Source organism: Scleropages formosus, chromosome 19, assembly GCF_900964775.1.
Source record: "Scleropages formosus chromosome 19, fSclFor1.1, whole genome shotgun sequence".
NCBI classification, from domain to species: Eukaryota; Metazoa; Chordata; class Actinopteri; order Osteoglossiformes; family Osteoglossidae; genus Scleropages; species Scleropages formosus.
Genome location: NC_041824.1, coordinates 5,508,447 through 5,652,625, shown reverse-complemented (window position 1 = coordinate 5,652,625; position 144,179 = coordinate 5,508,447). Strand labels below are relative to the sequence as shown.

The following is a 144,179-nucleotide window of genomic DNA, read 5'->3' as shown; positions in this document are numbered from 1 at the left end:
AGTTTACCGCCGGTGTTTCTCTGTCCGCTTCCAGCATGAGTCGTGGCCATGACGGGTCCCTGCGAGACGTCGACAGTTCGGCCAGCAGTGATGCCCCGGGTGGCCTTTCTGCATGTTGCGCTCTCTAATGGATAGCATTTGAGGGACCCCTAGCACTCTTCTTGGGAAAGATTGCTGTCTTATTGTGACATGATTCAGTCACCTGAAGAATGGAAAAGGGTTGCCCTTCTGCCTCTCAACACTGATTTATTTTCCCATGATTCTTTGCTGGGGCTCGTCATCTGAGACTCTCCGCTCCTGCCAGCGAAGGCAGAGTAGCCCAGACCTGCCAAAACCCTTCACTGCACACATCCTCCGCTCAGTTAGCAAAGGATCTTCAGCCAGATGAATGACAGAGCGCCGTGTCAGCCTGGGAGTCCGAATAATTCTCGTTTTCACCTGAACGGTAACAGCAAATGTCACCAGGGGGGCGCTCGGGTTTCTGACGCCCCTGAGCAAGTTCCAACCCGGCACCCCTTAGGCTTCTCTCTCTAATATAATAAAGGTACACATACATTTATCCATTTTTCAGTTTTAGAAATAGATGCATGCAGATCTTGAAAAAGGGACCGTAAAATAAAAATACAATTTATAAATCTTATTTTAATGTAGCTATCTACGATAAGGGGGTGCGGTGGGTTGGACCGCGTTCTGCTCTCCAGTGGGTCTGGGGTTCGAGCCCCGCTTGGGATGCCTTGCGACGGACTGGTGTCCCCTCCTGGGTGTGTCCCCTCCCCCTCTGGCCTTATTCCCTGAGTTGCCGGGTTAGGCTCTGGTTCCCCGTGTGGGACAAGCGGTTCAGAAAGTGTGTGTGTGTGTGTATATCTACGATGACAAGATAATCTGAGCATTATAAATCCAAAGAGCACAAATTCACACTTTAACAGCTTAAAACAAACTGAAAGCTTAACTTATTTTCAAGGTTGAAGTTTGTTAATTGAATAAATAGATATAAACTACGTACTGCGCAGAACGACAGCCCGTCTCATAGAAAAAGCCACCTACGTTGAAATGCCGCCAACATTTCAAAAACTTGGGACAGCGATGTGCCATATGATGTATGTGTGAGGTGGAAAATCTTCAGTTTTCTATTGAAACTGTTACTATGCACTTTTTCCCCCAAGATTACATTTTTTTTTTTTTATTTTAGTAGTAAAATTTGGCACCCACAAATGTTAGAAGCAATTACCAAGATTTCCCTAATTGTAAAGTGTTACGCATAATAGCACAGGCATTCAGTTGCTTCACAGCATGAAATATATTCCCTGTGGATAATAAAGCTTCTCAAGCTTACTTACATTTATATATAGTATACACTGTAAATATAGTATTACTGTTACATTACATTTGAAATGGACTGTGTTGTAAGTGAGGGGGTGTGGTGGCGCAGTGGGTTGGACCACAGTCCTGCTGTCCGGTGGGTCTGGGGTTCAAGTCCCGCTTGGGGTGCCTTGCGACGGACTGGCGTCCCGTCCTGGGTGTGTTCCCTCCCCCTCTGGCCTTACGCCCCTGTGTTCCCGGGTAGGCTCCGGTTCCCCGTGACCCCGTATGGGACAAGCGGTTCTGAAAATGTGTGTGTGTGTGTGTGTGTGTGTGTGTGTGTGTGTGTGTGTGTGTGTGTGTGTGTGTGTGTGTGTGTGTGTGTGTGTGTGTTGTAAGTATGATTACCGACGTTGGCCTTAAATTCCAGCTCAGAGAGATCATGAAAAAAGCTGATGGAGATGCTCTCTCTCACACACACACACTGTCTGAAACCTCTTGTCCCAAGCGATGTTGTGGTGAGCCAGAGCCTAAGCTGGCAACACAGGGTGTGAGGCTGGAGGGGGAGGGGACACACCCAGGACAGGACACCAGTCCATCGCAAGGCACCCCAAGCAGGACTCGAACCCCAGACCCACCAGAGAGCAGGCCCTAGCCAAACCCGCTGCCCCATCCCCCACCGCGCCCCCCGATGGAGATGCTCACGCACATAAATGCTGAAGATGCTACTACGAATCGGTCATTACGCCGAGCGAAGACAATGGAGCTCCGTTTCTGCATCTCTCGTCACAAAAAAAAAGTTTAGAGAAGTTCAGAGTATCTCCTGCTCAACTTCTATAATGAAGCACCCTTCCCCCATGGCTGTCTGAACAAGTCTTAATAGGCGACCAAGAGCTGCAAATGGAAGCCGCTCAGACAGAGTTTGGAATTACACGGCATCACACTCTCCCGTGACAGGCCTTGAATTCTGCATGGGGTCTCCTGGCCTCAATTACCGACACCTGCACATCAGGAAACCTAACCTGGGTGAGAGGAAGCCCTCACACCCCGCCGTGCACGATTTTATACCGGGAATGCGCAAGAGATTTGTCACATTCTTCACCGTGGACCTCTTGCTGGGATTAATTAAGATAAATATTCATTTTGCTATATCCTGACTTAGCACATTTAGCTTTTATGTTTTTTTTTTTGGTTACAAAATGTATTGTCTACTTTAATTAATGAATGAGCAATCAAACGAAATGCACGAATAAAAAAACAAATGATCCATTAATTTGCAAATACAGGATATGAATCTCCTGTTGTATTCGTAGGTGTTGAGTATGGAAAGTCACTTTTCAATTGTAGGTAACATGAGCAAAGCCTTTCAAATGCGCTTACAGAGGAGTAACACAGTAACACAAAGGTACAGCATGGTTAAGCGGAAGCCAGCATGTTTCAGGATGAAAATGCTGCCAGAAAGGAATACGTCTAAACACCATCCGCAAGTATTTCCCCTCCTGCGTGCAGGTGCATGGGTCACAGCTGCTGCTGAAAAATGCACTTATTGGGAAAATATCAGCTTGGGGTTTGGGGATCTCATTCAGAGACAAGGGTTGGCGGTGAATCCAAGTGTGGAGTTTATTTACAAGAACTTCCAGTGCGAAACCTTCAACTTACCGATGTTCTGACAAACACACGCGGGACAGCCTGGATCAGTCGGGGCAGAACACTCAGGAGTTGCTCTAACTGGTCAGGACTGCAGTGAACTCGGACTCCACGCGGCTGGTTTCTTCTGCCTTCTATTCGTAGACAGGTCTGATGGGGGGCGGGGGGGGGGACAGCTCAGGTGTGCGGAGAAGTTTCTAGAATTCTGGGAAGGGCGCCCTCCGTTGGTCCTGCAACGCGACGTCAGCGGGGGTCGTGACAGCTGGAGCGATCATGGATCTCGTTTTCATTTCCACCACTTAGATTGGCACGAAGTACAGAATTTGGCACCGTAAACAGGAGCCGTAATCATATTAAGGCTTCAAGCTCCATAATTGCCCATCTGGCAGCGGACGTGGACTTGGACGTGGACTTTCAGCCTGAACGTTGCCAGTTTGGGTCACGATGAGGGTCTTGCTGTTGTACTACAGAGATTCTTAACCTCAATTAATGCAGTAAATATCTCCGGCTATAGAAACTCACAAAACTGCGAGGATCAAATTCCCAGCAAATAAGTGTTTATTTTTCAAAATATCTGAGATAAAAACTATGAAAATTAATTTTACAGATTAAGGCAACATGACCTTGCTATGCTGTTTGCCGTCCACCTGCTTTATCTTCTTTCTTAAGTTATTAACTGATGATTTCAAACGCACTACGGCTTCATTTTTGTTATTATTTTCCGCAGAACTGTATAAACACAGAGCAGCTGCCTGAAGTCGCCATTGAACAGCTGGACAATGAACCAGAAGGTGGTACAGAAACATGGATTTTAAGACTGATTCTCCGCAATGATTTTAGGTGATGTGAACAGGGATTATGGTCTCTAACCCTTTACACAGCAAAACTGAACATATTTTGCATAATTCTCTTTTATAAAGTAATTTCCAAACCAAAGAAACTGGAAACAGCTGTGATGCTCAGCTGCTTAAAGTCCAATTTTGATCTTCCCTTCATGGTCCAAAGATGCTCTTAGCTGACAAATGTGGTTTCCTTTGATAAATAATTTGCAGAAGACAGAACTCTCATTGCTTAGAGCTAAGTTATTCACTCGTGGGCCTAACGCAGATACCCTGGCGTAAGGATATGATTTTAATTGGAAAATAAGGTCCGATCATCTGCAAATTTATATCATCCTCTTACCTGAGCAAATCAGCTTATGAATTACATTTCTGGAGCATAAAATAAATGTCAGCACTGTGGAGTAAGAAGTTTAATTCTCCGGCGCAGTGAGAAGACACCTCCGGGATGCTGGCTTTAGACGCAGAGTTTCAAAGAAAAAGCCATATCTGAAGGTTAAAAATTAAATCATTATTCACATTACCATCATCGTCGTCTGAAATCGCTTGTCCCATACAGGGGTCGCGGGGAGCCAGAGCCTATCCCAGCATCACAGGGGGAAGGGCTGGAGGGGGAGGGGACATATCCAGGGCGGGACGCTAGTCTGTTGCAAGGCACCCCGAGCAGGACTTGAACCCCAGACCCACTAGAGAGCAGGAGCTGGTCCAACCCACTGCACCACCACACCCCCCTATTATTATTATTATTATTATTATTATTATTATTATTATTATTATTAAATTAAAATGGGGACATCCAGGCTCCTCCTCTCCCTATTGCCATCGCAACCCTGGAAGGACTAAGCAGTCAAGAAAATGGATGGATGGATGGATGGATGGATGGATGGATGGATGGATGGTTAAAATGGGCAAAGGAACACAGATACTGGACGGTGGATGATTGGAAACGAGGACGACGGACAGATGAGTCTAAGTCTTCACTGTTGCAGATGACGCTGGTATTTGGCGTCTTCTGTTGAAGGAGCCAACTGAGGACCTCTAAGGCGCCTGTTTCTCCAACTACAGACGCTGATGTACTTATCGTCCGGTGCAGTTGTGCATCTGGGCTTTCTGCTTCTTTTCAGTCCTGGTTAGGTCCGGTTTGTCTTCTTCTCTCAAGACAGCAGCGGACACCTTTATACGAAATCTTCGGTTTCTCGGCGATCACAAAAAAAAAAAAAAACAATAGACTGACGTGTTTCTTGAGAAAGCTGTTTCGTTTTGGGCATTTATGAACCAGGAAATTAATTTTAGGATTTCCAGTACCTTGCGATCCAAGGAGTTTTTTTTTTTGCTTTCTTACGCAGAATAGCCGGTTCCAGCTGCGCTTACACAATTACAAAGGTTTCTGCACCGTTAGGACTATTTAAACACTTTGGCCACACCTGAGCTTCATCTCCTGATGAATAAAACTGAAAGGTGGTCGATATTCACTGTCGTAACAAACACTTTTGGACACACGTCAGTTTCGCAACACCGATCTTTCGATGTCACTCGGCTTCAATACTTCAGCAGTTCCAACAATTTCAGAAGACAAAGACTTCAGTCAAATGTGTTGATATTTGTCCTTTTGGCTGGTGCAAGAGTGAAAAAAAAGCAAAATTTTGTAATATTCATTACTGCCTCAAGAACTTATGGGAAGAAGGTACAGCAACTATGAAGGACTTTTACTTAAGTGAGGGTGTATATGTATATGTATATGTATATGTATATACTTTATTAACAGTTGTATTTTGTTTTATTCATCCCAGATGGGTTTGTGGAAAGGGGTTCTTTAAAGAATACGGTTATATTGTTTGTTCATTGTTCCCAGTGAACTGTTTCTAAGGAAAATAAATGAAAAATCGATTTAAAAAAAATGGCAATATGTACTATTCTGTTGTGCTTCTGTTTGTAACGTGTTGTATGAACACCCATCAAATAAACTATGCCGATGCTTCCAGTTAAAGAATAGAACCTACTCAAGGTTGTTGTTCATCCTCTAAATGCATTTTTAACCGGTTTTGACAAGCGCATTGTACGTGTAGAGGCCAGGAAGGGATGCCGCGCGCACCGAGGCACGCGCGGCCCCCCTGCGAGGACACTTTGCATCCGCGTCCCCAGCATGCGCAGCGCAGCATTTTGGCAAAGTGGTCTATCGGCAATCTGTCACTCCAGCCTCACCTCATCGCGGGGTGGCGTCAGCTTCCCGCGCTTGTCACGGGTCGGTTTTAAGACAGCGCCTGAAGAGCCTGTTCTGAAAGCAACAGCTTTCATTTGTGATGGAAACGTATCATTTTATTTTGCTATTCATTCTTTGGTTCATCCACTGCATTTTTTTTTTTTCCCTCAGTAACACAACAATTGGTTCTGCGGGAAAGAGTTCAATAGACGCTAAGGGGGTTCAGACAGGTAATTACGGTACAGGGCAGGGGGCGGGTGGGGGGGAGGGGGGGGGTAGGCCAAAGCGGGGATACATAAAGCAAGGCAGAATGCATAAGCACCTCTTTCTATGTGTAGCCTGTGGGAGGGGGGGAGGTGTGAGTGCCGGGGTGGTCTGGGGGCTGCAGAATCCCCCCACCTTGTGCATGTCAGCTATCTGGGACACAACAGCCACTGTCTCCTGGGAAGCAGGGGGAAGTCATAAATAAACAATGCGGCTTCACCTTGGCGACGCCACGGCCCCGTGCTCTCTGCACGCATGAGAATGCACCGCACCGCCGTCAAGGTCTGCGGTCGGCCTTCGCCATCGAGGCTCTCCGACGGACTGGCGGCCTTTTCGGTAACCATCGCCGCGGAAGAGTCACAACGGCACGAAAAAAGCAGGTAGAAGGAAACTCGACGGACCGGCGTGCTGAGATTTGTCTGCTTCTGAACAAAGTTGAGTCCGGTGAAAGGCTGCCGCTTCGCGCCGAAATGCATAAATGCACTATTGTCATTGCACGAGCTCCAGTTTGTGAGGGGTTTGTCATGAGATAGAATGTGTGGCCCTTTGGTGTTTACAGATGTGTTTGCAGATGTTCATTATCAGAATAATCTATTTGCGCTGCGCAGGACAGCGAAACAAAAGGAACTGAACGATAGAACGGCGAGTTTCCGATCAAGCGCCTTTCTGCCTGTAACTGGTAGCATCACACGGGGCAGCTGAGAGTGTAGTGGTTACAGCTACTGCCTTTGGCCCTGAAGGTCACAGGTTTGATTCCCTCTTCTGGCTGTAGTACCCTTGAGCAGTGTAATTATCCTAAATTACTCCAGTGAAAATTACCTTGCTGTACATAATTGTAGCCTTAGTACTGTAAGTCACATAAAGAAATAAATGCAGATGTGCTGTGTCGAAGAGGAAGATGGGGTCATCCTGGTGAAGTTCTGCTGGAAGCGATGTTCACCCGGCATGCGGAAGACTCCTTCCCCTGTTGGATATCCTGCAGACACACACCTGAGCAACTCCCTCCAAACCACACTACTGATGCTCCCTCACCATCGATACTGTCCACCACCAGTAACATTTATTTTTGATTTAATCATTTATCTGATGCTTTTCTCCAAAACAGCTTATAATGTTGGCCTATTTACAATTATTTATCCATTTATACAGCTGGGTAATTTTACTGGAGCAATTTAGGGTAAGTATCTTGTTCAAAGGTACTACAGATGAAGGTGGGATTCAAACCTGCAACCTTTGAGTGTGAAGGTAGCTGTGCTGACCACTGCTGTACCAACTGTCCCGGGTAACAATGCCGAGAACAATCTGGAACAACGCACCCAAAATCTGCTTCTTGTTTCCCTCACTTAAAAAATAAACATTAATAGTGAACAAATGCAGCAACTGCCATTCATCTCCAAGTCTGTCAATATGTCACGATTGCGCTTTTAGACACTTATCAATTTTTAACCTCTCGCTCCATTGACTCAGCAATTGCGGTGTAATTCTTTTGAGATCGACCGCTTTCGGAGGCGGAGCGGCTGCGGCGTGTATATCCCACACTTTGAGCTTCTGTGTAAAACTCTGTGTGTGTGTGTGTGTGTGTGTTTATTAACCAGTGAACAGATTATTCGTGGATCAGTTAGCAAAGAGAGACACGATGAACTTATAGTGTTATTGGGAGCAGAAATATGAAATGTGACTCATGGGGGGTCTTTTAATAACGTGGCGCAAAGTAGCAGCAGGGATCTTTGCCAGTCCGTTCTCACAGATGACGCAGTTTGGATTATGAATGTTGGATGGGTTCCATTTGGTCATAACTTTAAAAAAAACGGAACTTCTGTGCTTTTTGTAAGTTTGCCTGCTAGGAATATACAGCATAAGGTGTATGCTTATGCTGTATATTGATGACGGTCAATGACACGTGATGGTTGAGTTACTGAAGTTATCCCCTCCTTCAGTGTAAAAATCAGGGGTCGGAAAGGTGAAGCGTGACTCATGGCCGTACCGATTTAGAGAAATCCTTGCTGCGTGGTGACGATCAGAGTAAATTTGGCTTAATTCTCAAATATTTGCTTTGGATCGGTGCGGCCCTGCCAAGGTTTGCACGTCGCGCCGTTCCAAAGTAGCCGGTGGCTGAATAAATGAGCCTGGTTTTCAGTCAACAGTTTCGTTTGTCAGCTGTTGTCATTTGTCCCTCCGACAGTCCGACACAAGCTTCACAACAGGGAAGGAAGGTAGGGAGACAAGTTCTGAAGGCTTTTCTACTGCACCATCTGCAGTCAGGAAAGTCATCAATCAATATTACAGTTGGATTTTCAGATTCCCACCTTTTCTTTTGAACGATCTGTCACACCCTTAACTAAAATATCTTCAATAAAGAGACCATTGAAATGTTAGTAGTGAAATGGTCATTATAGGAACTGAAGACTTGAGAAATTAGAAGATGGTGCCATGCGGTTGGGTGGCACAATGGTGCAGTGGGTAGCTCTAGTGCTTCACAGTATCCGGGTGGTGTGGGAGAGCAAGGGTTCGATCCACCCTTGGTCTGCGTGGCGTTTCTAGGTTCTTCCCATGTTTGTGTGGGTTTCCTTCCACAGTCGAAAGACTTACAGTTCTGGTGGATGGATGGTGCTAAATTGCCCTTAGTGTGTGTGTGGTTACCCTATGATGGACTGGTGCACATCCCTTGTGCCCAATGTTTCCAGGACAGTCGTTGACTCATGGTCACTCTGCTCAGGAGAAGTGGTTATTGAAACTACTACATGGATGGTATACAGTCAGAAGTAATTTGACCAATGAGTTCCGAAAGTTCACTATACAGGTGCTCTTGGATATCTGGTAGCAGAGTGGTTGGAGCTGATACCTTTAAATCCAATGGCTGCTGGTTGAAATCTCACCTCCAGCTGTAGTACCCTTGACGAAGGTACTTACCCTAAATTGCTCCAGTCAAATTACCCAGCTGCGTGAAGGGGTATGTAGTTCCAGTTTAATCAACTTTGCTTTGGAGGAAAGCATCACCGAAATGTGAACCATATTTTTAATACAGAAAAAGTCTGAAATAAGCACCACGGTGGTCAAGACTTCAGATTATCTGTCACGGACTCCAGGATTCGTGATCCACGAGAAGCGCGGTTCTGCTTCCACACACCGGTTGCACGCGAGGAAGAGCTTGAAAGGGGAGCCGGGAGAGGCGTCCCGTGAGGAATCTTGTTCAGTGTGTCTGCGCTCACCCGGCTGTCGAAAAAAAGTTCTTCATTGTTTTCCAGCGCTTCTGTTCAGCTTTATTCGACAAGTTCACTGTAAAGAAACTTTGAACTTGGGCGGTTTAATGACTGTTTTCATATTGTTCAAAACGACACATTCTTAAAGTTCATGAAAGCAAAGGTCTTCCTCAGAATACACCCTGGTGTGTTTATTTACAACAACAAGGAAAAGTGAACAAAACAAATAAAAATATTATTATTGTTGTTGTTGTCAAGCCATATGATGTATATACTGTACATACACTACTATTTGTAACAACGCGCCTCACTGGGAGTTTGAGCGGGAAAATGAGTTTAATGTAAATAGTTGAATTGTGGGTAAAATGGGATTGTGTTCAACCGCTGTGGGAACCCACGGGGAATATAAGGGGGTAAGCATGTTGGTCAATGAGAAGAAGAGGAATGCCTGAGGGGTGCTAAGCGGGCTGGGAAGGCTGGCTTGCAGGTGCAGGTGCAGGTGCAGGTGCAGGTGCAGGTGCAGGTGCAGGTGCAGGTGCAGGTGCAGGTGCAGGTGATGCCAAGGTTGTGGGTTTGATCCCTGTGGGAGCCAGTGCTGTTGATTTGGTCTCTCCTCCTGGACTCAACACAAAGGTCCTCAAGGAAAAGGGGCCTTTGGACCAAGAGCGTTACTTTCTTGCGTTCATGCCTTTATTTCTCACTGTGTGCCGGTGTTCCAATAAACGTTGATAAACGCTGTCCCTGCATCCTTCTTTGCCGCATTCGAACTCAGAGCACAGCGAACTATAATATATAGTATGTCTACTTTTCAAATGACGAGTCTTCTAAGCAGCATCGGCCACCTTGAGATACTTTGTGTGAAACAAGGTGTTTTGTTATCAGATAACTCAATAATTAGTTTTAAGTTTCGTCCTTAAAAACAGCCTCCAGCCAAGGAGAACCTCCAGTTTTTCAGCTCAGAAGCAAAGCAACTGACTCAATACTTTACTCAAGTGTGCTAATTCAAAGCAATCTGAACATTAAAGATATGTTTTAGATCATTGCTCCTCCCGTGATGGAGGTCAGACCGCTGTCTCCTTTTACTCCATTTTTACTCTCTATTGGGTCTCATCGCTTAACTTCAAAACCGTTTTAACAGTCTCGCTTCAAAGTGAAATTTGATGCGGGGGAAGTGAGGTCAGCGACGGCAAAGATAAATGATGTTTTGCCAAAGTGCTCAATTTAGGTCAAAGCCTTTTTTTTTTTTGGCCGCAGGATTAACGGTTTCGTATTTATCCGTCGTACCTGTTGGTGAAGGACAGAGCGAGCTCTGCCTATTGCTGCTCGGGGGACATCAGTGCATTAGAAGAGTCTTTCATTACACCACCGCGATGCGCTCCCTGTAATGTGCTTCGCCGGCGATTATCGCTTCTGGCTTCGCTTTTCCCTAATTAAGGACTCTCATTAGGCCACCTTGAGCCCATTTGTAAAGAATTAAGTCGTCCCGATTAAATACGAGATCTTGATGGGTATTTATTTAAGTTGGGATGCGTTGCGGAGGCATCATGGGAAAAGAACGCAAACTCTCTCCTTCCAGTTTCCTTATTATAGCCAACACAGCATGACCGTAAAATGTGACATTATATCTCAATTATACTGTGCCACTGCTTGTAGTCTTCCAGAGGTTTCTCGGATTAATTATAGACTGCATTTTTATTTATGGCATGAACTCACACACATTGTATATACACAGACACAGTGTATGTACAGTATACATATATACACAGTGTCTATATGTATGTGCATTCAAGCACACACAGCATACAAACAGTATATATATATATATATATATATATATATATATACAGACACACACACACACTTTCAGAACCGCTTGTCTCATACGGGGTCGCGGGGAACCGGAGCCTACCCGGCAACACAGGGCATAAGGCCGGAGCGGGAGGGGACACACCCAGGACGGGACGCCAGTCCATCGCAAGGCACCCCAAGTGGGACTCGAACCCCAGACCCACCAGAGAGCAGGACCCAGTCCAAACCACTGTGCCACCGCACCCCCTCATATATATATATATATATATATATATATTTAAATATATAATCTAGTTGGTTAGTCTATTAGTTCCTATATATACACACTTTAAATGTATTTATTTAGCTGACACTTTCCTCCAAAGTGACTTACAACGTTAACCTACATACAATTATTTACTCATTCATACAGCTGGGTAAATATCAATACGTAAACATATGTATTATATTTACATACATAGGAAATGATGTTCTTCCCGTCCCTTACTTTAATAGCTGCACTGTTTGCTGTGTATATCAATCAAACGTAATGTAACTTTCCTTTTATCGCTTGTATTTCTAAATGTTTTTAGAAGTTTCTTTCCGTTCCTCGATGGAGGACCTTCCTCTTGACCCCAACAATGGAGGCTCTAAAAAAGCCTTGTCGCCCTGCTGCAGACACACACACACACACACACACACTTGCGCGCACACATGCTGCCGCACCGCTTTCGGGACCTCGCTGTCCTTTCGCATCACTCAGCACATCACCCGTGAAACTGCACTCAGCATCACATCCGATGCTTTAAGTATCGGCCTGTCCTCCCAGTTCCGTCCCAGATGACTTCTCCTGTTTTGACATCTCACGCCCGTTGGGGGATGACTTCATACCTGGCACTCAGACGGAGGGGAGGGGCGGGAGGTACGAGGGCTTTGGTCTCTTTCACATCGTGAGGGCTCCTCCCTGCAACCAGCTGCCTTTACAATGTCTCTAATCCTTCATGGGACTTCTCTGCAGAGGTCATTTACGCTTCACCATTAGAGCTCACCGACGCTAAGTTCCTCTCTCCGGCAGCTCTGACCTCCACCTTCAAGGCGGCTGAAGGTCACCGCTCTGACCGCGATCCTTCAGGAAGTGTTACTGTACAGCAACGGGAACCGCTGTTGAAACTGATATCTCCGGTCCGAGGCATGAAGGACCTCCGGCCCACCGGTCATTCCCAGTTTGACTACGAACGATAACTAGATTATTCTAGAAAGCGCCTCCGATTTGACACTGCTGAACCACGTAATACCTGGGAAGAGCACCTTCGACTCTAAAGATGTCTGCAGAATATTCTTTCTATACTTTCTATTCTATCATTGATACAACAGGGTAATTTGTACTGCACCAATTCAAGGTAAGCACCTTGATCAAGGCCACCACAGCAGGAGGTGGGATTCAAACCTGGGTCCTAACTCTGCCATTTTCTGTCCCTAAATAAAATAAGATGGATTTAGGGACAGGGGGTGCGGTGGCATGGTGGGTTTGGCTGGGTCCTGTTGTCTGGTGGGTCTGAGGTTCGAGTCCTGCTTGGGGTGCCTTGTGACGGACTGGTGTCCCGCCCTGGGTGTGTCCCCTCCCCCTCTGGCCTTACACCCTGTCTTGCCAGGTTAGGCTCTGGTTTGCCATGACCCCACTTGGGACAAGCGGCTTCAGTCAATGTGTGTGTGTGACTGTGTGTGTGTGGGGTGGCATAGTAGCACTGGTAGCACTGGTGCTTCACATTTCATGAGCTCTCAGTCCAAACACAGGTTTGAATGTGGCTCAGTCTCCGTAGAGTTTGCAAGTTCCCCCCAGGTGCTCTGGTTTCCTCCCACAGTCCAATGACATGTGTTTCCAATGGATTGGTGATCCTAAATTGCCCATAATGTGTGTGTGAGGGTGTGTGGTTCCCCTGCAATGGACTAGCCTCCCACCTTGGGTTTACCTGTGCTTCCAGTGGATGGACAGGCGAACGATGGCGCTATATTTGTAAAGGGGTGCCGTTTTTCTTTGATCTGCTTCCAAATAAATAAGTTGGACCAGTAAGTGGCAGTAATGGCAGTGCATTTATTGCGGACACGCAAAATCCTTTGAAGCGCATCGAGACATCGACGTACGAGTAAACGTGGTGAATTAAGACTCTGAGGTTCAGCAGAAAGGTTCTCTTTTATACGCAGAGATATAGGCAGATCGATAATTATGTTAGATCACCAAAGTGTGCAGATTGCTGGGAGCGTCCGTCACAGCGAGCCCCTCAGTACCGCGGTGAAAGCTCTCCTGCTAAGTACACGTCCTTTAATGTGGAGTGGAATTGATGGCGAGGCTGTAAAGTGCACCGGTGTGGCCGTGTTGTGAGTGATGCTCAGCGGAATGTGTGTTTCTCCTACCCGGATCAGCAGGGTACCGGATGGGGAGGTGGGGTTAATGGGGGGGGGGGGGGCAGGGGGGTTGCCATTTACTTGCCGTTACCCATCATACCCATCACTCAGCCTGGCCGTCTGGTCGCTTCTAGCAGCACATTTTCTTGCTCCTCGGGTACTGCAGGTTCCCACCTGCCCATATTAAGAAGTCAATGAATGAATGAATGAGTGAATGAATGAACCCGAGTTCCACCTGTGACTGGGGCTCCAGGGTAGCAATTCCTTGGAAAAATTAAAATACGTCTGCAGAACTTTCCAGTTGCACACATCATATGTATCCGTATGACCGCTGGTTGTCCGTTACCTGTGTATTAAAGTCCCCACCTCAGATTCATCATTTATATTAACTGCTCTTTGTGTATATCTTTATAAACACCTTATGGCAGAAAATAAGCATCTATTACTCGTCAGAAAAATGCTTATAATATCTTTATTTTGATAGAATATTGTACATTTTTTTCACAAGTAACATGCTGTAAGTGCTGAATACTTTCTGCCACAGAAAAAATGGTTTCTGTTTGTAAGATCAGAATATTGTACCTTTCTTTCATAAGCGACATGGTATCAGTACTGAGTTTTTATTTTCCATCACAAAAAAATGTTTAGTATATGTTTATAATGATAGAATATTGTACCTTTTTTATAAGGGACATAAGACTTATTATTAAGGATATAGTATTTATCCTCTGTTCCAGAAAACGTTTATGTTTATAATAGAATATTTTCACGAGCTTCATGAATAACACGTTATAAGTTCTGAATATTTTATGCCACAAGAAATGCTTACATTTATTATAATAGAAAGTTGTACCTTTTTTCCTAATTAACACAGTACGAATACTAGATGTGTATCGTCGGCCAAAAAATGTTGAATGAACAATAGAGTACGGCACCGTTGTTCATAAGTGACACAATACGGGTCGTAGATAATAATTTATTATTAATAGTAGACGATTATTTAAAGCGGCGATGTTATCGACCGACCACCAGGAGCAGCGGCGAGCGCCAAACGAAGCAGCGGAAGGCCTCAAAGCTGCCGATGCTCACAGATGGCGCAGGGCCGCTCGGGACTGAGAGGACGGAGGAACCGGTGAGGTGGCAGGTGGCCAAACGCAGAGGGTCTGTGAGCCGGGAAAGACGATCTGTCTGCAGGGAGGAGGGTGCAGACGAAGGGAAGCTCTGAAATGTCAACAGATAAGTGTCTGTGAGGACACACTGATACAGAGACACTAATGACTTGGTGAGGGACAAGTCCAACAGTGGGGTCCAGTCCAGCCCGACAGTGTCGCCGTACAGCAACCGGACACGTAAATGACGCTGGACGCCGAAAGAGTGACATAAGCAAACAGAGGTGAGTCTCCACCAATCAGCTGCTTCGTCTCCTTGGTGCGTCACCGAAAGGTCATCAGTGGACCTTCGGCCACAGATGGCCACTGCGCTGGACGTTTCTGTTCCAGAAAGCAGCAACGGGGGGGACGGGGTTCCTTCCTAAGCAAATGCAGCACGGAAACTTGGGTGACGCTGGGTGGCGAGATGGTATTTGCTGGATCAGTCTGTGGGGGGTGATCTACGAACTGCATCCGCCTGCCAACCTGAAAATTTTTTACATGCAGGAATAAAACTAAATACTTTGGAGGTATAATTAGGTCTGGAAATATTTCATCTCTCCAGATAATGTGTGTAAATGGGATCTCAGTAAGTGCCCATAGATTTCAGATTACTCTACTAACACCCCCCCGAGAGTAATATGACAGTACTGTTCTTACAAGGGAGTTCCACATAGCATGTCAGCAGTAAACTAACCCAAAGAGTAAATAATACGGTAAAATTATTTACACTGGAAAAGTTTTTTTTTTCAGCATGGTACAATATTCAGCACTGTATTCTATTCTTTACTCTTCAATTCCTGGGATCTCCTGGACAGCAGAGCTTGACCACCGGGGTGGTCGGCGTTGAGGAGTGACCGGGTACGAGCCTCCACAGACTGCACTTCCAACAACTTTATCCACATTCTCCACATTTTGATGTTTCTACAAACACAAGCTGAAATTCCCACTAAAATAGCTTCCCTCTCTGACTAATAAAAAATAAAACCTGAGAATGAAAACTGTCAGCTATGTCTGAAAAAAAAAAAAAAAAAAAACGGGAAGAATAGAAAAAATAAAACCTACAGAAGTTACAGTGATTTTTAACAACCATATCACCCACTTATGGTCTGAACCAGGGTTTAATTCTAAGTCTAATATCACATCCTATATATACTGTGTGCATATATATACTGTATATATACACACACACACATACATATATACACACACATATATACATATAGACACATATGTCTGAGTATACAGACATATATATATATACTGTATATATACATATACATATACTGTATAAATACATATACACTGTCGATAAATACATGCACATATTCACAAGTACTCCAGCTCCCCATGGTGTCCCTCTCTGACTGAGAATTAAAAACTGTCAACAAGACCCGTAAAAGTCCCCAAAGTCTCAGTCCACCTTCCTCTACATTAGCTCACCGGCCGCGCCTGGTACTCGTTGCGCATTTAATGCTCGTGTAGGGAGAGGGGGCGTGGCCAGACTGGAGCCTGAGACCAAGCAATTCAAATTCAAAAAAGAATTAAATCTACAATATTAACCATACTTCTCAGCAACCACGTCACCTATTTGGTTATCTGTGTCTGAACACAGCTGAGAATATTCAAGTATTTAAACGATTCCATTCAAAATTCACTGTATATTTGCTGCTTATACATATATACATATATACATATATATTTATATACAGATATACACATACATGCACACCCCCATATATACAGTATATACTGTCTCTATTAATTGTCTGTCTAATTAATGGCCAGACAAGGACAAATTAGAAATTAGATTATTACAAAATGTACAAACATCAATAATTTCTTCGCATTTGCCTTCATTTATGGCTGCAGCTGAATAACCAGTGTATCAAGTTCAAATTAATTTTTCATACTCCTGCTGAATTTGCTTGTTGTTCTTTCTTTCTATTTGCATACATAATGCAGCCAGAAGATGTAATTCAGTCTATTTTGTGGACGAACGCTTGTGTTATAAGACAGTTATAGCGCTGCGATCACCGAGCGCCGATATATGAGTCGGCTGCTTTCAACGGGGATGTTTGATATATTTTGTATTTTTCTGCGGTCATGAGTTGGGAAAAGATCTCAGGAATGTAGAGGGAGAACAAACTTTTGGTGTGAAAACACAATAGTGGTCTGGAAGAATTGCATCGCGCTGGGTCTCAGTCAGAGGACAGTTGGCGAGCAGATCAGAGCCGCTGTATTTGTGGTCACTGTAGGGTGTGTGTGTGTGTGTGTGTGTGTGTGTGTGTGTGTGTGTGTGTGTGTGTGTGTGTGTGTGTGTGTGTGTGCGCGTGCTGTAGAGTGCTGCCGTGCAATTGGGCCACGGTGACCCCTCCCTGACCCGCCCGCCTCTCCCCCCACTCTTCCAAATGAAAGCCTGGGAACACAGAGACTTTGCTGCTCGAACCTTGAACCTGAACAGCAGCTTAAGTAAATGTAACCTCAAATTACCACCCTGAGGCTTTGACAGTAGAAAAAAAAAAAAAAAAAAAAAAAAAAAAAAAAGTCAGTTCCTGTTGCTTCACAAAGTAAAAAAAAAAAGAAAAGAAGGTTATTTGTTTCAACAGCGCCCCCCAGTGGAGCAGAGGTGCTAAATAATAGATGTCCTGAGAGGAGTGTGTGCAGCGCAACACAGTGTTTCCATAAGGCACAGAAATATGAAGTTTAAATATTAGAATATTACATTTTAAGTATAATATGTAACACATAAAACATTGTCAGAGGCCTTATTGTAAGAACATAAGGTAAATACCCAACGCCATACCGAACAGTGTAAAAAGTGTAAATGTGACAATCCAACAGCAGAGCAGCGTAACGCACAGTAGTGTAATAAATGAGCACATCAGTAAAACAACGTGAATTCATTGGGGAAAAGCAAAGCTTGTGTTTGATCAGTAATGCTATTCTGCGTATTCTCAGAATTTTTTTTGGGGGGGGGGAGTACAGTAGTAACATATGGGCAGCAGGTGGCGCAGTAGTTAAAGCACCTCTCTTTGGTGTGGAAGGGCCCACGATTGAATCACACCTCCTGCCGTAGTCCCCCTCCTCCAGGTGCTCACGCTGAAGAGACAGAGTAAAAAGATACCCTGCTGGGTAAGTTTCAAAAACTTGACAAAGAAATGTAACCCTGTAAGAAAGGTCATTGAAATTATTATTGACACGTATAATCCCGTCTCAAGGTCGGTCCCTGCGGTCCATCAGCTCCCGATGTCTCCGAAAAGTGTCCCTCCTACAGCTGTACGGCAAAAATTCTATTTGAATGTTGCTTTAAAAAATCCATTTGCATGGTGGTTATTAATATAAATTTAAATTTATTTTATAATTAATATTACAGTGGGTGCAAAGAATATTTCAGTTATGACTGCATTCACTGCACACAAATAGGTGCCTGTAAAGAGGCAGCCAGTAGTGTAGTGGTTCCCACTACTACCTTTGGCTCTAAAGATCACAGGTTTGAATCCCCTCTCTAGCTGTAGTACCCCTGAGCAAGGTACTTACCCTGAATTACTCCAGTAAAACTATCCAACTGTCTAAACAATTGTAAGCCACTCGGGGGGGGGGGGACATCAGGCAAGTGACTATACATTCAGACCACTTTCTATTATATTGCAGACTTATGCTATAATCATTTAAATTAATTTTTCCTTCATCGGTCTACACCGAATACCCCATAATAAGAAAGTTATTTCAGAAATGTTTAAGAAAATTTCTGAATGTTTATGAGGCTGCTGTTCTCAACACTTCCTGAATGCACTGTACATATATACTGTATATGGACGTATACATGTATATACATCTGTGTGTGTGTGTGAAGACAGGAGAGTGTGTGCCGGGGGCTTAACGATGAATGAATGACAGTACTATACCGTATGTACCATGTTTGGACGGCCTTCTTGACTTAACATCGCTAAAGAGTGGAAGGCCAACGCGCGCGCGCGCAAACACACACACACACACACACACACAGCCTTCACCACCGTTCGGGACCCGGCAACTGGGTGGCACTAAATAATTTAGCGAGAGCAATATGTTCAGTCTGAGTAACTTTCCCAGAATGGCTGCAGCGTCCCCAGTTGTTAGGACTCATCAGACGTTGGCGGAAATGTCAAACTGCTCCCTACAAGGGCGTCTCTCTCCGTTGGCTCCCAGGGCGAGACATCCTGCTTTCGCTTTTCCTTTATCGGGGGGCACGGAACATGTTTGATTGTTTTTCAGCTTTACGTCGGGACTGGGTTGCCATGACGACAAAGTGGCATGTCGTGCCGGATTTCACCTCTCCCGTCTCGCCGCCTCTCGGCAACCGCTGCGCGCGGCGCGGGGTCGGCGCGGACGTCCGACGAGGGGGTTCGCCAAACTGACCTTGAGGGGTGTCCCCTGGGAGGGAGGGGGAGGGGCAACTGACGCTCTGCTCTTCGCGCCGTTCCAGCGCACACATGGCGGGTGCCACGGCGGCACTCGGGTGAAACCGACGGAGGCCCTTGGTGAAGGGTAAGGGCTCCGCTCGGCGCGGGGGGTGAGGGGGCTGGGGGTGTGAAGCGCAGAACTTTTCTTTTCGTTCATGGATCACCTGTATAGCAATAATACCTGTGTGGGGGGAGGAGCTTCATTGACCTCACATTCATACTGAGGTCATAGATTCCTCCCAGCGCAGAACTGATTCGGTTGATCATCTGACACTTTTCTCCAAAAAACTTACATTTATTTTCCCCATTTATACGGCTGGGTAATTTTTAGGGGTGGAGGCGGGGGGGGGGCAGGTGAGTACCTCACTCAGCGGTGTTACAGCTGAAAGGGAGACTCAAACCTACAACCTTTCGGTCTAAACGCAGCACTTCTAACCACTTCGCTACCAGTTGGCGCTGGTTCAATTTAATTCCATGCAAATTATTCAAATGATATGTGAACACACGCACACACACACACACACACACACACACACACACACACACACACACACACACACACACACACACACACACACACACACACACACACAGCTTGTCCCGAGCGGGGTCGGGGCAAACCCAAGCCAAACCCGGCAACATAGGACATAGGGCTGTAGGGGGAGGGGACACCCCCAGGATGGGACACACCGAGGACGGGACACCAGTCCATCGCAAGGCACCCCAAGCGGGGCTCAAACCCCAGACCCACAAACAATTTTTATTAAATTTAAACAGTAGATATATAGCAACTAGAGTGTCTGGAGCCTCAGTCTAGATCTAGAGTATAGATCCACATGCACAGGGGTATGTGAGTCCCAAACAAAGAGGACTAGAAAAGATTCCAGATTCCAGAAAACACTCCCGGGGCACAGTGTCTCGTTGGAACATGTGAAATGCCACTGACCGCAAAATATTTTTTCGGCCCCGGCGTGTTCTCGTGCTCATGACGACGAGACAAAGCGTGGAGCATCACGCCAAACACCCCCATTATGCAAATGCAGCGTAATGAGCAGCGGCTGTAAGACGGAGGTGTTTATTATAGCCAGGAGGCCACTGCGCTCCGCTGCGGAAACCCCGCAAGGCCGTAATCTAGATTTATGGCTTCATTTTTATTTGATTTTGACACCTGGTGTTTAGGACAGACCTGCAAAGATATCACATAATCATCATATTTAACATTTTATTCAGACAGACATCATCACAACGTCAGTAAACCGCAGATGCAGTAACGCACACAGAATTTCTCCTTTTTCTTTTTTTTTTAAACAGCCACGGGCATTTTCTTCGAAAACATAAATCCCGAGTCAGAATAGATCATCAGTCAATTGTTTAAAGGAGACATTTGCTGACGATATAATTCTTTGTATCTTTAATGTGGAGAAGACATGGATTTGGTTTTATCCAGAGCCCTGAACCACACTAGAATACACACAAACACACACTTTCAGAACCGCTCATCCCATATGGGGTCGCGGGGAACCGGAGCCTACCCGGCAACACAGGGCGTAAGGCCGGAGGGGGAGGGGACACACCCAGGACGGGACGCCAGTCCATCGCAAGGCACCCCAAGCGGGACTCGAACCCCACACCCACCGGAGAGCAGGACCCGGTCCAACCCGCTGTGCCACCGCGCCCCCCACACTAGAATATAATAAGAAAAATATTAAGTGCAAGAGTAGATATGAGAGCGGGATATATCATGGGGGGATCCAATACACACACACACACACACACACGCCCCGAACTCTATGCTGCGTTTCTTTGTTGCTCCAAATATATTTGCAATGAATTAATGTACATGTGGGACTCTTGGAATTTGGAAGCGGAAACCACATGCTTCATGTTTCACTTGTTAAATAAACGCAAAAGGCGGAACGAAGAGCGGAAGGTGTTTCCACGCACTCCTCGTGCTCAAACGCGCTGCTGTCATTTCCGATTGTCGGATACGGCGGAATCATAATTCCATAACTTGCGCTTTGGGAGACGCGCTGAAGGCAGCGACAGTCGTGAATGCGCACAAACACCGAGGATCAATGCAGCGTTTGCGTGGGCCTCTATTGGCTCTCCACGGAGTCACACAGCAGGGGCAACTGAGATATACCGCGGTAAACGGGCACACGGCGTCAGTCCGATCTCCCGTTTACAGCGCAATTCCAAAGGCAGCGACGACGCAGGAAAAGTGCTGCTTTTGTCACTGTCATGGAAGTAGTAGATACTCAATAGCAACCAAATACGTTTGTCATAATAATCAAATACGTCTTTATTATAATATGAATAAAAATGTGGGGAACTCAGACACCTTCTCTGTTGCTCGTGTTTCCATCCAAAAACTGGACGTCCTCTTGAAGTGATTTATAGAGCAGTGAAGAACACAGCTGATCACCTAGATGTGGTGTCACACCATCTCACCAAACTCGCATCTAGTCGTTATGAGAAGTTCTACGCTTATTTTTGGAGTTTATATTCTGCAGTTACGTTTATCTGACGCTTTTCTCTAAAGTGACTTACAATGTTCAGCTATTTATATTTACCCAGCTGGGTAATTTTACTGGAGTAATTTAGGGTAAGTACCTTGCTCAAGGGTATTACAGCTGCTTCAAACCCTTTGGTCCAAAGGCAGTAGCTGGTTTATAGACCTTATTCGTGTAAAATGTGTGTGTTTAAATGAATGGGTGAGACTAATATAAACATTGTCATATATTATATATATATTACTATATATTATCATCTCACCTATTTATTTCCTATGGAGGATGTTATGAATTCATGAAAACAGAAACCATGTTCATGACCAATTAACAGTTGTAAATGGTTCAGATTTGACCAGAACGCAGCCAAGGGGCTATAAAGTTTTTTTTTTTTTTTGGTTATAAATAACTTATGTGTGACATTGGTAATGAAATCCATTTCAACTGCTGTATAAGCAGCAAAATCCTTCTGAAGAGGCTCATGACATGAGACACCGATGAGAACAAACTCCTGAATTTCATCTTATTTCAATATATTTATGCTCTTATAACAAGCAGATTCCATCTCCAAAAGTTTTTTAGGCTCCTCCTGAAACCAAAGTTCACGATTGTCTTATTTTCCCCTCATTTTTTTTCTTTTTTTTATTATTATTTAATGGTTAGCACCTCAGGTCTGCTCATCACATCCTTTTCATATCACCATCGAAGAGAAAACACCGGGGATTAAATGAGCCAATTACCTGTTCGCTCACACACCACACACTGTGCTGCAGGGGTTACTACGGTATTGATTTCCCAGCCAATATTTGTAATGGGTGAAATCCCATGATGCAAAGCCCAGCTCAGCAGCCACAGCCCAAATTTATTTGAGCCGCGACCCGTCGTTCCGCTTACAAACCTGTTTATGGAAAAGGAAGGTGAAATGCAACGGGGACGAGAGCCTTAGCGATTGGCGTGTCTGTGCTCTTACCCCAAAAATCTGTTAATATCAGTAAGTTCTTGAATCCAGAACTGAGCACAAGCACAACTTTCCTAACCCTAAAAATGGTGAGCAGAGGACCAGTGTCCACTTCCGGGGGTTGTGATCATTCAACCTTCTCCGAGTTTCAACTATCAGTGTTTATCTATAAGCTGAATCCCATTGATGACTGCCTGATTGGCACCGTTGATTGATGTGCTTTCGCAGGATGTCCCACCCTCTTAAAAAACCACGCACCTGGTTTTACTCACTCTAGAGTAAAAATGCGCATAAAGAAGCAGTGATTGAGACAGTGTCTCACTTTTCCATTATGTCTGTTTCTTTGTTTCCTGTATTTCTGTATTCCCTCCACATACATCCATATTTCCACAGTCCTAATGTGACCATCTGTTGTTGAGCTGCTGAGACCTGATTGGGATTTCAATTTGTTTTCTCTTTCTAAATTTAACCTTAAAGCAGCAGCATCTCATTACTGCACTGTCCTGACGGCAGCCAGTCCTCCCACAACTCCAGGCAGCAATCAGACCCTCAACACGCACGGCCCCAGTATCGAGAAAGCAAACACTACACTCACAAACATTATGAAAAGCAGTTTTATTAAAAAAAAAAAAAAACCCTCCTGATGTGCTCTTCAGGCTGACAGAGGGTATCGCCACAGGAACTAAACAGAAAACAGAACGCAAGTTATAATAGGTGGGCAGAATAGTTCAGCACAAAATGCATCACTTCACCCAGACACAATGAAAGAACTAATAAAAAATGATTTTAATATTTTTTACCAATTGCATACATTTCCTAGTTTTGTCGCCACCTCATAAAAAATATTACAACCAACTTCTCTATTCTATTTTCCCCAAAGGTTTAAGGTCACGGTATAGAAGCACTCATACGGCGCTGTTTTATCAGTTCTGCTCCCAGCATGATTTCCAAGAGCCGCTTTGAAAGGATATCGCAGCGTTTAAAGGATACACACGTTCTTGCTGGGCCACAATGCCAGGATGTAACTTGACATATTACATCTTAAACAAAACGTAACATCAAAATTAAAATTAAATAATGGGCTGAGAAAACTTTAACGAAAGAAAAGAATTTACACACAGAGCATGAGGCTGCGCACATATATTTTTCTGACACTTTTCTCCAAAGCGACTTACAATGTTAATTTACTTTCTACTTACAGTTATTTACCCATTTATATAGCCGGGTAATTTTTACTGGAGCAATTCAGAGCAAGTACCTTGCTCAAAGATACTGCAGCTGGGATTTGAACCTGCGACCTTTGGGTCCAAAGGCAGCAGCTCCAACCACTGCCTTCAAATTATGTGAAGACACTAAACTTTTTTCCAGGTGTGACTTTAGTATATTATCTGTATTTAATACCTTTCACAAGTGACAGATGAATCTGGTTGTTAACCTTCTTAATGCCTTTTCTGTGCTTTTTTTGTGTCACCAGAGTCTTCTTTTGGTCTTGCTGATCGGGCAAATTGCTGTTGGGGTTGTCAGGGAAAAATCTAGAACTATTGCTATTACATGCTCACATCACTGTTACCATACACAGGGTCATGGGGAATTATACCAGCCTTGTACGTAAGTGTTACATCATCTGATAATTAAAAATGGAGGTGCTAATTTTGAAAAGTGTCATCAACAAGTAATATACAGGTAATTAGGGTATTATTAGGACCTAAAAATTATTCTATCACTACTTCACAGATCTCTATTTTGGATATTATGTAAATCAGATGAGCCCAAAGACAAGACAGAATGAAAAGTGTGTTGGCACAGAACTTTTCAGCATCTCGCTTAAAACAGTGATAAATTTGCAGCTGGACAAGGGGCTCATTTGAGAAAGCATACAAAGCTTGGCAGTAATTTAATAACTAACCTTTAAAAGGCAATGTTTCTTTACCATTATTATTACCATTACCCAATTTTTATATTACTCAATTTCAAGCACTGAAATGTATGTTTACGCTTTTAAGTTACTTTTCAATGACTAACTATTTTAACTATATTTTTTGCCACAGCACTACAGTACAGGTGGACCCTGATTTACAATGGTTCGACTTATGATTTTTTTCGACTTTCCGGTGGTAAGCTGGTGACAGACATTAAGTAAAAATGGTACTTCCCGCGATACTCTCTCGCGATGCTGGATAGCGGCAGCGATCCGCATCTCCCAGTCTGTGACACAGAGGTGTGTATTAGGTGTATTAAATGCATTTTCGACTGATGATATTTTTCATTTACGATGGATTTCGCGGAACGTAACCCCATCGTAAATTGGGGACCACCTGTATTAGAGAATAAATTTAAATAAGCACAAAATTTACTGTACATTTGGACCTACTTCCCCCCCAAATTGTGAGAAATTAAAAATTAGGAGTAATATTCCTTTAAAGACAAAGGATACCACAACAAGAGGCTTGTCGTGTAGCACGTATCCATTGGTCTCTTTCAGCGCCTTGGCAGCGCTCTTCTCGTTCGGAAGCCCAACAAACGCCTGTCCCTTCATTCGACCCTCCTTCATGAGTACAATGTCAAACCTGCACAGAGAACCTTCCTTATGTGAAACCACCAGCCACAACAAGAAAAATTCCTGCAACACATTACTGATATAAGGCAACCCTTTGATACATTCATCTACCTGAAACTTTCAGAACAGATTTGACATTTCAAATAATCCACCAACATCATCAAACTGCTATTTTGTGGAATCTGCAAATACTAATATTTTATTACTCTTCTCCCAACAAACCAAGGCAATAAAGTAAAACACAGCTTTTTAAAGTACTTACATGTTCCTCTCCGCTTCTGAAGAAACGTCAATGTATCTTCCGTAGATGTATCTCAAGTCCTGCATGGCAAAGAAGAGAATTCTGGAATAATTCTGGCAATTACCAGTTAAAAGCCATAAGATCCTGGTGCTGCAACAAGACCAGCTCAGGGTCTCTTTGTGCACTCTCTGGCTATTTGATAAGTATGTGTAAAACAGCTAAATACACTGCATGCATCATGATTACTCTGCGTGAACAATGTACGCACCTTTTCTTCAACTTGCTTTGCAATATTTTTAACATAAAGCCTGCATGTGGGCTCTCCAGGTTCATAGTTTTTGAACACAGACATCCTCTTCACCTCTGTTTATGGGAAAGAAACGAGTACACTTCAACCTGTATATCATAACCATCAAAAAGAAAAACAAACGGAGAGCTGATTTTTCAGCAATAAAATACGTGCTACAACGTTGCGCATTCTAGCACAATTATTTCACACAGTAATTATAAATGGTATTTTACACTGAACTTCACTTCACAAGTGACAGGAAATTCTCACCTAACTAAAACATGAAGTTTACAGGGTAAATTTTTACATTATACTAACGGTGTCCACTAGACTTACCAATTACCATTTCAAATATTTCCTTTGACAGTTTGCTTTTCTTTCAACACAAATACTTGCACATATACACTTAGTCAGCTTATTGTTTAGCTCAGCACTACACTCAGCCCACTACCGTCTCTGGAGAGGCGGCCTTTCTCGAGCTCCCTCCTGGAGATGAACTCAGACGGGATGTCCTCCTCTTCCTCGCTCTCCTCTTCCTCCTGCCTGGCAGCTTGAGGTACAGGATAAATCTTCCCAAAGCCATTGCCGGGCTGCTCCACGGTCTCCTTCTCAGCATCGTCTACACAACGGTGTTCAAAGAGAGATTACTGAGCGGGTCAAACTGCATACCCACTAGAAACCAGAAGAAGGTGCGAAAAATCGGCTTTGTTTTACTACAAGCACAAACCACATAAATGCTGAGTAAGAGCACGTGAACTAATCTGCAATAACACTGCCCTCAAGTCACAAAACCATTATTAATCATAATAAAACATAATTCTAACTAAAACAAATCATGTCTTACATTTCCAAACACAACATACAAGTTACATCCAGTGACGTGCAAGTACAAATTTAAGCAGCCCTACACAGACATCCTGACACTAACAATGTGCTCTTTCATTAACTAACCCATGTTTACATTTATTCATTCAGCTGACACTTTTCTCCAAAGCCACTTACAATGTTAAGGTTACAGTTATTATAAGCTTAGAATTATTTTACCCGTTTATACAGATGGGTAATTTTACTGGAGCAATTTAAGGCAAGTACCTTGCTCAAGGATACTACAGCCAGAGGTGGGGATCAAACCTGCAACCTTTTGATTCAAAGGCAGTAACTCTAACCACTACGTTATCAGCTGTCTAGATGGTACTAGATGTTACTGCCCACGAACACCTTTTTAAAATATTCATAGTTCAGTCAGTGTCTCTGTTAATTTAAAAGTTATAATGATAAACAGCATATTTATTCATTTATAATAATGCTAAGCTACTTACAGCAATTTGCCCATTTATACATGTGGGTCATTTTTACTGTATTATTTCAGGGTAAGTACATTAATCCAGTACAGGTAGGAAGTGCCGTAGGGACAGGACAGCTGGCAGAGCTGCTGCTGTTGGACACAAAGGTAACCTGTCCGAATCTCACATCGGGCTGTAGTACCCTTCAGCAATGTACTAACACTAAAATTGCTCCAGTAAAAATTACCCAGCTATATAAATGGATAAGCAATTGCAGTTAAATTAATAAGTCGCTTTGGAGAAATGCATTAGATAAATGTAAACTAAACCTATGACCTCTGAGTCTACAGGTGGTGGCTCTAAGCACGATGCTACCTGCTGCACACTGATAAAAGAGGACCGAACTTGGTATTCCACATCTTAGAAAACACACACTTGCTCAGTCACTCACTCCAAGTCAAGGGTCCAGGGTCTATCCTGGAAACACAAGGTGAGTTTACATAAACCCTGAGGGGGTGAGAGCCCATCGCATCCATGGAAAACACACTTATGACAACTGAAGGTACACCATTTTCCCGAGGTTCTAGCATTTTCTTACTGCTCTCCACCCTTCAAACAGCACATACGAACAACTACACGTAAACACAGCAGCAGTGAAACACTTTGAATGAATGCGGCAGTTCTACACGGAATATTTAACCGTCCGATTCTGCAGTGGGGGAGACTGATGACACGCGGTTTCGTCTCCTTGCGCTCGAGAGTGACCTCACACACTCCGGATCGCGACTCCAGTGACCACGTTCAAAGGCAGCCCTCCATCAGCATGCGAGCTGCCTTCCTATAACTCAGAAAGCTAAGATGAAAGGTGGCCGCATCAAACCCGGGCAGGTCCCCGTGCTCGAGGTCGGTCACGAGGCGTGGCTGCTCCCGCCCGCGCCTGCTGACACTTTGAAGGCCTCCTTCACACGTTCCCCAAGTGCCACCAGCACACTTAATGATGCATCAAAGGAAGAGAGGATGCTCCTGTACTGTTTGAGTGAAGAACCGTAGAAAGGACGACTACAGAGAAGCAGGACTGCGCTCTTTCTAGGGTGAGAGTCAGGGATGGCAGCCAGCGGTCACTTCTCTAAGTGACTCCTAAGCAGGCCGAGAACTTTTGTTCAACTAAACACGTCACTTTGGAGCTGCATACAGGGGATTCATCTGTCCTTTGTGGCCTTCTTATAAAGCTACACTGCCTCAAGTTCACCTTCACAAAATAAAGAATAATGAGCGAGACTTCAACCCGTGTCAGACGTGGCCGAGAACCACTTTCAGTCCACGTGTTACATCCGATTCGCTCTCAACCGAGTTGCGGAAAGGAGAGGCACACACCTGTAGTGACGGCACTGTCCTCCTCTTGCACTCCGGGTTCTCCATCCAACATGCCGACCTGCGTGTCGGCCGAGATATGGAACTCGATTTTCTTCTGTCCGCAGGGCTCGGGTTGCTCAAACACGTCAGACGGCTGCAGAACCGCACTGGGCCCACTGAGGAGAACAGCACACGAACCTTTACACAGGACCATGCATATGAGCCCCTAATAAAGACACCCTTCTGCTCCTATTCATATGGAGGTTTTCAGACTCACTGCCAGGACCTGGCAGGTGAGTTAATGATTCTCTTATGTCTGCCTATGATACTACAGCCATTTCACATTTATTAAAATTGATTAAGCTGCTGTTTGCTGATCGTTTTTCTTACATTGAAAATTGACATTCTCGCAATTGGCATTATAGATTTTGACCTTCTAGGTATAATCCATTTCAAGGTTAAGAAAGGAAGCACTTAAAAAAGCCTGTTATTCTCAATATACATATTCCGAAGGCTACGCATCGTCCACAGCAAATAAGAACTTCTCCAATATGTAAATACCTGGGTAAATCTTGTTTCGGGACAAAAAGGAGGTCCTTCAATTTGGGCTTCTTTCTTGCAGAAGACCGCTTTGCCTTCAGGGGCCTTTTGCATGGCTGATTTGCAAGGCCCATGACCCTTAACAACCTTTGAATACAGCAAACAAAAAAATAATACAGTGAGAAATTAAAAAGCACTAATTGATCGCTGGAAAATTAAATGAAAACCCAAGGAGCTTCAAGTTCAACTTTATCTCATTTAACAAACATTTACAGCACAGCAAAGACAAGAAAAAAGATTCTTAGAGTTAATATTTTTCTGGCACTGCGTTACCAAATTTTCCTGATAAAAATATACTATGGGTAATACAAAACATATTTGATGGCAGGTCATTTATTCTGAAGTCACATCAGTGCAACAGTTGCTACTACCAAAGTGCAGATAGTCCTGCAGTAACCAAAATTGGGCTTATACATTTACAAGTGTCAAATAATAATCACAGTAATAATAGGTCACACAATGTCAATTATAATCATATTTTTCCACTACCACCACAAAACAAAAGTGGTAGAAAAAGATCATTAACTGACATGTAACTAATAATCTTCCAAGCTCTGGATCCTCAACAGTCAGAACCAAGTAGGTTTTCCACAACACCACACAAAAATGTGTTTTCAGCGTTCAAAGGTACCTCTCTTTCTCCTCGTCATCTCCGCTTTCATATTCTGACTCTTCCTCACTCGAGAACTCCATCTCCTCCTCGGGAAGGGGGGGGTACTCCGGAGGGCATGGGGGCATGGGAGGAGGCGGTGCAGGAGCAGAGTCATACTGCAAGTGCCACAACAGAAACAACGAATCAACAACAGCTGTTATGCCGACAGTTATAAAAAAATAAAAAAAAAAAAAAAACTGCCGATGTCATACGATGGTGCCGTCATACCACCATAGGGGGTCTGGCAGTAATAGGGCCAAATGGACAGGGAAGACTCATTTTATTCATCAAGTGAAGAACCTGTGGAATAAAAAAAAAAATATTTAAAAAACACACCCTTTAATGCTAAACACTATGAATGGTTTGATCTTGTACTTTTATATTTATTAATTTATCTGACACTTTAGAAAAAAGTGACTTACAGTGTTAAGCTGCTTACAACTTTTTACCCATTTATGCAGCTGGGTAATTTTACTGGATCAATTTAGGGTAAGTAGAAGGTACTACAGCTGGAAGTGGGAATCAAACCTGCGACCTTTGGGTCCAAAGTCAGCAGCTCTAATCACTACACTACCTGCTGTGACTTTGCAGCTAACTATCTATAGCAATAATCATGTGTCGATGAACTACATTCATTTTTTTTTTTTTTTTTTAATATATTGTTATGAATTCAGTATATTACAAACCCTTCTCCTCACGTAACTGGGTCCTACAACATGTTTCACTCTACAAAGCAAGCAAACACTGTTCTGTAACAAAGCGAACTATTGCACACACTGTTCTGGACAATCCCTGCCACGCACTATCTCAACGAATCACAACACTGATTACGGTAAGTCTAACAACTAAACTAACACACCCAATCAACTTGCCAACTTACTTTATATTAAACAAAAAAGTTTCTCTGAACATCACTACAATATTCAACTATTTAGCTGTAAATCACAACTATAGCAATTCCCTCCATGAAGTAATACAAAAAAAATGACAAAATACTCACTTGAACGTAAAATTTTGGTACACTTGCAAGGGCGTGTGTAATATTGGTTAGAATTCCAGTTGAAGGTGGTGGGTATAAATACTTCAGAGAAGAATTCATCTGAAACTTTAACCTGCATCGGGAAACAAGACACACTGTGAAAATAAAGGTCTGTATATAAAAATGTAACACAAACAGTATGTTCTCTATTTAAAAAGTAAGAAGGCATTGACACTGCCACCAGATTAATCTCTATATACAGTGAAACAAAAATTATATAAGATGATGTACTGTTTCAAATACATTACTGAAATGTTTCCTGTATTATTTGGGGTGCTAGATTGTGTGAGAGCACTGAAGTAACATTTTGAGTATACCCAGACCCTCCACAACAAATACAGTGGCGATACAGAACTGTGATTTGAATTTCACTCACCCGAGGTTAGGAGCAACACCCGTTTCTATCAAGGGAACGCTCTGCTGCTGTCCCTCCTTTTTCTCTTTCCCATCTTTTCCACCGGTTGAACTGCAAAGGGAAATATTTTTTTGTATCATATCTAATTGGAGAAACTCAGAGGTTGCACATCCCAGCTTCCTCCACATCTCTGAGGATTTTTTTGTTTGACAAGCGACTAAGCACCTGTCCGACACTGGAGGATCCTTCAGCGAGGCAACACTTCCCTGGTGCTTCGCAAACTCGACGACAAGCGTGCAGCCCAGTACTTGCAACTGGTGGAGCCGACCGAGGGCCTGAGCAACGACAAGAGCATCACTTAGCTGCTATAACTCGCTGCACGTTAAGCGATGTGGCGCCAGACCAGAAATGCTCTGTTCGTCACTATAAATACATCAGCTGGATACCTTTGCTGCGGACTTCTCGCTGGGGAAACTCGCAAAGGCAGTGTGTTTCTATGCAAAGAGAAGTGTGGCGAGGTTAGAAAGTCACAGACAGTTTCGCCGAGAGCGTCGGCGGAGAGGCGACTGCTGGTTATCCGGCCGAGACGCACCAGAAAGCCCTTATCGGAGAAAACTCTCACTGAAATGGCTCCAAAGTACTTGAGGAGATCCTCCTTCTCGTCCCTGGTGAGCTCTGCGGGCAGGTGGCGGACGATGAGCGTCTCACTGCGCTTCATCTCCACCGGACCCTTATCTTCCTCCAAACGCTGAGCCATGATGCTGTAGCGACAGAGTCACGTTGCAAAGCTGGACCGGGCAGCAGGGGGCGCAGCGGTTAGGGCTGCTCCCTTACAATCAGAAGATGTCTGGTTCAAAACCCACCGCTTATGCGGTACCGAGGATCAGCTGATACAGTATGCCTGGGTACATTATGGCATTTATGAAAAATTAACAGTTATTATTAGTAGCAATAGTTACCCTGCTGCTATGGGACAGGTAAATCAGCAAAAAGACTATATCAAATACTATAAGTGATTTAACACAAAGATTTCAGGAAAATAAAAAAGTTAGAAGTAATAGAAACACCGAAACATAATAATAATAATAATAATAATAATAATAATAATACGAACCAGAAAAACGTAACAGTCAACACGCTGTGCGACTCGAGTATACACTGTCCCATCCATGCACATATCCAAGGTGCCACATATTTTTAGAGGGTACTTTTTTCTATCGTTCTCTTTCATTAGAAAATTGTATATTCTTACTTAACGCGTTCAGCCTCCTCAGCAAAACACAGTTGTGGTAAAACTTACCTAAGGCTAAGCTCACGACCAGCAGAACTTCATCATTATCAAACAAACAGTAAATATTGTATTTATGTACGAAACTAGCGTGATGATAAAACCAGCAATAAGGTATTCTAAACTGGATACTCAAAAAAACTATTTCCATTAAAAACAACGCCTAACAAGAATAACCCTTTTTTTTGCCCCCCCCTGAGAGTAAAACTAAATCCGGTTCACGGATGTTACTGCCGGAAGTGAAGGAACGTCCACGCGAAAAGTAAAGCCGTAATGGACGGTTTTATATACCACGTGACCGTCGTTTCTTTCCATTAGCCAATGAGCATCAACAACTTACACTGCGCGAACACCTTCGAGGCGCCGCTTTGTGAGCGAGATGTTAATGTGCGTTTAAACGGCTCACGTTTCTCACTAGTTTCTTTCACTTGACAGGACAGTTTTTCATTCCAAAAAACTAGCTGTAATTCTCTATTTAGGGTAATTTTCATGCATTTAGACTGTATTTTCCCTTTCTTTAAAGGTGCTGTAAATAATGCACCGCTAGAGGTCACTGTAAGCTGCAAAAAGAGAACAAATGGACTGGACCTCCAACACTCCCTCTTTACCCCAATATTTACCCCATGAAGAACAGCAGTGCTTCATTTCTCATCAAAATGTACCTCTAAGCATCATTACTTTCTGCACATGTCCAGTGCTGCTTCACAGTATGTGAACCCCTTGTGTCCCAAGCTTTTACCATGAAAAATTAAATTAATGATAATTAATTAAATGATTGATGGTAATAATTAATAATTATAAAAATAGTTATAAATCATAATAATTATTAGTATTTAATCAAAGCCAGTATTTCTCATCTCACACAACAGGTGTCTGGGAGTAGCACAGGTGCAAAATCCAGCAAAGCCCAAGTTGTATCAGTTAAACCAAGCAGATAAATAGAATCATGTGTGTAAATCACAGTCATTTAGTCATTCTGTAAGTTTATTTTAGGATTTAAAATCCTGATGTTTTTAAAAGTTTATTTTAATATTCTGTACAATAGTAAAGACCATCCCTTCAGGGTTCACATACTTTCAAGGAGCACTAAATTTTGTATTGTCTGGAATGCATCGTCTACAATATAGTGCCAAGCTGTGGGTCCCTTCCTCTGGAAAAACAAGACTATTCCATTTATTAGTCACATTGTATTTACATGTATTCGTTTAGCAGACGCTTTTCACCAAAGCGACGTACATCTCATAGAAAATAGAATGTGTTCATTACATTAGGAGAAAGAGGGACTTAGATATAGACGTGTGATTCTAAGCACAGTTAATTTGTACAATCCACCATATAAACCAGTGTACATCACACGAGTAGCTGCATAAAAGTGTATCCGTTATTCAACAGTTGTGATCACAAAGATATTGCACATAATCATTTATACCTTAACATGTACTTAAGAGATCAGGGGAGAAATGAGTATGAAAGAGATGAGTTTTAAGACCTTTCTTAAATGTTGAGAGGGATTCAACAGTTCTGAGGGACAGGGGGAGGTCATTCCACCATAACCAAAAACCTTTATCCCTTTGATTTTGGACCTTGTGTGCGTTGGACCACCTAGGGGGCAGAGGTGGAGGAGTGTAGCAGTCTGGTTGGGGTGTAGCGAGTGATCAGGTAGATGTGGGGAAGTAGTTCCATTCATGCTTTCATAGGTCTTGAGCATAGTCACAGTTAACATGGTATTTTGTATGAGGCATCATGCAAATAGGTGATAGGTGGCCAAATGGTATGCAAATGAGCGTGACTGGCAAGAAGTCAGGTTGACAGTAGCCGTGATTGGATGCAAGAGGCATGTGTGACGTATGGGAGAGAACGCGCATCGCGAGCCGAAGGATAGGTGGCATCCCAGTCCCGCTTTTGACGTGTGCTCACACTGAGCTGTGCGTGACCCAAGAGTCGGGGGGGTCACATGTGTGCTGATATTTCGTCCTGTACCAGTCGCGTTTCTGCACAGTGACGAACAGAGTCAACAGAACTGCATGAGCAACAGGCGAGGCGTTTCAGATACTGATGTGGTTTTCACAGTTTATTTACTTTGTCTGATACTTCTGTTTTTACTCAAACACGTCGCCGCGTTTAGGACTGAGTCTGATTGGAAACACAGAGGTGACGGCCCAATGCCGGACTGTAGAGCAGTTAGGAAGGAGATCAGGAGAGAAGCAGATCTGGAAAAGATGTATTTTAGACTCTTCTTGAAAGTTGGCAGGGATTCAGCAGCTCTGAGGGACAGGGGGAGCTTAGTACACCGCCCCAGGGTGATAACTGCTACCTACAGGCTTTCCCTTTGGACCCTTGTGAGTGAGCAGAGGGTAGGAGCACAGCACTTTTGCTGAGGTATAGGGAGTGACCAGGTCCTGTAGGTATCAGGTGCAGATCCTTTGACTGTCTTGTCAAAGAGACAAGGAGAGGAGACTCATGGGAAATCAGAGTGACAAGGCTTTACCTTAGATGTAATATTATGCTGAATTTAAAGTGTCTACAAAATACGAAATTTAATCCTAGAGGATTTTATACCCAGTTTCAGTGGAATCACTAAAAAAGAGGGAATTCCTTCTTATAAGACTAACGCAGCCAGTAGTAGTGTTTGTCTTACAATATTATTTCTTTTCATTTCGTTGTTTCATGTGCAAAGGACCCATTTTTTCATTTTAAATTTCACTCCCATCTTCTGTACATCACCAATTCTTCATAACCACTGTAAAAGATGGTACAGAGGACTAGTTTCAGCAATAGGCAATCATGACTCGACATTTGAGTCGCTGCATTTGGGGACCTTGTTGCCGTGGCAATGAGTGTAGAGCAGATGTTGGGACCAGCTCACCGCCTTCCTGCACAGAATAATAACTTCTGCGGAAATCCTCAGGGAGAAGTAGGCAGCCTGAGCTGAGATGCTGCCCCCGCGGTGCCGCCATCTCGCATAAGGAGCGAATGCTAATGCCCGTCTGGATACTGCGCCTGCGGTGGGGGGAAACCCGAGCGCTCTGCATTTGGTATTTATCAAAACCCCATGAAGCCTCAAAGAACAAATGTATTCCATTGACATCAGTCTTTACCTTCTCTGACCCTAACCCTCAACCTTTACCGTAACGCTAACCCTAAGGCACTCTGACTGCAGTGACAGCTGTAAGTGAAAAGCAGCAGGTGGTGCAGTGGTTAAAACTGCTACCTTTGGGTTCAGTTCCCTCCTGCTGAAGTGCCTTGAATCGAGGTCCTAACCCTGAACTGAGATGGTAGAAGTTGCCCAGCTGTTTAAATGAGTAAATCACTGTAAGTCACTCACTGAATGGATGTAAAGTCCAGTTGAACACATTATGTTGTTGTGGGAACCAAAGCATAAATATTCAAAGGTAAAGTCTGGGTGACATTCTGGTCCAGAGCGCCAAGCCATAGAGCTGTAAGAGGAGGGGGGGACACTTCTGTGTCAACAAATCTGCAGTCACTAAAGAAAAAAGTGCAATGATTGTAAAGGTGCACAATATACAGTAAATAACTGTGTGCCAGCTGAGCCAAGAGGGCTTCATTTCACCATGCTTTACCCTTGTTTACTCTCATTCTGGTGTGGAATGCTGCTCCAAGCTCTGGAATCCACACTCTGGACTCCCAGCTCTCCGCGCCTCTTCTTGCTGAGCTGCAAAGCAAGAAGTTAAACTTTGGTCACCGGAGTAGCACACGAGGAAGAGTGCATCCCAAAAAGGCTCCGTGTGTGTAAACTGACGCGTGTGCATGTGCACACCACTCCACCTTCAACCGTTGAGCATTTTTAATGCCCTGTTCTTGAGTTTTTGAGGTTGTTGTTGTATTTGCTTTCAAAGGGAAAAAATATTTACATATTGTATTTAAAATAAATGAAAAAATTTATTGATGTAGTACAGTTGGGGGGACAGCTGTTGTCATAGCAGTTAGAGTTGTTGCCTTTGTCCCCAGAGGTTGCAGGTTCAAAGCCCACCTCCAGCTATAGTATAGTTGTTGCATTTGTTTACTACTAATGTTTATTTATTTGTTAAGTGAGGGAAACAAGCAGCAGGGATTTTGGGCGTATTGTTCTAGATTGTTCTCAGCATTGTTACCTGGAGCAGTTGGTACAGCAGTGGTCAGCACAGCTACCTTTGCACCCCAAGGTTGCAGGTTTGAATCCCAACTTCCTCTATAGTACGCTTGAACAAGGTACTTACCCTAAATTGCTCCAGTAAAATTACCCAGCTGTATAAATGGGAAAATAATTGTAGGTAGACTAACACTGTAAGTCACTTTGGAGCAAAGCATCGGCTAAATGTAAATGGCGTTTCCTAATCAACCAAAGTAATGGTGTTCAAAGGAAAGGTTTTTTTTTCTTCAAAGGCGCTGTTAAATGTGCACATTTGTGATTTGGGGTTTGGTGTCGCTGTAAATATGTTCTTTTTTTAAAGTGTGAAATGATCTTAATGGAGATCACACTGCAATGAATCACTGGAGCACCGACTGCAGAAACACATACAGTCTACAACCACTTGTCCCAAGAGGGGTCGTGGCAAACTCGAGTCTAACCCGGCAACACATGGAGCAAGGCTGGGGGGGGGGGGGGAGACATACACCCAGGGCGGGACACCAGTCTATCACAAGGCACCCCGAGCAGGACTCGAACCGCAGACCCACCAGAGAGCAGGACCCGGTCAAATCCCCCTCTTGTAAAAATATTAAATCTTAAACCAATAACATGAATAATTGACTATGATTTACACACCTGACTCTACTTACCTACTTGGTTTAACCAGTTCAATCTGGGCTTCGCTTATTTTTGCACCTGCACTATTACCGTCTTTCTCCTACACGCACGATTTCCTCTAAAGCAACATATGGAACTGGTGTTTACACACCTGAGCAGCACTGATCACATGAGAAACACTGATCCTCATTAAATAACCATTTCGTGGTAAAACTCAAGGACACAAGGGGTGCACCTTCTTTCGAGCAGCACTGTCTATAAAAGTAGGCTTTAATGCCCCTTTTGTACCACATGAGTATCTCCAGAGGACATCTGTACAACTATCCATTACCCACCTCTGTCCGCCTTTTGACACAACAGATGGCTATAAATTAAACTTCCAGATAAACATTAATTAACTCTTTTTCAAAACTTCTGTCTTTTAGTAACCGTGGATGGCAATATGCTACTGTGATTAAACTATTTTTTTTTTTAATCTATCCTGTGCAACAGCTTGTTGTGTATGCGTTCTGCTCCTTACTTGTGTATTGCGAAATGTTTGAGTTTGGGTAGAAAAAATCAGTATAGAGTTTTTACCCCGGAAAAATAAGTTTTAAAATAGTTTAAAAAATTGAAGTTTTAAAAGAAAGAACTGTGTGTTATGGATCGACTTTTACGTGCTGCTGGATCCGGTTCAGTTCTGAATTTCCAGTAATGTGATGCCAGCGGATGGATCATGAGGTGAGGGAAATCTGGAAAAAACTGTGTTAAAAAAGCTCTTCAGTGATCTTTAAAGACAAAATGTATGAAGTCAGTAAAACAGGGTTTTTGATGCGTAGAATGTGTTTGTGTACAAACCCAAAATTACTTTGGTTTGGTTTCAATCATTCATTTATGATAGGTTAATCCTCTAACCATGCTCACCTCATACATTTTTTGGCTGCGCATTCATGCATCGCAGCTCCCGCTCCACCTCATCCTGGAGATGCTGCGCTGGTTGCGGATGTGGGGACCGCGCAGGCTGCTGGAGAAAATTCATGTTCCTGCACCACTGATCCTAGCTCAGCTGGATCCATGGGTTTGTCCTTTTCGCTCCGCATTCTGACCCCACCATCGGCACTTTACAGCGGACACCAGGCTTTGTCGGACCAAAGCTTCTCCGCTCTTCAGTTGTCCACTTCTGCTAAGTGCAGGTCCACTGGAGTCTCATCTTCTCATCGCAGCGGATTCATGGACGGACCTCTGCTGCTGTAGCCTATCCAGTTCAAGGTTTGCCCAGCTGTGTGTTGAAAGAACTCTTCTGTACGGTAGCTTCCACGAGTTTGGTAATTCTCCTCTGTGACCTCTCTCACCAGCAAGCTGGGCAACAGGACTGTCACTGACTGAATCTCTTTGTTCACCTCATCGTTTTCTAAATTGTGGACACTGCAGAGCACAAAGATCGCAGGAGGGTGAGATGCTGGAGCCGGTGTGTTTGATACAAATGATCGAGCCACATTTAAAGCCAATCTGGTTCATATGGTGGAATGTGACAAATTAGCTGTCCTTTAGAATCATGTGTCTGCATCCAAGCGGACATGGTAGCAAGGTGTCACAGTGAGTAGCACTGCTGTTTCACAGCGCCTGGCTGGGGTGTGAGGATGTGGGTTCGATCCCTGCTCAGTCTGTGTGGAGTCTGCATGTTCTCCCTGTGTCTGCGTGGGTTTCCTCCGGGTGCTCTGGTTTCCTCCCACAGTCCGAAGACATGCTGTTGAGGTTCCCCCTATAGTGTGCAAGTGACAGGGAGAGAGTGTGTTCCACTGATGTATGAATGAGTGACCTGGTGTAAGTAGTGTATCTAGCAGTGTAAGTCACTGCGGTGAATAAGGTGTGTGGCCTGATAACACTACATAGAGTTCATTAGAAGTTGCTTTGGATAAATGTACCGTAAATTATACTGTATTTCTTAGCCATTCTAACATTCATCTGAAGACTAGCTGGACCTCTTTGTCCTGTTTACATGCATATCTACATGACGCACTTTTTTGCAGGAGCTGCACTGTATGTTTAAATAGGCAGAGTCTGTATTTATATATTGGTTACCTGGGTCTTTCTCTTCCGCTATATCTGAGTAAATGAGCACAGCACAGTTTTTAAAAATGAACACGCCCTCTGTGATTTCTGAGGCTCTTACTCAGCAGCCAGAACAGCTGTTCGGCTGTGCGGTGCCACCCGAGAAAGCGAAAGGGAGCCCAAGCGAAGGGGTAATTGGGCTGAGGATTGATGCTCCGTATGCCGGGCCATGCCTCACGGCAAACACATGTGGGACCGGCTCTTGTTTATTGGCAGCGTAGGGAAAGATCAATGGGGATTGTCTTTTCCCTTTGGCCGCGTGGGCTACTGTGTGTTTGTGTGAATACAGATCAGGGGGAGGACAGTCCTACTGTCTCTGTTCGTCTCGAGATGAGTGGGGATGCCGGCATTGGACAGAATACAGAAATGCAGGCCTGTCCATCAATTAATTGCACCTGGGACTTTAAAAGACTTCTCCTGAATGAAGATGGCGTTCATTTAAATGGCTCTGGAAATAAAAAGAAAAATCTCTCACTTTCTATAAAAAGAAATTCTCGGACGTCTTGTCAACCTTTCTCGAAAGCAATGTCGGAAAGACACGAGGTTCACCCCGTCATGACTGTTCTGCGCTTCTTTAAATGTTGTTCTCTCTCTAGTGCTCTGACTCCACTGTGTAATTCCATGGATGGTGGTTACCAGGGTACTGACCGTGGGTCTGAATATATTAAAATTACATGTTGTTTAAGGGATTTGGGGCACCTTAGTTATACCTTTGTGAAAGAAGGCTGTTGACTACAATTATTCACCATGGCATTTAAATGACTTATAATGATGCTACTGTGTATTTTTTATGGTGATAAAAACTCTCCTGATATTCTGAAAAACCTAAACACAATATGCAAATGAAGCACTCACATTTACATTTACATGTATTCATTTAGCAGACACTTTTCTCCAAAGCCACATACATCTCATAGAGAATAGAATGTATTCATTGCATTAATAGAAAGAGACACTTAGATGCAGACGTGATTCTTAAGTGAAGTTATTTACCATATCGCGCTCCTCGATATACACAATGTCAAAGGTGGCTCGGCAGAGCTCGGCCATCTAATGCCGTGTACAGCGACAGCGATCACCTTCACTTCATGAAAAGAACAGCAGGTTAAGGTAAATTTACCCCAAAAAGGGGGGGGGGGGCATTCACAAAAAAGCCATAATTAGTACATTGGTTCCCAAACTCAGAACCACATCACAACCCAACTGAAGGGCAGAATTAAATATTACAGTGTTAAAGGGGATGGTTCACTGGCAAAATATGAAGGATTATTGAAATAAGTAAAACAGAATAGTTGTGGATAATACAATAATTCATTTACTTGACACTTTTCTCAGAAGCAACTTACAAAGTACAGCTGGGTGATTTCAGTGCTGTAATTCAAGGTAAGTGCTTTGCTCATTGCCACAGCTGGAAGTGGGATTCAAACCTGTGACTTTGGGGTCCAAAGACAGCAGCTCTAACTGCTATGCTACCTGCTGCCCCCTAATATACTGTCCACACACACACACACACACTTTCTGAACCGCTTGTCCCATACGGGGTCGCAGGGAACCGGAGCCTACCCAGCCGGAGGGGGAGAGGACACACCCAGGACGGGACGCCAGTCCACCGCAAGGCACCCCAAGCGGGACTTGAACCCCAGACCCACCCGAGAGCAGGACCCGGTCCAACCCACTGCGCCACTGCGCCCCCCTGTCCATATGCATTTAATATAATAATACTGCAGTATTATCCATTCACATCTATAACTCATTCGTCAAACTAACCAATAACTAATAAACCTACAGGAGTAAACTCGGTCAGAAATGATTGGTCAGTAATACTCCATGAAGCCATGTTTAGGGTCAAGATGTATTCAGGGTCATGACCAAACCGGTGTGAGAACCGCAGATTTAAGGCTTTACATGACACATTGGTTAAGGTATCTGACTTTCAGGTTTTATTTCATATTTCTGGGGGGGGCCTTCTTGCAGTTGTGCCCTTGAGCTGTCATTTTAAAAATGTTCAGCTGTAAAATTTAATCTGTTTTGACTGAAATCATCAGCTAAGTAACCACATTAATTACATAACACATAAATACCTTTAATATACGGTCATTTTAAGCATTCTTAATCATTACTATCTCTTAATAACTGTGAAAATCGGGTTTCACAAATAACATATTAACACATTCTTATCTGTAATGTCAGGAGGAGTGATGTGCTCTGGAAAGAAGTGGGTCCAGAAGAGGTGGGTTTGAGACCATTTCTAGGTGCTGGGATGGATTCAGCAGCTCTGAGGGACACTGGACACTTATTCCACCACACTGGGGACAAGGCTGAGAATTGCTGGCCTTTAGATTTTACTGGGCTTTTTTTCAGCTGTTGCTTCCTGATCCTAATGACTGTCTTTACATTGTGATGCTGTGGTACACATATGATGGTAAAGTTTTCTTCATTTAAGGGGATTGAACAGGTCGGGTAAACATACTACTGCAGACAAAAGAAAGAAGGTATAAAAAACAGGCCAAGACCCATTTCTTCATCATCCGTGCAACTGCAAGAGCAGGTCTTTTACGAGTTCAGTTTTAGGTGTTTTTGCCCCTTGAAAACAACCGGGGCGAAATCACGGTAAATTCTTCTCCGTGAGGAAACAGAGCCCGAGGCCATTGAGCATTGCTGGGATGTCACAGGTGTTGTCTGAAGAGGCAGAGCACCGAGGGCGAGCAGGTCTGAGCAGCGCTGGGACAGGTGGGGAATGCGGGGGCACCTCTGTACCGGTCACCATCAGCGCCGCTCTCTGGGCCTCCCTGAGGAGCGAAGCAGTGAAACACCACGGTGAACATGGTGAATGTGATCTCCTCTCCTACTTGGTCATTTCCAGAGAAGGATACAAACCGCCAAGCGCCGTCTCCTTCCCGTCGAGGGATTCCTAATTAAAAGCAACACGGTGTGCAATTGTGGAAACTGAGTTTGAACAAAACGGTAATTTTAAATAACAATGCCAGCAACCCAGTTATCAGCGTGAAACGTATTTTGGCACCTTCTTACCTCGATATGTAATTAGACGACTTTTTCATTCTAGTTGTTCTCATTTCATGAGCATGAAATCATTCCCTTGACTAGTCGAAAAAGGGGAATTTTTTACCTGTTACCTTCGTAAGATTTGCACTTTTCAGGCGTGAAATCTACAGATCTAATTTTATCTACAGATAAAATAATGTCAATTAACTTGGTGAGAAAAGGCCACGTGCAGCAGTCCTGTGAGTTTCTGTGTTCTTTCCATCCAGGTTAACAGAGATAAGGTGGATCACTCTGAAATTAACCTTAAATATTACTCTGAAGCACAGAATTGACCACGTATTATTATTATTATTATTATTGATTACACAATGTAACAGAAATTTTATGTCAATTTTTTTTGCATTTTCCATTCAGTTTTGTCAGATTAATCATACTTTTGGTGTTAGTTTGTACTATGTTTCAGTGTTTCTTCTTTTTTTTTTTTTAATATTCCGCATTCTTGAAATGAGGAAATTTTGGCAAATTTTAGCACCGAGTTCCAAGCACCAAATATTCCAGTACCATTTAGAAACTGATGTTTTCTGGAATGTTCTGGTGCCTTCTAGAATCTTCCAGTGGCTGTAAAGTACCAAACTAAAGCTGACCCTCTAGAAGAACTGGCTGTATTTTTGTAGTCAGTAAACTTTAATAAATAATAATCATGGCAAAAATCGACATGAATAAGAACTTTGAGAAATGTTGCATTGTGTTATTTAAGACTGCTGATAAGATAAGACAAGATAAGATAAGATGCTTTATTGTCATTGTATACAATACAGTGAAATATTGTGTGGCAAAATCCTTCCCCTTTTTTAAATCCTTACCCTTCTTACAGCACACTAAGTCCTGCTAACAGAGGAGGACATTACATCATAATATTTACTTACATTTAGTTACACTTTCAAAATTATCTTGCAAAAAATAAAGACGTAATGAAAATATTAATACACATAAATTAGCTTAGCTGTATCTGTGAGGCCGGACAGAATAATATCCATATCTATTTGATGGATAGTAGGTTTGTTGTGGTGAATGTAACCTTCATGGCCTTGTCATGACCAGCTATTTCTGGAACTGTGGTGACCTGACCCGACCTGACCCACCCCACCCCCTGCATAGTAAGACCAAGCGACCAAGGGTCTCATTGGGTTCCAACCCCTCTTGCGTCTGGAGAGGCCCATCTGGCACTAATTTGGAATGACTTCACTCAAAGTTTTTTTTTTTTTTTAGCCTTTTATAGTTCCCTCTTCTTCAACTTGTGGTGGAGGCCTGAACTAAGTTACAGCAGCTTTGGGAACATCCACCTCTGTATGTCCCAGCATCTCCCCCCGCGGGGACTTGATTGCTGTGAGTTTACCTTCACTGGCAGCATTTGTTTTGTTTGTTTAAGTCCATGTCCTTTGCACACTTCTCATGACGCCGGCGCTCTGGTGCCTCGCCTAAAATCATGGATATTTGGGTAAAGTTTTAAGCAGCTACTCATGTGATGAACGTTGGCTCATATGGTGGAAAGATACAAAGTAACTGCACTTAAGAATCACACGTCTGCATCTAAGTGTCTCGTCTGCTAATGTAATGAACACATTGCATTTTTATGAGATGTACGTCGCTTTGGAGAAAAGCATCTGCTAAATGAATACATGTACATGTAAATGTGAAATGAGCTTCTTCACGGCTGGACGGGTCGCACCCTTCCCAGGTGCGGAGGCTGCCAGTTCCATCCCTGCCGCTTTCCGTTCCTTTGAGGCCGACGGATGTCGCAGGTATCCAGTCGTTGCCTTTACTTGAAGCAACGGCTGAAGCGCCCGAGCTGACTTGTCAAGTCATCAACACTCAAACACATGGGGTAAAGGCATGTAAAAACACCATGCTGAGTGCGGCGGTCTGGTCTTTGTTTCACGTGCCACTGTTTCCCCTCCGATGTAACACAAAGCTCTTACTCCTGGTTCTCTTTTTAAGTTGACATTGAGTGTACTGTATTTTAGCGATGAGCTGCATCTCTAAATAATCCTTATTGTTTTATTTTTTTCACTGTCTTCAGTAAAGAAAGTAGAATGTAATGTTCATGTGGATTTCTTCGAGCCAATATTTTTGGAAAAGGGGGAACTTTGCTGTCCTTCAGCACAGATTAAATGCACCGCGGAGACAGAAGCGCAGCTGAAACAGCTGGCTCTGCAGACGGGCTGGGTGCACGGAGGCGGTCGCTCTTCAGTCGTCACCCTCTTGTCCACGGAAACATACAGTCAGTGTGAATTTGGCAGCTGGTTTTGTGTGGTTGTGTTGTTGTGGGGCAGAGGGACGTTTTATTACCTGAAGGTCTATCTCTTTTTTTTTATTAACAGCGGCAGCAGCATCGGGTCACAGCAACACAGAAACAGAGAGATGATGATGATGATGATGATGATGATGAACCCACATTTACAGTATATAAAGCAAGGACAAAGAAAGTTCAGTACCACATCCAGGAAGCCCAAAGTCCAAAGTTCAAATGAGTCGTCATATAGATCAAATGTTAATTTTAACAAGCAGAAATTCATCACTTGGCTCATTCATATTTACAGAGGGAACTTCAGGTATGGATCATAACAACCCAAGACTGACAATGAATTATGAAAGCAGAAAGAAGTCTGACTCACACATGAGTTCAAGTTTAGTTTACTGAAACATTTAAATGCTCCTATTTTTACTTATATTGAAAGCACACAATAATATTTAAAAAGTTTTTCGATAATTTGCGTTCATCCATGAAAATACAGATCAAAAATGTATCATTTTAATTAGAAAATGCACTACGTGACAACACGAATGTTTAAATCGTCAAATACAAAAAAAGGTTTTTTTACACAAAATTTTGTTGCAGTAAATTTGATCTATAAAACACTGAAACGTAAAACATTACAGAATTTATATAGCTGTGGATCAGCTCACTTTTCTGTGGGTGTTTATGTAGAGGACATGGGGCAAAGAAAAGGCTCTTTGTGCTTTGTCTGCAGCGCCGTGTGTTTGGACACTGAGTGTGTGTCCTGCTGGGCGTGTAGTGTGTGCCTGCGAAAAGTGCTCCTTCCATGACAGCACACAGTCGGAGTCGGAGCGAAGTCCCGCCAGCGCTCTGTCCCCCCTCTAAACACGTTATCAAAAGCTCTTTGCTTCGCCAGTTAATGCAAGCGTCCTCTATACCTTCTATATTCTACCGTAATTCAGACGTCACAGACCCGTAGGCACTGTATGTCAAATTAATGTCCTAATTTGAGTTTGTTTATCACACGAAACAAGTAAATGTAACGATTCCACGTTACTAAGGTTTCATTGAGTTAGTTAGCTGCTATTAATTATTTGACAGACATTACTATAAAAAATGTATATGAGGATTTCCATTCCATTGATTACAAAACGCAACAAGATTTTTCAAAGTCCTTAGTTATGTCGATTTTTGTGTCATGGCTTGTTGAAGTTTACTGATTACAAAAATACCACTAGTTCTTCTAGGATCGGTTTTAGTTTGACACTTTACAGCCAGTTGAAGATGCTACAAGGCACCAGAACATTCTAGAAAACATCAGATCCTAACTGGAACGCTCGGTGCTCGGAACCTGGTTTTTCGAAAAACTGACATATAGTACGAACTAACCGCAAAATTATGTTCAATTTAACAAAACTGAGTGGAAAATGTAAAAAAAAAAATCAAAATAACAAAAGTTCTGTTACATTGTGTTATCAGTTCTTTCTTTTTAGTCAATACAGGACACTCCCTACAGTACAGTACAGCATATACTGAGTCTGCTTACATCACCTGGGTGGCTTTCGAATAGTTAAATACGCGACTGAGGTTCTTTGACTCAGAAGTCAGATGATTAGTAACCCTGAATGTTGACTGAAACCAGCCTGCTTACTGAGGAGGAGACAAATGCCAGATCCTTGGTCTGAATCAACCAATGGAGTCCTTAAGAAGAAAACATTATTTTTAACACTGGGCTTGGATATACATTATATTTAGGTGTGGAAAGTGTAATTATTTCTATGATTTTGGCAGTAGAGCAACATAAAAATGTTAAATACAGATGCTCTTCTACTTACGATGGTTTGACTTACGATTTTCCAAAGCTACGATGGTACGATAGCGATACGCATTCGGTGGAATCCGTACTTTGAATTTTGGATTTCGATGTGTTCCCGTGCTTGCGATATGTGCTACGATACTCACTCCCAATGCTGGGCGATGGCAGAAAGCCGCAGCATCCACTCCACCACGCTCGCAGTCTCCGTAGCGATCGCCCCAATGAGTGTAAACAACTGATACTGTGTTGAAAATGTTTTTTATGTTGTGTTTTCGCATCCCACCATGTCTACTAAATGCCACGAGTGTCTCCTGCTTAAATTTGCCCAGCTGTAGGCTACGGTAAGTGTTCTGAGCACGGTTAAAGTAGGCCAGGCTATGATGTTCGGTAGGTGCGGTACTGTATTCCTTTTCGACTTATGATTTTTCGACTTAGCTGGGTTTATCAGAACATGACCCCGTTGTTAGTCGATGGGCATCTGTATTCATAGTCATGAAGACATGATCAATGTTACATTGAATAACAGTGAATTAACATATTAGGTGTTGTCTCAGATGGGAGGTGCGGTGGCGCAATGGTGCAGTGGGTTGGACCGGGGTTAGCTCTCCAGTGGGTCTGGGGTTCGAGTCCCGCTTGGGGTGCCTTGCGACGGACTGGCGTCCTATCCTGGGTGTGTCCCCTCCCCCTCCGGCCTTATGCCCTCTGTTGCCGGGTAGGCTCTGGTTCCCCGTGACCCTGTATGGGACAAGCAGTTCTAAAAATGTGTGTGTTGTCTCGTCTCTTCAAAACAATTGTAACATTCTTTCAGGTATAAAATAAAGTGTTTCTTATAATGAAATTATTCATGGGTTGTATACTCAAACCAGCCCATCTTATTATTTAGGGCCAGGGATTTTGAAAAGTTAACATTTAATGAGAAAAAGTGAAATAAGTGGTAAACTGTAACGCAGCCACTGAGTGGTAAGCACACGAAGGCCAGGATCAGGCACTTCAAAAAGCTATAGAGCGCTTTGTACATCTAAGGGGAAACAGCGGGCATTCCCCTGTTATATTTACCAGAATTTACTAAGCGCTGAGAAAGTGAATTCCCATGACATTTCCTCGTCCTCCAAAGCTGTCATGATGAATGATAAATACAGCTCTCTTCATAAATAACTGCTTGATGCAACTCCTTACACTTTTTTGATTTGTGATTCATATCATAATAGTGATACACTTTGAAACATTTGCATTACATCTTAAAGGCCCCAATAACATGTTTTGTACAGATTTGTGGACCTACCACCAACGTCATTTATATTTATTTATTTAGCAGACGCTTTTCTCCAAAGCAACTTCCAACTGGCTCTGTGTAGTGTTATCATCCCACACACCTTGTTCACCGTGGTGACTTACACTGCTAGATACATGACTTACACTGGGTCACTCATCCCTACATTAGTGGAACACACTCTCTCTGTCATTCACACACTATGGGTGAACCTGAACAGCATGTCTTTGGACTGTAGGAGGAAACCAGAGCACCCAGAGAAAACCCACACAGACACAGGGAGAGCATGCAAACTCCACACAGACTGAGCGGGGATCAAACCCATGTCCTTTCGCACCACCCAGGCACTGCGAGACATCAGCACTACTTGCTGTGCCACCGTGATACCGATCTATTAGAAATGAGGGGCTTGTTGCAAAGAAGACTCCAGGTCACAGTAAAATTGTTTCTGAAAAAACCTCATTTTGAAAAGGCGGTGGGGCGGGGGGGTACAATCTCTGGAGTTGATCCAATACTGGCACAATCACTGCACACGAAGAATTTACGAATGAACTCTTTTTCAGAGTGTGAAAACGCTGACGCCCTCGAGAAGCCATAAGCCAAAAAATGGCAGGAAGGATCTGTAAAATACACGATCGACAGTTGACCTGAATCGACCATTTTTTTGCGCTGTCATGTTAGTAAATATGATACATGAGCTTCACTTAAGGAGGGAAACGCACTATACAATTCACATTGGACTTGTAATTCAAATGTAATTGAAAATATTGAAATACTTATTGAACTCTGTGATTTAGTTGAATGTTTCCTTACATTTATTTAAAATTCAGGATGCTAAAGTAGATCTCACTGCTAATATGTGGGAGTTACTGGTTAATGGACAGCACATTGCAGCAGGACCACTGCAAGGTCACAGGTCTGGGTCACGGTTGCTTCTGTCCAGCGGAAGCCCGAGCTTCTTCACCTCATCTGCTTTTCGTTCTCCTGTTGAGCGTTTGTCACACGTGGCAGCGATCACGGAGGAAGCAGCAGCTGCCAGCTGTGTTGACTGCTTGCCAGTTGTCTTCCTTCATTTTTCACCCATGAGTGGACATTCCCCGAGACCCAGAGCGAGATCCACGCAGAAGAACTGTCTCAACAATCTCTTTGGACTACTCATTAGGGCATACCTCTTCTCCTACCTGCTCAGTGGTGCGAGCAGAAGGGCTACCGAGTGCGAACCGGTCCATTAACTTTCAAAACTCTATATACCAAGGCTCCTTTGGGTGTTTTACTGCATAAAATCATTCGCAGTAATTCCTGTATTTTGTTTGCATTGGGTTAGTGAAGTTTGACTGGGTTTCTATGTGCGTTGCAGGTGGATTCCATAAAGCTATAGGTGTCTGCGATGCACGAACACTAGATATTACCTGATAGCTTTTAAGAGGATCGTCAATGAAGCGCATATAAATATTTGATCATTTTTAATCCTGCGGTTTCTCGTCCATCCTCAAGGACAACTATAGAAAAGAGCGAAGGATTTCATCGTGACCCCGCATATTGTGCAGACCAAAGCAGCCTTGGATAAGTCAGAGCAGGGAGACATGGGAGAGGTTTTAATAATTTAGCACCTTAAGGGTTAAATGGGGAAAAAAAAATTGAATCACTTTAGAAAGCAGTAACCTTTGACTTTTGTCCAGAGGGAATTCCGGGTGGGTATTTTAGCTCCCATCTGACCTCTTGGCTAAAGCCTGGATCAGGGGTGTCTAACCGAGGTCCAGAGACCTGAATGTCTTGCTAGACTTTTAATTTGCATCTAAAGAACGACAAACAAAAAAAGCACGTGATGCGAGGACTTCGGGGAAATAACAGTTACCTACCGTACCACAGCTCATAGCAGATACACTAATTAATAAATAATATTTCATACAGGATGTACATCTCTTACGAACAGTCCAAGCAGGGATTTTCCCTAAAGGGTACTGTATATGCATTTATATTTACCATGATAACATTCAGTTAAAAAACCACTTAAAATATGATGCATTTCCTTTAAAAATATGACCAATTGGGCACCCTAGAAGAAGAGGGTTGACGGCAGCGTCAGACAGCAGGATGCTTCCTTGTGTTGTCTGGTCTCATATGCGTCGTGTGCCTTTTAACCTTTTATTCCTGTTTATTCAGTGCTGGCAATATGAAGATAAAACAATGTTTTGCGACGGTTTAATTACTGTTTAGTTCAGTAACGCTTCCTCGCCAGGTGCCGCACAGACACTATAAGCAGGAGTCGGCTGGACAGCCACTGGCAGACACTCGGAAATGATGGTTCCAGAAGCACAGGGGGCACTTTTCGCTGCAGTTTGAACAGCCGTACAACACAATCAATTAGCACTTGTTGGGTAAATCATGGTGAAAGTGCGCAGCGTATTTGTTGGAAAAGGAAAAGAGCCGAACCATTCAGCTCGTCCACCTGGAGGGTTTGTTTAGTTGTGGCCCCTGTGAGGACGGGTGATCAGGGGTCCGATGGAGCTCCTGGTGCTATGAGGGAAAGCGTTTCCCACCTGCCTTGTGGCTCAGAGCTTCTACATGGAGACACATGGTCCAGGAGGTTAGCTGATGAACCTGGGGGAGGGGGTCCTTCACCACTCTGTGTGTGTGTGTGTGTGTGTGTGTGTGCAAATAATACATTTGCCAGCTATTCCAGTCACCTATTTGTCACATATGGTCATTAATAATAAAGACTCATTCCTAAAAAATTTTCCTCAAATGCAAAATAATGTTACCCCTCAAGCTCTGCATCCTGTCTTTCAGTATTTGATCTTAGTTATTGTTAATATTCTTCATTTTATTATCATCATCTTTATATATATACTCCTATAAGCTACTCGTTTGTCTCTGCTATTTTCCCCTTTTAAAAACGATTTAGAAATACCTTTTTGCTATTGAACTTTCCCCATATGATGGGTGCTTCAGTCAGTGTGATATTATTTGGCTGAATCAGTTTTCAGATTTAGTGATTATAGTTATAATAGCTGCGTTACAGAGAAAAATTAAAGGAGCGCGACTCACACGAAAATCCTTCGCTTTACAGGTGGGGATCGACCGCGTGGCTCGTCCACCAGGTGGTCTTAGGTTCAAAACAGTCATATGCAGAGTAACCAGTTGTACTGGGTTTGGGCTCCAGAGAACATGGTCACAATGAGCTCTATGCTAAAGGGAGGAAGTTCGAAGCCCATCCGATGCAGAACCCCGTTAATGGCCCTCTTATATCTAATAAATAGGATATTGTCTATTTGCTTTTACTCATTTTACTGCAGTTTCTATTACATTGTGTCTTATGAATAGAGCGCTAGAGAAGAATAAAACTGTGGTACGGTGGCACAGCGGGTAGCGAACACCGCCTGACTCCACACGTTGGAACCAAGCTCAGCCTGTGAGGAGCGTGCATCTTCTCGCGGGTTTCTTCCAGGCGCTCCGGTTTCCTCCCACAGTCCAAAGCACTGATGACTGTTTTTTTGCCCCTAAATTGCCCCTAAAGGGTGTGTTATGTTGCCCTGCTCTGTGAATGACAGGGTTTACTGTGGTGTTGGTAACACTCTAAATCGTCTGGACAAAGGTATCAGACCCAATACTAGTTAATGATCAATATAAGTCGCTCTCGTGAAAAGCTCCTGAAAAAAGCAACTGGACCTCACACCCTCCTGTAACTCCTCTCCGTGTCGGGGCACCGGGGGAAAGAGCTCGTCTTTCACGGACACGGAGAGCGGAGAGGCGTCGCAGGAGCGATGGGAGGGTCCGGGGTTAAATTCCAGGGGCGGTGGTTTGCGCGCGCGGCTGTTCTTCTCCGCGCCACCGCGCTGCGATCGAGGCTCCGCCAGCAGCTCGGGGTGTCCACATCGGAACCGCGGGCCTCGAACCTATGGCTCAGTAGAGCGCGGGAGCTTCGCGAGGGACTGAGATTTGTCTGAGCGGAACTTTGCGCGACTGAGCCAGCCATGGAGGTGCGCCGGTGGTCCACGCGGGGGTCCACTCGGTGGGGGTGGACAAGGTGTCTCGTGGACCGCACTTTCGCATCACTCATCGTCGCTCTGACTCTCCTGCAGACGGTGGCCAGAGGTAAAGCGCGTCAAGGAAATAATTAAGAATCAGAATCAGAACGAGCTTTATTGCCAAGTATGTTCACACATACACACCAGGAATTTGTCTTGGTGACAGAAACTTCCACTCATAGAGGTTATGAATGGAGCATTAAAAAGAATATCACTGATGATGATTATGATGATGATGATGATGATGACGTCTTCCACTGGTTCTCCGCACATGCTCATCATGTGAGTGTTAATTTCAGAACCTCGCAGAGTGTGGTAAGTAGTACTGCTTGTAAACGGTAACTCACAGCCTGTGAGGTGGTTGACAATGAGGAGCAGAAGAAGCGAGAAGTTGCTCAGAAGATTAGAATTTTATTTGATGAGTTTGATAAACTTGCTGGTTCTTTTAGTTATTCGGCCACTTGTTGGACGCGGTGTTTTAAGAGAGGTTTTTTTCCATCGGTTAAACTCCCCTATGATACCCTTTTCACCCGGTTTGCACACCTCACGCGCACACACTTTCTGGGGGCCCTGCGGGGGGGGCTTTGTCTCCGCTGGTCCGTTAGGTGTGCGCGTGCATGGTGAGTGCGGTGGACTGTGCTCCTTCCTTGCACTACTGTACTCGGTTCCGCAGTCGCGGGACAGGTTTGCGTGTGACGTCACGCCCGGCCGGAGTGTCCGCTGTCCGCCGTGGGTGGCGCGTGAGGGGACGAGGGCGCGTGCTCTGGGAGCCGCATGTCGCCCCCCCGTCGCACCCCTTGACCTCAAAGTACTTTTGTAACGTTTAATATTCATACAGTTCATACTGAAATAGTGTTTCGGCTGCTTGTTGAAAACGTCTGAAAGAAACTTCTACCCTAGACAGCCAGTCCAAAAATACACCTTGGACCAAAATTACTCTATTTCAATTTTTTTGAGCGAAAAGGGCCTTCGTAAAGCCAGAAAGGTCAGTCTTCTAGCTCATGTGGAACGTAAAAATTACAGTATCCTAGTAAAGTTATAGCGTATTGCAAAGTTACAAAATTTCCCCGGGACGTTATTATTGTGTCCCTGAATGCTGGGGACGCGCTCTGCACGCACACACCCGCTTACGAACACAGTAAATGACGGGTCTGGTACATGTTCGTGTCCGCTTATTAATTTCCGTTCGCGTTCAACGCGCATGTGCATGAAGTGATACTGCTTTAATTATGCGGTACAATTAACAGGCGGTAAAGCAAATATAATTAGGGATTTAATCAATGCTTCGTAATACAGATATAATACAGGCAATGTTCTTTGTGATCGTAAAATAAATGTGTTTAATTACGTTTAATTAAAGAACGTGGGAGAATTGGCGGGTCTTTCTCCCTCGCGCCCGATTCACTAAGCTCAGAGCAGTCAGAAACGCGAAACGGTACTTTAGTTTATTTCGGTTAATTTAATCTTTTTCCCTGTTGACACAAAGCCACATATTAATTCTCTTTTTCGTGGGAGTTATTGCTATTTCCCAACAGTGCTGTCCTTTGTAATTGCTCGGTATTTTTTTGACAATCGTTTCCTTTGCACTTACCTGTTATCCGTGTGTCTTCAAGATCTTTCTGGAACAGAGGCCCAAGCATGTGGACTTAGACAATCACTAACGGAGCTTTCATCATAAATATTTAGTTATTTTGATGTTATGGTATTTTAGATCAGTCTAAGAAAATACTTAAGTGCTAAAAGCATGATTTTTATCAAGGCACTTTTTGGGGTAAACATAGTGTAAGCAAGCGGTAACTCCTACAGATTCTTCCTATATGAGACCTTTTTTCTCATAGATGATAATGTAGTTTCCTGCTCTTTTTGGTTTTCAATAACATCCATGTAAAGCTGGTAAAAAGCCATGTAGGAACCCTGCAAGCTGCTCTTCGTTCCAGTAGCGGAGTAAAGCGGAGACGTGTTTCCGGCCCTCAGGCCGATGGAGCTCCTGGATATGCATTCTTCCTGAAAACTCAATTTAAGACACACGACGGCCCTTCCTGCTGGGTGAAATAAGGGAAATTCTTTTTGGACACTTTCTTTCTGTACGTGTCTCTTTTGAATCAAAATAAGTATTTTTTCTCAGTTTTTTTTTTTTTTTTCTTTTTTGTCCTGCGCTCTACAATTGTATGAATGGTGTATTATTCTCTCTCTTTTATATACTATATAAATTATACATGGTTGTTCAGATGGGTTAATTCTATTGAAGTTTGGTCCTTTTTATGGCCTGCTGCTAGCTGGTGCGATTCGCAGCAGTGTGTCGCCGTGACTTCAGTGGTGAGAGAGAGACTCTGATGGAATGCTTTTTTTTTAGGGTCTCAGGGACCAGGAGGTGAAAAGGTCCTTAGTGTTTCCATCTGTGCTCTGCCACTAAATATGGTCCGTTAAAAGGAGATTGTAAATAATACATGCGTATTGTTATTTGTTACAGTAGTTATGAGTCTCTTCTTGCCCCCTTCACGACCGACTTACATGTTGGTGCAGGTGGTAATACATTCCGGAACATGCTGTTCTCTTTAATTTAGCATTTATTATTTTCTTGTTAAGATGACAGGTGTTAAATCAGATTTTTGGACTGTTTTCAGTGAAATGCTCCATGCAAATGAATCAAGGTTATGTTTTAGGTCTTGCTAATTTCCGTGTTGTGTGTGAATGAAATGCCAAGGCCTCTGCCCAGGCTCATCCCCTTCCTTTGCTTAAAGCAAACAGTTTCCCCTTCGCCGTGTCCTTCAGTCCTGGGAAGAGGAGCATCCCAGTTTGCAGAGAAGCCATTGTGATGCAATGCCTTCTCTTCAGACTCGCTGTGGACACGGTCTGCACATGCTTGTTTGGTGGCTTTAATTGATTTCGGACACGCATGGTTTTCCGAACTTTGCCGAGAGGGTGCGATGCCCCATCTGGACCCGTGTGTGGTCCGGAGATGCACGTTCTCAGGGTCACAAAGAGCTCCTTCCTTCCCCTCCGCAGCTCAGAGGCTCCACTAGTTTCTAGTTCCCATGCATAGAGAAGCACAAAGCCACACATGGATTTTGCACCATTTTTTGTTTCCCATAATCAACGCTCAGTTATATATTAGTTTACTGAGGTCCTTTCTTCACTTTGAGAGGTGACCAGTCCATGTGGTCATTCTCTGAGGGGAAGAGCGGTCCTACGACCCCACTGGCTTTCCGGCACAAAGGGCTTTCTTGTGGCAGAGGGAATAATGGACATAAGAAGCCTTTGCTTTTCAGGGATTTCAGGGGTCATGAATGCATTTCCAACTTGAGAATGTGGTTCTTCCAAAGCAGCTCCCACTCTGGCCCGCCACACAGATTAGGAGATGGCTGCTTAATTAAAGACTCGTCGCATTTTCTTGGTGACACATTTTTACGGTCACCTTAAGGGCTTTCTTAAGAAGAGTGTTTAGTTCCCATGTGCTACAGTGGTCAGATGCGCCACTGAGTCATCACCCTCATTGCAGCATTGATTTGAAACACGCTGTAAAGTATTATCTAATTGCCTTCAGCGTACTTTATCATTTAATTCTCAATAAGTTGCAAATACAGTAAATATTAAAATAATTATTTTCAATTTACAGAAGGGGGCTTGGTAGCGCAGCGGGTTTGGTCGGGTCCTGCTCTCTGACTAGTCTGGGTTTCAAGTCCAGTTTGGGGTGCCTTGTGAGGGACTGGCGTCCCGTCCTGGGTGTGTCCCCTCCCCCTCCAGCCCTGCACCCTGTGTTGCTGGGTTAGGCTCCGGCTCACCGCGAGCCCACTCGGGACAAGCGGCTTCAGCCAGTGTGTTTGTGTATGTACAGAGGCATGTTTCACTGTTACAGTAATAAAAAATCTGCAGTGCGATGCTTACAATGCATTGAAGTACATGAGCATTTTTACACCAATTTACAGTAGACAGTGTGGGTAAAGAACATGAATATAGAAGCTTTGCGTGCCAAACTAAACAGTCCTTTAAGAATTTTCAAGCCATTTTGCACAAGAAGAGGAGTGATGCACTTACTGTAGAATATTTGTTTTACTGTGTTAAATGTGCTTTCAGCAAGTTCTCACGGGGTGTCTGTAGTTAAAAGGTTTTTCATCTGCAAATCCCGTTAACATGTGCTCGTGGTCTGTGGCTTGTGGCGTATGTTTTAATTTCTGTGCTACTGGCGGGAACTCAAGACCTGACAGAAGGGTTTATTAACTGTACTATAGTACAGTTTGCATGTGTTCCTCATACTGTACATTGCAATTAATAGGTTACTTTAAAGAGGCCATTACTATAGTGGCTGTAAAACACTTTTCAAGCTCTTTTTACAGCACAGCTAATTAGAAAACTTTATGTGAGGTTAATTGTAAGGGTTAAAAAACTGGAAGATGTGAAGAAACAGCCTTTTTTTCAGTTAGTTGTTCCCACTTTAAAGGCATTTATGTAAATACATACTGTGTTTTTTTTTATGCTTATGCTGTACACGTTTCCTAGGCTGTGTGAATCTAACACACACACACACACACACACACACACACACACACTCACATATATACACACACACACACACACACAGGAGGGGCAGGCAGCCAATTGGCATTGGCTCCATGTTCTCTTCAGGCAGTGTTACTTTTCAAGTTTTGATCCTTTTGTTTGATTAATATTTTTCCCCACGCTTGTTTTAGTTGTGTATTGATGTAAGTATTAATGCTATTACATGCAAGTGTTCATTGGCAGGTTTCCCTGTACATTTTTTTCACTTGCTTTCTGTGGAGGAATATTGCAGTCTTCATTACATCATAATGAATTTGCAGGTTATGCTGGGCAAAAATAACTGAGATTTGGGCCCTTAGCCAATTCGCGTGTTCGTTTGCTTATATCTGTGCTGTCTTGTTGACTTTTAGAGCAAGGGAGTTTACTTTGATGAAACAATTTACCCATTTATACAGCTGGATGATTTTTACTAGAGTAATTCAGGGTAACAGGGGGTGCGGTGGCGCAGTGGGTTGGACCGCAGTCCTGCTCCCCGGTGGGTCTGGGGTTCAAGTCCTGCTTGGGGTGCCTTGCGGTGGACTGGCGTCCCGTCCTGGGTGTGTCCCCTTCCCCCTCCGGCCTTACGCCCTGTGTTACCGGGTAGGCTCCGGTTCCCCGTGACCCCGTAAGGGACAAGCGGTTCTGAAAATGTGTGTGTGTGTGTGTGTAATTCAGGGTAAGTACCTTGGAGGAGGTTAGATTCAAGGTCCTTCTGGGGGCAGCTCTAATCACTATGCCACTGCTTGCCCGAGAAGACTTTTGCAAAGCTCACCAAATATTTGCATTTAGTTGGTGTTTTTTCCCAAAACAGCTCATAGTTATTTACCCTTGTACACAGCTGGGGAGTTCTACTGGAGCACCTTATGGTAAGCATATTGCTTAAGGGTACTATAGGTAGGATTTGAACCTATGACCTTTGGGACAAAAGGTAGAAGTGCTAACCACTCTTCTGGCTGCCCCTAGAGCTGCTGCTTACCTTTCAATGTACTGGCATCCTGCCCAAGGTGCACCCTGCCTCACACCCTAAGGTTCATGTGGTAGGTAATGTGCATTGGACCAGCGGTTTTGGGTGGTTGGACTTTTAGATGTCACTTGGCAATCAAGTTTTTTTACCAAGCTCAAGAGGTACACAAGTGGTAAATAGTATAAAACATGCATATCAGTGGAACCACTGACCAAGATTTCCTGTAGACCATTTGAATTTTGTTGAGTTTCAAAACCAGTGGCGAGTTTCCTCTGCTGGATTATGCATTTCATTTTTAATGGCTGTTTGCTAAAGGTTAACCAGCACTGCAGTTGGCCAGACCCTAATGAAAACTTGAGTTTTTTCATAACCACCTTCATTCGAAAAGTGTTACTTCATCCACGTGATACTTTTCCAGTGTTTAACATTGTATCGTATTTCTCAGGTAAGACGTGTATTCATTTGAAAACGGAACGGTAGTTTTGAAATATATAAGATTTAAGATGACCTCTGTACTGTTCTTTAAAAGTGTTAGATGAAAATCTGTAGTGCAATTTATTTATTTTTTTTTTTAGATGTAACATGAAGTTTACTTTGTGTTTCCACAGCTGAACCGGTCGATGTGCTTAAAGCTTTAGAATTTCATAGTTCTCCCGAAGGAGTGAGTACAACGTCAGGGTTTTGCACCAACAGAAGAGCATCACCTCCAGACACAGCCTACAGGGTGGAGAAGGCAGCTGAGATCAGCGCCCCGACCAAGCAGCTCTTTCCAGGCAAGACGACATCATCCTCATCTCATTTGCTATAAGGACAACATTTGTTTGTTTATTTGCTTCCCCATTTATTTGGTATTTCAACACCGATTTTAAGTGCTACAGTCTCTTTTTCTGTAATATTTTAATAGTTCATAGCTGCAGCTCCAAACTCTAAAATGGGCAAGAAATGTAGAGTACGAAAGTGTAATTTTCCCCTTTTTTCTTTCGTGGTCCTCTAAGACTGCCTTGAGTTATGAGTTTGGGTAAATACTGTGTATCACCCAGGTTAGGGGTTAAAAAAGCAAGATATGTGTTCTTAGAAAATACATGGAGCAGTTAGAGGAGAGAATGCCGGTGGTGTTTCTGCAATTGGTGGCAGTGCACTGTACTTCTTTGGGCTTAATATGTCGCCCCTCTATTGATGGGTAACGTGGACCACTGATCATAAGGTGTGAATGTAGTTTTCATTTTATAAGTTGTTCTTATAACAGCAGTGCAGTGGAAAAGCATTATTGGCTTAGTCGTGTAATTATTGCCCGTTTTATAATATAACATTTGATATTTTTTTCCTCCCTTTTGTTGGCTGAGCGATGTACCATCGACTGAAATTATGTTTCCTAAAGGACCTTTGTCTTAGAGCTCAAGCTTTACAAGATTTCTACTAAAAATGTCAGACATGAAAGAACCGATGAGAGCACAATTTTATGCATTTTATGCATAATACTACAAGTGGTTTAACGTTTATTTCTGCAAACAAGAATTTTTGCTCCATTGCTGACAGCTTTACCAAAGTCCGGTTCCAGCTGCTTACCCAGCAGTTCCAGCTGAAACTGTTTCGGTCCCATTCCAACAGGAGTTTTCCCCAAAGATTTTTCCATCCTCATGACCATCCGGCCCAAGGCAGGGATTCAGTCCTTCCTGCTCTCCATCTACAACAAACAAGGCGTCCAGCAGCTGGGTGTTGAGGTTGGCCGGTCCCCTGTGTTCTTGTATGAGGATCAGCATGGAAAGCCCACACCTGAGGACTACCCCCTGTTTCGCACCCTCAACCTCGCTGACGGACAGTAAGTGAAGGCAGCCTGTTCGTGGTACACTTCCCCCCTCTCGGGTAACTTGTGAGTAAAATGTTGGCGACCCATCGCACTGTAGTTTTTAATTCTGCCCCATTTCCTGTCTCTTCCGTACACTTTTCAGGACAACTGGTAATGTAGTGGTTAGAGCTGCTGCCTTGGGCTCCAAGGATTGCTCAAATCTCACCTCTGGCTGTAGTACCCTTGAGCAAAGAACTTACCCTAAATTCCTCTAGTTAAATTACCCAACTGGAAAAATGGGTAAATGACTGTAAGTAGATTAACATTGTAAGTTGCGTTGGAGAAAAGTATCAGTGCAGTTTTCATTAGTGTCACTTAAGGTGTAAATGTTCATGCACCATAACTTTATGATCATGCCCTGATAAACCTTTACAAAGCCGCTACTCCTGTAATGTACGTAAAAGTTTGTGTATCTCAAAAAAAATCTAGGAAGGTGATCGGGAATCATCTATTCTGAGTTTTATGCAGCTACTCATGTGATGAACGTTGGTTCATATGGTGGAAAGAAACAAACTAACTGCACTTAAGAATCACACGTCTGCATCTAAGTGTCTCTTTCTGCTCATGTAATGAACACATTGTATTTTCTATGAGATTTACATTGCTTTGGAGAAAAGCGTCTGCTAAATGAATACATGTAAATGTAAGTTTACATTTATTCATTTACCTGATGCGTTTCTCCAAAGTAACTTACCATGTTAAGGTTACAAATACAGTTATAAGCGTATAATAGTTTTACCCATTTATATTTCTGGGTGGTTTTTTCCTGGAACAGCTAAGGGTAAGTACCTTACTCAAGGGTACTACAATCCTGCAACCTTTGGATCCAAAGACAGTGACTCTAACTACTGCGCTTACCAGCTGTCCCACTGAATGAATACATGTAAACACTTCATGCCTTTTTTGGGAAGTTTAAACGCTGCTTAGTGGAGAAGAACTTCTGCCCAAAGCATCCAAGCAAGGTAGTCTTTGTTAGGTGATATCCAGATGCTCCAGACAGAGGTCCAACTGAAGCGCCGCCATGATGCAACACATGGAGTGTTTGGCTCTTTTATTGTACACGGGGCGGGGGGGGCAGGGTTATCCTAGTCTTGGTCATTAACTTCAAATGTTCATCCGCTCAGACTCCATCATGCAGAGAGGCTTTTGTCCTTCAGCAGCTGAAGGGTAATCTTATACACCTAGACACCAGCGAAGAAGGCTGTAGCATGGCCGTGGAACGCAGCCGACCGCATCGCATGCCCACGGCACATGCCCAGGACTGAGGCCTTCTGTCCGAAACAGTAATGAGCTAATTAGAGGATTTTGTTGCTGTTGTTCTCTGGCTGAGGTCCAGCACGGGGCCCTGGCTGAGGTCTTGCTGGGCTCTCCTGTGGTTTCCGGTGCCGTGTCCAGCTTGTAAACTGCATAAGCTTCTGCGCTCAGAGTCGTGGGCCATGTCGTCTGCTGTTGTTGTTATTTGTTTTGGCTCAGATACGACAGGGTGCTCCTAACTTCTGGAAGTTAGTGAAGACCCTGTGTGTAGTAACCACAAACAAATTAACACATTGCTGTTTATTTACAGCAGGGAGGGAGTGGTGGCGCAGCGGGTTTGGCCAGGTCATTCTTTCTGGTGGGTATGGGGTTCAAGTCTCGCTTGAGGTGCCTTGCAACAGACTGGCATTCCATCCTGGGTGTGTCCCCTCCCTCTCCAGCCCTGTGCTGCGAAGTTAGGCTCCAGTTCCCCTCGACCCTGCTTGGGACAAGAAATTGCAGTCAATGTGTGTGTATTTACAGTATTTATTGTTCATATGTAGAGTATATGATGTGATTAAAAGTTTAATTCAGTTCAATAAGTAAAATAGTCTCCAGTAAGTTCATCTAAAGTCAGGTAATGGACTTAGGAGGAGTTTAATTTTTCTGCATATTACAACTGTTTCAGAATAAACAGCATCTACATTTAACTAATACTTTTCCGCTAATCAAATTACACTGTTAAGGTACTTGTGATTATTTACATGTTTGTGGCGCTAGATAAGTGTACTGGAACAATTTAGGGTAAGTACCTTGCTCAAGAGCAACACAGCTGGAGGTGGGATTTAAATCTTTCAGTCCAAGGGTAGCAGCCCTTACCACTGTGCTACCAACTCTCTGAGCTAGATGAAAGAAGAGAGTCCTCACAGATCATTGATTAGGTTATACTGAATAATTTTATCCAATCTTAAACTGTCATTTTGTCATCTTCATATGATGAATGTTTCACCCTGTACTCATGCCATTCATTGCTGTAATAGAAAATGCAATACTATTACTATTAATCAATCAATCAATCAATCAATCAATCAATGGTTTATTTATCAAATGCACAACAATACAGCGTACAGCAGTGGTTGCTGGCAATGAAATGTCTTTTTCTGCAAGCTTGTGGTGGGGGATTAAAAAAGTAACAACCTATGTTACGATTACAAATAAGTTAAAAACATTTAGAAAATACAACACAATAGCAATTGGGTAACACTAATAACTCTCTCTCTCACACACACACACACACACACACACACACACACAGTCTGAAGCCGCTTAGCCAAGCAGGGTCATGGCAAACTGGAGCCTAACCCGGCAACACAGGGCGTATGGCTGGAGGGGGAGGGGACACACCCAGGACAGGACACCAGTCCATCGCAGGGCACCCCAAGCGGGACACGAACCCCCAACCCAGTGGAGAGCAGGACCTGATCAAACCCACTGCACCACTGTATTCCCACACTAGTAACTGTTAAGTAAAAATATTCACTATAAACTATAACTATAAACTATTACTTTGCTTTACTAGCATTTACTCTTGAGGTTCACTTCCCCAGAACTTTTTAAGTGTTTTCAAGGTACCAGTTATAACAGCCAGTTCTGTGTTGTTGTTGAATAGGAAATAAACCTATAAGACTTTGTCCTGGCAAACATGACCATTTTTTTAGCTGCAGAAATTCCCTAATTGCCTACTGTAAAAGAGTTTGGTTAAAGGTTAAGTGCTGGGGTCTCAGGGTTCACCACTTTAGGGGTTTCAGTGCAATTCATTCCTGCCAAACAAAGTGAAGTGTCTCAGTCCATGCTGGAATGTTCCTTTTTTTACCGCATTTCTGTGTCCTTGCTTGTCTTTGCTCCTGTCGCACAATCTGGGCAATGTGCACTGGCCCTGTCATGCAGAGTAACCCAGAGGGATTTAGGGATCGCTGTGTTTAATGAGTTTAAGCCAGTGCTACGAGGGCTCGACTGCAGACGCAGGAATGAATCGCGTCACTGCTTGGAATTTGGTTTTCTAAGCCCTGTTCTGCTTGGCTTGGAAGGTGTTGCTCGCACCTTTGTTAACTCTGCTCGAGAGCTGCACTCTCTCCCCTCACCCACTCCGCCTTTCCTGAACAGGTGGCATCGGGTGGCCATCGCCGTCCACAAGAAGAAGGTCACCATCTCCGTGGACTGCAAACAAAAAATCACCAAGTCACTGAAAAGGAGTGACGCTGCCACCATCGACACAGACGGCATCACCGTGTTTGGGACCAGGATTCTAGACGAGGAGGTCTTTGAGGTAACAGGAAATGACGTTGACCGGCTTGCTTTGGACAGAATAATAATACTAAAAAGACATTTAGCTGACACTTTTCTACAAAGCAGTTTGCATTGATTTACCCATTTATACAGCTGGGTAATTCTACTGGGGTAATTTAGGGTAAGTACCTTACTCAAGGGTACTACAACTGGAGATAGGTTCAAAAGTAGCAGCTCTAACCACGACGCTACTAGCGGTCCCTAATGATAGTGATGGATGTGTGGAATGTGGGGATGAAGTCTGGGTGTCACAGTCAGGGACGGGAGGCAGGAGGTAGGTGGTTCGGACCCAAGCGCGGGTGAGGTCATCCTGGATCCAGTCAAACAGACAGAGGCAGACAAAATCGGTGGTCAGGGACAGGCGTCGGTCGATCGAGGTGCAAACGTTGTTTAGAGGGCAAGACTGTACTCAGGACAAAGGGAAGCAAGCGGAGGTTGAAAGCCAGGTAGACACGAGAATGAGGAACAGGGTGCGAGGGATGAAACGCTGAATTTGCAAGCAAGGGCACTGCAAGATTCTGCAATCTTGTGCCGGGACGCTGCTGCTTTTATCCCTGGCCTTGTGGGTGTGACACTGGGTTTCTGGTGGTCACTGCTGGCCTGCTTTACAAACCGTGTTTTGATTTTATACCAACTGGGTATCACGGGTGCACATTACCACACCGTAATCAGAGCTCCTTTGGAGAACCGGGGCATGAGCTGTGCATGGGCATCATTATTTATTTCATTTCCTATGTCTTCTCCAGACTTCATTACTACAAGTATGGTACCACTTTATATGTTTAAGAGTTCTTACTCAGCGAGCTCAGAGTCACAAGCGATCCCCATTTTAGGAGATTTACAGATATCCCGCAATTTATGTGTGGTTTGGGAATCAGCACATTTAATGCAGCCTTATTGTGAGCTGAAAGGATGGCAAATAAGTATGGAGGATTTACAGCACGTTCACTGGTGGGGTGACTTGGCCGATGGTGACACATGAAGGCTTTTTGTACAAAAAATAAAACAGCATGAGGTGGCAGTTCCATGATTTGTAAATTAGCTTTGATATCGGGTATGACACAATAGGGACAGCTGATAGCATAGTGGTTAGAGCCAGAGGTTGCAGGTTTGAATCTCACCTCCTGCTGTAGTGCCCTTGAGCAAGGTACTTAGCCTAAATTACTCTAGTAAAATTACCCAGCTATATAAATGGGTAAATAATTGTAAGTCGCTTTGGAGAAAAGCATCAACTAAATGAATAAATGTAAATATGTGTTTTAATTTCTTGGAAAGGCAAGTAAATGGTCATTACTTATATTGAAATAATGTATAATTCACCCTGCCTTGGCTAAGCGGTTAAGGAAAGCGAGTGAGTGATGTATTGTGTCCTCTCTCTCATGTCACTTGACCTGTTGACACTGAAAAACACCCTTTTACATGAGCTTTGAAACAAAATAAAATGGCCACGTGACATTAAAGTGCAAAACAATTTGTCGCGATAAACGAGGATGCACAGGTGACCCCTTCTGACAGTTAAACTGTAGTTATGAAGGAAATGTTTCAGCAAAGTGTAGGAAAATGTATGGCGAGAAAGAAGCACCAATTTATACAACAGTAATGAGCAGCGCAGTAAATTAGTGTAATAATGCACTAGTTATATCCCTGAAAATCAAACTCATCCCAACTGCCTGTATTGTTGTGTATTTATTCATCCATCCATCCATCCATCTTCCTCCGCTTTTATCCGGGGCCGGGTCGCGGGGGCAGCAGTCCGAGCAGAGTACTCCAGACCTCCCTCTCCCCGCACACCTCCTCCAGTTCCTCTGGGGGAACCCCAAGGCGTTCCCAGGCCAGCCGGGAGACATAGTCTCTCCAACGTGTCCTGGGTCTGCCCCGAGGCCTCCTCCCAGTGGGACAAGCCCGGAGCACCTCCCCAGGGAGGCGTCCAGGAGGCATCCGGAACAGATGCCCGAGCCACCTCAACTGGCTCCTCTCGATGCGGAGGAGCAGCGGCTCTACTCCGAGCTCCTCCCGGGTGACTGAGCTCCTCACCCTATCCCTAAGGGTGCGCCCAGCCACTCTGCGGAGGAAACTCATTTCTGCCGCTTGTATCCGCGATCTCATTCTTTCGGTCATGATCCAGAGTTCATGACCATAGGTGAGGGTAGGAACGTAGATCGACCGGTAAATTGAGAGCTTCGCCTTACGACTCAGCTCCCTCTTCACCACAACAGACCGGTACAATGACCGCATTACTGCAGACGCCGCACCGATCCGTCTGTCGACCTGCCGCTCCATTTTTCCCTCACTCGTGAACAAGACCCCAAGATACTTAAACTCCTCCACTTGAGGGAGCAACTCCCCCCTAACCCGGAGGGAGCAATCCACCTTTTTCCGACTGAGAACCATGGCCTCGGATTTGGAGGTGCTGATTCTCATCCCCGCCGCTTCGCACTCGGCTGCAAACCTCCCCAGTGCACGCTGCAAGTCTTGACTTGATGAAGCCAACAGGACCACATCGTCCGCAAAAAGCAGAGACGAGATCTCGCGGCCACCAAAACAGACACCCTCCGTTCCCTGACTGCGCCTAGAAATTCTGTCCATAAAAATAATGAACAGAATCGGTGACAAAGGGCAGCCCTGGCGGAGTCCAACATGCACCGGGAACAGGTCTGACTTACTGCCGGCAATGCGAACCAAGCTCCTGCTCCGGTCATACAGGGAACGAACAGCCCGTAGCAACGAGCCCCGAACCCCATAATCCCGAAGCACCCCCCACAGGATGCCACGAGGGACACGGTCGAATGCCTTCTCCAGGTCCACAAAACACATATGGACTGGTTGGGCAAACTCCCACGAACCCTCCAACACCCTAGTGAGGGTATAGAGCTGGTCCAGTGTTCCACGGCCAGGGCGAAAACCGCATTGCTCCTCCTGAATCCGAGGTTCGACTATCGGTCAGATTCTCCTTTCCAGTACCCTGGCATAGACTTTCCCAGGGAGGCTAAGGAGTGTGATCCCCCTGTAGTTGGAACACAATCTCCGGTCCCCCTTCTTAAAAAGAGGGACCACCACCCCGGTCTGCCAGTCCAGAGGCACCGTTCCCGAACTCCACGCGATGCTGCAGAGGCGTGTCAGCCAAGACAGCCCCACAACATCCAGAGACTTGAGAAACTCGGGGCGGATCTCATCCACCCCCGGAGCCTTGCCACCGAGGAGTTTTTTGACTACCTCAGCAACTTCAGCCAGGGTAATGGACGAGTCCCCCTCCGAGTCCCCAGCCTCAGCTTCCTCTACGGAAGGCGTGTCGGAGGGATTGAGGAGATCCTCAAAGTACTCCTTCCACCGCCCGAGAACATCCTCAGCTGAGGTCAGCAGCGCACCACTTCCACTGTAAACAGTGTTCGTGGAACACCGCTTCCCCCCTCTGAGTCGCCGGACGGTTTGCCAGAATCTCTTTGAGGCCGACCGAAAGTCTTCCTCCATGGCCTCACCGAACTCCTCCCAAGCCCGAGTTTTTGCCGCGGCGACTGCCAGAGCCGCGCTCCGTTTGGCCCGTCGGTACCTGTCAGCTGCTTCAGGAGTCCCATGAGCCAGCCAGGCCCGATAGAACTCCTTCTTCAGCTTGACGGCATCCCTTACTTCCGGTGTCCACCACCGTGTTCGGGGATTGCCGCCGCGACAGGCACCGGAGACCTTATGGCCGCAGCTCCGAACAGCCGCACCGACAATGGAGGAGCGGAACATAGTCCATTCAGACTCAATGTCCCCCACCTCCCTCGGGACCTGGTTGAAGCTCTGTCGGAGGTGGGAGTTGAAGACCTCTCTGACAGGGGCCTCCGCCAAACGTTCCCAACAGACCCTCACTATACGTTTGGGCCTGCCAGGTCTGTCCAGCTTTTTCCCCCGCCATCGAATCCAACTCACCACCAGGTGGTGATCAGTTGACAGCTCAGCCCCTCTCTTCACCCGAGTGTCCAAGACATATGGCCGAAGGTCAGAAGAAACGACTACAAAGTCGATCATCGACCTCCGACCTAGGGTGTCCTGGTGCCAAGTGCACTGGTGGACACCCTTATGCATGAACATGGTGTTCGTTATGGATAAACCGCGACTAGCACAGAAATCCAATAACAACTCACCGCTCGGGTTCAGATCAGGGAGGCCGTTCCTCCCAATCACGCCCCTCCAGGTATCACTGTCGCTGCCCACGTGGGCGTTAAAGTCCCCCAGTAGAACGACAGAGTCCCCAGTGGGAGCGCTTTCCAGCACGCCCCCCAGGGACTCTAAAAAGGCCGGGTACTCTACACTGCCACTAGGCGCATAAGCACAAACGACAGTGAGAGACCGTTCCCTGACCCGAAGGCGTAGGGAGATGACCCTCTCATTCACCGGGGTAGACTCCAACACATGGCGGCTGAACTGGGGGGCTATTAATAAGCCCACACCAGCCCGCCGCCTCTCACCTTGGGCAACGCCAGAATAGTGGAGAGTCCACCCTCGATCGAGTAGAGTGGTTCCAGAACCCAAGCTGTGAGTGGAAGTGAGCCCGACTATATCTAGACGGTATCTCTCAACTTCCCACACCAGCTCAGGCTCCTTCCCCGCCAGTGAGGTGACATTCCAAGTCCCAAAAACCAGAGTTGGCGCCCGAGGTTTGGGTCGGCCGGGCACTCGGCCCCGACCACCGCCCAAATCACAACGCACCGGCCCCTTATGGTTTCTCCGGCAGGTGGTGAGCCCACCGAAGAGCGGCTCCACGTTGTGGCTTCGGGCTGAGCCCGGCCAGGCCCCGTGGGCATAGACCTGGCCACCAGGCGCTCGCATGCGAGCCCCCCCCCCAGGCCTGGCTCCAGGGTGGGGCCCCGGTGACCCCATACCGGGCGGGGTAAACGGACGCCTTGATTTTTTTGTCATAAGGGGTTTTTGAAGGGTGTATTTATTCTTTAGCTTTTATTTTGGGTTTTCCGGCTAATTTACGTGCTGCATTCATTGATTGGAAATTCTTTAAACTGCACGTACAGAGGTGTGTAATAGGCAATGAAAAATCTGGGACAATAAGAAACGCTGCAGTGTGTTTGCCCCCGGGCTCAGCGAGGTCTCCAATCACTGAAGCTGCTTGAAAGCGATCAAATTTTCGCAGATTTCCAACCTCTACAAGGGAGTGTGTGTTGTTAACACATCTTTAGGACACTGGCGTTTCGAACATCAGCAGCAGACGAGCTGTTCTACACTGGAATCTACCCATAGCACCACGTTTTACACTGCTGAGCATCCATTTCCTCGTCGCCTCTACTACTTCTTGAGTCCGAGTTTCCATTTATTAATTTAGCTGATGCTTTTTTCCCCAAAAACTCTTAAGGTCACTGCAGTTATTTACTCATTTATACAGCTGGGTAATTTTCACTGTAACAGTTTTAAGGTAAGTACCTTGCTGATGGGTACTAGAGCCAAAGGTGGGAATCAAACCTGTGACCTTCTGGTCAAAGGGATGGATTAGCACTAACCACTATGCCACCAGTTGTCCTTACTCTAGATTCTTACTTATAGCTAAATATCAGTGGAATCACACACACACACACACACACACACTTTCTGAAGCGCTTGTCCCATATGGGGTCACGGGGAACCAGAGCCTACCCAGCAACACAGGGTATAAGGCCAGAGGGGGAGGGGACACACCCAGGACGGGACACCAGTCCATCGCAAGGCACCCCAAGCAGGACTCAAACCCTAGACCCACTGGAGAGCAGGACCCGGTCCAACCCTCTGCGCCACTGTGCCACCACACCCCCCTTGATCGGTGGAATCATCATTTTCTAACATCACGACGGTAACAATTTATGTTATCGTTGCTTATCTTTACATTATTAGTCACAGATGTATCAGTGTTACAGACAAAAAAAGAACAGTTTTTCAATGCTAAGTGAGAATTTCTAGAAAAAACAGCACTTTTTTCTGTTTCTCAAATTGTAAATATGCTTTTTTGCTGCATCAGTACTCAAGAGTGTTTCTTACACCATAAACTGTGCTGTGAAACAACAGCGCCTTATACTGAAAATTAAAAGTTCACTAAGTACAGAAAAACTACTTTCCATTTATTATAGGCTGAGAATTTAGATGAAATGAAAAAGAGCGGTTAAAAAAAAAAAGTGGTATCACTCAGAAAGCACCAAATTACTGTTTCAATGCTTCCCAGATGCTTTTGCTTGTGTCATGTTTGTTTCCAACATGAGCATTTTTCACATGACACAGGCATCGCATTTTATGTGCCACTTTAATGCTGGCAGGCGCATTTCGTGTTTCGTCACCTCGCAAATCAGAACACTTATCATTGACAGCAATTTTGGAAAACATCTGTTCTGCATTTTGAGACAGTCAGCAGTCATTTTAAAATTAAAACAGCACTTCAAAGTCATAATTTTTAATTAACGGTCCTTTCTAACTGTCTTTTGTTTGTGAGAGCATGTTTTTTTTGTGAAATCTTGAAAGGAACTCCAACATTTATAAATAAATTTTTTTCTAAAATTTATGAACATAAGCAAAGTATTAATATAATTTTCTCTTTATTGTAAGTCTTTCTTTTACTTCTTGCCAGCACAAGGACCAAGAAACAAGAACATTTATATTTATGGAAAATAAATTAATGCCTTCTACTTATGTGTTAATATTTGGGAAATATTTTCCAAGTGCAGCCCTTCAGTTGCGCTACAGGTAGTAATCGTACAACATTTTTTAAATTTAAGGTTTCTGTGGCTTTGAAAAGGTTAAGAAATTGCCAGTAAAACAAATTACAAAGTCAGAATTTGCATATTCCTTATATAAACACGCAGCAGGATCGGCCTTCCTTCTCCTTCCGTCTTTGTGTGGCTGTTAGGAGCCACTCTGGTTCCTTTAGTTTTTACAAACATTTCTCAGAATATGACCGTAAATATCAGCATAGCTTTGAAAATGGTTATCAATGGATATTTTGTATCTTGAGCCACGTAAAAATTTAAAATGAATCCGATCAGATGTGTATCCACTGTCCTGGAGCGATTTTGCAGACCCGGCAGTTTGTTCTGGGTGAGCGGTGAGTCCGGAAGGGGGGTGGGGGTGGGGGCTGCTGGGTGGTATGAAGAAAGGTCCAGGTCACAGCTTGAGCCCGTCAGCCTTTCAGATGAGCTGTGAGCCCAGGTTTCTCAGACCTCTCCTCTTCGGGAAAGACCCTGTGTGTGTGTGTGTGTGTGTGTGTGTGTGTGTGTGTGTGTGTGTGTGTGTTTCCCACAGTTAGACACAGCATTGAGTTTCCACGTCATTTTTATACTTTTCATCCCACTTAAAAATCACTTCAGCTTTAAATGTGACAAACATTTGTGTATCACAGTTTTATTTCAGGGTGAAAAAAATAAAACTATAAATGCATTCCGTATAAAATGTATAACACCATATTAATTCATATTTATAATATTTATATATGTTTATAATATTAAATTTCTAATATTATAAAAGAGCTCCCATTTAAATACCATTCAGGGTGGCAGGAAAACAAAGGGTTGCATTATTTTAAGTTACTGGAAATGGAAGAGAAAAGGTTTTAATCTGAGGTTTAAAGGTACATATTAGCTATGTGGCGAATTGTGGTGAACTGTGGTGAATCAGTGTTAATATGCCGTCAGTGTGGTGTCTTTACCTACAATGGCTACATTTGGTATAAAGTAGAAAAAGGAAAGTAGGGAGAAAAATTTTCGCTTTTTCTTGGTCTCACTCTGTAGTTCATCATAAAGTCCAGTGTGTGGGGCTGCGGGGGGCTGCAGGGGGCTGCAGGCCTGGGGACGGCTGGCGTGCGGCCGGGGAAAGGTGGACATCAAAGCACTTCTCTGTTTGTCCTGTTAGGGAAGCATCACTGATTTTTCTCCTCCAGCTCTGTAATTAAACATAATCTGAATGGAAACAAAAGGAACAGGTTGCTGCTGTCGAGAGCTTAAGGATGAAACAGCGTCAATGAAAGAGTCACACCGACTTCTGTGATTAACCAGGGAATAAATGATGCTTCAGAAAATATCCTTCCACTTTGCTGTTTAATGTGGGAAATAGTTATTCAGTGTGTGTGTATGTGTGTGTATGTGTATATACACACACACACATATATATATAGTATTATATATTTGAATAGTCTAATATATCTGGTTATTTTAACTGAAAGGCACTTCTAGGAAATGTTTATTATGAGTATTTTTGCCCATTTTGAAATTTAGAAAAAAATTGGGGTACTAAATGTTGCCTTTCTATTCACATGCATTTTGGTAAATATTTTGAAAATATAAAATTAACATAATCGACTCAATATTTCTGTATCTGTACTGCGCAGCAAAGGCCAGTTGCTGTCATTAACCGCTTATCCAAGTCTGTGTCTCAGTGGTCCGGAGCCTATCCCAGAGGCATGGGCGCTAGGCTAGTCAGGATACTGTATGGATGGGATTTGAGCACATTTCATGGCAATCGCACACACACACACACACACACACACACACACACACACACACACTGATTCAGTCGTACACATGGGCACACAAGGGAAATCTAGAGTCTCCGATTTGCCTGAAACATATCTTTGGACTATGAGAGGAAACCAGAGCACCTGGAAGAAACCCATGAGAACAAGGGGGCAACATGCAAAGTTTCATGCAGACTAAGGCTCATTCAAACCCATGTCTGAAGAGCCCAGACAGTGTGAGACAGCAGCTGTGATTTTTTATTTTTTTTTTTGGTTTTGGGGTTGGGGTTGCAACCTCATGATTCCTCTTGATCTCTCTGTCACATCAACTTTCATTCACGGAGAAGGACCTTCCAGCGCATCATGTGGACTTGAGATCAGACCCACAGGGTCCTTTTGACGACAGCCCTGAACTGAAGCTCCAGAACTCTGTTGGGATGACATGGTGACACAGCAAGTAGTGCTGCTGTCTCACAGTGCCTGGGTGGTGCAAGAAGACATGGATTCGATCCCCACTCAGTTTATGTGGAGTTTGCATGTTCTCCGCATGTCTGTGTGGGTTTCCTCTGGTTCCTTCACACAGTCCAAAGACATGCTGTTCAGGTTCCCCCATAGTGTGTGAGTGACAGAGAGAGTGTGTGTGTTCCACTGATGTATGGATGAGTGACCCAGTGTAAGTAGTGTATCTAGCAGTGTAAGTCACCGCGGTGAATAAGGTGTGTGGGCTGATAACACTACATAGAGTTCGTTGGAAGTTGCTTTGGAGAAAAGTGTCTGCTAAGTACAGTGTTCAGTGTCCATTAGTGTAACTGAGACCCATTAACTAATTTAACATCAGATGTGGCCCTATAAGGCTAAAATATATCACCACACCCAATTAAAATGGACACAATGACTTGACTGTCTGTACTCGTTCAGTTCTTTCGTATTTGTCAAAGATGCTTTTCCAGAGTTAGATGACTCTAAATGGCCTGTAGTGTGTGTGTGCGTGTGTGTGTGTGTGTGTGTGTTTTAGTTACATAGCTGTACTGTTTTGACGTGTGAATGACTGTAGGGAGTTTACTGCAGTTTATCCAGCACTGTCAGTCACCTTGGATAAAGGTGTCAGATACTGTGACAAATAATTACTGTGCATCATTTTTGAATCTTCTTGTCAATGCAGATAAATATCCTGTGATCAGAAGTTGGGGTGTTAAAGGAAACGCCTTGTCGCGGTGAACTTTCATAACTGGAATGGGCCTAATTGTAGGATTGACTGTATATTCATATGGTGCCATAGTGGGTAGATCTGCTGTCTTTGGACCCAGTGGTTAAAGGTTTGAATCCCATCTCCAGCTATAGTGTCTTTGAGAAAGGTGCTTAATTACGTTACCTTAATTACCCCAGTAAGATTACCCAGCTGTTTACAATGGTAATTGCAAGTGGAGGAAATGTAGATATAGCCCTGAGTTGGACTTGGTCCTCCAGAGGCCCTGGCTGTGTTTCCTCGGTCCTGTCCAGATCTCGCAGTGCAGCTGTTTGCGGTTTGGCTCTGCAGAACGCTTGCGACAAGTTCCTACCTGCCTTCCTCACTTCCTGCTGAGATGGAGGCATATCTCACCTGTCATTCAAAGTTAAGTGTCCTTCAGAACACAGACGGGCGTAACAGGAAAAGACCGCTAGCTGAAATGTCCCGAGGGCACCTTTGTCCCGTCCTGTTCTCCTGCCGGTGGTCCAGCCGCAGAGCGTTTGTAACACTCCTCGAGGTTGGCATCCAAGAAATTTACACTTAAAACATCATGGTGGAAGGGGGGCACAGTGGTACAGTGGCACAGTGGGTTGGACTGGGTCCTGCTCTCCGGTGGGTCTAGGGTTTGAGTCCCGCTTGGGGTGCCGTGCCTTGCGATGGACTGGTGTCCCGTCCTGGGTGTGTCCCCTCCCCCTCCAGCCTTATGCCCTGAGTTGCCGGGTTAGGCTCCGGCTCCCCGCAACCCCGTCTGGGACAAAGCGGTTCAGATTATGTGAAATCATGGTGGCAACATGCAAATCGAGGCCAGTGTCCTCTATTTGGGACTTTAATAGGGAAAAAATAGTCTGTGGAAAGAGTGGTGCAGTGGGTTTGACTGGGTCCTGCTGTCTAGGAGGTCTTGGGTTCAAAGTCCCACTTGGGGTCCTTGTGATGGACTAGTGTCCTGTCCTGGGTGTGTCCCTTCCCCCTCCAGCCTTAGCCCTGTGCTGCTGGGTTAGGCTCCGATTTGCTGCAACCCTGCTTGGGCCAAGCAAGTGTCTGTCAATGTGTGTGTGTGTGTGTGTAGTCTGTGAAAACAGAGCAAACTAAATGGATATTATGGCTCTGCCAATGGCCATAATGATCTTCCAGAAAAGCACACACAGTTTGGCTTTATTTGCATCACTGTGCAGTACTTAGCGTTTAGTTGGGATAATGGAAACCCACATAACATTTCAGTATCCAGTGTATGAGCTGTTGCAATTAAATGCTTAATTTAACCATTAAATTGCAATTAAATGACCTTTTACATGCCCAGCTGATAATAATTGACCTTTGTCATTAGTCCAAGATACCCAAAACATTTCTTGTGCCTTGAGGTCTTAAAGCCACTTGCTGATCATCATGGGAAAACCATGGTATTAATGTCAATCCCAAATTTGAACAGAAAGCACACAGTTTTAAATTGATCCAGCGGTGGGTTTTAATCTGCACCCTTTCACTGGCATTGATTCACAATTTCTGGGAAATTGTACAGCCATGTAAATGAACGGACTGCTCCAAAGATGCATATGAAGAAAAACGTCTCATTTCAGTTTTCTTATTTTTTTTAATAAACACATATGTTCTTAATGACTTTATGGTGTTCAGCATCGTGCATATTGCTTCTGTAGCATTGTGCACTTCCCTCTTCCAGGGATCAATACAGTTTTTATCCATTCATATGCAGTACATTTTTTGTAAGTTCGAAGTGTTTATGCTGGGCGAAAATTGTGCTTTGTTGTAAAGTCGTGTTTATTACACCTGGTAGATGTAGAGGTACAGTAATAAGAGTAATATCAGTAAGAAGAATTGTAAATCTCTAGTAACAGGCTGACTTGTCTTGTTTATCAGATGGACAGGTTACATTTTACTTAAGTTTGGCAACTTTGCGAAAAGCGCTCACTTTGGTCTCACACTTGAAGACAGAAAAACTGGGAAGTGGTGTTTGAACTGCTACTGAAACCAAAATAAATGCATTTTCACTGCATTTTTCCTGCGCTTTTACTGTGCTGACAATGAAACCTAAGAATATTTTGAACTCCTGGGAAATACAAACAACAGAACAGGAAGTGGAGAAGTTGCTGACATAGGGATTCTGCTCATTTCCAGGGTGACATCCAGCAGCTGCTCATCACTGCTGACCCCAGAACCGCCGATGACTACTGTGAGCACTACAGTCCGGACTGCGACACCCCCCAGCAGATCCTCCCCCAGGCGCAGGAACCAGAGCTGGAGGTATGTCACCCCCGCCTTCGCCCACAGGGAACTCTTACATTAACTGTATCGCCATGTATTTCAGCCTTTTCCCTGGACTGGAGTGAATTCGTTTATTCTCAACTCACTGCTTTATCACCGGAAACTGCGCTGTGCTCTTCCAGTAACAGTAACACAGTAGAACACTGTTTTGTTTTTAAAAAAAAAAACCTCTGAAGGAACGTTGGCTTTCCGAGTGTCTCGTCCCTTGAAAACTGAGCCGAGTTTCTCCATGTGGAAGGAATTGCAACCTTGCATCACTGTGGGCATCGAACCGGGTCCCTTCAAGTGATACCTTTAAAGATCAACATGGTAAAACCAAATGTTTTACCCTTGGGTTGTGTTCCTCACCTTTCCATTTTTGTTGTTTCCCGGCTAAAGGTCACGATTAAAGCAACCATAAACCCATGTAAAAAACCCTAGCTTTACAGTTTACATTTATTTATTTAGCAGACACTTTTCTCCAAAGCGACTTCCAATGAACTCTATGTAGTGTTATCAGCCCACACACCTTATTCACCAAGGTGATTTACACTGCTAGATACACTACTTACACTGGGTCACTCATCCATACATTAGTGGAACACATTCTCTCTGTCACTCACACACTATGGGATAACCTGAACAGCATGTTTTTGGAGTGTGGGAGGAAACCGGAGCACCCGGAAGAAACATATGCAGACACAGGGAGAACATGCAAACTCCACACAATTTATGATTGAAACTCTATACAAAATATACATATGTGTAAAATGTAAAAGCTTAGATGCTATGAAAACCGTAGCCAATCAGAGCCTTTAATTGTCGTCTTTGAATTCAGCACATCAAAATCCATAACAAGATTCTAAAAAACTGTACACCAGTGCTACAATTGTTTACAAAGCAGTTATAAAACAGTGGCGATCACCTGATATTGTGTTACACTTTCTATCCATCTTCATTCCTAGTCATCGTCACAAGTTCTAAACTTCTTTTTGGAGTTTGTGGCCTCATTTACCTGAAACGACACCACTCAGGAAGCCGTATGGCCATCAGATGATGGAAACCACATTTATGATGGATAAAAGCCGTCAACGGATTTGACCAGAACACAACCCGAGCGTCGAATAACAGAAAGAAATTAAATATAAGTCAAAGAGTCTGGGGCCGCGGTGTGGCGCTGGTCTTTTTTACACACTCAGGTCATTACAAAACCTGCACAAGAGCGTATGCTGAGATGGAAAGGCTTCTACACGCAGCTGTCAGCTGACAGATGGACGAACAGCAGAGCCGAAGGTCGCGCCTTCCGTTTTCGCAGAGTCCGTCTCGCCGCATTCCTAGCACTCGGACAACAAAGCGGCAGGGTTACGCAGGGGCACCGTGGAATTTAAGGATTATCCGCGCAGTTACGTCGATCAATCTTCCACTTCTCCCACTTTGCTCGTGATGTAAAGCCCCATAAATCTGCTTGCTCCTCTGGACCTGAACCCTACAGGGTCTTGTGGACGAAAGCCAGAACATCAGCCAGTGAGCTTCCATTTTAGCGCAGCAGCTGTACCCAGACTAACATTTACCCTCCTCTGATGGATGAAGTGCTATTGAGGGATATTCTTCAACCACAGCTCCTTCCCTCTTAGTTTGAGTCCAGGAAACTGGAAGAGTTAGAGGAGTCGATAGGCACTGAAAGATGGATCATTTCCAGAGGCAAATAAACAAAGTGGGGTTAAACATCCAGGACTTTCCACGTAACGTTGACTTTGAGCGTAATGCAGGTACAGATGCTCCTCTACTTATGATGGTTCGACTTACGATGGTACGATAGCAATACGCATTTGGTAGAACCCGTACTTCAAATTTTGATTTCGATGTATTCCTGTGCTTGCCGTATGCGGTACGATAATCTCTCCTGATAGTGGGTGATGGCAGCGAGCCGCAGAATCCGCTCAACCACGCTCGCAGTCTCCGTAGCGATCACACCAACGAGTGTAAACAACCGATACCGTGTTGAAAGCATTTTTTTATATTGTGTTTTCGCATCCCATCATGTCTACTAAACGCCCATGTGTGTCTTTCTTAAATTTGCCCATCTGTAGGCTATGGTAAGTGTTCTGAGCACGTTTAAGGTAGGCTAGGCCAGGCTGTGATGTTCGGTAGGTGAGCTACTGTATTCTTTTCGTCTTACGATTTTTCCACTTACGATGGGTTTATTGGAACATAACCCCACCATTAGTCGAGGAGCATCTGTATATAACGCGTAATTTCTTTGGCATTTCCAACACAGTCTGCTGGGCTGAAGCTGAAGCTCCACTGTTCTACATGTCACCTGAAACAAACACAATGATCAGTGCTGAGGTGTATAGAGTGACACGGACTGGGTTTGTGCAGAATTAATATGTTTCAGGCGACATATAGAATGGTGCCAAGCTGAACCGCACTTAACATGTGTTACTCTGCTATCCATGGGCTAAATGCACATTTAAAGGAGCCCTTATTCTTCAATTGGTCAAGTACCTGATAGAACATCACCGATTGTGCTTCAAAAACTTAAACTTTTATATTGCATAATTATATAGTATATCTACTGCAATTGCATCTTTAAGCTATATTAAGTTTGCTGGACCAGGCTAATGGAGACAGTGCTTTGGTTAATTGCAATTAAATGAGCTCCTTTAACAAGTGCCCTGACAAATATGAATCTTTAATGCTACTAACTTGTTCATATAACTTGTACATTCACAGACTTATCATTAACACATTTTTTTCTGAACAAAAGGAGCCTTTTTGTTGGCGTTTCGCTTGTGCTAACAGTGCTGTGCTTCTCGTTCTCTCCCCTTACGATGCAGTACACTACTGATGATTTACCCTACAGTGAGTTCTATGAGTACAGTGACGGAGGGGTAACTGAGGAGGTCCCAACGGGAGAGACCTACTCAGAACAGGAGGTAAAAGCAAACAGTAAACTCCTGTGCCTGGTATAATATGTGATGTGTTACTGTCAGCAGAGTTCCCTGGTCTGAAGCTCTTTATCCATTTATTTATTTATTTGTCACAGTCTTTTCTCCAAAGCAACTTAAAGTGTTGTTACATACTCTGATTTGACCCATTTGTACAGCAGAGTAATTTTTACTGGGACAGTGGGGCAAGTACCTCGATCAGCAGCAGGGCAATTCAAACCTGGGGCCTCAGAGTGCATGGTGGAAGCTCTAGCTACTGCGCCACCTGCTGCCCTGCATTGAACGCTGCTTTGGAGAAATCGTAGGCCGAATGAATAAACACAAATGTAAAGGTAAATCTCTGTCCTCTTCTCCATGTGGTCCTACACCTTGTGTGGAGAACATCACTGAACATCCAACCGTTGGTTCATTGTCGTCTCCACGGTTTGCCTTCTTCCCCTTGTCTGTTTTTTCTTCAAATTACACAAGAGGACAGGAATATTCACGACTCTAAGTCAAATGCTTTAAAGATAGTCTCTAGTAAAACATGCAGCTTTATTAGTAATCGCTGGAACAAGACCAGCAAGGCCAGCAGTCAGTGTGCACACTGGCGGGACAATAGGCCACGCAACTCTATTAATCCCTTTCTTTTGAGAGCAGCAGGATAATCTCTGATGATCATTGGAACTGCGTAGACACTCCCTTAGGGATATGCTCTGAACGAGTACAGTGTCTGAACCCTGTTAGTGCAACTCTAGAAAACACATCATAAGTGTACCGTGTTCCCCCGGCGTACAAATGTATTGTGTTCCCGGAAAACCCTTCGTAAGGTCAATTCTCATAGATCGAAGATACAGTTAAAATTAGTTTCGACAATAAATATTTTATGCATTCCTGAGCACCATAACTGAGACCTATTTTTGCTAAAATATCACCAGATCTTTTTAAAATGGACAGAGTAACTTCAGCATTCAAGTAGTTTTTCGTTACTTATTAGTTATCATAACACAACATAAGAGTGCAGTTTTCCTTCAATAATGACTCTGTAATGCTCTATGACTGTCTACCTGTACTCAACCAGCTCTTCCATACCTGTTATGTACTGTACACTTAATAAACACTCACAAACAAAACATACATACATATGATACTCTGTGTTCATGTAGTAATTCAACAGTAAAGAGAAAAGAAGTCAATGAAAACAGTTTCAATTGAAGTGACACTCAGTGGACAAGTGGACATGGTTTGGACAGTCCAAAGGGGGACATGATCACTGACATTATAACAGGTGAAACTAGGGAACAAGGGCTGATGGAGGGTGAGAACTTAACGCAGCACGAGACAAACTATAACTAAGAAGAAGAGCTCATGGTGACTCTGGTCTCATACTTCTCAGTTTTCTGAAGGTATGAAATCCAAATTCGATCCTCTTAAGGCGAAGAACTGAACAGTAAGCCGGAGCAGGGCTATTAAATGAACCTCCTCATAAAGTTAAACTTTCCAAACCAAAATGAGTGTATCTCAGGGGTGACTATGCATCTCTTTCTGTATTAAATCTTCTCGTGATATTACCCTTTTTCTTTCCCGTGCGACCTGAACCCAGCCGAGCAACATAGATGGAAAGCACTACACCGGGGCCGAGCTGGACTACAGAGCAGCGGATGGTACACGGTCTCCCGTTGACTCAGACGGACATAACGAGGTGAATATGAGACCTTTAAGCGTCTATTTTACCCAAACCAATTAAAAACCTCATTTGAACCATGAAAATTCCACATACGGCGATTACTTTCAGTTCAGCAGTATTCTCCACAGCATAAGTTTGTGAGTCTTGAAAGGATTTGAAAGAGTGAAAGTAAAGGACTGTTTTCTCACTCTGCTCGCTCTTCATAGGTACAGCAACGCTGTTTATTCACCTCATTCTCATGAGAAACATTTGGTGAAGACGTTTACTAGGGTAACGCATCTCAAGATCTGAGCCCTCAGATTTTTTTTTGCAAAGAGTTCTGTAGATCTTTTTTTAAGTTAGTGGTGGGTGGCATGACATCACTGCCACATTACAGTTCATTATTTATGTGGTTTTTATAGGGAGACTGCGCTCTCCTGCTTTAAATGGAATTCTGGTACAAAGCAAGTAAACGTCTTCATGAAATGTTGCTTGTCGTTATTTTAACTGGATGTACGTGTAACTACAGAAAGGAAGTACTGTGTTTTTCTCAGTTATCTTTTCCTTACATGATTCAAAAGTGACATGAAAGCGTTTGGAAATGAGCACGTACGCATATTTATGGAGGACTGGGTGACAGAGCCGTGTCGCTGGAGGAGCTCAGCAAGTGCAACTGAAGAGGCGGTTGTTCTGGAGGACTGATCTGGCGCACAGGATCTCACTGTTAGCTTTGGCCACGGCTTCGAGTTCTCCATTGGCCGGGCAACATTTCCGAGTTTACTCCACGGAGCCTGTATTGTGCTGCGCATTTCAGAGCTTCACGGACAGGCTGTTAAGTCACTCAGATGAAGATTTTGCTGAAGTGGACAGACAGATGCAGATACTTTCAAACTGCACTTGTTCCATACGGTCACGGTGAAAACTTTTGACTCTATTTATAATTTTCTATGTTTGCGGCATATGATTTACAGAAAAAGGCAGATTGGAACAGTAGCGATGTAAATTATTTTTATACTAACAATTATACTGTTAATGTAGTATAATATCAATATTATAATTATATTCTATAAAATATAATTAGAATTATAATCTTCTGGTGTGGAGCCCGACTTTTTTATTCACAGCATACAGTGTGCAATGCAATATAAAACGATTCAAAAGACTTTTATGGTCCTTTTGGAAATGACTACGTCCTTAATTTTAGTGTTTTACATTTGAGTTTAGGGGCCAGAAACCAGCATAGTGGTTACGTTTGCTACCTTGCATCTAAAGGACCCAGGTTCAAGTCCCAATTCCTGTTGTACCCTGGATTGACTTACTTCCTCTGAGTGGAAACAGTAAAAATTACTCTTCTGTGTAAATGAGTAAATCAGTGCAAATCAGTTTGGAGAAAAGTGTCACATGAATAAACATAATGTGGTGGATAAACTAGGCCCACTGAGCCAAAGCAAATTTGAGCTCTTGACCCGGAAATGTGTATTTGAGATTTTAGTGGCAACTAGTAATTAATTTAGCAGGTGATTTATGGGTTGAAAGATGTGGGAGGCTGGGCATATTTTATCCAGAGCTTCCAGCATCACTTTAATGTCCATGATTACAGGCTGTTTTTTTTCTTTTTTTTTTTAATTTGAACCCATTATTTCATGGGCTTTTTTATTCCCTGTCATTTCTGTACTGGCATTTCAGCTTTGTACTGCTGCTGTTGTGTATATATATTTAAAATGTATTTATTAAGGTAATTTTTTCGGATCTGTTTCACATTTTTGCCACATGCATGTAGTACCTAAAATATTACTCTGAATACTGATTTGATTACTTGAGCTCATGTTTACTTTAGGGATCTATTTCAATTATTCATTATATTGTAAAAATATGGTGCTAGTTTTCAATCATGGTTTGAAATTTCACTTTTTCTTTCTATGACAGCATTGGTAGGACAGTGCTGTAGCCCATCATGGCATACCAGGTTTGAGGAGTGACCATAAGCTGATGGATTTATATTTATTCATATAGCTGATGCTTTTCTCCAAAGCAACTCACAGTGTTAATCTGTCTACAATTATTTACCCATTTGTACAGCTGGGTAGTTTTACTGGAGAATTTTTGGGGTAAGAATCTTCCTCAAGGGTGCTACAGCCAGGCAGGGGGTTCCAACCTGCAACCTTTAGGCCCAAAGGCAATAGCTCTAACCACTACACTACCAGCTGTCCCCCATGTTTTCTTCCCTCATGCTCTGTGACTAATAGCAAACAAGCTACTAAAACTCAAATTCTTTCCATAAAAACAAGCAGCTGCCAAGATTGCAGCAACAGTTAAGAGCACAGAACATAAACAAACACTTAAATCAAACCTTAACCATAAAGCTCTCAACTTCACTGTGATGAAAACTCAGTGGAGAAGTCCTCAAAGTTCAACACTTTACTTAGAGTAGTGTTCTCCCAGGCCTCACCCCCTCAAATCATAGAATAGTTCACAACAAATTCCCTCTCAAGCCTTTCTTCTAAAGTATGAATTTTTGGAATTTGCTGCACCTGGTACTCATTTCCTCCTAACGTGGGCTTTTGAAGGCAAACCTTCAAAATAGGTTCAGGGGTGTCATAAAATTAAAATATTTAAAACAAAAAATACTGACATTGTTCATTTGCTCTGCATTGCTGTAGAATCGAAATGCAGTCGGATGTGCTTTAACCGCTTCACTAACAGCCATCTCTCTTTCGTTGCTCAACCCTTCGCTTCAATGCTTGGGTAGACGAAGGCTGCTGAAGAGGAAAGTGTTGATGATGTTACTGGAGCGGGCCATGCCGCTCCGGAGCCCACTATTGCCATGGAGACGGTTGAGACCCCGGACAAAGCAGACCCCGGAGCTGATGCGTATGACTTTAAGGAGTACGATCTGAACGAGTACGATGCAAGCAAGTTTGACGATGATAAGCCATACGAGTATGGGGTGTATGATGAGTTTGGCCCGAATGAGGCCCAGCCGACGGTGTCTGCGTATGAGGATGAGTTTGGGCCAGGATTTCCTGCGGAGACCGATGTCACGGAGAGCAAGGTGAGTGTGGTCGCTCAGCCCAGCCTTGACCGTCGTTGTGTTGGACCAGTGACCCGCTGCTCAGATGGGGGGTCAGATGGGAATCAACACTGTTTGCATGTCAAACCTATTTTGTGTTTGATCTCATTTTGACACGTTTTGTAATTTATTTCAATTCCTCATATTCCATCATATTACATGCTTTTATGCAAGTCTAAGGCCACCACCCAAATGATAGTTTTTAGTATACACTGTATTGAGAAGTGTTTCCCCCTTGTCCAGTTTTCTCTACTTTGAAAGCTTTTGGACTTTAAATTTGCTCAGAACTTTTGGTTAGTTCTAGTTGTGTATCGGTGGAACTCGAGAGAGAAAAAGTGCCACCACTTTTGTTTTTATATCATGTCCTTCATATTGAACATAATGAAAGGAAATGTGAAATCATGGGTGCGGAAAAAGTAAGTGCCCCCACCTTCAGTCAGCCTAAATAAGAGGATCATCAGAGTTGGATCCGGGCAGCCAAGAACAGTATAATCTCCAGCTACTCAAAACCTTTCCAGCAAGAGTCAAGTTGTCAAAACAGATTCATAGAGACTTCCCATGCCTTGCCCAAAGGAAATTTTTGAAGAGCTCTGGAGAAAAACTGCCGAAGCCCGTTGGTCTGTATAGTCAACAGTCAGGTTGTATTAATTATTGTGGGAAAAACATGCATAGTCTATAGGGGCTGTTTCCAAATTTTTTTTCCTTCTCACATCCATATGTATCAGTTCCTTAAGCTTGTGGTTTTCTAATTGCGCACACACAATATGGTCACATGCAAATACAAACGTGCAAAGACACACACACAGTCACACACGCTCCGTACCCCACTATTTAGCGTTCCACTGAACATATCAGGCCGTTGAGCCGTATCGCCGGCGGCAGCTCTAACAAGCATCTCTGAGAGATTTACTCCTCACGTGGCCTGAGGCCCGTGTCGAGACCCAGCTGTCTGAGCAGAAACAAGCCCCCCCGCCCCCCATCTCTCACAACTTGTGAGCGTTGTGTTGGAAACAGATCATGGCAGGAGAGCCAAATGAATCGGTTGTGTAATCGGAAAGACTTATTCTTTTAGAGCTGAAAAACTAATAAAAACACCCAGTGGAAAAGGTGTGGATTGGCCACGCCATGCCACACCCCTCCCCACCCCCAGCAGATCCAGCATTTATCTATATGTGTGTTTTTTTTAAAGTGGAGAAATTGCACTGTCTGGGGATCTCATTGTTGTGTCTCCATTGCCCTCATTTTGTGGGAGTCTCTGAGGTTACCTTGTGTCTGGTTCTTGTCTGGGAGGCCCCTTTGGTTGCCAGCCCCCCGCCTCTTATATGCAAACACACTCCTGTGACATACCCACACCTGTGCTTTTGGCCCAGGCAGCTCATAGCACAGTGATTACAGCTGTCACTTTTGGATCTGAATGTTGCAGGTTTGAATCCCAGCAGCTACTCTTCTACCCTTGAGAACGGTACTTACCCCAAATTGCTCCAGTCAAACTACTGAGCTGTATAAATGGGTAAGTAACTGTAGGTAGTTTAACAATGTGCGTCACTTTGGAGAAACACATCAGCTGAGTCTATATATATTATCCTGGTAGATTTATACACATAAATACTGTAATGCTCTTCTTCTTCTCACCTGTGTGTAAGTTTAAGAAATCCCAGGGGTGTAACACAGCGCATGTATTCCTTTCTCTTACTATTTTCCCTGTTTTTCATCAAACTTGTCCAATAATAAAATACATAATTTACATTTATTCACTTAGCTGATGCTTTTTTCCAAAGTGACTTACAGTGTTAATCTACCTCCTATTATTTACCCATTTATACAGCTGGGTAATTTTACTGGAGCAATTTAGGGTAAGTACCTTGCTCAAGGGTACTACAGCCAGAGGTGGGAATAGAACCTGTGACCTTTGGGTCCAAAGTAGAAGCAGTGGAATATGTATGTATATGTGGTATGTTCAGGGATCTTTGCAGTGCTTGTAGGGCAATGTGTGTTTTGCTTTTTTGGTGTGTTTCATATCGATGTTGTGTTTTGTGTGCTGTTGTCCATGATGGACAGCCCTGGTCAGTTTTGGATCAGTACTCAATGCAGTGTTAATTTTTTTCCACTGCAGCTGGAAACCTGGTATAATTTCCTCCCATCTTACATGCTGCACATGACTCTTATGTAGTGTTTAAAATATGAACACATGCTTACTGTGTCCTTCCCATTCACGTGCATGTGCTCTGGGGTTGACGTTAATGCATCAGGGCTGAGCGACCACCTCTGTGCTTCTGCATGCAGGTCGAGGGACAGGATGTCTTTTTTGGAGAGAAAGGGGAGAAGGGCGAGCCGGCGGTCATCGAACCTGTAAGTGACCCCCCCACCCCACCTCCCTGCTCCATTACTCAGAAAACCAGACACCGGAATGTTTTGTATGTATGGGGAGGTAGGGCATTTATTTTAGTGCAGAACGTAAGGTTCACAAAGTCATCGAAGGAAGATGTGTGATACGCAGTCATTGCGACTCACTCTGAAACGTGGTGGAGCTGTACTGTATGCGTTTTGTTTTTACTGTTTTTTTGTGTCTTTATTTATTTCCAGGGAATGCTCATAGAAGGACCCCCTGGACCAATGGGCCCTGCAGTGAGTGTCGTGGAAACCCGGCGCATTATTAACATTACGTCTAAAATTATCCAGGTTCTTGACTGTAGTTTAGTCGGGTCATTCCTGCGTTGTTCGGTGTTCTTACTCACAGTTGTCTCTCTAGGGTCTCCCGGGGCCCGCAGGTCTTCAAGGTCCTCCTGGCTCCCCTGGCGACCTCGGGGATCGGGTGAGTTGTTTGACCTGCGCTGCCTTTGCTATTTCTGAACATGTGACCTCTGACCTCCGACACTAACGTTAGGTCTTCATTCACAACATGTTTTACCAGGAATCTGCAGGACAACATGGTTTGCAGTAGGAACAAAAAGTTTGGGACAAAACATTGTATATGATACTTAAAAACGTGTCACAGTAACATCGGAACATTTACTAGTTTAAAAAAATGTATTTACTGCTTTTTTTGGCAAAGACTCACAAGAATATAAAGACATAATCAATATAATAGGAAAGTACAAATACACTCAGGGACATAACACAACTGAAAAGCAAATCCAGCTCAATTTTCCATAATCTATTATCCCAAAAATAGGACAGCTGATTGTCAGATTTCTTAGAAATTTGTTTTGAATTGTAGCAGCTTTCCCCTTCGGGACAAAGGCATACTACAGAACAGAGCAACACTCTAGGATGTTAGAGGAAAGAATAAAAAAGAAATGGGGAAATTATGAGAAGAGAATAAATGACTGGGTCAATAAATAGATAAATGACGTGCAGTGATTTTTTTTCCCCCCCAAATGACACACACTCTGAACACAACGCACAATGTCCACCAGTGCCCCATTGTTTCATGGCCATATAAGTTATGGTAAAGAGCACAGTTGTCCATTCCTCTTGTCCATTCAGTTAGGAATGACTACAGGTTGATGGTTTGATGTGAAAGGCAGGCGTTCGCTGAGCGGAACGCCGCTCACAGCTGAAACCAGGCAGGGTTCAAGGAAAGAAGCCCTGGGGCGGCATTGAACAACGAACTCTGTTTTCCTTACTGGAGCTCCGGCTCCGCGGCCCTTGGCCTCAGTTATTGTTCCAAACAGGTCCTTATAAGACAGTTCCTGCAAAGACACTCTGTTCACTTTGGGGAATCCCAGTGGACCCCCATAGAGCTGGATCAGCTGAAGAAACAATGGCGATTGAGCTGGAAATGCTGGGCACCTTCTTGTCCAAACTAGAGTCTGCCCTTCACTGTCTGGCTGCATATTTGTACGCGAAAGATTGAACTCCCCAACATGCACCTACATGTGGTCTCCATTTGACTCAAAAGCTGAAGTCTCGCCAGCAATAAGACGATTGAGCGTGACACAGTTGGACAGTATTTCCTGTGACTTTTTTCTTATTTCCTTTCGACATTTTTCTCCAGAATGAGTTATATTCCCCATCTTGTGAACGTAGTTCATTCCTGAAAAACCGTTTATAAGGTGAATGCTAATCATTTCATCAGTAAACAGTTTAATGCATTACTGAGCCCCAGAACTGGCACCTATTTGACACAATATCACCAAATCCCATTAAAATGGGCACAGTAATTTCAACAGTTAACATTAGTTATCATAACAGGGCTGTTTCCCTTCTATAATTACTCTATAATACTGTAAGACTGTCTACCTGCACTCGTTCAGCTCTTTCGTACCTATTTTGTACTGTACACTTAACACTCACAAAGAAAAATACATACATAGGATATTTTGTGTTCATGTATTAATTCAACAGTAAAGAGAAAAGAAATCAATGAAAACAGTTTCAAATGAAGTGACACTCAGTGGACAAGTGGACATGGTTTGGACAGTCCAAAGGGGGACATGATCACTGACATTATAACAGGTGAAACTAATAAACAAGGGCTGGTGGAGGGTGAGAACTTAATGCAGCACGAGACAAACTATAACTGAGAAGACGAGTTCATGGTGATCTGGGTCTCGAACCAACACCAGCCCAGCTGTGGAGAAGTGCTTAGAAAAAATTGAAGCAGTTGTTGTAAATGCAAAGAAGTGTCTCATGAGCTGAAGAAAGGGTATTAATAAAACCCCTGGGATGGCTGTAGTTCTCACATTGTCTCCACTGATAGAACTTGACATTTAAATGAATCAGTCAGTCAACTTTCTCAAGGGTCCATCAGCAGTGTCTGAATGTCCAGCCTGTGGACTCAGTCTTTCTGCTGCTCCACATCATACTGCATCGGTGTCGTTTATCAGAGCCGGTTTTGCAGCGCATCGTAATTGCGCACAGGCCCGTTCCCCACAGCATCACACAGTTTTACTCTAGGGGGCGCTCTCTGCTGTGCGTCTTCGTTGAATGACATGAGTGTGACGGCGTCTGAGAAAAAGTGAAAACCGTGACTGCAACTGATCTGTGTGGACAGGACCAGAATCACTCTCTTCTTACTCTTTTGCTTTAATTCTTAAGCGTGCTGTCAAGTTTTATTATTTTATTATCAGCATAGCGACAGAAGCGCTGTCGTTCTACGGTACTCAGACCAGGTCCATCGAGAACCCGTTTTATTAGTTATTAATTCACAAGTAGGATACGCCACCTGATTTGTCTTATATACAGTATGTACCTGTCAAAATGTGTAAAAGGAAATTCCAAGTATAATTTAAGCCATGAGGCACACTGAACAACTTTTTCAGTTCTTCAGACATACTGATTTGAACAAATCCACACTGTCCAGGGTTCAAGTGCTGGTCTGGATACTGACCAGTTATTCGTCACCCGAACAAGTGGAGGAAAATGTAACATTTTCTTCTTACCGCACCATCTGACCTTGTAGCAGTGTGCATGACAGTATAGGGTGTCCAGCAAGTCCTCACTTATGATCCATCGTTCAAGCGTTAGGGTGTGATTTAAAACAGTGTGATGTGCAATTTGGAAGCAGTCTAGTCCTAGGAGTCATCATTAAAAATAACTTTTTGGTTCTATGTGTGTGTGTGTGTGTGTGTGTGTGTGTGTGTGTGTGTGTATACATATATAGGTGATTAACACAGTGTTTAGTGTCCTCTAAGCCCTTCGGGGAGCAGTGAAGGTTTTTGCCATCTCCTGGAATCTCCTTCTCCTTTCATGGCATGTCCTCACCTGGCTCGTGTCAGGCCTGGTTAGTCTAATGACTCTTTGCAGTGCGATATATCATCCTGTGCTCTGTGTCCCAGGGCCCTCCCGGGCGTGCCGGTCTCCCAGGAGCAGATGGCCTCCCTGGGCCCCCGGGTACCATGCTCATGTTGCCTGTAAGTCGTCCTGCTGCCCCTCTGCTGTATTGTTGAGTGTTTCAGCAGGTCATGTTGGGGGATGGGATGGGGTAGGGGGGTGGTGTGGCGTGGCCCTGGGGAGGGACAGCCCTGCGGTATTCACCATGTTTTTCATTTAATTTGCAGAAACAGAACATTTTAATAGTACTTTGACATTCTTACCAATAGCAGCTGCTTTTTCGATCTGTCCTTAATTTAATTTCTTAATTCCAAAGTCTTCATATTGTGTTTTATGACTATATGAGTGTGTTTCGCTCTTGTGTGCTGAGATTTTGAATTTTTTTTTGTGTGTGTATAAATTTGCACCAATGTCTGGTTGATTTTTTTGTGAAAAATTTTTCATCAGTTGATGCGCTTCACTATCAGTGCGTGCCTTGCCTGTGGAAAAAGGACAGTGGGTATAGCAGGATCTGAGAGCTATTTCGGAAACATTTGGACAAGCTGAGCTTGTTTCAGTCGCTGCTGTGTAAGAGCAGTCAGAGCAGCCCAGGAATCACCGAAAAAAGGAGTGAAGGGCTACTTGTGTCAAAGCTACTCCATAGAGCAGCTGTGCTCATGGAGGGTCGAGTCCAGGTGGCTTCTCTTACGGTTGGACAGCAACCCACCTCATCCAGCTTGCTGCCTTTTTACAGTCCATTTTACTCACTGACGGAGGCTCTCGGTGGAGTCAGGCCCGCAAGACAGCATGCTGGGTTCAACCGCAGGGCAAAGCTGAAAGTGGATATTGAAGAGTGTGTTGGATTCCGGCGAGAAGGTGTGTTTGAGCTGTTCCCCGCTCACTGTTTCACTGTTCCACTTCTGGGCTGCAGTTCCGTTTCGGTGGGGACGGCGAGAAGGGCCCCGTGGTGTCCGCGCAGGAGGCCCAGGCACAGGCGATCCTCTCCCAGGCCAGGGTGCGTACCACCTCGCTCGTGGGATGACCAATCGCTGACACCACTTTGCTGAGGGCAGGGTTGGAGTCCATCCAGGAGGACATCCTTGGAGCCGCAGCATGCTTGGACAGATGCAGGAGACTGTGAATAATGCCCACCTGTCCCTGGGGGAGCAGGTGTCCAGGGAAGCAGCAGTGGATAGAGGGGGGTGTCTGGAATGTTCAGGAACATGTTATCATGCTCTTTTTTTAAATTTATGAAACTGAAAACACACACACACACACACACATTTTCAGAACCGCTTGTCCCTTACGGGGTCACGGGGAACCGGAGCCTACCCGGCAACACAGGGCGTAAGGCCAGAGGGGGAGGGGACACACCCAGGACAGAACGCCAGTCTGTCGCAAGGCACCCCAAGCGGGACTCAAACCCCAAACCCACTGGAGAGCAGGACTGTGGTCCAACCCACTGCGCCACCGCACCCCCTGAAACTGAAAACATTCCATATTATTTTTTTTGGTAACTAAAATGTTTTTACATTTATTTATCACACGCTTCTCTCCAAAAAGACATACAGTGATTATTACATTTATTTAGCAGACACTTTTCTCCAAAGCGACTTCCAATGAACTCTATGTAGTGTTATGAGCCCACACACCTTATTTACCGTGGTGACTTACACTGCTAGATACACTACTTACACTGGGTCACTCATCCATACATCAGTGGAACACACACACACACACACACACACACAAACTATGAGGGAAACTGAACAGCATGTCTTTGCACTGTGGGAGGAAACCAGAGCACCCACAGGAAACCCACACAGACACAGAGAGAACATACAGACTCTACTGAGCAGCGATCAAACCCATATCCTCTCGCACCACCAAGGTGCTGTGAGACAGCAGCACTACTTACTGTGCCACCCAACTAGTATTTATCTGAAACCTTTATTCACTGTGATTTACAGCGGTAGATACAGTACGGTAAACTCCCTACTGTCATTCCCACAGCAGAGCATTGTAACACACACACACACACACACACACACACGCTATGAGATACCCTGGTGCACTAATGCTACTTTCATGACCCTCTCCAGCTGGCCATGAGGGGTCCTCCTGGTCCTATGGGTCTTACAGGAAGGTCCGGACCCGTGGTAAGTGTCCTCCAGCTGCGCGTTCACTTTTCTGTCACACACACACCAGTGTGCAGAATTTAATCCTTCAGGCAGTGTGTTGCCCCTGGTTCCACGCAGGCATTGATGACAATACGTCATCTTTCCAGTGTATGGTGCAAGAACGTAACTGAAGTGCCTGCAAACAGTAGAATTCAGGTGTGACTAAACAACAGCACGGTGTGTGTGTGTGTGTATTGGCACTCCTGCTCATGCCACAGGTATGATGCCTTGCTCGCTCGTGCCCAAGGTCCCTGGTATCTCCTTGATCCATCTCTCCACTGCTGTACACCTGGGGAAACAGTAACAGCGGCCCCCTCCCGCCGGCTGTCCAGGGCTTGTACACACTCGTCGTCCTGCTGCGCTCAAGGCAGGGCACTGCGTGGAAAGTGGGGCAGGGCGCTCAGTTACCCCATGTCAGACAGGGTGCAGCTGCAAATGGAAGAGTAAAAAAAGAGTTGGGGTTTCTGGCGTTAACGCAAACAGAGTTAATGCCGGAATCCAGAGTTCATTCTCTGACCCTTTATTGTAGACAATGTTGCTGGAGAGACCAACAGGTAGCGCTAGGGAATCACATCCCGAAGGCCCAAGGCAAACTGTGGTATGAGGGAACGTATGGTAAACTGAAGAAAATGAATTATGAGTGTGACAGCAGCAATCCTGCAGGATAAAATAAGATCTAAATATCAAGTTGGAAACTGCATAGTATGGCAAAAAAATCACATCTGAGCAGCTTAACTGCTCTCTGTGGATATGGATATAGATATGGGTATGGATGTGGATACAGAAATGCATATGGATACAGGGTTATGCTACAGGAAAGACTGTCAAAGGGATTCCAACAAATTTCTTTTTAACAACAACTTATGGTCATTGTAGTCTTTCCTGTGATGTTTTCCTACATGACCTTCATTAGTATGGTGCTGGTGATAATGTCACAGGTTTGTGTGTGTGTGTGTGTGTGTGTGTGTGTGTGTGTGTGTGTATTAGCCTAATTTGCTTATTCTGTCTATCTATCTATCTATCTATCTATCTATCTATCTATCTATCTATCTAATACCCTTTATTTATGAATTATATCATGAGTTGTGAAAGAGCAGCCATCTAAGCTGTAAATCAGCCCTGTTCCCATGTTCAGTATCAACCAATGACCTGTGAAATGATGTGGCGTTGCTTTCTGATGTCCTTCTCAGGGCCTTCCTGGTGCTCCGGGACTGAAAGGTGAGACGGGAGACCCGGGTCCTCAGGTGAGACACTGCAGTTTTTAAGCGTTGCTCAATGTGTGTCAGTAGCCGTACAACACACACACACACACACACACACACACACACACACACACAAACACACGTTGGAAAAAGGTGTGAATTGGCTCCTACTGGCTATCAACAAAGTGATGACATAAAATCAAATATCACTTGCTGGAAATCTGCCACAATGTTAGTTTTTGTATTATTGCCGCTGTTAAATTATGAAGCTTACAGGACTGACAGTTGTTTGTGACATCTAACCACAACTGACTGTGTTCAATTCAAGGGTCCAAGGGGCATCCAGGGTCCCTCAGGTCAATCTGGAAAACCTGGCAAAAGGGTAAGAGTGCCAACATGTTTTGCGCGTGCGTGCGTGCGTGCGTGCGTGCGTGTGTGTGTGTGCATGATATGTCCTTTGGTTGGGGGTGAATGCCCACGGTGCATTTCAGAGCAGAAATGGTTTAATAACATTAAAATGTTTCCTTTTTCCGTTTTCTTTAATTTCCAAGTTAATAATGGGAGTGTCCCACAGTAATTTAATTTTAATCTCATTTTCATTCACCTATAATAACGGGTCGTGTCTATTGGCTCAGCGGAATTGGTTATGCTCCATCACATTGTTGGAAGTGGTTTGTGTATTTATGTGTTTTTTAATTAAATATCAAGTGTGTCACTTGTCGCAGGGACGTGCCGGAGCCGATGGAGCCCGGGGCCTGCCGGGGGAATCAGGGTCCAAGGTACTACAGCTGTCAGTGTTCTCGCAGTCCATGCATCTCTCGTATAAAAAACAAGTGTCATTTTTTCATGGCCTTGATGACAACTTTGAGTCGCGACACAGCCAGATGTCGCCACTTTGGTGTGACACAGCTATAGAAATGGAGACGTGTGGCGTCACCATGTGGCCTCATTGTTGTCCTCTCGTTTCCAGGGCGACAGGGGCTTCGATGGACTGCCAGGCCTCCCTGGAGAGAAGGGCCACAGGGTGAGCTTCTCCAACCCATTCAAAGTTCAGCCTCTTTGCAGGGGGTCAGTCAGTGTTTCTGACATCCGTGAGAACACACCTGGCAGTTGTTAGGAGTGATTGTTGAATTATTTCACGCACAAGAACCTGCTTCAAAAACCACAGAGAGGTAAAGATAAAGGCAACGCGTGCCACATGTTTGTGGCAGCTGGATCACAGCTTCCGGGAAACGAGCGAGAAAATGACTTGAGTTTGACAATTGTGGACACGTGTCTAACGCGTGAAAAACTGTTTTTTTCTAGAATATTCTTAACTGATCCGGAAAGCAAAAGAATTTTGACAGCTGGGTAGAATATAATAAATTCATTAGGAGTAGCTACAAATTTTATACATATAAAAATTATATATATAATGGTGCAAAAAGAGATGTACAAACAGCATTTATCTCAAACATTTTTATTAGAACATTGGCACAGCAAAAAAGTGTTCTCAGTCCAAGGATCCTGTTTTCTGAAGGACCTGTACTTCAAGCAAACCTTCCCCACCTCCCTAACACCCCCAAGCTCCCTTTCTTCCCACAGCCAAAAAACAGTCACCCCATCATTTTGCCCATAAGTCCTCCCAGTGGTTGCACACCTACTTTACTCATTTTTCCCATAATGCAACCATTTACATTAAACACATTTCCCGCTAAAACACAGTAACACGGGTCGATACAACATACATATATATATACATATATATATATATATATATGTGTGTGTGTATCTAAACTGAAAAATTGTCAATTTCACTGAGAAGACATTTTTATACATGTAAAAATTTGTTTTTAATTGAAATATAAACATACTACGAATGAATACTGTGAATTCTGTAATTTATATGCTCGCTTCAGTGCCGTTCATAATACCATATTCATATTAGAGTGTCGTTAAGCAACAGGTTCCTCATTCGTCTCTTGACTCAAACATTATTATATTACACATATACTATAACTGCACCATTGGGCACCATGCCACCCAATAATAAACATATATGGATGCTATAACACCCATAACTATTTCACTTTTGTGACTATTTCAATAACCCTTCATATTGTGTCAATAAATATAACAGTAATATTTCTTTTTTAAAACCATCCTGTGACCCTCCAGCCACCTTCATTTGGGTCATGACCAGAATGTGAAAAAGTGTGTATTTACCAAACGTAGTGTCACACTACTTCCTATATCACCTTATATTTATTCATCGTGATATGCGCTGTTTCTCTTATGTTAACATGTTATTTTTATATATATCTTAACGTATTCATGTTTACTCCAGTCCTTTTCCTACAGTCCTTTCACTTGTCATCATTTTCTCATTTTTCACTGAATCCTCTCCAGTGTGGTCCCGTGTTATTTGTCTGTGGGTAAAATTTGACGCTATGGGGGAGTTCCAGACTGAGTTCTACAAGGTCCGAATTAGAGCTTTGTGGAGAGACGGGCGAAGGGCTCAGCTCACTGGCAGGTTCTTCCCTGTTAATTAGAGGCCAGCTCTGCCGTGGGGCTCGCCAGCCGCCAGCACCACAGTAAATACCGGTTACCCCCGATGAGGGGGACAGGACAGTAGCTCTGGGATAGTCTGCTTCTTCACCTTGATCATAATATGCACGCGTGTCCCTCTTTCTTCTCTGCCCTCCTTGCTGCTGCCTGTGCCTCCCAGGGCGAACCCGGTGTGCAAGGCCCTCCTGGACCCTCTGGAGAGGACGGTCAAAGGGTGAGCGTTGCCTCCCGCCACAAGCCCCACCTCTGACTCTCTGACAGAGCATTAACCGTCCCTCTCTCCACCTATCTCTTCAGGGAGAAGATGGAGAAGTTGGGCCGAGGGGTCTCTCCGGAGAGAGTGTAAGAGTCACGTGCACCGGGGGGGGGGGTGGTTTCTCCTCGGGGTAGGCTCAACACGCTGGGGAGGATGCTGGAATGTCCTCAGAGCAGGAGGACTGCAGCCGCTGTCATTGCAATGCTCTTCCGTCCCAGCGTCTCCTTTATGTCCATGCCAGCCGCTCCCCTGCGGACTTTCCAGGGCCCACGTGTTGAACGACTGCGCCTGAAAGAAATCCAACCGCATCTGTCCCGCACACAATTGAACGCACCTCGAATGTGCGCCTCCAGGACTGACATAAATACCCTGGAAGCAATTAAGTAGCACGGCGAATATGCTGGGATTGGAAACAGTCCAGTACCAGCCTTAGTATGTATATGTATAGTTATATATAAAAATGATAAATATATTTTTTACCGCAAGCAGAGCCACATAAAAAGTAAAAAATGGATGTGCAAATGTAAGAAATATGCACATATTATATTTAGTGGGGCTACTGAATTTTGCATAGCTGAGTAGATACTACCTGATACGGAGAACGACCGCTAGAGGGCAGTCTAATTAACGCTCCTCGCTGATCATGTCTCAAGAACTAATTGCATTTGTTCCACATTTAGGGTCCCAGGGGGCTTCTGGGCCCAAGGGGACCCCCGGGTTCTCCTGGACAACCGGTACGTGTGTCTTTAACTCGTGTTGTTGAGCCTCTTGTGCTTGGATTGAATTTCCTCCGGATGGAGAGGTAGCAGACAGCTGTGCTTGATTTCCTCAGGGTGTCGCCGGGGTGGACGGCCCGCCCGGCCCAAAGGGGAACATGGTAAGAGTGGAATTATTTACTGTTTTGACTGAAGTAAGTTTAGTTTAATTTGATGGATAGATTAGTCAATTAATTAATCAATGGATTTGTTTTATTTTTACATTTATTTAATTATTTATTTATTCTTTTTTAAAATTTTCTTTTTTTTTTATTTTTTACAAAACAGAACATGTGCAATCGTTCCATCTGCACACAAACGTTGCACCAAGGCTCTAATGTTGTCCGTCTTACAGAATGCCCGTTTTTGCCCCGTGGCCGGAGCGTTGGATATCGAATACTTATTTGTGTTAAATATCTTTATTTGCATATTTGAGATAAAATTGCATAGGTAAAGCATTATTTATCACATTGCTGGGTTAGGTGAAACAAAGGCAGAATATACATGTTCAGGCCAAAATGGGCAGCACTGTGCTCCCCTGTACACGTTGGCCCAGTAGGTGAAAGTTTATGGTAACGTTCTGTTTACTTTGGCACTTTACCAGGCAGGGTTGTACACAATGGTGCCATTTATTTCTTCTGTTTTTAATACTTTTGTGAATGGCAGTGGGTGACAGTATCACAGAGACAGGAAGAGCACACTAAGAAAATGCAGATATGTCCATATACATAAAACAGGGTCAAAAGGTTACAGTATTTCAAATGTAGGATCATGTAGCAGCACATACTGAAATATGTTCCAGAAGGGTGTCCAGACATTGCACAATTCATGCAAATTATTATGCAGATCAAATGTTAATTTTTTCTAGTGGAAGAAACATAAACACTTGAGCTTAAGGCATTGACCATAACATTATAATACATGTCCCAGGCGAGTGCATAAGAGTGATCAGCCAACAATCCATAACTTTATTGAAATAAGAGTCTGATTAATGAAACGTTGTATATTGTCTCTTTATTATATACTGTCTCTTTATTGTATACTAATAGCTATCGCACCTGGAATTGCCTATTTATTTCCCACGTTTTCGGTCCTTATTGAGATCTCTCTCTCCTCCTTGGATGCACACGGCAGACATGCAGCTTACACACCTTTGTAATAATGGCACTGCGGGACACAACCGGACCGTGTGTCGCTAACCATGGCCACAGCTGATGTGTTTTGTCTTTTGACCTGCAGGGACCCCAAGGAGAGCCAGGTCCACCTGGGCAGCAGGGAATCACTGGAGCTCAGGTAGGTGTCAGTACGTCACCTGTGCCCCCCACCCCTCACCCAGTCTTCTGCCACACTCTACAGAATGTGTTATCAAAGTGAGAAGGGATGGGGGTTGCTTGTTCCATCTGATGGGCCCCTGCTGTCCATCTGCCTTCCGGCACAGAGCCGAGCTGCTGAAAGCGTCCTATTCAGCTCAGCAAGAGCCACACTTACAGGAACTCGGATAGGTGCTGGGTTTCCACGGAGACAACATAATCGTTACTTTGTTCGTCAGCACCGTCGCTGGCGCTGTGGACTGATCCTGTGTAAAGCTGTGCTCCGTGCCTTTAACTGCATCGCGGTCACCGCGTCCCTGTCCTCTTACTCCTTCTAGGGTCTTCCTGGTCCACAAGGCCCCATTGGACCACCTGGTGAAAAAGTAAGTCCTGGTAGACCTCCAGTTTTACCACGTACCATGTCCTTCACTCCAGGGTAGCAGCATGCACACACACACAACATACTGTTATTGTTCCCCACAGTTTTTTCAAAATATGGTTTAGTCTGACACATTCAAAGAGCTGAATCTCAATTAATGGAGCAGTTCAAGTTAAGCACCAAGCCAGGAGGACAGGAGCAGGCTCTCTCCTGGGGCTTGAACCAACAACCTTTGCCTTACAACACCATGCTTGTAACCATTATGCTGGCTGCCATCACTTACAAAGAAGTAGTTACATTTATTTATTTTACCTTCTTGTAAAGTTACCTGAAATTGAGACAATCCACTACATGTAGAATCTTTTATTTTATCATTAGCAATAGAATTTACAGTATTCAGGGTAGGTACTGTGTATATTATCAAATGGCAAATGCTGGCGGTGGTTCCTCTGTATTTTATGCTGTCTTTATGAGAAGCTGCTGCTTCATCTGCTGATCTCAGTGTCGCTGCCCTTCTTCTGTCCCCAGGGCCCCCAGGGCAGACCCGGGCTGGCTGGCCTTCCTGGCTCGGACGGTCCTCCCGTGAGTCCCGCGCTCTGCAGCGTAGCTCAGTGACCCTCTGTGGTCCACACCTCGACCGGCGACCGCGCTCCTCTGCACGGGGCCCTATCACCAGTCCCAAAAGTGTGATCCCACACAGCTCCAGTGGGAGCTTTCCGCAGTCGTCTTCCTCAAGGCTGCCTTCACATCACGCTTCCTGTTCATATGTACAACATGACCTGTGAAAAAAGCATATTCTGTCATACATACCATATTACCTGTCAACAAGCAGGTACATCCTGTAGAGACAGTCACCCCACCGGATTTGGGACAAACGCTGGGAAAATTTTACAACAATAAGAAGCAAACACTGAACAAAACAAAACATTTCCATAGTTATATCGGTTTTGTACTCGTTTGTCCCGAAATGGGTTCTGTGAGACCAGGCTGCATGTTTCACTTGAGATCAGCGCTGGAGCTGCCGGGTGTCTGAGATTCTGCGCGGTGTTGTTTCTCCACAGGGTCACCCTGGGAAAGAGGGGCCCCCAGGAGAGAAAGGGGCCCTGGTAAGAACACACTTTCATTATGTTAAGGCCATGTTTTTGTGTCCTCAGTGTTTGTGTGACTGGTGTGTGTTGGACTTTATTGGATATGGATGGATGGATGGATGGATGGATGGATGGATGGATGGACGGACGGACGGACGGACGGAACACAAGTGAAATGATGTGTGTCTTTCCTTCCCTTCTAAGAGCTTCTTCATTTGTATTTCAGGGGCCGCCTGGTCCTCAGGGTCCCATTGGCTACCCTGGTCCACGAGGTGTGAAGGTACAGTCACCATGTGTGCTGTGTCCTTTGAGGTGCCCACCGCTCGAGTTGTCCAGCCGAGCACCACAGGTGACGCTGTGCTCTCTTTTGAACAGGGCGCAGATGGTGTTCGCGGACTCAAGGGTGCAAAAGGCGAAAAGGTAACGATTCTCCACTTATTTTGGTGAGAAGTTATGGTGCATCTCTTGTGACACATGGAAAGATCATGTGTAACTTACTGAAAGAGGAACCCGTGTGGTACATCCTGGTAATATTAACCCGCATTTTAAGCACTTTGTGTTAGACGTTGGGCTAGAAAGTTCACACTATGGTTCTTGCCACGGCTCTGTGTTCACCCCACGTAAGAATATCTTTTACACACACTGTTAGTGTAGTGGTCAGAGCTGCTGCCTTTAGACCCAAAGGTCACAGGTTCACATCCCTGCTGCAATACCCTTGAGCAAGGTACTTAGAGGGATCTAAGAGGGATTTTTTTGTGCGTGTGTTTTGTAAAGATGCGGAGCTGAACAAGTCCTTGTCTAATGAGGGCCAGCAGGCAGCAGGATTTTCAAATAATTGTGTGTGTGTATGTGTGTGTGTGTGTGTGTGTGTGTGTGTGTGTGCGCGTAGAGTCATCGTTCATTTCTGCAGATGATTTCCATTAGTTTCACAGCAATGAACATGTAACGCTCTGGCCGTCATGAAAATATATTGCGGGACCAACAGAGAGGGAAAAAACATCAGAACCTCTGAAAAGGCCACAAAAAGTGGGGTTTTAAAAAACTGCTGTTCATGTAATTATTATACTTTACACATAAGTTGTTCTGCTCAGAGTGTAAATCCTCCTCATACAGCTGAATGTTACCAAATCTTGTATCTCATTGTCTCTCTAATAACATGTTTATTTTATGTTGGAAACGAGATGCAGTATTACTGTAATTTACTGTAATTTAGTGGTATTTCTTGCCACTGTAGAAATAAATTGAGTCGAAACCTGCAATTATGCAGTTAGATTCTGAAGAGTCTTGTGAGTTCATAAGGTTTAATATCAGTTCTCATCGGTCTGTATGTTTGAGCTGTGGCCTAAGCTGCTTATTAGCAACAGCTTCAGATCTGAGTGAGCAGCAAGTGGCTGTTTAAGTGTTATTTATTTTAATTTATTTTTTAGCAGCAATTTTAGTACTGTGTCACAGCAATATAGACACACAGCATCATGTTATGAGTACAACCACATACATGTAGGCAAGGACAAAAACTGCACTATTTAGGAAATGTGACCAACTGCCATTATCCAAGAGGTCCTGCAATTCATATGACTTATCATACAGATGATAATATCATACAGGGCTGTATTCATTTCTTCCATCCAAAGCAAGGTCCTCCCTTAGGAATATTCATCTATTCACGGCCACAACAAAATATTACCACTAAACTAATAAAGTTAAGGGAATGAAAATGACACAGGTCCTAGTAAGTTTTGAATGCATCAGTGAGCAGGTTGAACATCCATTTAGTTCAAGACCATTTGAACAGAATATATTCCTCGTACTTTTAATTATGTTAACATCCCAAGTAGAATGGAAATGCAAATAATTGTACTGTACAGTGTGGCTCATTGCTAAAACAAGAAGCATTAGAATAATGAAGCAGAAATGAAAAGAGAAAGGAGGAGGCTGTGTAAGTGTTTTCCCAGGGGCCCCCCTCTGTTCTCCATCCTTTGTGTCTTGGATTCTATTGATGATGGGTGTGATTTGCCTCCAGGCCAGCAGGCGTCACTAGTCGAAATAATCCATGTACGTTGCTTTGGAGAAAAGTGTCTCCTAAACAAATAAATGTAAATGTACGTGCCCCAAAAACTTAGTTTGTTCCCTCTTAGAATCATGTATAAAAATATGAAGAGCAGCAGCAGGTGGTGTAGTGGTTACATTTGATGGACGCAGGTTCAGATCCCACCTCCTGCTGTAGCTTGCTTGAGAGAGGCCCTTACCTTTAGCAGACATGGTAAAAAATACCAGGCTATATAGATTAGTAAACAATTGGAAGTAGCTGTAATGTAAATTCTTTTGGAGAAATGGTTGGAGGAAGGGGGTGCGGTGGCGCAGTGGGTTGGATCGCAGTCCTGCTCTCCGGTGGGTCTGGGGTTCAAGTCCTGCCTGGGGTGCCTTGCGATGGACTGGCGTCTCGTCCTGGGTATGTCCCCTCCCCCTCCGGCCTTACACCCTGTGTTACCGGGTAGGCTCCGGTTCCCCGTATGGGACAAGCGGTTCTGAAAATGTGTGTGTGTGTGTGTGGTTGGAGGAATATAAAGTGCTGAATTTATATGCTGGATAACAGTGGAGGTTCAGCACAGATATATCCTTTTCCTCCTAATTTTTTCCATGCATTGTTTACCATACATAGTCAGAAGATCATAACTGGTATGTGCACTGCTGCAATCAATTGTATTGTTTATTATATTGGTTATCTAGGGGGTGCGGTGGCGCAGTGGGTTGGACCGGGTCCTGCTCTCCAGTGGGTCTGGGGTTTGAGTCCCACTTGGGTTCCCTTGCGATGGACTGGCGTCCCGTCCTGGGTGTGTCCCCTCCCCCTCTGGCCTTATGCCCTGTGTTGCTGGGTAGGCTCTGGTTCCCTGCGACCCTGTATGGGACAAGCGGTTCAGAAAATGTGTGTGTATATTGGTTATATTGTTGAATAAAATAGTTAGAGACTTTGATTTGATTTCAGGGAGAAGATGGGTTTCCCGGATTCAAGGGTGACATGGGTGTCAAAGGAGACAGGGTACGTTCTGACACCGGAAAAGACCGTGAAAACGGTATAAACAGCACCTGTACAGGTGTGGAATGTTCTGCCTGTTGGTGAGTCTTGAAGGAAGATGCGCTGTAACTGTCAGCGGCTGTGTTTGCGTAGGGCGAACTTGGAGTCATTGGGCCACGGGGCGAAGACGGACCCGAGGGCCCGAAAGGACGAGTCGGCCCTGCTGGAGAGGCAGGCCCCATTGGTTCTGCTGGAGAGAAGGTAGAGTCGCTCTCCATTCGGGTTATGATAAGTTTTATTTGAGATCGCTGTTGAATTTGAGTTTCACACACCTCCCAAAATCAGAGAGGTACGAGATCAGTCACCATGAGCTCGTCTTCTCAGTTATAGTTTGTCTCGTGCTGCGTTAAGTTCTCACCCTCCATCAGCCCATGTTTATTAGTTTCACCTGTTATAATGTCAGTGATCATGTCTCCCTTTGGACTGTCCAAACCATGTCCACTTGCCCACTGAGTTTCACTTCGTTCACATTCTTTTCATTGATTTCTTTTGTTTTTATTCTTCTGTTTTTTATTAAAGGTGAATATGTACATAAGTAATGACTATCTTATGTATGTATGTTTTGCTTTTTTTAAGTGTGCAGTAGATAATAACTACGGTACAACTCGCAAGATGTTAAGGCTGTGTGTTAAGAGTAAACTTTTTGTTTCATTAAGGGAAAACTGGGTGTTCCAGGACTACCGGGCTACCCAGGAAGACAAGGACCAAAGGTAAGTAAACTAACAAAATGCCAAGAAGAAGGTAACAGTTAGGAAGATCTGATAAGCTTTAAGTGCTTTGGTGCCACTGAAGCCATTAATGTGCCAGAATCCACTTTATTTGTTAAAGCGACCCATGGTAAAAGCATTGTAATTACAAACCTCTCACAATGTGGTTCAGAGGGGCAGTGGTTGGACACTACTTGTCTGGATGCTAGTCGTGCCGACTGGAGAAAGTTGTGCGTCTTGATGCTGTAACCGAGGTCTTTGCATTTCTCCTCACACCTTCGGTCTGCGCAACAGGTCGCTGTGAAGAAGCTGCAGCCCCCAGAATGGAAACAAGACCAACCTAGATAGAGCATGAATTCTCATGTCCATATTGTGATCAGGCTCAGCTGTGCAGACCGAGCAAAGCAAAGCAAAGATCAGCAGATGATGATTAATATTCCAGTCTGCATCACAGCTCTCCTGTAAAAAAGTGTCTGTCTGCCTTTCCGTCTGTCCGTCCACAGTGCGTTTTCTCTCTTTCCTTCCTGATTTTTTCCGGTGTGTCCTTCTCCAGGGTTCAACAGGTTTCCCTGGATTCCCAGGAGCCAACGGAGAGAAAGGTGCCAGGGTAAGCAAGAGTGTGTAGCTCAGTGAGTGTGAGGAATCAAAGTGAAATGGACTGTGTTACAAACATATTAGACATATGAATGCTAGAGGTCAGAGCAGGACACGGTGCAGAAGCAAAGCCACAGTGATGTTGACTTTGCACACAGGTGAAAGAATGATCTCTAAAGGGGCGAACAAATGAGTCGTACAAAAGTGTCTGCTGAGTGAAGGAATATAAATGTAATTCAAATAGAAACATGAAACACACACTTGATACCATATCAAGAAATGACAAACCCATCCCCCACATAACGGGGTCCTGTGCAATGGAAAATTTGTACACCAGCTTGGGAAAAATCTGTGTATCTATACACCATTTTCACATCACAGGCTTATTATTCAGTAAAATTGTTTTTTTTTCCCTTATTCAGTTTTTTTTTTTTCAACTCAACCCCTCTAGGTAATTCCTGACAACACAACTCCCATCACTGGTTATCAGATCAGAGCTCTCACTGAACAGAAAAACCAAGTAAACATGGTATAAACTCTCATGAGAACATTTCAGAAAAGTGCAGAACACAAAGAATTAATTCAGTTATGTGTAGAAACTTTGGTTAGAGCAGGGGAACATGGGAGCACAATGTTCAGCAGCTTCCCGTCACATTAGCAACCTCCGACACTCATAATGATGGATTAATGCCATTCAAATATCATAACTCCACAGCAAAATCAGTAGTGTTAGTATTATTAATAATTAATTTAGCTGATGCTGTAGATTTACTATGTTAAGCTCCTTTGTTAAGCAGTTACTTACCCATTTATACAGCTGGGTAAATTTTACTGGAGCAGTGCATGGTAACAGCTGCAATAACACAAATACCTTAACATTAGAGTAAATGATGCTTTAATGTCGCAAATAATCATCCAACATCAAACACTTGTGTGTAACAGTACAGAGCGTTAAAATACCATTTTTTTGTTTTTTAATCAATTTTAGCGGACACATTTTTCAACCAGGAATCAAGATTTTTTTTTTTTTTTTTAAATCCCCCCATAACAAATAACATTAATCTGATCCCCTCACAACAGGAATTGACCAAACGTGTTTAGCCCTTTCGGTGCAGGATGGGTGTACGTTGGAACTAGGCTGTGCGGACTGCTGGCAAACACTTTCCGCAGTTACGACTTCACCGACACCTTATTGCTGCACTCTGCACGCTGATCTTGGGCTAGTATTGGGTTTCGTGTTAAACTGCTCCAAAGGCGTCGCTTGCTCGCGGTTTGACGTGCTTTGTGTTGAAAAACACACTTAACTGTGTACAGATGAGATATCAGGGTGAACACAAACATTACATTTTTGGAAGAAATGCTTCATATATTTAATTATACTGCAGCATATTACTTATCAGCAGGATGGCTCTGCGAAAGCGGCCAATTTTCGTGTATTGCCAGCGCTGTGCCAATATTGGTCCAGGATGGATGCAAGCACACAGCTGGCAACACATCAAACTGTTTGCTGTTGTTTATGTCAGAGCGGCAAAGACATCGGGTGTAGTTTGGGGTACAGTTTGTCTCTAAGCAATAAACTGAGAGATGAGAGCCGGCCGGGGTGTTTCTCACACACTTAGACCCCACTGCTCCATATCCCAGCGGGCGTCAAGTTTCTTCCCTTTTTACATTTACATTTATTCATTTCCCAGACGCTTTTCTCAAAAGCAACTTGTAAGGGTTAAGTGGTGCTCAGCTGATATCGATGTCCAGGATTGTACCTGCAGTCCGCTCACTCTTCTATACAGCTCACCAGTGTGACACACACCTTATGGACAAGTTAGAGTCACCACCTTTGGGCTGTGGGAGGAAACCAGAGCACCTGGAGGCAAATCACACAACCACGGGGGAGAATGTGCAAACTGGACACTGAGCGAGCAGGAATCGAACCTGTGTTGCAGATGCACTGTCCAGACACCAGCCGCATCCTGTCTTGTTAACAGCTCCGATTTTTCTTCTTGTTTTATTCCCAAAGGGTGTAGCAGGCAAACCTGGTTCAAGGGGGCAAAGAGGTCCAACGGTATGTTTACCGACCTAGTGTGTCTTATTGTATGTGCGATTTCCGCATGTGCATAAGAGCATTCTTATTGGGTGTGTATTCTAGCAATCGCTTTCTTTTACTCATCACCTTTCTTGCTCTCTTCTTTTTTTTTCCTCCTCTTCATCCCAGGGTCCACGTGGTGCCCGGGGTGCGAGAGGTCCAACGGGGAAACCAGGCCCAAAGGTAGCGAAGAGTCGAACCCAGAGCTCTGTGTGTCTGTGCTGGTTCTGCTCTGGATCTGATGCTCCTCTTATCCCGTGTCTCTGCAGGGCACCGCCGGCAACGACGGTCCTCCAGGTCCGCCTGGTGAAAGAGTGAGTTCGGCCACTTGGGGGCAGCACCGAGCGCATGGACGCATGCACTGGAAAACACCCAGACACCGTACATCCGACACATACAATGTAGCAGAGCGTGACATTGCTGGCGTCGGGATGCCCACAAAGCCCGTTAGGGTTAGCGCGTTCAGAAGGCGGAGCTTAAATGACCTCCAGCATCTGTTTGGTGCTGGAATGCATTATACCTTCATGGTTTGATTTCCTGAAATGCAAAAAACAAAACGAGGCCAGATCTGTGCTCTGTTTTCATATGAGGGCTGCATAAATTTTTCCATTCAGTTCTTTTTGTCTTTCCCAATCATTTTTTTAAGCCATGTGCGTTTAAGTCCTCTCCTCCTTTCGCCATTCAGTCCCACTGGGTTTCTTGCAGCACAAATTACACTTTCCTGCTGCTTACCAAATCACTGCGTAGGGCATGCAGTTCCTGTTTCCTGAAAGGCCTGCGTGCTTTACGGATGACGTTGATTGGTTTATGTATAAAACACATTGCACAGTCAGTGCACACTTTAAATAATTAACACTGGAGACGAATCTATAGACTCATTAGGCTTAATGAAACATTTAAGAGTCGTGTTGCTTGTACCGTGATCCATGTACAGCGCTGTGCAAAAGTTTTAGGCACCTGGGGAAAAAGCTGTAAAGTGAGAATGATTCCAAAAATAATGCTCTTAATGAATAAACTTCCCACAAAGCTCAGTAACCATCCATCGTCAACAAGCGCTTGTCCCGAGGACGACCACCTTGTGTCTTGTTGCTATAGTCACTCTTGCCGTGGTGTAAGATCTGAGAGTCTCACATTTTCAGTATGTTTGTCTCTCGCTCAGTTTCATTGTCTCCATACAACTGTTTCTGCTTCACTTAATCGCTGTGCCATACAAAGATCTCAAGTCCTCTATTTGGAAAATGGTTTATTGCTGTTTTACCTTCTTTCTTTAACGACATACAAAACCCTCACTGTAATACTGTAACTTTTTGCAAAAGGAATGCTTGGAAATTTAAAATATGCTCCCTCCCATCAACACTAATGCAGAAGACATTAAGTACAATAACTGTCTAAAACAAATGTTTCTGTGAAACATGTAAGTGCCTAAGACTTCTGTACGGTGCTGTATATGTTAATGGAAGTAATTTGCAAAGTAGTGAGAAACACAAAGAAGCCGGTTTGCTCCGCCATTTCTGCTTAACCAGCATTTCAAGGTCACCGCTTTTAAGGTGTATTTTAAATGAATATCGGTAACGTGTCCCTGGACTGCCATCGCCATTATCAGGTTAATTCCAGTGGCAGCGGCTGCATTGTGAGCTGCGCTGTTATTGCGGGGTCCTGGAGCCTCTCGAACCCAACACTTGAGCTCACTCTTGGTGTTTTATTACGCTGAACATCGGGTTATTCGGGACTGATGCTCCATTCTGTGAAACCATTAGTCGGGGAGACGCGACCGTTTCCTTCTGACCCCCATCGTTCCTCTTTCAGGGACCTCAAGGACCCCAGGGCCCCGTGGGTTTTCCGGGGCCGAAGGGCCCCCCTGTGAGTGTTTCGTAGTTTTTATTTATTTGTTTGTTTGTTTGTTATTAGTCCCTTGTTCTGTAAGTGATTTTGTTACATGTAGAAAAACATAATGAATGCGCATATTTTGCATGCAGTGAAATGACATAGAAAGTGCCAGAATGAGGATGATTTAGAACAAGGGCAGTGAGGTAAACATCACGGTAACTTCCTTATGGTAACGCTCGCTGTGCTGGTTTGTCTTCACCTTCATAACTGCAGGGACCGCCTGGAAAGGACGGGTTGCCTGGTCACCCAGGGCAGAGAGGAGAGACCGTAAGTACCGGAGTGGTGCAGTGTGAGCTACCGCACAGCTGGCGCCCCCCAGCCTTCCTGCCAGATGTGGGAAGATAGAGCCTCCGCGTCACTATCCTGCTCGAGAGCGCAGCCAGCCTCTAAGTTTTCACACCTGGACGGATCGGTCGCCCAGGGTCTGGAGTGTTTGCGTAACTGGGAGGCAGGTGTGCGGCAGCTCACTCGCGGAATCCTGCCGCTCGGGTGGCCCTCAGGGGGGACGGGCCTCGGGCAGTGGCGATCCCCGTATCACCGTGGGGTGCGTGGTGCGTCGAAGGGGCTCTCCTGGAGGGTCTTCGCCAGCTGTGTGGGGCCGTTATAGAGTTCGAGGAGTGAGTGCCCTCACCTCAAGCTTAAAGTCACTCAGTTCGGTTCAGTTCCCACAGCTTCCCTGACTGAAGGCACTTTTGTTTTGGAAATGAACCCAGGTGCTCAGAGGCAGGGAATACTTTGAACGCTCGAGAGCGGTTAAAGACACTGCTGAAGGTATCGTTTTTTTTTTTTTTTTTTTTTTTTTTTTTTAAAGAAAAGGGATGCACTAATTTATTGCCGGTTTAAAAGTCTTTGAAATGATAATAAAAGCACAGACATGTCAATTTATGCTTGCACCTCCAAAACTTTAGTTCTACAAGTTTGCTGGAATTACAACTAATCAAAAGCGCCGAGGAGTCATTTCCGACAGCAGCAGAGAAAGTGCTGAGTCATGAAACGAGAAGCTTTGCCACTTTGGGTTTTCGCCGGCGAACACGGAAAAACGGTGACGTTTCCTCGCGCTGGGTCTGCCATGGCGTCTCGTACCATTTCCCAAAATTGTTGCTTTGGGCGAATATGAATACAATACTGTATATTCTTAATTCGCTATAGTAATAATCCCCTGGGGGGATTTAATGAGAATTAAGGCACTTTCACGGATTTCATCACTTTGTAAACCAGAAAGGTTTTGTTCTCTGCCGGTTAATAAATAAATAAAATATTTGTGGATGTTAAAGGTGGTTTATTATGAAGCAAAGGACCAGAGAATTCTCCAGCTAGCGGTTACCATAGTAAAGGTCTGGACATACAATGGGCAGTTTTTGATGCCACCTTTGGCTAGAATCATGAGAAGACCTGGTTTAAAAAAAAATGGTTAAGGGAAGCAGTCAGTGGCTTCACTGAGAGCGCCAGCCCACAGATGATTAAAGCAGTGGAACAATATTCAGAATCATCATTAGGCAGAACTTCAAGAGAAAAGACTGTTTTGGAGAAGATATTTTGGCAGTAATGAAGTAGATTATGAAGTGGAAAAAGGAGCCTTTTGAAATGCCGCTGATGCAGGAAGTCCAGGCAAATTAAATGGCTCATGAGCTAATTATTAAATGTAAATTGGTGGCTTTCAAGCAAAAAACCCCAAACAATTCCCACCCCCTCCTATTTTTCACTAGTGGAAATTTCATTGTTTGCGTCATGCGACAAGAGCTTTTCTTTGTTTATATGTTTGAATATGTTGACATGTTGCTGTCTGCACTCAGGGGTTCCAAGGGAAGACGGGTCCACCGGGTCCAGGTGGAGTCGTGGGACCGCAGGTATGTCAGCTCTCCTTCTGTAAAGTCACCATCGCTGCAGGCTTCGCCTCTTCTCTCGAGTTCTTCAGTAGCGCACGAGTTCCAGTCACGTGAGAATATTACGAGCTGTAAAGCTGTGAGCCTCTAGAAAATTCCCCACCATCGAACAGCACCGTTCTGTTGACAGGAAGCTGGAAGTCCCACAGCATCATTTGTAGTCTGTTAAAGCAGGACTGTCAGAGGGCCATAGCAAGTACTGTGAACGGGTTCCAGGGCTGCACGTGTAAAAATCACAGTGACCGACTGAAGTGTAAAATATCTAGTGTATAATACACCACTGTTTGTTATGTCAACTGCTTTAGCACATTTTAATGTTCTTATAAGACAAAGTAGTGTATCTAGCAGTGTAAATCACCGCAGTGAATAAGGTGTGTGGGCTGATAACACTACATAGAGTTCATCGGAAGTCACTTTGGAGAAAAGCATCTGCTAAGTAAATGAATGTAAATGTGAGTCATTTATCTGATATATGGAAACAATTTTACCATTAACAATATAATTTACAGTATTTTTGGTAGGTGTATATGTATTTGTAAGGGTGTAGTTAGTGTTACTGCCTTTTTACCCAAAGGTTGCTGGTTTGATCCCCACCTCCAGCTGTAATGAGCACGGTATTTACCATAAATTGCTCCTGTAACGGGGGCGCGGTGGCGCAGTGGGTTGGACCGGGTCCTGCTCTCCAGTGGGTCTGCGGTTCGAGTCCCGTTTGGGGTGCCTTACGACGGACTGGCGTCCCGTCCTGGGTGTGTCCCCTCCCCCTCCGGCCTTACGCCCTGTGTTACCGGGTAGGCTCCGGTTCCCCGTAACCCCGTATGGGACAAGCGGTTCTGAAAGTGTGTGTGTGTGTGTGTGTGTGTGTGCGCTCCTGTAACATTATCCAGCTGTTTCAATGAGTCAATAATTGTAGGTTGACTAAAACTGTAAACTTCTTTGGAGAAAAGTGTCAGCTAAAATCAGTTAGTGTATACTAGTAATAATTAGTATTACCAGGGTCAGCTGGTAGGGTTAGGGTTAGTTTTAATGCCTTTGGATCCAAAGGTCACAGGTTTAATCCCCACCTCCAGCTATAGTACCCTTGAGCAAGGTACTTACCTTAAATTGCTCTAGTGAAGTTACCCAGCTGTATAAATGGGTTAATAATTCTAACCTTAACACTGTAAGTTGCTTTGGCAAAAAGCATCAGCTAAAAAAATGCATAAATGTATTTTATAACAAACACGGTAAGTGACTTTGGGATTCTTACATCTGAGCTGAAAAGCAGTAGCACAACACACCAATAATTACATGAACGGCTTTAACTAGACTTAATATTACTAGGAGTCATTTTTCTGATATAGAGGATCATTATTTTACTAATAACAGTAAAATTTACAGTATTTTATTATGCTGGACACCCCCGCATTGGCATGATTGGAATGGTAATGTTGAACTGAACTGACTCGTTGTTCGGCAGGGTCCCACCGGAGAGACGGGTCCTATTGGGGAGAGAGGTCATCCTGGGCCACCCGGTCCCCCCGGCGAGCAGGGACTTCCTGGTGCTGCTGGAAAAGAAGGAGCCAAGGTTTGTCCCAACCCGCAAAAGTCGGGCATACCACGTCTTTCTCAAGGCTCCATCTCCAGGGCTGAAATTTCACACCGGTAATCTCCTCAAATGCCAGGAAGCACGCTGAGCCCCCCAGCCCTCTGTCACCATCAGTCTGAAACGAAACACGCCGCTTGAGCGAGTCTTCAAAATGCTCAAGGTGGTTTGTTGGTGGAACTTCTCCTCCCTCGTCTCCTCCATTACTCCCAGTAGCTTGAAAAACAAGGTTTGACAATGGGGGGGGGTGCTCCATTTGGTGCCCCCATCAAGCAGTCACCATCACTGCTTCCACTTGACATCTTCAGTATGTTTTCATATTTATATCATTGAGTTGCTGTATTGCTGCACAGGCGTACAGTCTGCTCCCCACGTCCACCCGAATCGCGACGCTCCATCTCATTCTGCTTTGTACTGACTGGGTTTTTTTAAGTCCCATCTCTCGATGGCCTTTGTCAGCACAACGGAGAAGGGCTAATTGTGTCGTTAATTTTGAACTTTCGTTCCTTAAATGGAGCTTGTCGACATGTTGCACTCATAGCAGCTAAAGGTGTCGAAAACCAGTTATTTACTATGTTGTACCGGGGGAATGGTACAAAAGCAACACTGGTGCCACGCTTTCCCTCCCAGGCTCCATTCCGAAAGAACTGGTAAAAAATACAGATCAAATTTAATGCCAAAAAGCTGCAAAAATGGAGAAAATTGGAAAAGGGGCGAAACATTTTTCACAGCATGCTGTGTGAATACAGGACTGACTCAGCAGCAGCCAAACATGGACCATTTTACAGCTCAGCACAAGATCTTTATGAGTGAAAGGAGCGCCGATGTTGCTGGAAGTGTTGGGGCGCAGCTGCCATGTGAGCAGTCGGAATCCGGAAAGTTTTCCTCATGCAGCACAGTAAATGCTGTAACACGGCGTAATTATATTTTCTGTGAAAGTTACCGAAAAACAGATCGAAACTGCCGATCCAAACGTTTTTCCGAACGACGTCCGTGTGGCAGGAGTGGAAAGATGCTGTTTAAAGTGCGCTCTCTTTCTCAGGGAGACCCCGGTCCCCATGGAGCCCCCGGGAAAGACGGTCCCGCCGGTCTCAGAGGCTTTCCCGGAGAGCGAGGACTGCCTGGAGCACCGGTGAGAGCTGCCTTGCCGTGAGCCCTCGTCCAGGAGGAGAGGGTTCTCCTCTTTCGTCCCCCTGGCAGATGGCATTTCTGTCGCTGCCAAGACTCCCCCCAGCGCACAGCTCACGTACTCGGGGACATCGGGGTCCATCCAGCTCACGTTGTCTGGGGCGGCTGAAGCTGGCATTTTACACATTAGAGAAGTGCTGAGAAAAATTCTGCTGTTTCAGCTGTGCCACGATGTGCCAGACTAAAGATCATGGTGTCAGACTGTGACATTACAGTACGCACAAGTTAACATGGTATTTTACCCCATTACAGTGTCGGCGACACAAAGTACGGCGAACAAGTGTAGCATCCGCTTGTTTCCTTGAACCGACATGGTGTATGGTACCACTCCACTTACTCCGCGGCAGATGCTAAATTGCAGCGTCACGTTTTCAGTTTCATAAGATCACATCCTGGCTTGGGGACCCAGCGTATGTCTTATTTTCCCAGCTAATCGCTGTCTCATGGTGTTACTTGTGTATGAATGGTTGTACCCACAGTTCTAATGTTTGCTCCTCTTACAGGGTCCATCTGGCCTGAAAGGAGGAGAAGGTCCTCAGGGCCCCCCCGGCCCCGTCGTAAGTAACCTCAGTCTCGATCTCGGAAACCTGTCATGTGATCATTGCAAGTGGATGTTAGACATTTTTAACAATTTTATATATGAAATGTGGGCAGAATGATGATAGGCGAGTAGCGCTCCTGTCTCACAGTGTCTGAGTGGTGCAAGAGGACATGGGTTCAGTCCCTGCTCAGTCTTTGTGGAGTTTACAAGTTCTCCCCATGTCTGTGTGGGTTTACTCTGGGCGCTCTGGTTTCCTCCCACACTCCAAAGACATAAATAAATATTTCATCATGAATATTGTGAGAAATTAGTGAAAAAATATAAGAAATCCTTATTATACAAAATAGCATTCATGCATTTTAATTGTTTATGGATCCTTGTGGTTCATGTAATACAGTACAATGGGATTTTTGAGTAATGACTAGGTTGCCGGAACCTGTTGGAAGCCGAGGGCCTCCGTGCTATAAAGTATAAGCAATACAATGTAAAATGTGGTTTATGTTGTTAATGTGCAGCTTTTTCACATCAGCCCTGATGATTTGGTACGATCTGTACCATATTTAAGTCCCCATAATGTAGAGGCATTTCCAGCTCCCCAGCTGTGTGGTTCAAGGCTGTTGGCTGCAGGCTGCACTTCCCCTGTGGTGCCACTAGAGGGCACTTTCCCACTTTCCAGCTGCTCACACAGGATAGACATGGTATCTAGGTGGTAATTATGGTTTCTTGACATTTCACCTTCTATAGCTGCCAAGAGAGATTAGAAGCGACAGCCAGAAAGTTGCAATGTCTGAAAGGCTTTAAAAAAAATTTTATGACAGTGTACTTCCAACAGTCCTATTTTTTTTTTTAATTTATTTCTCTCTTCTTCTGCCAGCAGACCCTGTAAGTCTCCTTGTAATTGCTCTTTGTTAGGCATAATCCTAGACGGGAAATGAATGCGTCAAGTGTTTTATTATTTAATGTCATTCCGCCGATGCTTCAGCAGTCGAAATGATGGAGAATTCAGTGTGTGTGACAAAGGAGCTGTTGGGCGTTTGCGTGCCGTCGCCTCCGCACGGCCCCGATGCCCCGACCCGGGTTCTGTGTCATGTCAAGGGCCGGAAATTCCATTCTGAAAGCGCTCACAGGGCAGCAGCGGCGTTTTAATGTTAAACTTCACTCACTCAGCTGGAATCGCTCACTGTAAGGCTCCTCCGAAGGCAACTGCGCTGTGTGGGTCGTCTCCCCGAGGCTCTCGTGCAGCGGGTGGTTAGTTCACGGTCGGCGTCCTCGGCGTGTTCGTTCTGTGCTCCTGCCTCCCGCGCAACAGTGTTTGTTATTCGCTGTTGGGTGTCTCTCCCGCCACTTGTGGTGTGTTGATCATTTATTCCCATCTACAGCTCAGCTCCTCCCAGGGGATTAACGCCCGACAAAAGGCGACGAGAGCAAAGTCACGGGTCCAGACTTGAATCCGGAGGGGAGGGGGTCATTCTATTAACGGTGTCTGCGACGGGCGCCCAGGCGGGTTCTTTAGCCCCCGGGTGGTCAGCGGCCATCAGGAGACAGAAGCTGCTTCGTTTCCCAGGCCCGGAGGAGCTCTGTGATCGGAGCGGCGGCGCCTTTCTCCGGTGTCACGTGCCACCGATGTCAGAGCTTCACAGTCAGTTGGAGGACAGCAGTGGATGTGCCAGGACACACATCAGTGTCCCGAGGAGCCGCCGGGTGTCCAGCAGGCGCGCTATCATCTCCGCTGCAATGTTGGAGGGCCGTTTTTATCCCCCTTTCAGTTTACAGGCATCTTTTGCGCACAGGAACAGCACCAGAGCCGTGTGGCCATGAAGAACACAGCCCAGCATCGTCCTTTCAGAGCTCACGCAGTTCCGGCTAATGTTCCTACGAGTGAAGTTCTGCAGTTCCGCTTCGTGCTCGAAACGGGTGTTTAAGAGCTTTGGGTTCGGTGGGTTGTGCTGAACCATTTGGAGGAGCGGAGAGGCTGGGCTGAGCTGGGTTCAGTTTAATCTGTATACCGTGCTCTACTGTGTCCCTTGGCATTAGTGGGGTCGTTCATCCTGAGAAGCGCTTCCTAAGATCTCCCCGTCTGTTGGTCTAATGTACTTTTGTGTTGTTTTCTGAGACGTTCGTCACTTTGGAGAAGAGTGTCTAAATCAGTAAAGCGGGTAAACAAGGCGAATTCTCATAGAGCAAAAAGGTAACTTCCATTAGTTTTAATGGCAACAATTTTTTGTAACGTTCAAAAACCCCAAAACTGATGTGCATCTATGGAAAAAATCCCCAGATCCCATTAAAATGGACACAACATAGCAGTGCCGTTTCCCGTAATTAATTACTGTATGATACCGTGTGACTGCCTACCTGCACTCGTTCAGCTCTTCCGTACCTGTTATATACTGTACACTTAACACTCACAAACAAAACATACATACATATGATGCTCTGTGTTTATATATTAATTCAACAGTGAAGAGAAAAGAAATCAACGAAAACAATGTGAACGAAGTGACACTCAGTGGACAAGTGGACATGGTTTGGACAGTCCAAACGGGGACGTGATCACTGACATTATAACAGGTGAAACTAGGGAACAAGGGCTGATGGAGGGTGAGAACTAACTTCTCGCAGCACGAGACAAACTCTAACTGAGAAGAAAAGCTCATGGTGGCTCGGGTCTTGTACCTCTCTGCTGTAGAGAGGCACGAAATCTAAATTCGGAGCTCGTAAATGCAAAGGAATGCCCAGTTAGCCAAAGGAAGGGTAGTGAATGAAACTCCTTATAAAATAAACTTCTAATCACCTGAATGAGGGTATCTCATGGTATGACTTTAACACTTATTATTTAACCTTGCCATGATGTGTGGTTGCAACAGGTGCCTTCATCAGGTGAGATATCCAAGGCACTGTTTCCTCTGTCCATTCATGTGGTAATGTAGGGCTGGCAGACATTTCAAAATGGAAAAGCATAAAACGTGAATAGAGTTTCAATATCAGCCAATTTTAAAATTTAATTGGGAGAGTCATTATTTTTGCGCTGTAGCTGAGTGCCAGATATTTATGCAAATGAAACATATTTATTGACTTAAAAGCCCCCACATGTACATCATTTACAGTGATTTTTAAAGAAAAATCTTCTGTAATGTATTTTGAAAGAGATTTTAGTTTGGTGCAGACACAACAAAAAATTAATGATTTACCATGTTTTTACTGACCGTGTAGCCTGAAAGGCAGATGGACTTACTTTGTCTGTTTCTCCAGCCTGGTAATATTATTGTGGTGCAAATGCATCAGTTAATTTTTATTTTAAAAAAAATCTTGATGCATGTCAAAACAAGAAACTTTTCAAATTTAACTTGTAAAGGTAAACTTATTTCAAGGCATTACTTTAGAAAGTCCCTTTTGTAAAGTCTGTCAATTTATTCGCTTTGTAGGTGTCAATAAATAAATCATGAAAAAGCTGGAACTCTTTGTGAATGTTAGCATAGAATATCAGTATGGATTGGGGGGCCTGTCTTATAAAATATGTGTGAACGCGTCATTAATTATTCTGCGTTTGATGTTTCGCACATCTCCCTCTCTCACTCCCTGTATCTGTGTCTGTCTCTGACTCTCTTCTAGGGCTCTCCTGGCGAAAGGGGCCCAGCAGGATCTGCAGGGCCGATCGGCCTCTCTGGACGCACAGGTCCCCAAGGACCCCCGGGACCTGCTGGAGAGAAAGGTGCTCCTGTGAGTATTGGGTGCTACCCATAGAGTCAGACACAGCTGGATACTTCTTGCTACGGTTACACATAATAAAATTTATAACTTAATTATGGATATTACCTGCTACTTTGTATTACAAGCACAAATAAATCGAAGCAATGAAATAGAGGCAGTTTTTTTATGCAGCTGACGGTGAATAGTACAAGTCGTACAGTTTTTGTCTTTATGTGTAAGAAGGTTGGTTAGATTATGGTCGTGGGCCAGTTTTCAAATAGTGCCACAGATTCTCGATGGTATTAAGATCGGGACTTGACCACTTTGATTGCGCCACTATAGGACGTTTGCCTTTTTGTTCTTGAACCATTGCAGTGCTGTTTTGACCTTGTCACTATCGTGCTGAAAGGTGAACTTCTCTGAAGAGTCAGTTTTTTAGCATAATGTACCATTTTTCTTGAAGTGTTTCCCTCTGCTTTGCTCTTCCTTCTATTTGCCTAGATGCTAAGTTCCTGCTGATAAAACGTATCCCCGCACCATGATGCTGCCACCACCATAATTTATTTTAAAGGCACTGTTTCTTGTGAATTGGGCAGTGTTAGGTTTGCGCTACAGATAAAATCCTGAAATTTGCATTTTGTATAAAAAGTTATCTTTGTTTCATCATCTCATCTTTGACTATAAAACTTTTTCCCATATTGCATCCGGTTTTGTATTTTTAAGAATAATAAAAAATTGAAATAAGCTTTTTTGCACGTATCCATATGTATCTATATCCTGTAAAAAAAATTTCTACATATACAGTATATGTATATAGAGAGTATGTGAATGCATAAACAATGTTATAATGAGTAGAAACTGCATTTAAACTATTAAATTGCATTTTTTAAACCATAAATCATTTTAATTTTTTTTTTGCTAATTGCAAAGAAACAAAGTGTTTTTGATTTCATTTCCTAACACTTTTTTAAGAATATTACATATACCACCAGTTTCAAACCTTTACATCTTGGCAACAGGACTAGACTTGTACCATTTGTTTATCAGAGCTCCATCCCAGCTCACAAATGACAGTGTTCTCACACAGGGGGAGAAAGGTCCACCGGGACCAGCGGGCCGTGACGGTGTGCAGGGACCAGTTGGTTTGCCTGGCCCCGCTGGACCCCAGGGTCCACCTGGGGAGGATGGAGACAAGGTATGCCTGCCAACCCCAGTCCGCTTTCTTTCCTCTTTGACCAAGATGGGTATCTTTATCATTTGCAACACACTCCTCCTGTGACTGATGACCACAATCATTGTCAAACCCAGACCATCTGCTTCAGAGACACAGCTTCTGTCCTGTGCTGTATGTCTAGTATGGTCATATGTTATGAAAGATGTTGTCAGACACATGGAGGCGATGTATTGTTGGCACATGATCATGAACTTCTTCTCATGCCAAATCAGATGTTGAGATGTTGAGTCAGTGCTAAGCTAGAGAACAGCACTGAGCTTAGACAGTTTCTTCATTATCATAGCCTCCAAATGTTAGCCATCCAAAATTGACATGTTGCAGCTGAATATGTTTAGAACTTTGTTTTCATTTTGTAAGTTAATATGTTGTGAGCAATGTTACTGTATGAAAGAACTACTTAACACTTATATTTACAAGGTAAGAGAAAAAGTCTTCGTTGTGCCATCTGCGCCACCTCCGGAACTTCTTATTGCAAAGGGTGTTAAATGGCGCGCATAAAATGTATATCCTGTCTTTACAAGGGAGAAGTTGGTGAACCTGGTCAGAAGGGCAGCAAAGGAGGCAAGGGTGAACAAGTGAGTTTGATTCCTTTAGTGCTGTACTTGTATGGCATGTTCGTATTTGGTGAAAAATAGCCTTGTTAATAAGAGTAGATGCTAATATTGTTTTCTTTAATTATCTAGAGTTGTTAACCAGTCGTGGTGTTACTGCTGGTTTTTTGACAAAAATGTTCTGTTACTCCTTAAGGCAAATGTGAGCAAAGAGCAGGGGCCTCCAGATATACATCATGTTCTTCTGTCAGTAGTGGCCCCTGGGCCTCTGGCTGTGTGCTCCGAGAAACACATCAATATTAGTCGCTGGCTGTAAACTAGCTGTGACACTTCTTTCCACATAACCTTGTGCATTGTGTTCCCACAGGGACCTCCTGGACCCGCTGGTCTTCAGGGACCCCTTGGAGCCCCAGGCCCAGCTGTGAGTGACCACATCCTCTCCCAACTGACAGCTGTAAAAGCCCCGAAGCAGTAACTTTCATGGAAACACTTTTCTGCAGTCAACGTCTAAGGAGGCCCTGCGGTGTCTCCCTCGACTATGTCGTGTTTTTTAATCTGTTCCGTGCATTTCATCTCCTCTCAAGCGTCCCTCTGGGATGATAAATGTCTAGTGAAGTACATCTCCTCACCCGGGACATGCACAGGTGTTATGCATAAAATGCATTATTCAGGCAGGTGCCGGGGCTTTTAGCTGGTTGCTGCATCTTGTAGCGCACCCTAAAATTGAAACCATTATGTCTTCTTGACACCACCAACTCTGGAAGCAATGGAAATCTAAGCATTATTATTGCGCCGATATTGAGACCTGTGGGTTGTGCCCCTCCGTCATTCCAATTCTTCCTTGATGCCCCGCAAAAGATTGTTCAAGAGAAAATGAAGCGCTGGGTGTTGTTGTGTGTCCTCGACCTTAACTGCTTTGTAAAACACATTGTACTTATGTTCGTCCGCTGTACTAGCAGCGCTGAGCCACCGCGGCACGTATCCCGAGCCGTTTTCTTCAATAAAGACATCGGGTCGCGTTGCTCTCATGTATTCTCTCCAAGGCTTTTGTGTAAATTGTGCATATTTATTAATATTGCACATCCGTAGCTTACCGAGATTCTGTATCCTCAGCTAGTTGTACGTCATGTTTTCTGTTTCAAAACATGATGCAAAAAACAGAGTACGCATAAAAAAGCTTGCAAACAAATATACGGTCATTTGGAATAGTAAAATATAAAAATGCATCGAAATTATAAGTCTTTGTATTGTTTTCTGAATTCTAGCCGTTTTCCTCTTAATTTATTGACAGTTATCTAATCCTCATGCTTCCCTCCTGAGGCATGGCGTAGGCGCCAGCTCGGCGGGGGGGCAAACGTGGGCTCCTTCTCCTCTCATATGCACGCGACGAGATGCCGTCTGTTCACTTTTTTCTCTGAGCAACAAGTAAGGTTGGAAAGGAGCTCTTTCAGCCGGAATCCACAGGCTGCGCGCGAGTTCACAGGCGCACCGCTGGGGACGACATTGAATTAATCTTTTACGGAAACAGATCTTTTTAGCGGTGCCTGAGGCTCACTGGGAAAATGTGCCGCAGTGGTCCTCACATCGCAGCCTATTGCCTATTAAGCGATCAGGCTTCTTTATCGAAAGAGATCAGCACAGCTTGTCGATATAAACATTTTACAGATGACCAGGGTACAATGGAATGGTCTCTTCTAGACTGACCTGCTTGCACGTTTCCTCTGTATGCAGTGTGGTGTGCTGCTTTAGTACCATGCTTTAGTACCATGCTTTAGTACCATGCTTACGGTCTCATTCCGCTTCCAGGGGGCTGATGGAGAGCCTGGACCCAGGGGTCAGCAGGGGATGTTTGGACAGAAGGGAGATGAAGGGTCCCGGGGCTTCCCAGGACCCCCCGGCCCAATCGGGCTGCAGGTGAGACCTCCACACCTGTCCTTGCTCGGTGTAGACGTGCTCTTCGGTGTCCCTCAAAAGCTGCGTTCTGACCCCCTGCTGGGACTCTCTTCATGTTATGTCCAATCTTGTTTCTTTTCTTTCTTAAAATACACCTTCTACTTGGAAGGTGTAAGTCCTTTGTTGGAATACAACTTTCACGGCACATTAACGCATTTAAAGAACTGCTAGAACTTTTAGGACAGAAAATCAGATATATTATATTGCTTTGTTAACTGCAAAATAGCACATGACTTGAGAGGCTATGCAGCATATTGCCATTTGAAGATAAGCTGCATTAATATATTTTACTGCTTTGGCAATTTGATGTTTTCATTAAGGCTACATATATATGATACACTTATTCTTCTGCAGGGAACATGTTCCTCTCTCTGCTGTAATCTAATCAAATTAAAAATGTTTCATTCTCTTTTTACATTATCGTTTGTTTGGGGAAACTGCATAATGCAATTGTTTTTCGTTTCAGTATTCCCGGTAAGGGAGACCAATAGGAGCTATGGTTGTAATAACATTTTTGTGATTCAACTGATTTCAGCTGTCAGAGTAAATAGAGGGCCATGCTCCCAACTGAGGTGTTCAGTGGGAGTTCACTAGCACCGCTTTAGGTGCGTGAAATAGTGTAAAGATAGTAAAAACCAATGAGGGTTACCAGGAAGGGCAAACCAAAGTGATGCTGTATTCCGTAAATCATCTGCTGTTATCACATAAAACATATTGAGTCATGATCACATCTCTGGAACCTCTCAGTCACTTGTCTTTAAATGTCGTTCCCTTTGAAATAATGCGGCATGAAAACTATACCGTATGACTGATCATGCCTAAAACATACAGCTCAGTTGTGTACACACATTTCTGTGTTAAGGGTTGTGTCCTGGCTTCAGCTTTTCATTCTTGTACAGCTTAAATTTTGAATATCTGTGAATACTCCTGTATTTTTGTAAGTGTGAATAACGACAGGCTCGTGACACGAAGCGCCGTTAGTTTAAGTCCTGGGAGGGGCCCTTAATTGCTCCTGTAAATCTCACACCCATGTAGAATCACTGAAATGAAGTCTCTCTGTACGAAGTCCTCGGCTAAGCACTGAAATTAATACAGCGCAGTAATTAATCATTGGTCATAAAGGATTTGTTTTCCTTTTCGTCCTTGGCCTCCTTCCTTGTGCGGATCAGAAGAGTTCCTTAAAATAAGCTAAATATTTTCGGAAGCGCCGCTCTTTGAGTGCTGGGATCACGCAGAGTGTGCGGCCTCGCCGTACCCCACTGCGACCCCATTCTCGTTATTCTCCTTCAGGAGACGCCACACCTTTGACACCCCCTCCTTAGAATCACTCACCTTGTTTTTCGCCTTGTCCTCACCAAGGGCATCACGGGCGAGCAATGGCACACCGCGATGGCCGCCAACTGGGGGCTGCGCCATTTCAGTTTCATTCCATAGGCGAAGAGTTAGGGTAAATATCAGTGAATAGGGGCAATTATGACCTGACATGAAAGTCACTGGTTAATTAGGTCTAGATATCAAGGCACTAACATGACTTCGCTGAACTAATAATCTCTCACTTAGCATGCACACCAGTGCAAGAAGGAATAATTTGTTAATAAATGGACACAGATGTTCTGTCTTTAAAAGTTGTGATTCATGTTCTTGTTGTTGAGGTCTTTCCAGAAGGTACGTCTACGTTTTACTGAACTATTATCTTTGAGCAGGGGGGTGCGGTGGCGCAGTGGGTTGGACCGGGTCCTGCTCTCCGGTGGGTCTGGGGTTCGAGTCCCGCTAGGGGTGCCTTGCGACAGACTGGCGTCCTGTCCTGGGTGTGTCCCCTCCCCCTCTAGCCTTACGCCCTGTGTTGCCAGGTTAGGCTCTGGCTCCCTGTGACCCCGTATGGGACAAGCGGTTCAGAAAATGTGTGTGTGTGTGTGTGTGTGTGTGTATCTTTGAGCAGTTTCTTTAATAAATTCAATTTTTATATTTTTACCACGGTATTTTTGGTTATTTTGTTCCTATTCACCCGTTGACATATACACAACATAAAACTCCATTATTATAAATGTACAAAATATATGCACCCATATCTGGTATCCAAACCTAATTTATTTTTGCAAGTCCGCCTCTAAGGTGAGGGGCCACATTAATAATGTTTTCCATTATTTTTGATGAGGAAATTATCCCAGCAATATGCTGTTTGGGTAAACACTATTTGTGTAGTCTGTATTAGTGAAGAGGTGGCGCAGTGGGTTGGACTGGGTTGGACTGGGTCCTGCTTTCCGGTGGGTCTAGGGCCCAAGTCCTGCTTGGGGTGCCTTGCGATGGACTGGCGTCCCGTCCTGGGTGTGTCCCCTTACGCCCTGTGTTGCTGGGTTAGGCTCCGGTTCCCCGCAACCCCGTATGGGATAAGTGTGTGTATTAGTGAAGATATGCTGCACTGCCTCTCTCTGGAGTGTGTGGACTTCTGGGTTGGGTGTTCCTGACTACTGAAATGTACTGATTATTGCAAACAATTTCTTATAAAACTGTACAGGCAGTAGCATTTACAAACAGTTAGATTTACATTTCTTGGGGTGCCTTGCGACGGACTGGCGTCCCGTCCTGGGTGTGTCCCCTCCCCCTCCGGCCTTACGCCCTGTGTTGCCGGGTAGGCTCCGGTTCCCCGCGACCCCATATGGGACAAGCGGTTCAGGAAGTGTGTGTGTGTGTGTGTGTGTGTGTGTGTGTGTGTGTGTGTGTGTGTGTGTGTGTTCATTTAGCAGATGCTTTTCTCCGAAGCGGCATACATCTCATAGAAAATACAATGTGTTTATTACATGAGCAGAAAGAGACACTTAGATGCAGACGTGTGATTCTTAAGTACAGTTACTTTGTTTCTTTCCACCATATGAACCAACGTTCATCACACGAGTAGCTGCATAAAACTCAGAATATCAGCTATTCCTGCTCACCTCCCTACTATTTTTGTTTTAGCGATATACAAACATCTACAAAAAACCTACAAACAATACTAAACATATAGATGTAAACTATGAAGTACAATAATTGCTTATTTTTTCACTGGATTTTTACCACATTCTCCCCAATAAAATGGACTACAGTGAGACATCTTTGCTCTCTGCTGTAGGGTCTTCCTGGGCCACCAGGCGAGAAAGGGGAGAACGGAGACGTCGGTCCCATGGTGAGTCGACGTTTATTTTGCAGCAGGACAGTATCATCATCGAGTCAATGGCTGACTTGCACGTGTCCACTCTTAAATGTTCATTCTTCACCCACCTTGTTGTAGGGTCCTCCCGGTCCACCTGGCCCACGAGGTCCTCAAGGCCCGAGCGGAGCTGATGTAAGTCCCACATGGAGATTAATATGATGCTCTTACTTGTGAGTCATTGAAACATTTTTGCATTCTCTAAACTGCAGTCACTTTTCGTAATTGGCCCAGTTACTCGATCACCGTTACACTCGTAGATGCACACGTGTCTTGTGTAGGTGTGGTGTTGACTGTTGACTGAACAGAACACACCGGTTATATAAATGAGCAGGGCGTACTGATTGAGAATATTGCATTATAGCAAACGTTTTATTATGTTTGTTGAAAGAAAAACGATCATATATATTCAGGTTTACGGCGTGTGTTTGCTGAATCTCCTAATGTTTTGTTCGGTGGCAGGGACCCCAAGGTCCACCCGGAGGTATCGGCGCAGTGGGTGCTGTTGGAGAGAAGGTGGGTGTCAGTCTTCTAAAACACCATGTGGAGCGACTGCTGACACTTTGTCTCCCGTGTTTCCTCTGTCCTTTTAACAGATTTCATCACCTTTCTTTTTGTCATTTTTTTGTGGGTTTTCTTTCTTTCACTATTATTGATTTTTTTAAATATATTAAATCTCAAATGAATTCTGCTTTCACAGGTTTTTCACCGTTTTAAATATTTTGTCACTTCTCCCTGATTAAATGACATACATTATACCGTTAAACATTAATGATTACCAGCATGCTTGAAAATGTTCACCGTTGTAAATTAGCGAAATAAGTATATTTTCATACACTTTCAAGACTATGAATTTAAATAATCCATGTAACATTATTTTTTCTTACTGCCAGCCTCTTTTTTTAACCACACTCTTAATAGGAACTATTTGGTGACGAGCTGCCACCTTCTGTTAACAGCACACTGTAATTGCCATCTTACTTGACAAAATTAAGCATCACTTTGAAAATTAACAAGCCACACCTACTTTGTTTTTCAAATTCCATTTAAGAAAACTAGTCTATGGGTGAATGTGGTAAATTATCTGGTCATGTTTTCAAAAAGATGTCATTTCAATATTTATGAGAAGGTTTTGTGCATTGCGTTGGGAGCTGCTGCCAATACGGTTATATTTTGACACTGTGAGATTCTAGCATGCTGTGTGTTCTCATCAGTGTGACCATTGTGCAGAGTTATGCACTCGGTTGCCATGACAATGCCAGTGACCAGTGTGGCCTCTTGCAGGGTGAGCCTGGTGAAGCTGGCAGCCCTGGACCTCCTGGAGAGTCTGGACCTGGAGTAAGTGCATCACTTAGGTTGCGTGGTTTCATCTTTAATGTGGAGAATAATTTTTTTAATATACCAATTTCTCTTCAAAAGTGACAACAGTCCATCTGTCATCATCACTCACAGTTCCGTTTGCTCATATTGCTGCCAGATTAGTGGGACCTTCCATATACAGGTCTACGTATTTATCCTAAAATCACGTGTTTCACCGTAACTGCACACAGGTGACCACCATTCGGCTTGTTAGGTGGATTCAAAAAAAACTGTTTCACCCTGACGGATCTGAGTGTATCATAGTAAACGAGATGAATACTTCACACTCAGTTATTGTTACACTTCTGATCAGTTAGTGGTGCGTGGTGGCGCAGTGGGTTTGGCTGGGGCCTGCTGTCTGCTGGGTCTGGGGTTTGAGTCCTGCTTGGGGTGCCTTGTGGTGGACTGGTGTCCCGGTGTCCCATCCAGGGTGTGTCCCCTTCTCCTCCAGCCTTGCGTTCTGTGTTGTCAGGTTAGGCTCTGGTTTACCACAACCCCGCTTGGGATAAGCGGTTTCGGACTGTGTGCGATCAGTTAGAAACTGAATTAAAGAAATGTTTTCACTTTGACATCACAACTATATATTATCTGACTATTTTTTTCAAACCGACTTATAATGTTAGGGCTGCAGTTATTTACCCATTTATGCAGGTGGCTAATGTTACAGGAACAATGTAGGATAAGTACCTTGCTCAAGTGTACTATAGCCAGAGGAGGAGATGGAACCTGCAGCCTTTGAATCCACAGGCTGTAGCACTAACCACTACACTACCAGCTGTCCCAGGGCCCAAATCAACGTGAGCTTATGACCCGCACTTAACTGGCAATTCCTCGTGCATGGGGAATAATTGCAATCCCCGATCCCAATTAAAGATATTTTTCTGTTGATCAGTGTTAAAAGAGCCCAAATAAATCTACTGTGATTCAATGAAACACATAAAGGTTTAAGGGGAAGCGAATACTTCATATAGATGCTGTATATATGTGTGAAATAAATCTTTTGCCAGTGAGTCATATTACCACATACTACCAGATGACGACAATGTGACGGAGTACTGGAGGAAGACGATGCCAGATATTTATTTATTGCAGCTGAATAAAGCATTGCTGAATAAAGGTCTATGAAATCCAGAACTTCTTCGGGGGCTGGGCTCTGGCTGCCCACAGCATCACTTGTTGCTTTTGCTGATCAGCCCTTGTTTGAAGGTCGACTAGATGTGACGCCTCAGTGACTCGAGGCCAGGCTGACACATAGTATTGATGCCCTGTCCGACTGTCACCGACCAAATGATAGACCGATGTACAGTGGCACGGCGGCTGATTAAAAAGAGCTGCACTCCTACTGAGTGAAAAATGTCTCTGCAAAGGCAAGGCTAATAACCTTAAATAATCTGTGGGTGTGATTGGTACTTCACCTGCCACATTATGCGAACATTGTGTAGAAAAACAGCTCTGGATTCTTTTGTCTGTGTTTTAATGCATGCCATACCGTAAATAAAACTGATCAAATATGTTTGAGCAAAACTGACACCTCAACAATCATTTCTAGCCTATTCATTTATTTATGAGTAACCAATTTGTGTTTTATTTTACCTCATGTGTTATTGTGCTGCGAACTGGGAATGGTATGATTAATTATCATTACTTCTTCTGAAACACATATCCGTATTTTAAATGTGAGTTTTAGCTGCTGCTGGGTGTTCCTGACTCTGACTTCTTATGCAGGGACCCAAAGGTGAACGCGGAGAGAAAGGAGAGGCTGGCCCACCTGGAGCTGCCGGACCCCCTGGTGCCAAGGGGCCCCCCGGTGAGGACGGTCCCAAGGGCAGCCCTGTAAGTCCCCCTCATGGTCCTCATGTGAGGGCACGCTGTTTCCAGAAGTGTCTCCTCCAAGCCTTGTTGTGTATGAGTGTTGAAGAATCACATGTAAACAGCAGAAACACATTTAATAGGTGGGTTAATGTTGATATGGGGGGTATTATGGGTGTTTGGGTATTATGACATTTGACTGGTATGTCTCCTATGTAACTTAGGGTCCTGTTGGCTTCCCTGGAGACCCTGGTCCCCCTGGTGAACCTGGTGCTGCTGTAAGTGTAGTTAATATCATCAGTGTTTGCCATCAGCGTGGACACTGATCTCAGCGTACTTTTTTATGTGTTGTTCTCGGAGATGTCTGCCACTTTGGAGAAGAGCGTCTGCTGAATGAATCAATGTAAATGCATTTATGTGCATAAATAAGAACGTGCATGAGAAGTCACCATGCACTCATTGTGACACAGTTCTTTATCTGAATTCCCCAGGTCGGACCGTCACGTTGAAAAGAACTGCCAGTGAAGTTATGTTATAATTATGAGCTGCGGTGTAATTCAGCCACATTGATTTAATTTGCCCTTTTTTTGCTGATCGCACAAGAGGTTCTAGAGCGATTTCCTGTCCTGTTTCAGACATTAGGAGATCTGCGAAGTGCTCAGTAGCATCAGCTCTCTGTGCCTTTGTCTTTCAGGGCACTGATGGGGCAGCAGGAGACAAGGGAGAGGATGGTGAACCTGGTCAGCCTGTAAGTTCATTCCTCTGAAATTACAACATTAAGCTACTTGCAATTTTTTTTACCATTTGTACACCTGAGCCATTTTTAATAGAGCAATTCATGGTAAGTACCCTATTCAAGGGAACTACAGCAGGAGGCAGGAGTTGAACCTGTGCCCTCCTGATTCAAAGGTAGCATCTATGACTACTATGCCACCTTGTGTCCTTCTGCTTAGGGACTTCCACTAACTGAGAGTAACTCTTCATGTAAATTTTAATGTTAAAAAACTTCTACAGTTTTTGAGTTTACTAAGCGGCTGCTGCAATAAAACCTGGAAGCCTGGTGTTGCTGGCCATCTAATTAGGCTTAGAAATCCATATGTAAGTTGTACTCTGTGCACCACCTATGACATTTTCTGAACTGTAGCTGGCAAAGTTTCCTCTTTAAACGTCAATATTCAGGCTGACTGTGATTCCAGCGGCACTGCTTGAGCTCCATTCTTAATTTGTTTTCTTTTCAATGTTGACAGGGTTCTCCTGGCCCATCTGGGGAGGCTGGCCCACCTGGTCCTCCTGGCAAGAGAGTGAGTACACATAGATATCATCATCTTCATCATCGCAATCATCTTCATAGCTTTGTGTGCACCTGTGAGGAAAGGGGCAATAATTAGATACTGATACACTTGTTAATATTCCTGAGCACCAATCAGAGGTGCGGTATGAGATTCGACACTGTATGTGAGGCGGTGTTACCATGAAAAGATGAAAGCAGTTTCCCATACTCATCATATTCTGGCTGCGCTGTATGTCTAGCACTTCCCTTTTCCTGCCTTCCTGTGAGTGTGTGAGCCCAGAAGGGGAAGGACAGTGTGTAGCTGTGCATGTCGATAATGTGCTGCTGTAATAACGCGACTGCTGGAAGGTATTTTCCAGCACATAAATGTCTGCATGATGTGAATCACAGCATATGTAAAGTATACATATTCTGAGACAAATTTAAAGTTAAAAGCCAGATCCATTGGAGGTAACATCCGGCAACACTGGGGACCAGGCTGGTGTCACAAAAGGCTTTTTGCCTGTTAATAGAGTCGTCTCGTGAGTGCTGTAAATTTGCTTTGGGGCCACATTATGTTCCAACACTAGCTTATTAAGTTTTGCAATAAATTCACTAACAGGCGCTTCATCGGCACTTTGTGTTCACCAGAAAAGCAGAGCTTCCAGAATCCCCGAGGCTCCTTCAATCTGCCAAGCCAACCAGTAGGGAGCACACGTTGAGCCTTTTCTTGCGGCATCGGACCTGATATATGAGTACCTTGAGATCTTTTTAAAGCAAACCGCTCGTGTAACGCGTAATCTAAACCCTCGCAGCGACACTGATGGAGAGCGGAATGGGCCGAGTTCAGGGGTGAAACTTCGGGACCCTTAGCTCAAGTATTTTTAGTGCGAATCCTTTGCTCCAAGTTTTTTAATCAGTTTCTTGTATATTATAATAACCCTATAGAATCACTCCTTATCTTGGCAAGAGGAAATATTTAAATTGAAATATTGTTGTCTAGCTGGGGGGGGGGGGGTGCGGTGGCGCAGTGGGTTTGGTCAGGTCCTGCTTCCTGGCGGGTCTGGGGCTCAAGTCCCGCTTGGGGTGCCTTGCGGCAGATTGGCATCCCGTCCAGGTGTGTCCAAATTATAGATATTGAACAAATCTTGAATAAACACACAAACAGTATCATCAAACATGCAGAAGTGATTAAAGACACAGAGTTGCCCCCTGCAGGTCCTGAAAGGGGTCATGCTGTGAAAAAGTGACAAATCTCAGTTGGGCCTTTAAAACCCACTTTTATCTATAATTGAAATTGTAATTCACATTGCATAGAAGCCTTGACCAGGCAAAATAATTATTATAAACTGAAATGTTACTATGGTATTAAATTCTCCAAATTCTTAACAAAGTTGACCTCAGGTTCTCAAATATTTACTTCTCGCAGTTCATAGTGTATTAGTAAGCAGTGACCGTGTGTTTTAGGAAAAGAGCTTTTGTTTTCTGATTGGGGTTATTCCCTCTTATGCAGTATGTGTGTGTGTGTGTGTGTGTGTGTGTGTGTGTGTGTGTGTGTGTCTGTCAAGACTCCTGGGTCACCTGAGAGATGGAAGGTTTCTCAAACGTCTCAGACTGCCTGCTATAGTCATGATATGAAGTGGAAACCCAGCAGCAATAAGAGCCCACCCCAGCAAATGTGTTTGGCTCAGTGATCTGTTTTGTTTTGCTCACAAACTCTTGGAAAGTGGAAAAAATCCATTGTCAATAACTGGAAAAGAAATGATGCTTTAACCTTCGACTTGTGTTCCCATCAAATCTAATTGTATTACAACTTTTCTCTTTCATAAATATGGTTTCTATCATCTGATGGCCATAAGGTTTCATGAGATCCTCCACACCAGACATCTGAACACATAACATTAATGATCACTGGTTTAACAGAATTTTCCATGTCTCATTTCCATTTTATACACCTGTGGTGTGTGTGTGTGTGTTCAGGTCTGAGCGTCATAGGAAATGAATGGGTGAGAATAAAGTGTCAGGTGCAGAATTCTAGAGCTCGACACATGTAAATCCAGTAAATGAGGTCTATAGACCATGAACTCAAAAGAAGTGTAGAAATTGTGATAATGACGAGGAATGCAGTTGGTTGAAAGGTAAAACACAGCATCAGGTGATCATCGGTGTTTTATAACTGCTTCCTAAAGTGTTGTAATGGGCTGCCCAGTTTAGCATAGGACCACCAGAAATAGAAAGGTGTCAACAGCACAGCCCAAAGGGTTAACCAGCGCTGAGCTGTACATTGCTCTGGAGAATAGCCTCCACTACAAAAACAGATGCAAATGTTATTTTGTGCAGCGCCACGTTTCCTGCAAATCAGGCGATTTGTGGTGTGTGATGCTGGAAGTTCTCGCTCAGGAACACGATCCTAAATACCAGAACAGACACTTGTACTGTATGACGTTTCTTAGTGTTTTAAACTGTTCATTGACGGGGGGGGGGGGGGAGCTCTGCTGCAATCAGCTCCACACATTTGAGTGCAAACATGGGACTCTGGAAATGCAGCAAAACAGAAGCAGTGTTTTGTGTTTTACAGTAAACGTACTTTGATCGGTATGAGAAATTATTTACTTATTTCTACCGTTTCTTGAGCACGTTTTCCCGTTGGCAGTGTGAAGCTCACAGGGGTGGTGTGTGAGTGACGTGTCCCCTCCCCTTCCTTCAGGGCCCCCCGGGAGCCTCCGGAGCTGAGGGCAGGCAGGGAGAGAAGGGCAGCAAGGTAAAGTACCATCCTGTAGAGTTCGACCCGTCTTTCGACACTGCTGCGCCGCATCAAACGCCCACCCAGAAAGACGCGATGACTCTTAAATTTATCGATGTAGCACATTTTGCATCTGTTACGTTCCAAAGAACACTTTTCCTCCGTTAAACTTTGAGACGTCGAACAAAAATGTGACCCGCAGGTGAGCCTGATTCAGAGGAAACACATTATGTCTGCATTATATGGCAGGACCTTCTCAGACAGGATTTCTCCAAGGGGATCTCTCTTAAAGACATAACAGGAAGCTTCCATTAATGAAGGACATGCAGTAAAGTGCGTGTATAAAAAGCAAAGTGGGAGCGTGTGTCCTAAGCCACGACTACATATGTTTCCGGGCTATTTTTGGATTGCCCATAAAAAGTAAGTTATGGCTTCCCGTAGAGAACAAGGAATACACTGATATAGCTTTCAAGAATATCATGGCACAACCATAATGGCTGGTGCTTTTTCCTTGGAGCACATTACACTTCGGTGTGGTCAACTACCAATAGTCTAATATTTCATGGCTCATATGCAGCTCTCTGAGCATTAAAGTTGAATACAAACTAGATAACTGCAGAGCTGCATGGGTGGGAAGCTGTGCTCTTATAATTGAATTTCAAGCCAGTGTAATCCTTCATATAAATTCTGTCATTCAAAAGGATTGGAAATCCATACAAATTACATATTTGGGGATTTGGGGGTTTTTTCCTTGAGGGAAAAGAGGGCCAGTATATGTCTTTTACAATCGTTCCTACAGCTGTACTGTAGTATTCACTAGTGGCATACCACAGTAGGGCTGTATGTATGTACGGTATGTACATATCATCTTTGAACCGACACATTTTTCACAGCAGTGTGTTGTAACCGTTCGCGCCTCCAGCCCGACAGCGACAGAACGTCATGCTTTTATACTCCATTTGTTTTAAAAAATGGCAATGTTCAATGGGGTTTGGTTCATTTCATAGTTATATGTGATACATGCAGTATAGTTACAGCGTGTGTTCAACAAACAACTGACTAGTCGACCCTAGTATAAGCAAATTATTACTTGTACCCTTAAGTTTTCCTTCATTAAATCGTAGGTACATGTTATGTGTTTTTCAGAAAAGGCCATGACCAGGTGATTGAACACAGACACTGCGTTACGTTTGATAATTTATGGCATTTTGTACCAAACTGTAGGGTGAGTCTGGATTAGAGGGGCCTCAAGGCAAAACTGGGCCCGTTGGACCCCAGGGTCCTGCCGGAAAGCCCGGTCCAGAGGGTCTGCGTGGAATCCCAGGGCCTGTTGTAAGTTTGTCACCTATCTCCCTCCCTGAGTGACAGATCTTCCACATATTCTTACTCTTATCTATACCTGTGCAGGAAAACAACAAAATACTGTAATATCTACACTTTGGGGAAAACTTTTCAAAGCTTCTCAAAACTTCCTCCCATATCACATGTATTCTGACTTCCTTTTTAATGTGACACAGTCTTTTGTATTTCTAACACTCATGTTTGTGACACAAATGAACAAAATGTCAAAGGACGATACCAGCAGAGAGGGTGAAAATGCCCAAGGTAACCGAGGTGATGTTTTGCAGGGTGAGCAGGGAAATCCAGGCTCACCAGGACAGGACGGTCCCCCTGGTCCCATGGTAAGGGGGGCGGAGGCTCTATCACTCGCACTTCCATCAAAGTGTAGGCTACTGCGTTGCTCAATGTCATGTTTCTACCTTGTTTGTCTCACATTTAGGGTCCTCCTGGACTTCCAGGCTTGAAAGGCGACCCAGGTTCTAAAGGCGAGAAGGTGAGAGAGAGCGGAGTTCCGTGCCTTTGTTGTGCTCTCGCTTCGAGGTCCTAGCATCACATGAAAGAGAGCTGCTCCTAAAGTGGCTCCGACATACGGTGTCTCAGATGTGAAAGCTCTCCGGTGGCATTGAGTATGCTAATGTACGTTGTCATGAGCACACGCCGCGGTGTCAGACGCAGGCACCGGGTGTTTGGGCAGGTGAGCGATGGAGCCACTTGAGCAGCGCGAAACGAGTTCTCATGTGCATTAGGGAAGACGCGAGAGAGGCGCCCAGAAACATGACTCATTCATTCTCATTCTTCTGGTTCATTCTGTGATCACAGGAGTAGTATATCTCTCACTGCAACGTTTTTAGTGCGTATTGTGGAAAGGTTATTTTACAGACAAACAAATATATCATTCCCATCCACTGTACATTGCGTTTACTTATTTTTATGTTGCTCGACAAGGCGGTCACATGGTTCCATGCTAAGGACCATGGTAATTTATGTTAAAAAAAAAAAACCACTAAATGTCATATTCCATCATTCCAACACCATGAAGATGTTTACATTTTTAAAAAATGTGCAAAAATATTCTGCAGTTGAGGCCACAGCAAATTACATGCTTTTTTAGTGTTATTAATAGTATTAGTTATTGTATCAAGACATTAAATAAATAATATAGTATGTGTAATATAGTATAAATATTATTCTGTACTATTAACATTCTCATTAACAGCTTTACTAACAAGCCTTGATAAAACTTTAATATTTGCTTTTTGCTTCTTTTAGTTAATTAGTTTAATTCTGTAGCCGTAGATACTTATTCTGCATTCTTTTGTCGTGTAAAAGTTATTTTCATTGTGTGTTCTGCCGTGCTATTGTTTTGCGTTTGTCTGAGTGTCTGTGGGATGTTGCGGAAGCTGCGGGCAAAGAAAGGCAAAGTCCATAAAAATCAGTCTCAGAGGGCTGGAGGATGTGTGTCACAGTGAGACAGAGCCCCCAGCAGTAGGAGGGTGTGAAAACACTCGTGTCACTGATGTGTTTTGGGACTCGCTTGTTCTGAGCCCAAGGGGAACATTTAGAACCTTGAATAAAGGTTCCGAGGCTAACTTTCCAAAGAAATAATCAAATCCAACAATTTTTACAAGTATAAGTCCATGTGAGGTCTTCAGACGTGTATTAATATGTTGAAACGTGACTGTATATGGCTGTACGTAAAGTCATTAAATATGTCCATGAACTGAAAGTGTGGTATCTTCAGCCCCTGGCGGTGAAATCATATTGCTCATAACAGGTTGTGCTCCTCGAACCATCCTGCTAACTGTCCTTGTGTGCGTTCCCGCAGGGCCACCCCGGTCTTATTGGTCTGATTGGTCCTCCCGGCGAACAGGGCGAGAAGGGCGACAGAGGTCTGCCAGGTCCCCAGGGCACTCCCGGCAACAAGGGCGAAGTCGTAAGTGATCCATCACACGTCAGTCTCGCCGCTCGCCTCTCCTGCCTGTTATCTTAGAGGAAATGTCCCCCGTCGGGCCGCTTCCGTGTGGGCGGCAGACTGCGCGTTCTCAGGGTTTAATAGCAGCTGCCTTGAATTACCTTTGTGACTCTTTCACCTCAAGATCTCCAAGGTCCTCCCACTGTGACCCCCGCAGCAAGACGAGGCCGTTTCTGCCGTCAGCCTGATGGCACGGGGATCGGTTTCGCAAGCGCCGCATTACATCTGTCAGGCTCATCTCTGACATTTGAAATTATTCTGTGATCTGAAAGAAACTATACACAATGAATGTGAAATATGAAATTAAATGTCAGCAGGTCTCCCTTGAGAGCTTTAGAAAAAATAATGTATTGAGGTATCAAATCATATTAAAATTCAAATTTTTTTATTTGTATTTTGAAACATTTTAAAACAGCTTTAAATTCACATTTGTTACGGCAAATGTAGGGTTGCGGCATAGCATTGAGTTGGGTTGTCATTTTGGTCAATCCTGGTGACACATCACTGTAAATGTATGTGTATAGAGCCAGGTGCCCCTTTTCGTCTTGGTGCACTGCTGTGTCCTCAAAAAGGTGACACGCCAAGACTCGCACGGAGACCAGTGTGAGACGTCTTCCTCTCTGTTTGCAGGGCATCAGCGGAGCTTCGGGTCCCCTCGGTCCTCCTGGTCCTCCTGGTCTTCCAGTAAGCAAACCTCCTTTTGTATAGGGTGAACAAGTGGAAAACCAGCCAAAGTTCTGTAAGAATGGTTCGTCTCAACTCTTCCTTCCTACTTTCTGCCAGGGTCCACAAGGTCCAAAGGGCTCCAAAGGGTCACCGGTGAGTTTGGGTTTTCCATCACCGTTTTTTGTCTTATGAAAACACCACCTTTTGAGTTAATGTTTGAATTGCTGTGGAAATCTTAGCCATTGGCACTTTATTAAATTCCTCTCAACATTCAGGGTCCTGCTGGTCAGAAGGGAGACACTGGAATGATGGGACCACCGGGTCCACCTGTGAGTAATCTCTGTTCCTGCCAATAAAGGACAAGTTAACATGACTTCATAGCTTCTGAAACACATAAGGAGCTGGGATTTAGCTAAATGTGTTCAGACTTAGTAGACAAAGGCCAACCCAACCAACATCAACAACCACTTTTCCCAAACAATGTCACTGCAAAATGTAGCCTAACCCAGGGCACAAGGCCAAACGGGGAGGGGATACACCCAGGGCAAGACGCCAGTCCATCACAGGTCACCCCAAGTAGGGCTTGAATCCCAGACTCACCACAGAGCAGGCACAAGCCAAACCCGCTGTGGTAGACAAAGCCGTTAATTACAATTAACACCAAATGACTGATTAAAACAGTTAAGGGTGCTGAAGGCCAGCAGGTAGACTCATGGTTAGAGCTGTTGCCTTTGGATCCAAAGGGTGCTGGTTTGAATCCCACCTCCTGTTGTAGTACCCTTTGCCATAAATTGCTCCTGCTGTGTAGATGGTAAATTCAGTGTAAGTTGTTGAACACTCTACATCACTTTGGAGAAAGGAGTCAAATAAATAAATAAATTAAATGTAAATGGATGCAGTGATCATGAGAGGGCAGCTGGTAGCAAAGTGGTTAGAAGTGCTATCTTTAGATCCAAAGATTGCAAGTTTGAATCCCACCTACTCCTGTAGTACCCTTGAGAAAGGTACTTACCCTAAAAATTGATGCACTAAAAATAACAAAGCTTACAAATAGATAATAATTGTAAGTAGCTTAATGTTGTAAGTGGCTTTGGATAAAAGCATCAGCTAAATAAATAAATGCTAAAGTTTATGCTGCAAGGAAAATGATTTCTGATTCTATCAAGTGATAAGACTGTTGTTGACCCGATTTAAAATATTCTATAAAACAAAATATGGAATATGTGGAATTGAATAATTGATAAGCTTTATGGTGATATTCGTTACCGCTTTTCCTGTGCAGGGCCCCCCTGGCGAAGTCATCCAGCCCCTTCCCATCCAGTCCCCGAAGAAAAGCAGGCGGTCGGCCGACATGCAGGCCGACGGAGCTGAGAACGCAATGGACTACGGCGAGGGCATGGAGGGCGTCTTCGCGTCACTGAACAACCTCAAGCAGGACATCGAGCGCATGAAGTATCCTATGGGCACACAGAGCAATCCTGCCAGGACCTGCAAAGACCTGCAGCTGTGCCACCCCGAGTTCCCAGACGGTACGCCGTCTCAGCGAACATATTTTAGAGCCAAATATACTGTATATATTTTTTCGTGCCAAATAATGTCAGTATTTAGCCAGAATGACTTCAGTGAAACTGAACTGTTTGTTGAATAACAAAGCGGGTTATTCTGCAGGGATGGTTCGCTGTGTTACGCCAGCTGGGCTGGATAAGAAGGGCGCGTGATGTGAAATGCTGTCGCTTCAGGTCGCCGGCACCCTTTTAAATGTAAAATTCAAAGTGTGTGAGCGCTGCATTTAAATAGCACCGACACAGCTGTTTCCAGCCTTGCTTGACATTCGTTGAGCTGCAGGTGGGGAATAAGACTTTTATTCTGACTTCCGCCTCAAATCAGTGCGTTTTTGAATTTTTTTTTTTTGTTCCGTTTATTTTTCTATTATTTTGTTCACTAAAAAGTGTAATTCCAATTTCATGTACTTGACTGTGTGCAAAACAAGCTTGTATTTATTGGTTTAATATGATCTACCAGTTTTTTAGTTCTCTTAGCTTGTGTAGAATTGAACACATTATGCATCTATACTGAGTTATGGCTGTTTGTAGCCGTATTTAGTTATTACATTTACATTTATTTACTTATCAGACACAGTGGGTGCGGTGGCACAGCAGGCTTGGCTGGGTCCTGCTCTCTGGTGGGTCTGGGGTTTGAGTCCTGGTGGAGGTGCCTTGTGATGGACTGGCATCCTGTCCTGGGTGTGTCCCTCCCCCCCAGCCTTGCACCCTGTGTTGCTGGGTTAGGCTCTGGTTCGCCACGACTCCGCTTGGGGCAAGCAGTTTCAGACAGTGTGTATTTAGCATATGTTTTTTTCCGAAGCGACTTTCAATGAGCTCTATGCAGTGCTATCAGCCCACTCACCTTATTCACCGCGGTGACTTACACTGCTAGATACACTACTTACACTGGATCACTCGTCCATACATTAGTGGAACACGCACTCACACGCTATAGGTGAACCTGTGAGACAGCAGCACTACTCGCTGTGCCACCGTGCCACCCATTAATTCTAATTTACCAATATATTTCTTTAAGGCTACTTGCAGCTGTGGTTTTGAACTAGAAGAAGCTTGTAGTGCTTCACACTTTTATACAACAGGGTGATATTTACTGTATAACTTCAGGGCAGGTATCTTTATTAAGGGTATTACACTGGGAAGTGGGATTTGAACAGGGAACCTCCTGATGTCAAAGTACGGGGTGTTAAACACAAAGCTGCTCGCCTCTGCAGTTGTTACATATATGGCGTACTTATTTTCGGTGTTTCTGTATTGTCTGATTAGGCGAGTACTGGATCGATCCAAACCAAGGCTGTTCGGGTGACTCCATCAAGGTGTACTGCAACTTTACCGCAGGGGGTGAGACTTGCATCTACCCAGAGAAGAAGTCCACGGGGGTGAGTGACATTTATGTACAGCACTTTTAATAACGGCTAGTACTGTAAAAAACACACCAGCACAAAATTTATGCCCTACAAGCCCGTTGCAAAGACACATTCCCAGCTATTTAGTATTCATTTCCCTTCCCGTATGTGTGCATGCGGTCATCGCCTCACCGCTGGAGTTTTTTATTTATTTTGTTTTTTTTCAGCTTGGAAAGGAACTCAAATTGCCCAGTTGTCCAACAGCTTTACCTCTCATCATCTTCATTTCTTTATGGTCTCAGAAACTGTTTTTTTTCCCCTGTTTTTTTATAGTGCTGGACATTTGTGTTTCTTGTTATATTTGTGACTTTTGATGCAGCCACCTTTGGAAATGCAACCGCGTGTTAGCAGCCAATTAAAAGTTAAACTTCAGATAATAATCACAATTAGTTAGCAGTTACTAATACCTCTAAAATTCAAACATACTGCAGTCCAGCACAGCGTGTTTAGCATCATACCAAACTGCACACTGATAAATTGAAATTTTAAACATGAAAATAGTTTGGAGCACCACTGAACTTCTGTACTTTGCCTTCTTGTGTCATATGCAAATGTGCTCCACATTAGAAGAGAGAACTATTTACACATGGTGTCCGTTGTAGCCTCCACTGCAGATTTTTTATTTTCAACTCTAAACATCCTAAAGGTTTTTAAAGTGCTTATTCATGACGGAATGCTATTTTTTTTTTACCATAAATGCCAGTAAGAGCAACATATAGTGAATGTAAATAATGTATTATTTGTTTCTCTCATGTGTGGATATGGATGATACCCTGTAGGCTAGAATATCTTCATGGCCCAAGGAGGTTCCAGGCTCGTGGTTCAGTGAATTTAAGCGTGGTAAAATGGTGAGTTATTCTCTTTCTGTCCAACACACTTTATCCTAAAAGTTGAGCAATTTTTTGAAAACTACAAGTTTCTTTAATCTTCACAGGGGGATGGAGTCTTACAGCTTATATTACACTTCAAGGCATAAATCTGTGTTGCAGACAGATGATCGCTATGATCACCATGTAAGGCTGGACTGAGACACTTCTCTAGCATGTTTATTGTAACATTTCTACAGATGTGTTAATCTCTGTGCCATGGTGATTATTGATTATTATTGATTATTGTTAGAGAATATTTATATGGCAGACCTCTAAAAACAGAACAAGTACAGCGATGTCACTCTGTCGCCGCCCATTTTTAAATATAAGATCATAATTTGTTATGTTTGTGACCCCACCCCCTCCCAACAGCTCTCTTATGTGGACATTGATGGCAACGAAATAAGCTTGGTGCAGATGACATTCCTGAAGCTGCTCACAGCCTCAGTCAAGCAGAACTTCACGTACTTGTGCCACCATTCTGTGGCCTGGCATGACGCTACCACGGACAGCTACGATAAAGCACTGAGGTTCCTGGGATCCAACGACGATGAGATGTCCTATGATACCAGCCTCTACATCAATGTGCTGTCGGACGGCTGCGCAGTACGTATCCCGTTGACCAGAACCGGCGCGCATCGGTGTCAACAATATCAATAACCACACCCGACAGACTTTTAATTTTCCGTTTTACCAACACCAAGCTGATGATGAAATTACCAGTAAGTTTGCAGTACGTTACTTGTGCTTAAACGTGAACAAGCTTAAAACACCTGCGCCTTCTCAAGGTAATTCACACATGAAAGAGCCTCCATAGTGTGAATTCTTGTAAATTGAAGATGAAATTGTCATTATTTTACTCATTTATCTGACACTTTTCTCCGAAGCATCTCACAACTGTGGTGGAAATTTTTCCCTTTCCCGTTTCAGCCATAGGAGACACTGAAAGAAACACACTGAGACAAACAAAGACTTTCACAACAACATCGGCCGATGGGAGAGCCTCAGATGGGTGTCTCCCCTGATCAGTCTTAATTTCCTGCTTTTATTTGCCAAACTCATACATAATTCATTACAGGGCGTTACAGTAGGCATGTCTAGGTTTTCCTGCCTTTTTGCCTAGTAGTTAGATGTAGTGTTATGAGCCCACACACCTTATTCACTGCGGTGACTTACACTGCTAGATGCACTACTTACACTGGGTCACTTATCCATACATCACTGGAACACACTCTCTCTCTTATATACACCCACACATTCCAAAACATTACAGATGGTCACGAAAACTTTTCTCTTTGCAGCTGAGGAACGGCCATGGGAAGACTGTCCTGGAGATCAACACCCCGAAAATAGATCAGCTGCCCATCGTCGACGTGATGTTCAGTGACTTTGGGGATCCGAATCAGAAATTTGGATTTGAAGTCGGTCCCGTCTGCTTCCTCGGTTAAATCTCGGCAGGGAAGACAGGTCCACAAAGTAAGCCGAGACTTCGCGTCACCCGCCATCTTCAAGTCACATGCAAGTTTTGAATCTGAATGTTTTAGCAAACACGCCCTGCCTTGTATGGATGTGCTGTCGAGGGAACACTTGTTGCCCTTGTGGGGCCAGAATCTGTTGCTGATGATCGTAACGGAGATCGAGAGCCGTCGCCGTGAACGGTGCGCAGGCAGCAATGCAGGGAGGTTCACCGTGCTAAAGTAGTACAATACCCTGTCTATATTCTCCTCTTTCTGTATGAAAAAATGTGTCCATTGGTGCTTTATCAGACCAGAGAAAAAGGTGCTACAATTGTGTATTTTAAACTGTAATAATGATTTTGTCGAATACTGTAACTTCGAAATCCACTTTTAAAACTTGCATGTGTGTCACAGTTGCATCTGGCTCTTCCACTCAGTGTTGGTAACAGAGGAAAAGTAAAGTTAAAACTGAATAAATTCGCATTTTGAATGAACGACTCATCTTTTCCGGGGCAAATAAAAGGAACATTCAGACGATTCCCTATTTCAAGTTCTGACTTATCTCCGCTGTATATATGGACCATCTATAAAATCAAAGGCTTTACATCACTAAATCAGAAGGTTCTTCCCAGCATATTGAAAGCAATATGTTTTCCTCACTTCTTTGGGTTTGTTGTGGTCAATCATTGGAATAATGTCATTTTCACTGATTTCTTTCAAAATTTTTTTTTTTTTTGGTCATATACCTCAGATGTTAAGATGCAAGGATACCCTGTATATACAATGGTTGAAAAATTAAGTATATATATTTTGGGTGAGGAATTTGAAAGAGATAAGTACATATTTGTTAGAGATATTTTTTAAAACCTTTGTGAATGCAATGGGAAGCCCCTCTAGGTCGTCCATTTTTGTAACTAAATTGAGAAAATGTTTTCTTGTGCTTTTTATGGTACATTTAAAATATTAAAATGGATTCTAAACAACAATGAACTGATTGTGTGCATTGTTTCCTTAAGTTTGCCTTCTTAAAATTAAATTTTAAATTGTTTACTCGTACAGCGTTAAACGTCAGGAGGTTAAGCCCATTCTAATTTATTTTGTACGTTTTCTTCGAGAATACTGTTCTGTGATATGTCTACGTCATGTGATTTTGCTCATCTCAGACACAGCAGATTTTCAAAAAATCAGTGCAGGATCAGTATTTGTTTTACCTCCGGGCACTTTATGCTTCAGTGGTTTTTGCCGTGGAAACAGTTATCGTTCTGAAAATTATAGGGTAAATATTTTAAATCATTGAATAATTGAATCATCACAATATCTTTTTCATTTATATCAAGTAAATGGAACTGAACATGCAATCATAATGTGCAAATGAAAAAAGTGATACAATATTGATTTAATTTACTTTCAAATTAAAGTCTGTTATTGTGCGCAAGAAAATACACAAACTTCATCAAGTCTCTTTCAAAGGCTTCCTTTTTTCATCTAAAAAATCCCAAAGGTATTTATGATGAGATGGGTGGGGGGGATGAAACAAGTACAGAAAATCCTACAAAGTTTCTAGTTTTCGGTAGGCAGGTTTTCCCGCAGGGGGAGTTTATGACAGACAGGAATCTGCAGCAGAAGGACGCAGAGCGCAGCCTGGAGGTGAGCCCATCTCAACTTCTGAAACAATCACGCCTGAACATTTATTAAGGAGCGGTGCACCAAATGGGAACTGATTTGAATACACACACACACACACACACACACACACACTGGCTGCAACCGCTTGTCCCAAGCGGGGTCGCGGCGAACCAAAGCCTAATCTGGCAGCGCAGGGCGTAAGGCCAGAGGGGAGGGGACACACCCAGGACGGGACACCAGTCCATCACAAGGCACCCCAAGCAGGACTTGAACCCCAGACCCACCTGAGAGTGGGACCCAGCCAAACCCGCTGTACCACCACACCCCCCCCCTCTGATTTGAAAAATTTGAAAAAAATAAAATTAAAATAGCTAAAGAGTGGAAAGTTTTCTTCCTCTGTCCTTTCTGCTGTTCTACCTCTTTTCCATTTTTTTTAGTTCTGATTTGGTCCTGAAAGTAAAACTTTAAGGGCCACAACGTCTGAATGGAAGGTGCTGGGGATAGAAAACTCCAATCATGATTTCAAGCAAATTGTGAGACAATGCTACATGTGGGCATTTTCAGTTACAGCCAAGTAACGACTGCAATATTTTAAGGCTCAGAGATTAATTGGTGTCGTTTTAATGGTCATTACGGAGTGAAAATGAGAGTTATGGCATTTAATTTTCTTTTTGTACTGCTGACTGTTTTAATCATTAATTATGCTGTGATTTTTTTTTCTTAAATCGAACACACAGTGATCATTTTAATGCGTTCGTAACACAAATGTAAACGATACTTTCAGGAGAAGAAAATAAGGTTAAACAAAGAAGATTAGGAAAACACACTGATGGGAAAAATAAAAAGAGAACACAACATGTATGCAATGTGTGGACCAGAAGTGTCACTGATGCTCTTGGGAAACAGGAGTTTCCGTACAGAAGTTTCTCTCCTGGCTGGATGCTGATCCCCTCCAAGGCGGGACGGGAATGTAGGAGGTACAAATGCACCACAGTTAGGTGGACATCATAAACCCGGGGCAGCTGGTACTCCAGTGGTTACACCTGCTACTTTCTCCAGAGTATCCAGAGACTGCAGGTTTAAATCCCACCTACTACTGTAGTGCCTTTTAGCAAGGTACTTACCCTGAATTGATACCATGAAAAAAGAAAAAAACACTACCCAGTTGCGTAACTCGATATAATTAGTTTGTCACTGTAAATCACTTTGGAGAAAAGCATCAGTTAAATGAGTAAAAATAAAACCAGCTCAGCTAACTGAAATGCAGCTGACATTAAAGGATGTGGGTTGGAACACACACTTCCCTTGTACAACAAAGGCTCCTTTTACTAGAATTCCAAGTTACAAATTTATACCCAAAAATTCACATATTGAGCTGTCAGATCCCTCTTACAAGACATTTCTTAAGATTAGGATAGATAGATAGATAGATAGATAGATAGATAGATAGATAGATAGATAAACTATTGATCCCTAAGGAAATTGCACATGGTTGCTGCAAATGATTTATTTATAACTTCAGTGGCTTTGTATACTGAACTAATTAACAGGAAAATTGTAAATAAAAAAATAATGATAGGCCTTTAATTCATAAATTCTACTGTTTAGATTAACAGTATACACTATAAGCACTTTAGGGTGGAAAAAACCATTATAATCACTTTGGTGGGTCTTGGCTGTTGTCTAAGTGCAATAGCAAATTATTTCATTTTTTCCATCAATACATGGAACGACAAAGATAGTCTGATGTTTCTCGGAAAAAAATGTATGTAATCAAAGTTTAAAAGGGCATTTAAATCATGTTTTATGTCAAATGAAAACTCTTAAGGAGGAAAGCAAAACATTAAATTTATTTCAGCAAGATCTTTTGTATTAAAACAGTTCGCTGTATTATTTTTACTACAGCACATGAGCATGTACAAATTTCGACAAAGTCAGATCCCGGAACTGAAAAGATGAAATTCTGAATAAACCACTTAGCCAATCCGACAAAGACGTTAAATTTGAGCCCTTTGTAGCTTAATGTTCTTTTCTGCTGTACAAAGCCACACTTTTAATAAGGCAATTTGCAGGAACTTTTTGTGTTGCAGTTCCGATAAAGCATATTAAATACAGTTCATATCTGCAGCCTGTGCTCATAGAAGAGCACAAAATGAAATGAAGATGAAGAGATGCAGCCGAACACAGAACTGAAGGTATTCGGCCTGAAGTTATTTCAACAATTTATCCTAGAGAATATAATTAAAAGAAGCCACCCGAGTGGCATCGGTCCTGATAAGTGTGCCATCGTTGCCATGGCAGGGACCATGGATGGGGAGAAACAAGCCAAATTACTGCTCGCGAGACAAGGCCATGCTGGGTCTTTTTTCCAGGGAAGATCAATAAATCAATCGATAAATTCAGCTTTTTGACATTAGCGAGGGTTTGGGGAATTGGCCTGTATCATTTTTTGATTGATGCACAAGTTATAATGATTAGAGGCTCTTCCACTTGTAGCCCTTCACTAACTGTAATGCACTGATGCTCGACCCGATCAATGAGCAGGGCTGAATGAGCACACTTTTATTGTCTCTCCTGCACAAAATCCCGTTATCCAAAAATCTTTTATCACACTCAGTTACAGAAAGAAAAAGCATAAGGCATAAAAAACTTTACTTGGAAGATATTTTAAATTATTTTGTCATTACTATCATTGCACGTTAAAGTGGACTTTTAAAAAATATACATTTGCCTTCTTTCCGATTGTTTATTTTTTCTGATTTTTTTATTGAAATTAATCACATTTCTTTGTCAGTTCTAGTAGTGAAGGAATGGAGCCTGAGAGAGAAAAAGTGGCGCTACTTTGGTTTTATGTCATTTTATTGCTGTGTAAGATAATGAAATGTGCATCACAGGTGTGGAAAAAGTAATTGCATCCTTCACAGTCAATTACAGTTACAATTACTGATTGCAATACTTTTATCCTTAATAACTGCAACTTCATGACTGTGGCTGTTCACCAGAATCTCACATCACGGCGAAGGAATTTTTGGCAATTGCCCCATACAGAACATGTAGAATATTTGCAGGTTTTCGAGCATCGGCAGCTCTTTTCAGGTCTTGTAACATCTTCAATCAGATTTAGGTCAGGATTTGGACCAGGTCGTTTCATAACTTTAATTTCTTTTTTCACGGTAATTCTGATGATGACTTACTTGTATGTTTTGGATCATTGTCTTGATGCATGGTCCATGTGCGCTTCAGCTTCAAGTCACAAACTGATGGCCTGAATTTCATGGTTCCTTCAATGATAATGTGCTGCCCAGGTCTTGTGATAGCAAATATCCCCACACATCACACTGCCACCACCATGCCTGACTTTCGGTAGAAGGTTTTTACTCTGAAATGCCATGCTGGGTTTTTGTCGGATGTAGCATTGTCCTTGTTGTCCAGAAGTTCTTACTATGATTTATCAGTCCACAGGACACTCTTCCAGAAGTCTTTAGAGACATCCAGATTTTTTTGGTGAACTGTAGATGAGCTTTCATGTTATTTTTAGTGAGAAGTGATTTCCAGCTTTCCAGTCTGCACTGTGTGCCATTTTTGCACGGTGCTTTCCTATTGTGGAGTCACAAACACTGACTTTCTTTGAGACAAGCTGAGCTGAGTTGAGGCCTTCAGTTCCCAGGATGTTCTTCTTGGGTTCCTTTTGAACTCAATGATTTTATACTTTGCACCTGGAGGGATGGGCAGGATTTTTTTGTCTTCTGACTGTCATTTAGTTTCTTCAAGGTCCTTTTTCATTTTTTATCTAGCAAGAAAGATTCAAAATGACAAAAGCAGAACTGTAAGATGGAAATAAAACCGTAATTAAAGAGACAGACAAAAAGTCATGCAAATAACTGTGCTGGCTAACAAGCAAAAATAACAGCCTCTATTTCACTGGTCCATAAGCATGAGTCATGCCCAGATGTAGCTGAGCTTCAGAAATGAGGAATGTATCATGCAGGGCTGAACAAAGGGAACCATATTCAATATAAAAAAGTCACCCTTCTGGGCGCAATATTGAAAGATATTTCAGTTATTACTTACTTTTTACTCATACATATGTTTATGCCAGTTCTTATTTATTTTGAAATGAACCCTATTACTTGTCCTGATAGGCGCAGTGGTCCAGAGCCTATCCCAGAAGAATTGGGTGCCAGGCTAGTCAGGATACACCCCAGATGGGATTCTAGTACATTGCATGGTAGCCACTCACACAGTCACACACACCTTCACACACTATGGCCACTTTAGATTCCCCAGTTCACTTGAAACAAGTCTCTGGACTGTGGGAGGAAACAAAAGCACCCGGAGAAAACCAACACAAAGGCCC

General features: G+C 43.9%; 2 protein-coding genes across 7 annotated transcripts; one reads left to right on the top strand and one right to left on the bottom strand.

Annotated features, from left to right (window-relative positions):
- Positions 1-23,353: 23,353 nt before the first annotated feature.
- rnpc3 (RNA-binding region (RNP1, RRM) containing 3) lies at positions 23,354-32,574 on the bottom strand. Of its 3 annotated transcripts, none has more exons than XM_018741064.2 (16): positions 32,371-32,574; positions 31,663-31,899; positions 31,517-31,564; positions 31,296-31,405; positions 31,092-31,181; positions 30,677-30,788; positions 29,905-29,976; positions 29,656-29,792; positions 28,986-29,111; positions 28,446-28,600; positions 26,240-26,407; positions 25,768-25,862; positions 25,521-25,579; positions 25,136-25,268; positions 24,103-24,209; positions 23,354-23,741 (listed from the first exon to the last, which is right to left on the bottom strand). In XM_018741064.2, the coding sequence occupies exons 2-15, from the start codon at positions 31,825-31,827 to the stop codon at positions 24,141-24,143; spliced, it is 1,539 nt and encodes a 512-aa protein (XP_018596580.2). In that variant the 5' UTR covers positions 31,828-31,899; positions 32,371-32,574; the 3' UTR covers positions 23,354-23,741; positions 24,103-24,140. The 3 variants fall into 3 exon arrangements, with proteins under 3 accessions (XP_018596580.2, XP_018596582.2, XP_018596581.2); XM_018741066.2 differs by having other exon boundaries at positions 31,663-31,858; XM_018741065.2 differs by having other exon boundaries at positions 31,663-31,831.
- An 18,790-nt stretch (positions 32,575-51,364) lies between these two features.
- col11a1a (collagen, type XI, alpha 1a) lies at positions 51,365-139,169 on the top strand. 4 transcript variants are annotated; one of them, XM_018741310.2, is made up of 67 exons: positions 51,365-51,658; positions 57,700-57,864; positions 58,700-58,910; positions 62,334-62,496; positions 74,333-74,458; positions 77,299-77,397; positions 78,992-79,090; positions 81,804-82,106; positions 84,408-84,473; positions 84,708-84,749; positions 84,874-84,936; positions 87,905-87,979; positions 88,810-88,893; positions 89,981-90,037; positions 91,249-91,302; positions 91,589-91,642; positions 91,986-92,039; positions 92,231-92,284; positions 93,968-94,021; positions 94,105-94,149; positions 94,744-94,797; positions 94,896-94,940; positions 96,058-96,111; positions 96,467-96,511; positions 97,036-97,089; positions 97,569-97,613; positions 97,822-97,875; positions 97,971-98,015; positions 100,579-100,632; positions 100,762-100,869; positions 101,325-101,378; positions 101,929-101,982; positions 103,984-104,028; positions 104,179-104,232; positions 104,319-104,363; positions 105,856-105,909; positions 106,150-106,203; positions 107,730-107,783; positions 109,276-109,383; positions 110,444-110,533; positions 111,093-111,146; positions 114,740-114,847; positions 115,905-116,012; positions 116,573-116,626; positions 116,970-117,023; positions 118,409-118,516; positions 121,665-121,718; positions 121,824-121,877; positions 122,205-122,258; positions 123,027-123,080; positions 124,827-124,934; positions 125,135-125,188; positions 125,605-125,658; positions 126,158-126,211; positions 128,888-128,941; positions 130,148-130,255; positions 130,552-130,605; positions 130,704-130,757; positions 132,090-132,197; positions 132,867-132,920; positions 133,020-133,055; positions 133,178-133,231; positions 134,185-134,431; positions 135,731-135,843; positions 136,650-136,718; positions 137,112-137,345; positions 138,041-139,169. In XM_018741310.2, exons 1-67 carry the CDS (start codon positions 51,538-51,540, stop codon positions 138,185-138,187), a joined length of 5,463 nt encoding a protein of 1,820 aa, XP_018596826.2. In that variant the 5' UTR covers positions 51,365-51,537; the 3' UTR covers positions 138,188-139,169. The 4 variants fall into 4 exon arrangements, with proteins under 4 accessions (XP_018596826.2, XP_018596827.2, XP_018596828.2 ...); XM_018741311.2 differs by lacking the exon at positions 77,299-77,397; XM_018741312.2 differs by lacking the exon at positions 81,804-82,106.
- The last annotated feature ends 5,010 nt before the right edge of the window (positions 139,170-144,179 follow it).

What these genes read in the sequence shown, in the direction of transcription:
- rnpc3 (XM_018741064.2), bottom strand. Translation starts at nt 31,827, where the DNA reads ATGGCTCAGCGTTTGGAGGAAGATAAGGGTCCGGTGGAGATGAAGCGC. An exon ending in GGACAGTGCCGTCACTACAG is followed by an intron (nt 26,408 to 28,445) that starts GTGTGTGCCTCT and finishes ACCGTTGTGTAG; the next exon opens with ACGATGCTGAGAAGGAGACC. An exon ending in CAAAGCAAGTTGAAGAAAAG is followed by an intron (nt 25,580 to 25,767) that starts GTGCGTACATTG and finishes TTTGCCATGCAG; the next exon opens with GACTTGAGATACATCTACGG.
- col11a1a (XM_018741310.2), top strand. Translation starts at nt 51,538, where the DNA reads ATGGAGGTGCGCCGGTGGTCCACGCGGGGGTCCACTCGGTGGGGGTGG. An exon ending in AGGGTGCAAAAGGCGAAAAG is followed by an intron (nt 98,016 to 100,578) that starts GTAACGATTCTC and finishes ATTTGATTTCAG; the next exon opens with GGAGAAGATGGGTTTCCCGG. An exon ending in CTGGTCCTCCTGGCAAGAGA is followed by an intron (nt 126,212 to 128,887) that starts GTGAGTACACAT and finishes CCCTTCCTTCAG; the next exon opens with GGCCCCCCGGGAGCCTCCGG.